Source organism: Macaca mulatta, chromosome 6 (genome assembly GCF_049350105.2).
Source record: "Macaca mulatta isolate MMU2019108-1 chromosome 6, T2T-MMU8v2.0, whole genome shotgun sequence".
In the NCBI taxonomy this organism is placed as follows: domain Eukaryota; kingdom Metazoa; phylum Chordata; class Mammalia; order Primates; family Cercopithecidae; genus Macaca; species Macaca mulatta.
Window position 1 is genome coordinate 144,615,238 of NC_133411.1, and position 128,556 is coordinate 144,743,793.

The 128,556-nt window shown below is 44.5% G+C and overlaps 1 long non-coding RNA gene across 1 annotated transcript; it reads left to right on the top strand.

Moving 5' to 3' along the window:
• Positions 1-19,831: 19,831 nt before the first annotated feature.
• LOC144341544 (uncharacterized) lies at positions 19,832-118,319 on the top strand. The gene is made up of 2 exons (XR_013418545.1): positions 19,832-20,057; positions 115,939-118,319. It is a non-coding gene; the product is annotated as an uncharacterized LOC144341544 (long non-coding RNA).
• Positions 118,320-128,556: the final 10,237 nt, after the last annotated feature.

Sequence of the window (128,556 nt, forward strand, 5' to 3'; positions counted from 1 at the left end):
ACACGTATGTTTATCGTGGCACTATTCACAATAGCGAAGACTTGGAATCAACCCAAATGTCCATCAGTGACAGACTGGATTAAGAAAATGTGGCACATATACACCATGGAATACTATGCAGCCATAAAAAAAGGATGAGTTCGTGTTCTTTGTAGGGACATGGATGCAGCTGGAAACCATCATTCTCAGCAACCTATTGCAAGAACAGAAAACCAAACATTGCATGTTCTCACTCATAGGTGGGAATTGAACAGTGAGATCACTTGGACACAGAAGGGGAGCATCCACACACTGGGTCCTATTGTGGGGAGAGGGTAGCGGGGAAGGATAGCATTAGGAGATATACCTAATGTAAATGACGAGTTAATGAGTGCAGCACATCAATATGGCACATGTATACATATGTAACAAACCTGCACGTTGTGCACATGTACCCTAGAACTTAAAGAAGAATAATAATAAAAAAGAAAGGATAGAAGGATATAAGTATGGAAGGATGGATGGATGGAAGGATGAATAGATGAACTGATGGATAGAGGTGTTTATGTTATCATCTGACATTCTGGGAAGAGCTTCATTTATTTCTGAAGGCTATGACTTGCTAACTTCAAAGAAAGGGAAAGCGTTTTTTTTGTTTTTTGTTTTCCCCACAGAGCAGCAGGATCCTGATATGAACAATGTAATGCCCTCTCAGCACAACCCAGATCATGATAATTTTTAAAACAATCCATTAAGTGGCTTATTGGCTTGACTCCTCCAGGATTTTCATGCCCAAAGAGCATGCAGTTGTGTGCTCTTCTGTGTCTTGATGTCTTCACTCTGAGTGGGAGCCAGGGAGACTGAAAGAATTCTGACATTAAGGAGTCTTATTTACTCTGATATTAAAGAATCTTATTTACTCTTCAAAAAGGTTACCTATAGATTGACTGAGAAGGTGAGCACTTTACCATCTATACATTTGGAAAATCATTAGGTAATTTTTGGAAAAGCCAGTCATAATGTATCAGAATCTTGATCCTGTAAGATTTTACAGTGGCACTTAGAATTGCAGTATTTATGCATGCAAAAATGCTCCATTTATCTGCCAAGTTTAGAAACATGGCATTCCAGACAAATGGTATTTCTGTGTAACTGAGATGTCTGTATAACTGAGGCTTGATACTTAAATATTCATTTTATTTTTCTAACACTATTGTTATGACTTGAAGCATTTTTGAAATCTTTTATAATTTCCTTTATGTCAATTCAGGTCAAGTCTTTTTTTAATGTTGCTGTTTTAATAAAGATATATTCCCTTTCCTCCTTAGTAAATAGCACCTTAGACACAAGTCAGAATTTCATAAAGACTTAGAGTTATCATTGTAAACAGACATTGTTTTCCTGGATTCTTGTATTTGGCAATGTTCTCAGGGCTCTTGCAGAGTGAAATGGCCTCTGACTGTTCTGGTTTTTACTAACAATTCTTCTCCTCTCCGTGTTTATTGCATGACTTTACTTTTGTCTGTCTTTGTCCTGAGTGTGGCTTATTGCATATGCAATTTCTGATAACTACTTACCTTTCTGGGGTCTTTTTTTCCCAATTATTTTTAAATTATGGTAAAATGCACATAATATAAAACCATAGTAACCATTTTAAGTGTACAGGTCAGTGGTATTAAATACCGAACACTCATTAATGTTGTGTAGCCATCTCCCCCATCCATCTTCAGAACTCATTCATCTTGTAAAACTGAAGCTCTGTACCCATTAAACAATAGCTCCCCATTCACCCCTCCCCCAGCCCCAGCAACCACCAAGTCTAGTTTCTGTCTGTGTGATTTTCACTACTCTAAGTACCTCATACAAGTGCAATCATACCATATTTGTCTTTCTGTGACTGGCTTATTTCAGTTAGTATTATGCCCACAAGATTCATCCAAGTCGTAGCCTGTGTCAGAAGTTCCTCCCTTTTTAAGGCTGAATAATATTCCATCATATGTCTATATCACATTTTGCTTATCCATTCATCTACCAGTGGATATTTGGATTGCTTCCATGTTTCTCTCAGGCTTTTTTTTTTTTTTTAACAGCCTCTGTGGACACAGTTGAATTGTTGACTTTATTGGTGTTCTAATCTCTAGATAATCCAGATATTCCTGTAAGAGATTTTGACTTAGGATCCAAAGTGCTCCTTGTGTTTCACTGCATGAATGTCTATGAAGAAGTTCAACAACACTGAAGAAGTCTGTCATGGAATGATCTTTTGCAGCTTAAACACACACACACACACACACACACACACACACGGAAAGAAATTGCAAAAGAACTGATTCCATGAGGGAACATTGCTATCCAGGGAATATTGATTTGATTTGAGCATTCACATTGCCTGTAAACATTCTGAAAAAACAAAGGCTAAAACGCCAACACTCTGTGAAAAGCCAACATTCATCCCATGCAATGGGATTCAGTGGAAGAGTAGTCCCTGAAGGCTGGGTTGTGCATAAGTTCATCGAGATGCAATTCTAGCTGCCACTGCTGCAGAGGCGAGTGGTAAATGGGACAGTGGAGAGATGCTTTCACCAGCAGCTGCCCCCACACCCACCTGGCTGAGCCCTCACTGGGAGTCAATGTCAGTGGGAGCCAATGGGACCATGGCCAACCATATAATCAAATAATAATAATAGCTATCATTCTTTGAATGCTTATTATGTTTCAACTCTTTACATATGTTTCTCATTGCATCCTCACAACAGTCTTATAAGACAATATTATTATTTCTGCCTTACAGATGAGGAAACTAAGACTTAGATAATTAATAAGATCAAGGCTACATAGCTAGTAAGTTTGCCCAGCTTCAGAGTCTGTGAGCCTAACCACCATGCTTTGCTGCTTCTGATCATTGGTTTGCATGAAATCAATGAGATGAGCCAAATACTCTCCTGATGGCCTTGGGCAGCAAGAAACTGGGTGCCTCAGACCCTCTTGTACCTATCATTCCCTTCTGTTTCTTAGCGAGGCCTCATCTAAGTCTTAAGAGGGAATCTACAGGCACTCTCTTAACTGTAATCTCTGGGAACTGGAGCACCTGTTGTGATTCTCCATACAATAGACCCTCCTTCTACTGCAAATGGTTGTGGGAAAAGAATCAGAGAATTGGTCAGTTGAGGTTTATGCTCAATATGGAACACTCCAAGTGAGGCAGCACCAGCACCTGGTGACAGCATACATACACTGTTGAATAAGTGTCTAAAGTAAAAGAAAGGGCCTTAGAGCTGAAGAGCTGGACATGCAAGCTCAAACGCTGTATCACAGAGTCCTACGGTAATAGAGGTGCCTTTTCAAAGATCTATTTTTTGCATTCATACATTTGGATCTACACAGATTGAGGATTGAAGGTGGTTCTTGCTTAGAAACCTGAAGGTCCTAAAACTCCGTTGTGCCGACTCATTTCCTTGTTGATAAAGAGGAGAGATGAGCTTGAAAGTGCCTGTCTCTGTAATGCTGAATTTTGCAAGACATTTCCTGAAAATAGCTTACAAGAGCAACGCAGCTATGCTATTAGAGGAAAAGTGATCTTCCCATCATGGAAATGAAGACAGGATTTTATTCAAATTGGCAAATATGAGCCCGCTCCCATTCTATTCCAGGTTATTTTATACAAAAATGCTTTAAGACATAGCTGCTGTCCTTGAGGAGTTTGTGTCTGCCTGGGGACTTGGGGATGAGGATCAGGTAAGGAGAGGAGCAAGGGGCGCTGAGGAAAGAGTACTTATTTGGGTCAGCTAGACGTGTGCATTTGAACTAGGGTGACCAACTGCCTCAGTTTGCTTGGGGCTGGGGGGTTTCCTAGGATGTGGGACGTTCAGTGCTAAAACCAGGATGGTTCCAGACAAACCAAGACGAGGTGGTCACCCCCCAAATTAGCAAACCTCCCTATGCCTCCATCTTCTTATCTGCAAAATGGAGATAACAACAAACTCTTCAAGTTCATGTACGGGAGACGTGAATGTGGGAAGACTCATAATGCATGTGGCATTGGGAGCATGGGTGTAGGAATCCTTTAATGTGTTATGGAGGGATGAGAATCACACAAACTGTGGAATATTCAGGAAAGGACAAAGCCAACATGAGCCAAAGAGAGTTGGGGAAGGCTGCATGAAGGGAAGAGTGCTCCAGAGGGGCCTTGAAGAACTAACAAGGCAGGGGCTGAGATCGTATGAGGAGATTTGATTATCTTGGAATAAAACATGAGTGATTCTAGAAATAACTTCTTCCCTGCTACAAGCCACTTGTGTTTTGCAGGGTTTAGCTACTGCTCTGCTATGATTTGCAACCCCCACCTGTCCCCGCTTTTCCTTGGGATTCTCTTATGCTGTGCCATCAGCGGAGCCCTCCCTTCCCAAAACACCTGCTCATTAACAGGCCACCCGCCCCCTCCCCATGAGAGGTGTCTGGTGAGCCAGGATTAGGGAAACTTAAGCTCAGAGAGGTTAAGTGACTTGCCAAGAATCACCCAGCAGATCAATTTTGGATCCAGAAACAGGAACCAGATGTCCACACCTTACTCCTTGCTGACTTTGGAAGGCGGAGTGTGGGGCCCAAGAGGTCCCAACAGAAAGGGTGAACTCCTCTGGGAGAGACCAAGAATTCCAAAGCTGTCCTCTAATTCATGGTCAGAATTTCTCCCAAAGTGTGTCTTCAGGGAAGGAATTTTTTTTTTTTTAAATGAAAATCAGCTTTGAGGATCCCCCACTGAGTTTGGAAGTTTTACATATGAATTTCTGACTTGTCGTTTAGGAAAAGATGCCACGAGTGAAATCAATGAATTAAGGATTTGGCACAAGCTGTATCAAGTATCAAGTAATGAGCTTTCCATTTCCCGTCACACATTCAGTGCTTCTCGATTCAGCCAAAATTGGCAAGAGTCAAGCTGGTTATTAAAGCAAAACCTGGAAAAGGCAATTAAGCACTCCCAGGGTTAAAAGGTTGGATCCAGTGGAAACATGGGTCATAAATTTTACTCACAGATAGACCTGCTATTCAGAGGCTGTGGCTCTCAAACCAGACACATATGAGGAGGAGGGCTCCTTGCTCAGGGCTGGGTGATAAAAGGCACGGGTTGTGTGGGAGTCCTTCCTGGGAACCCAGTCCCGTGCTCTGCGCTGCTTCAGCAGGAGGAGGGAAGGTGGGAAAGAGTCAGGGTCTCCAGGGCAGATTGGTGTTGCTCTCCATGCTTCCCTGAAGGAGCCAGGCACTGCATGGGGCATCTTGTGCGTGCCTCTTGGGCACTTAGAAATAGTCTGAAACACCATCCCCACTTGCCCAGGGTATCCTGGGATGCAAGGCTTTCTGTACTATAACTAGAAGAGTCCCGGGCAAACCAGGACAAGTTGGTTACTCTATAAATGACCCTGCTGTTTTTGTGAGATTCCTTATTACCTGCCCCCAAATCTTGCAAGATGTCTAAAACCAAAGATGCTGGATTCAGACTTCGTGCCCGCACCTCTAGAGCTGTAAAGTGGAAATCACATATTCCACCTGGGGTTGTGTAAGGCTTAAGTGAGATTAGGTAGATGAGTGTCGAGCACAGGGCACGGACTCTGACACAGTTGCTGAACAGCTGCAGAGTCCATGTATCATCTGGCCCTTGCTCAAGTGTGGTTGGTGTCAGGAGCCTTCCACTCAACCCTACAGCAGCCTAGAAACATGGCTCAGAGAAGTCCGGAGTCCTGCCCAAGAGCTACGTGAGTTATGTTCTTCAAGCTAACAAATCTTTAAAAAAGAGGTAGGCAGGCTGTGGCTCACGCCTGTAATCCTAGCACTTTGAGAGGCCGAGGCAGGCGAATCATGAGGTCAGGATATCAAGGCCATCCTGGCTAACATGGTGAAACCCCGTCTCTACTAAAAATACAAAAAGATTAGCCGGGTGTGGTGGCATGTGCCTATAGTCCTAGCTACTTGGGAGGCTGAGGCAGGAGAATTGCTTGAACCCAGGAGGCAGGGGGTTGCAGTGAGCCGAGATCGCACCGCTGCACTCCAGCCTGGGTGACAGAGCAAGACTCCATCTCAAAAAAAAAAAAAAAAAAAAAAAAGGTCGGCAGTAGCTCATGCTAGTTCTTTGTCTGGCAGCGGGATTCTTTTTGGAGGAGCCAACAAGGAGGGCCAGTGTTTCACAGAGAATCAAATGTGCTGCCCTGTGAATGGCTTGATTGGTTTTCTGATTAAACTTATTTTGAATAATCTGCATCATGCAGGTGGAAAAATAGACAATCCAGATGGGTTATAGATTTGTTAAGGAGGCTCTTTTAGTGTTCAAGAATGTGATCCCACTTTGTCCTCTCAGAGGGTTATTTGCTGTTAAAAAGTGCCCCAGACAGAGGAGAAGTCACAGGGAAGGTAGGAAATGCCATCTTTGAGAGCTTAGAAGAGCTGTGCTCTTGCATGTCTTAATCTCTTTGGAAAAAGTTGCATAGCAGAGTATCTCACTCCAAATTTACATGCAATGCAGTCATCCATGGTGATGCTGTTTCTGCTAATAATCTAGCAATTAAAATAGAATGTGGCTGCTAATTAAACCTGCCACTCAACTAAGAGATGAATATTTGTTTTCCAATGGAGCTGGATTTGATCCTGCCTGCCTTCCACTGAGCTGAAGACTGAAGATTTGGATTAGAATATAAGGTCCAATGAGTAAAGGTCCTCTAAGTGCTTTAAATTTTCCTCCTTTGAAGATGAAACCTTAATACCAGTTAAGATCAAATTAAACGCTCAAAACGAATTATCTTAAATTTCAAAAGTGTTTGTGTTTGGGATGCATTTTCATTGGTTCCCTCATTCAGTGTACTTTTTCCTTGTTTCATTCCATTTGTGAGTGGAATTTTAATACTTTAAGATGTTCATGGTTTTTTAAAAATTTAAACTGTCTTCATATTTGTATTTAATTAAAACATACATTTGGCTTGGTATATTAGCAGGGATCTAAAGGCTGCATAGTCTACTGTGGTAAATGTCAACAAGAGGACTGTGGGTTGGAAACCTGTTTCAGTTACTATATAGTTAGGGAATTTTGCATGAGGTCAAAGATAGGAATGGGTCAGGCCTGAGTAGGCTGAGCAGTTCTCCTTGGTAGGGGCTGTCCTGTGAGCCCCACACTGAGGGGAACTGATTGGAATATGAGGACTGCTTCTGCCTAGTGACTCAGTAGCCTCTGAGAGGCTCAGCTACAAAGGGGAGAAAGATGTGGTGGTATGCCAGGTCTCTCTAATGTGTCCAGACTTGCCAGCCTTGGGTAGGATTGACATGTGTACCTCCACAATCTTCTCCTGTGCTCAGGGCAGATATCACTAATCCATCACTTCACTCTTTCCTGTTGAGGCAAGACAGGCTCTGAAGCCCTGTCACCACCTGACACCACCAGTGTCAAGCAGCCACTACCAACTGAATGGAATTGGCCCCAAAGTGAAACGTAGCTGCCTTCCTAGCTTTGCAGCAACCTGCCTGGGCACCTGCCATGGGAGAAAGGAGGGGGTCTGAGGGAATAGAGGAGGAAGGGCTTTCGGGGAGCAACCTTCCACAACCTGAATGAGGCCTGCCGGGTCCCTGCCCCGCACAGTGTGAGGGCGTGTGGGGTGATGGGCCTCCCCAGCCTCCCAGACAAGCCATAAGCCTCTCAGACCCTTTGTCCTGCAGGTTTCTGGGGTCCGCAGAATGAAACATTCTGGAGAAAAAAAGCGTTTCTTTACCAAGTTTAGGAGATACACATGAAAGGCTGCGATGAGGGTGTGCCTGGTGAGCTCCAGGCGCCGAGCCCACCTTTTCCACCCTGTCAGGAGTGTCTTCCCAGACAGAGTGTCTCACAGGAAGCCAAACAGCCCCACGGTGGGCAGGAATGAATGGCTGGGCCTGCACAGAGACTGGGAGGGACTTTAAAGAAGACTCTTGGCTTCTAGATGAAACACCACGGGTCTCCTGGGCGGCCTGCTGTGCTGTATTAACTATTTTTATTGAACCGCTGAGTACACAGATGTGTCCCGCCCACACAGGCTTCCAGAGGCCCCATCCTAGCCACAGGCTCTGTGGAGGGAGGGCTGCGGAGGTTAAAGCCATTTGAACTGTTTTCACCTTGAGGTACACGAAGATGAAACCAGTTCCCCGTTAGAAATATCTAAGCATCCTTTATATATTTACATATTTAGGGATGTAAAATGGCTCCCCAGAAGTGACTGCAAGCAATAATATTAAATAAAATAAGAACTCTGTCAGCTCCCATTGCTCTACTTTGCCTTTTGCTCCCTGGAAATTCATTAGCCACAGGGCAACCAGATTGATGATTTTATTTATTTATTTACTTTTATTTTTATTTTTTTCTTGAGACAGAATCTTGCCCTGTCACCCAGGCTGGAGTGCAGTGGCATGATCTTGGCTCACTGCAACCTCCAGTTCCCTGGTTCAAGCAATTCTCCTTCTCAGCCTCCTGAGTAGCTGGGACTACAGGCACATGCCACCATGCCCGGCTAATTTTTGTATTTTTAGTAGAGACGAGGTTTCACCATACTGACCAGGCTGGTCTCAAACTCCTGACCTCAGGTGATCCACCCACCTTGCCCTCCCGAAGTGCTGAGATTACAGGTGTGAGCCACTGCGCCCGGCCCAGATGGATGATTTTATAATTTAATTCTTCAAAGGCTTCCCAAGCCACTGAGTGTGAAATCCCAGCTCCTCACTGAGAGGACATACAGGCTGGACATGAGCCAGGCGCTCGGGCCCATCACCCACCTCTCCTCCTGGCAGCCCTCGGTTTTTGCATTTGCATCTTCCTGCTCCTCAAAACACCAACCTTGTTCCGGCCTCGGGCAGCTGCGCTAGCTGGTCCCTCTGCCTGTACCACTCTTCCCTGGATACTTGCGGGGTGGCTGCTCCTTGTCATTCATGAGTCAACTCCAAGTCCCCTCTGCAGAGACCATCCCTGTCCATCCAATCTAAGGTAGTGGCCTTCCTGTCCTCCAAAGTCCTTCTGTGCTATTGCCCTGCTCTGTCTTCACAGCAATCTGAAATTCTTGTGCTTTTTATGTTTTTCTTGCTTATTGTCAATCTCCTCTACAAGAATGTAAGATCTATGAGAGCAAATCTGGTGCCTGGCACGGAGTCTGTTCTCAATAAAAATTTGACAACAAAAAGTTTTGCTGGGTGTCCTGGGATCAGATCATTGTTTTCTTTCCTTGTATTTTCCCAGCATGCTTTGCAGGTGGTGGGTTGCAGTGGGTACAGCCCCAGACCTCCTGCCCCGGGTATGCCAAAATGATTCATGCACGGGCCTCGGTGGCCCTTCTCCCTTCAGCCCCTGCTCGACACTGAGAATGCACTGCCTCCCACCCACAGGGGCCTCTCTCTGGCCAGCCCCCCACCTCGGGCAGCTGTGCTGGCACCTTCCTCCCATCTCCTGCGCTGGAGGCGGCTGTGTTTCTTCCTGGACCCCAGCCGGAGGACAGAGGCTCCTGGGAGTCTCTCCTCTGATGCTGGCCACATGTTTTTGCTCTTGCCCCAATCTTCTTTCCAGGATATGGGCTCTTGGGTTCAGAAGTAAACAAATTCCCAGCAGCTCTGGGATGGGAGGGAGATTGGCTCTTAATCTTAGTCACTTGGCAAGAGAGAGAATGCAAAAGTCTCTCCAAAAGCAGGATGTTTGCCACTTCACAGTCGAGACAGCCCATCCTAACCCAGGAGGACACAAGTCTGTAGTCTGTACCATCTGCCATGACATAGGGCAAATCCTGCTGTACATTGACCTCTCTGAGCCTCAGTGTCATCACCCACAAATGGGCATGGCAATAGCATTAAAACCCAAGGGCAACTGTGGAAAGTAAACAATGCAACACATGCACAGAAAGTGCCTGGCTCAAGCTCAGTGTCAAATATCTGGGAATGTCAGGAAGTGTCAGCAGAATGCATTGCAGCAAGACTACCAGGTGGGGACCAGTTGACTTGGTGCGCAGGGGATGAGCCAAAGAGGGGTGAGGCAGAGCCCTCCCTTCTGCTACCAGTTGAGGGCAAGCTGGGAACATGGGTCATCTAGGGACCACTTTAATGCAAAAGTTCATAGTACTGTCAGGATGTTAGGTGCTCTGAGTGAGAAGGATCACTTATCTTGGATCACCTGTGCCAAATTCTGTGCCAGACACACAGTAGGTATGAAGGAGGAGAGAGATAGTCCTGGCAATGAATTGCAGAAGGGCAGGGATGCTGAGTGAATGCTGGGTGAGTGAGTGAATGAATGAATGAATGAATGAATGAATGATTAAATCTAGAATCATGGTCTCCTTGGGTCCCTGTGTTCTCTCTGCTGGGCCCTTCCCTACCTGCCAATGCAAGTCCACAAAATGGAACTAGGATAGGTCCTGGATTGTCACTGGAGGCAGGTTCTAACCTTGGAGGAGACCCATCTGGGAAACTCTGCTACATTGTCCCAATTCCTATTGAGGCTTCATTCTCTCATTCCCTGTGCACCTGTGGGAGGCCTCCATGTATGCTCATGGCTTGCCTGGGTCTTCCATTCCGGGGAGCAGTTCCAGTCAAGCCTTTCCACCTCCTGCCAATCACTGTGCCCAGTGCAGCCACAGGGGAGCTGGGTATGAACTGAAGGAGCAGGGAGATGGGGCTGGGACAGGGCCCCTGGGGATGAGGCACTGGACAATTAAAATTTCATCTCCCAGTGTTTACCTCAAGGAGAAAAGAAAGGTAACAGAAGGATAATTGAATTTTTTGAGAAGAGAAAGAAGCAGAATGCCTAAGTGTTTAAAAAGCTCTATTTAAATTTCTTGTCTGTAGCATGTACTCTAACCTATAATTATGGTTTTGAAAAAAAGGATAATTATGAAAATTTCTGGGCTCATTAAAGACATACAATTGACATCCAAAATTATTTGAGTTAGAAATGATGCTGGAATGTGTCTCTTTTAAAGAGACTCAGAGGAAGGAACTTTGCTTTTTAAAACTCTAAGTTCCAGATTAACCCTGAGTGTCACAGGTCACCTCAGGTAATGGTTCCCTCCAAAGGAGAGAGGCGGCCCAGAGACTGCCCCTCCACAGTGCCAGCTCCGCTTGGCTCTGCTCAGCTCGGCTCTGCTCAGCTCGGCTCTGCTCAGCTCTGCAAGGGTCGTTGGGCTTGGTAGGTGGAGATTTTCTGGTGCTGCCCGCACAGGGTGGTCACCGCTGCTTGAGTCAAGGGCTGTCTGAGAGCCCTGCTGGCCGTGTGTTTTGCTGGTTCATGACCTTGGCACATCTTTTCCCTTTTTGAGGAGTTAGACCAGTGGGAGTGTCCCCAGCTGGAAAACCTCCTTTGCCAGAGGCTGGACCCTATCCTTCTGTGAGCCCCAGCTGCACCCTCTCATCTCCTGTGCCAGTGCCATGATAAGAGTACTAGGTCCTACATAATGGGAAGGTAGACAAGTTGTGTGTCAGATGTGTTAGCAGAGCCAGTGGCATTGAGGTTGCAGGCAAGTGCTTCCTGAAGACACAGGACGTGCCAGCAGCCTTCTTCCAGGGCCTGAAAGAGAGTTGTTCCCAGTGTTTATCTCCAGAGTGATAGGAATACATCAGCAGGCTCCTGTCTGCCAGGTGAGCTGCCAGGGTTAAACTCTCAAAAACTGGGCTGCAGGCATTTGTTCCCAAGATCACAACCTCCAAGGGCCTTTGTTCCTGGCCTCATGAGAAACCCTTCCCCTCATGGCTTTCCATTGCCTCTGACCCAGGCTCCCACCTCACCTTGCCCTGGACCTGCCACCCCAGCTGTCCAGATTGTCATTGGGCCATGCCGGGGACTCTGAAATTCACGGCAATCAGGCCTCGCCACCTTTAGATCTGCATCTGCCTATGAGGAGCTGCCTAAATCACATTATCTACCAAGTTGTCAGTGCAGGGAGGCCTCTAAGAACCAGCTGGGCTTCAAGGGGGCGAGGGTCACCTGACACCCTTAGTGCTGTTTCCTAATGGTCACCCTAAGGCCCTGGGCTGGGACCTGCTATGGTTTTCATGGTCACTGTAAGGTCACATTGTAGTGATCTGAGTTAGTAACAGGCAGCTTAGTGCCCATGGTTGCACACAGCGAAGTCAACTTAGCTTTTTCTTTGGCTGATGGTTCTTAAGCCAGCTCTCTGTGGCCTGTGGTCAGTCAGCAGAACTATGTGGATGGGTCAAAGCCATGACTCTAACAAAAGTCCTTTCTTAGAACTGATACTATCTTCAGCCTGAAGCTTAAGAAAAGTCTGATCCTATAAAGAACTTGAGTGTTTCCTTATGGCTCTAAGCAACCACTACAGTTTTTAAAAAATAATAATAATCATACACTTAAATGTAAAACCCGGAATCAAAAAGCTTCTTGAAAAAAAGATATTGGAAAGAATATCTTTATAATCTTGGGGTAGGCAAAGATTTCTTAGGTAGAATACAAAAGGCACTAGCTGTAAAAAGAGGAATAAATTGATCATTAACAGTAAAAGTTTCTGGTTTTCATACTCAAAAGATACCAATAAAGAAATGAATAAGTCATTTGAAATACATATATTTGAAATACATGCATCTGATAAAGGAATTATATCCAGAATATATATTTTAAAATTTCTATAGATCAGAAAAAAGGACAAACAAGTTAATTTACAAAATGAGAATGGAGATCTCACAAAGGAGGATATGTGAATGACCAATGTGCACATGAAAAGATGCTCCAGATCATTAGTTATCAGGTAAGTGCAAATCAAACCTCCATAAAATATTAATTCACACCCAATAGAATGATGAAAATAAAAAGGATGGATAACACCAAATGCTGGTGAGGATATGGAATGAATGGAACTCTCATACAATACTGGTAAGAACATAAACGATGAAACCACTTTGGAAAACAGTTTGGCGGTATATCTATAATATGATCCAGTGATTTGATTTCTAATTATTTACCAGAGAGAAGTAAAAACATATGTCCGTACAGAGACTTGTACAGGAATGTTTATAGTGAACTTATTTATAATAGCTGAAAGCTGGAAACAAACCAAGTGTTTATCAACAGGAGAATAGATTTTTAAATGTGATGTATACATTACAATGGGATATTATGCATCAAGGAGAAAGAACAAACTACTAACACCTGCAACAATATGGATGAATCCCCCAAAAACATCATGCTGGGGAAAAAAAAAGCCGGACGTGGAAGAACGAGGCCAAGAGATACATGACATGATTCCATTTAAATGAAGTTCTAGAATAAGCACAACTTATCTATGATGATGGAACTCAGAAAAGGTTACCTCTGGGAGCAAGGAGGCAGAGAGTGACTGAAAAAGGGCACAAGGGCACTTCCAGGGTGACTGGAGATCGGGTCTGTAAAATTGTCAGCACTTATCAGCTGGAATACTTGAGATCTGTGCATTTTATTTTATATAACATGTTCTATATTTCATGACTTGACTTTAAAAACAATGTCAATAGCCAGCCTGGACTGAAGACTCCCCCTGTGCAGCACAGTGATAGGCTGCCTAGTGAGGGTCTCAGCAGTGGTCACAGCCACCTGATGGGTAGGTGTTGACAGAGGAGCTTCTTAGTCATGCAGCATGCATTATTATCTGGTTCTTTAATATCCAGTCTCTTATTACACTTTCCAGTGCTCCCTGAAAGCTTGTATCAAAAGCTATCCTGACACCCTGTTTTTACTAATGAGGAAATGGAGTGTCTGAGGGGTTACAAAGCCACTGAATGGTGGAGACAGAATCTCAACTCCATGGCCTGAAGCCTTATTCCCTTTAATTCTGTCTGCCCCTCATTTTGTTATCTCTGAGTCCCCACCAGCATTTGACACATGGCCTTGAAGTCCTGCACTTAGAAAATGGTACTGGGCTGGGCACTGTGACTCATGCCTGTAATCCCAGCACTTTGGGAGGCCAACTCCTGAGGTCAGAAGTTTGAGACCAGCCTGGTCAACATAGCAAAACCCCGTCTCTACTACTAAAAATACAAAAATCAGCTGGGCCTGGGGGTGTGCGCCTGTAATGCCAGCTACTTGGGAGGCTGAGACAGGAGAATTGCTTGAACCCAGGAGGCGGAGGTTGCAGTGAGCTGAGATCATACCACTACACTCCAGCCTTGGGGACAGAGCAAGACTCTGTCTCAAAAAAAAAAAAAAGGAAAAAAAAAAAAAAAAAGAAAGAAAAGAAAAAAGAAAAAAATAAATGGTATTGGACTGAAAATGTGAATTTTAGTCAGTCAAATATTGAGTGAATGCCTGCTAAACATCAAATGCTATGCTGGGGCCAAGGACAGCAATGAAGGAGGGTGCCCAGCCTCTACAGCCCACCTCCGGGAGAGGCCTCTGTGGGCAGATGTCTGGTGGCCCCTGCATGTTTGCTGTTCCTTGTGCTCCTCCCTGGCTGTCTCCAGACCTAAGGCCCAGGCTTAGGTTTTATATTTTGTGGCCCAGGTTGTAAATACTGTTCTCAATGGTGCAGGCACACTCCTCTCTTCATAGGCGCCCTATCTGAGAGAGAGTTCTGCAGTTCCCTCAGGCTCTGGGTGCCTACCTGGGCCTCTGCATGGCTCCCCATGTCTGGAACTCTAGCAGGGGTGCACCTGCCAGTAACAACACAGTGGATGCCACCTTGCACGTGCTCTGAGGCCACCAGGCCTGCCTCTGCTCACAGCTTCTAAGGCAGATTTGGTGCAGGTTGAGGCATGACAGGGTCTCATAAATCACAGGGGGCCTGGGACCTGGGGGAGATCACTTTCCTGCCTTGGAATCAGGAGGCAGCTCTTCTGGGCTCTATCCTGCCTATAGATCTGGTAATGGGCCATCCTCCACTGTCATCTGCACAGAGTGAGCTGGGGACCCGCAGCTCTCCCCACTCCTAGAGTATTGTCAGTCACCAGTTCCAGTGGTAATGGACTGAGTAGCTCCCATCTTCCTCAGAGTGTGGGCCGTCAGGCCTCCAGTCAAGAACCCCCAGGGACTGATGCTCAGCCTGCCTGCCCTGGTCCACTTGGCCCAGGCTGTGTACCACGCTGCTCTCCCTTCATCAGCTCTGATTACTGGGAACCAAAGCTTCAGTGACATGGCTGGTGATGCCTCCATCTAGATGACATCCTGAGGTTCAACACCTTCACATTTTGGGAGTTTTTTTTTTTTTTTTTTTATACTTTAAGTTCTAGGGTACATGTGCATAACGGGCAGGTTTGTTACATATGTATACTTGTGCCATGTTGGTGTGCTGCACCCATCAACTCGTCAGCACCCATCAACTCGTCATTTACATCAGGTATAACTCCCAATGCAATCCCTCCCCCCTCCCCCCTCCCCATGATAGGTCCTGGTGTGTGATGTTCCCCTTCTCGAGTCCAAGTGATCTCATTGTTCAGTTCCCACCTATGAGTGAGAACATGCAGTGTTTGGTTTTCTGTTCTTGTGATAGTTTGCTAAGAATGATGGTTTCCAGCTGCATCCATGTCCCTACAAAGGACACAAACTCATCCTTCTTTATGGCTGCATAGTATTCCATGGTGTATATGTGCCACATTTTCTTTTTTTTTTTTTTTTTTTTTGAGACAGAGTCTCGCTCTGCCGCTTAGGCTGGAGTGCAGTGGCCGGATCTCAGCTCACTGCAAGCTCCGCCTCCCGGGTTCACGCCATTCTCCTGCCTCAGCCTCCCGAGTAGCTGGGATTACAGGCGCCCGCCACCTCGCCCGGCTAGTTTTTTTTTGTATTTTTTAGTAGAGACGGGGTTTCACCGTGTCAGCCAGGATGGTCTCGATCTCCTGACCTTGTGATCCGCCCGTCTCGGCCTCCCAAAGTGCTGGGATTACAGGCTTGAGCCACCGCGCCCGGCCTGTGCCACATTTTCTTAATCCAGTCTGTCACTGACGGACATTTGGGTTGATTCCAAGTCTTTGCTATTGTGAATAGTGCCGCAATAAACATACGTGTGCATGTGTCTTTATAGCAGCATGATTTATAATCCTTTGGGCATATACCCAGTAATGGGATGGCTGGGTCATATGGTGCATCTAGTTCTAGATCCTTGAGGAATCGCCATACTGTTTTCCATAGTGGTTGAACTAGTTTACAATCCCACCAACAGTGTAAAAGTGTTCCTATTTCTCCACATCCTCTCCAGCACCTGTTGTTTCCTGACTTTTTAATGATCGCCATTCTAACTGGTGTGAGATGGTATCTCATTGTGGTTTTGATTTGCATTTCTCTGATGGCCAGTGATGATGAGCATTTTTTCATGTGTCTGTTGGCTGTATGAATGTCTTCTTTTGAGAACTGTCTGTTCATATCCTTTGCCCACTTTTTGATGGGGTTGTTTGTTTTTTTCTTGTAAATTTTTTTGAGTTCTTTGTAGGTTCTGGATATTAGCCCTTTGTCAGATGAGTAGATTGCAAAAATTTTCTCCCATTCTGTAGGTTGCCTGTTCCCTCTGATGGTAGTTTCTTTTGCTGTGCAGAAGCTTTTTAGTTTAATGAGATCCCATTTGTCAATTTTGGCTTTTGCTGCCGTTGCTTTTGGTGTTTTAGACATGAAGTCTTTGCCCATGCCTATGTCCTGAATGGTACTACCTAGGTTTTCCTCTAGGGTTTTTATGGTATTAGGTCTAACATTTAAGTCTCTAATCCATCTTGAATTAATTTTCGTATAAGGAGTAAGGAAAGGATCCAGTTTCAGCTTTCTACTTATGGCTAGCCAATTTTCCCAGCACCATTTATTAAATAGGGAATCCTTTCCCCATTTCTTGTTTCTCTCAGGTTTGTCAAAGATCAGATGGCTGTAGATGTGTGGTATTATTTCTGAGGACTCTGTTGTGTTCCATTGGTCTATATCTCTGTTTTGGTACCAGTACCATGCTGTTTTGGTTACTGTAGCCTTGTAGTATAGTTTGAAGTCAGGTAGCGTGATGCCTCCAGCTTTGTTCTTTTGACCTAGGATTGTCTTGGAGATGCGGGCTCTTTTTTGGCTCCATATGAACTTTAAAGCAGTTTTTTTCCAATTCTGTGAAGAAACTCATTGGTAGCTTGATGGGGATGGCATTGAATCTATAAATAACCTTGGGCAGTATGGCCATTTTCACGATATTGATTCTTCCTATCCATGAGCATGGTATGTTCTTCCATTTGTTTGTGTCCTCTTTTATTTCACTCCTCAGCAAATGTAAAAGAACAGAAATTATAACAAACTGTCTTTCAGACCGCAGTGCAATCAAACTAGAACTTAGGACTAAGAAACTCAATCAAAACCCAACAACTACATGGAAACTGAACAACCTGCTCCTGAATGACTACTGGGTACATAACAAAATGAAGGCAGAAATAAAGATGTTCTTTGAAACCAATGAGAACAAAGATACAACATACCAGAATCTCTGGGACACATTTAAAGCAGTGTGTAGAGGGAAATTTATAGCACTAAATGCCCACAAGAGAAAGCAGGAAAGATCTAAAATTGACACTCTAACATCACAATTAAAAGAACTAGAGAAGCAAGAGCAAACACATTCAAAAGCTAGCAGAAGGCAAGAAATAACTAAGATCAGAGCAGAACTGAAGGAGATAGAGACACAAAAAACCCTCCAAAAAATCAATGAATCCAGGAGTTGGTTTTTAGAAAAGATCAACAAAATTGACAGACCGCTAGCAAGACTAATAAAGAAGAAAAGAGAGAAGAATCAAATAGACGCAATAAAAAATGATAAAGGGGATATCACCACTGACCCCACAGAAATACAAACTACCATCAGAGAATACTATAAACACCTCTGCGCAAATAAACTAGAAAATCTAGAAGAAATGGATAATTTCCTGGACACTTACACTCTTCCAAGACTAAACCAGGAAGAAGTTGAATCCCTGAATAGACCAATAGCAGGCTCTGAAATTGAGGCAATAATTAATAGCCTACCAATGAAAAAAAGTCCAGGACCAGATGGATTCACAGCTGAATTCTACCAGAGGTACAAGGAGGAGCTGGTACCATTCCTTCTGAAACTATTCCAATCAATAGAAAAAGAGGGAATCCTCCCTAACTCATTCTATGAGGCCAACATCATCCTGATACCAAAGCCTGGCAGAGACACAACAAAAAAAGAGAATTTTAGACCAATATCCCTGATGAACATTGATGCAAAAATCCTCAATAAAATACTGGCAAACCGGATTCAGCAGCACATCAAAAAGCTTATCCACCATGATCAAGTGGGCTTCATCCCTGGGATGCAAGGCTGGTTCAACATTCGCAAATCAATAAACATAATCCAGCATATAAACAGAACCGAAGACAAAAACCACATGATTATCTCAATAGATGCAGAAAAGGCTTTTGACAAAATTCAACAGCCCTTCATGCTAAAAACGCTCAATAAATTTGGTATTGATGGAACGTACCTCAAAATAATAAGAGCTATTTATGACAAACCCACAGCCAATATCATACTCAATGGGCAAACTCTGGAAGCATTCCCTTTGAAAACTGGCACAAGACAGGGATGCCCTCTCTCACCACTCCTATTCAACATAGTGTTGGAAGTTCTGGCTAGGGCAATCAGGCAAGAGAAAGAAATCAAGAGTATTCAGTTAGGAAAAGAAGAAGTCAAATTGTCCCTGTTTGCAGATGACATGATTGTATATTTAGAAAACCCCATCGTCTCAGCCCAAAATCTCCTTAAGCTGATAAGCAACTTCAGCAAAGTCTCAGGATACAAAATTAATGTGCAAAAATCACAAGCATTCTTATACACCAGTAACAGACAAACAGAGAGCCAAATCATGAATGAACTTCCATTCACAATTGCTTCAAAGAGAATAAAATACCTAGGAATCCAACTTACAAGGGATGTAAAGGACCTCTTGGGAGTTTTTTTCTGATGATCACCTCTACCCTATCCTCACCCTCCTTGTTACCAAAGTTATCCAGACTGCCTATGCCTAAGTGAGGGACCTAGTGACCTGCTTGGAGCAGTATTTTGAGGAACATAACCCCCCCACACACATATACACCCTGAACACTGAATTGCATATTGCAAAGCTTTTGCTGTGCATTTTTTCATTCATTCCCAATGTCATCCCGTAAGGTACACAATAAAGGACTGTCCCTCCCACTTTTAAAGAAGGAAACAGGCCTCAAAACTCTTGGTAGCATAGCCCATGGCCTTTGGTGGTATCTGAGCCAGCAGACTCATAGGCAGCCCATGCTCCATGTTCCCTTGGCAGATCCTCATGTGGTCCAGATCTGGGCATTCCTCATGTGTGGCCGGATGGGCTATATGGAGTGTATCCTTGGGTGAACTTGAGATGGAACCCAGCAAGATCAAAACAGAAGCAGTCTTGCCCCTGCCGATATGTCCTCCACATGGAAACAAGAGTGATTATTTGCTTCTGAAAAATTAATCTGACCATGTCACTCTTTTGCTTAACATCCTTATTGTGTGCCCAGGCACTGGGCTCCATGCTTTATATGTTTATCTCTTTAATCTTGCAGAAATTCCAAGAGGTAGATGTTATGATATTTACATACGGATGAGAAAGATGAGCCTGGAGATACTGCATTTACTAACTTGCTGGAAATCATAGCAATTGCAAGGGTGGGAATTTGACTACAAAGTCTGTACACTGAGCCACCTCATGTACTGCTTCCTGCTTTTTCATTTTTCTCTAGCTTATGTATAGTGGGTTCCATAATATCCTCCCAAAAGATATATCCACATCCTAATGCCTGGTACCTGTAAATGTGACCTTATTTGCAAAATGGGTCTTTGCAGGTGTAACCAAGTTAAGACGAGGTCATGCTGGGTTAGGGTAGGCCCTATATCCAATGACCATTGTCCTCATTAGCAGGCCGTGTGAAGACACAGAGACACGGGGAGGATGCCATGTGATGACAGAGGCAGGGATGGAAGTGATGCGTCTATAAGCCAAGGAAGGCTGAGGATTGCCAGCACCTGCCAGAAGGCGGGAAGAGGCAGGAGTGGATTCTTCCCTGGGACCTTCAGAGTGAACACGGCCCTGCCAATCCCTTGATTTTGGATTTCTGGCCTCCAAACTATGAGGTAACACATTTCTATTGTTTTAAGCCACAGGCAACGTTTGTGGTACTTTGTTATGACATCTGTAGAAAAGCAATGGACCATTTTATTCTTACAGTCAGGAGAGTCCGGACCATGCCTGGTGCTGTGTCCTCCTCCTAGAGATTTTCAACACCCAGCCACATAGGAAAGGCTCTGAGAAGCACCAAAGCCAGGAAGCCCGTACAATATTGTTAAATCATGCATTTCCCAAACAAATTTGACCTTGGGATCCCATTCTCACAAAACACATGTTAGCATGGCGTGAAACTGGAGCTCCAGGAGCACCCTTTGAGAAAGGCTATTCAACACCAAACCAGCCTCCGTGGCTCACACAGGGCCAGAATGGAGTCACGAACAGGACCCTCTTCAGGGAAACACATTCTTTTTGATTGAATGTACTTGAGCTTATTCATCATCTCTGACAGCCCCTTCGCACTCTTATCAGCGCTGGAAATAGAAGGCCTCAAGAAATTTAATAATTATAGAAGTGGCTATGAAAATGCCATTCACTGTGAGCAGTGAACAAGATGGTAATATGTAATACTGGACAGGGGCCCACAGGCAAATAGCAGCGGCAGATGCACAGGCTTGTGTTGTTTTGTCTAACGTGTGAAAGACAGAAGTCTGAAATGTGGAACTGCTCTGTGAGAACTCCACATTAGCTTCTGCAGAGGAATTGCCCCAAAGGCAAACCTGAAATGTTCAATCACTACTCAGAGATGCTTCAGCATGCCTCCATCTCTGAGCCAAGAATGCCTCAGAGACAACCCCACAAGGCAGCCTCGTGAGGCCTCCCTTTTGTTTGCAGACAGAGGGTGAGAAGCTGCCTTTTCTTACCCTCTGAGGTTGCAGATAACAAGGCCATATGCTTGCTTCGTTTGCAAGGAGCTGTGTCCGCGCCTGGCCCTGCTGTATTCTAACAGGGTGGGCATTTTAAAATAAGCTCAGGTAACATAACTGGCATCCTACCACCCACAGTTTTCCCCACAACCCGTCTCTGCCTGGTTAACCTCTCAGAAAAACATCACTTCCTCCAGGAAGCCTTTTTTTGACTCTCAAGTCTGCTCCGTTCTCCTGCTTTACTCTCTCCCCGGGCACCCTGTGAGTGTGTCCTGCTTTGAGACACTGACTGACACCACACAGTGACTGGCCTTGCCAGACCATGGGCTCTGTGAGGACTAGATGGTCATATTCACCACTGTGTGCCCAGCACTCAGCATGAATACACATCTGCCCTCTTCTCCAGGGCCCACTCAATCTCCTCTGCCTTGCCCATTAGCATCCTTTTTCTGCGTGCCATGCCCCGAAGATCTGGGGGGAAAGGACCGCGGAGTCATGAGCACCCTCTCGGTTCTCCTTGTACAATGCCACACTCAGTGTTTGGTGTTTACAGAAGCCTCACATTCTTGCAAAGATTTCCACCCTGAGGTGCAGCAAGTATCTGTGTCAATTTGGACCATTCAGTTAGTGTTCTGGCTGTCACATTCCAGTTTGGACCTGGCTTGAAGTTACGAAGAAGGCAAAGGTTTCAGTGATGGGTTCACACACTGTTCTGGGCTGAGGAGGCTCAGCGGGAGAGAGGAGCCTCTAGCCGGAGGATGTCGGGACCAGGAGGAAGTCTCTTTGCTATGGAGCAAATTACCTGAATGTGCATATTGGTGGCAAATCAGACTAAAAACAAGGCTGCTTTCTTCACTAGTTCGGCTTCTCGGCTGCTTTCTTCACTAGTTCGGCTTCTCAGTTATATCAGATGCCCCAGCCCCGGGCCTGTCTTTAACCCAGGCTTTGAGGCTTCAGATTTTTTGAAGATCTTTCTTATGCATCAGCAGCATAGATACTTTTGTTAAATATTGACTAGGGGTGGTGACAACATCTCCATCTTAAAGGAGAGAAAGCTGAGGCCCAGAGATGTATGGTCCTTTGGCTAAACTCAGACTTGAGATTTCTGACTTCCAGACCAGTGCTATTTGGCCAGTTACTTTATGGGACACATGTCAGGGTCAGATTGGATCAAAATTAACTAGCTTTATTATTTGTTTGTTTAACATTTACTGTGTTCCAGGAAGTATGTTAAGAACCACACATGTGTGATCTCATTTAATCTCTCTAGTAAGTCTTGGGTGTAGGTATTATTATTATTCCCATTTTATAGACAAGGAAACTGAGGGACAGAGAGGTTAAATAACTTGGCCAGCATAATACATTAATAAGTGACAGAGCCAGGATTCAAATCCTGTACTGGCTGATGGCCAGTGATAAAGCTGTGCTCTTAACTGACTTTTCTGGAAGCTTCTACAAATATCTGGGTAGCTTCCTGGCATTAGGCAGACTGCAGTGTGTGGTCTGGGTTGATGGTACAAAGCCAGCAGTGTCTCTGACTGCCATTCAGGTGTTCGGTTGAGAGGACTGCTGAGGACAGCCTCTGATACAGGTGGGCATGGTCAGGATGGCTAAATGGGGGTTCAGGGGTGCCAGGAGACCTCTTGGCGGAGCAAAGATGACCTGGGACAGGGAGGGATTGGTCACTGTCTCTTGGGCCCAACTCTTGCTTGCTAGGCTCCGAAATCCCCTGTCGACCTAACCCCTGTCCTCCCTGCAGGCCTGTGCTCAGAGCTCTCAGACCTGGACCCCTTGATTCAGAGCTCCATTCAGGCCTGCATTTTTGAGATTGCCTTACAGAGAGCAGCAGCCCTTGTGGCTTCTCTAGCTCAGTGCAGAGCAAGCAGCTGCCTTCATGGCAGTCCCAGTGCTGCTGTCACTGTTGATAAATGGGAAGGTTGGCTCTGCCACCTGGTCATGTGAGGCTTTGGGCATGTGCTGGAGCTTATCAGAGCTTTGATTTCTTCATCTATAAAGTGGGGATAGTAACATTTGTTTCATGAGTCATTGTGAGGTGGCAATGAAATAATATATGCAAGGTGATTAGCACACCGTAAATATTCCGTAAGTATTAAATGATGGCAGCAATGATGATGACAAAGCATAAGGTATGTTTCCAGCAAGTTTCAATTCATGCTAGACCATGCACTAACATTATTTAATGCCTACATAAGTGGTAACCTTGCTTGGAAGAACAGATGACAACATAAAACTACCTGTATATAGTTAGCTGGAGCCAACCTTATGGTTTGTTATATCTGGGCTCTGGCTCTTAAAAACTGTGCAAGTTTAAGCAAGTTACTCAGCCTCTCTGAGCCCATCCACTCAGAAGAAATTTCACCTGCAACATGACGACTGGGCCTTTGTTCCCTGGAGATGGAGCTAAGACTTCCCAGGGTATCCGGGATGCCCTGCTCCTGAGGGGTGGCTGGTCCCCATGGCAAAGTCTCCTCCCTGGCCACACTGGCAGGGTGCAGAGGCTGTTCTTGAGGGTGAGCTGGGCTGGCTGGAACACAGGCTGGTTTGTACAGCAGCTGTCCTACCTTTGTTCTCAAGAGTTTTTACCTGTGACTGCTTTCTTTGAACTGGGCTATCTCTTCCTGGCTGCACTTCTGGCTATCAGCCCAACCCTTTCTTTTCGAAGAAAGCCTCTTCTTTGTGAGAAGATGCCCAGCCTTTGAGGCCGCCCCACCCCACCCATTACACCTGGCACCTGGGTAAACATGGCCTTTCTGCTGGCCACTTCCCCAGGACAGGGCCTGACTCTGGGCTGGGCAGCCAGGAGGGAGATGTTTGTCATGAGCCTCCAGGACTCCTGGTGACTTGTGCCAGGCCCTGGGTTACAAAAGTGATTTACACCTTCTCTGCCCTTGAGTTGGGTGTGGGAGGTACCATACAGCAAGAACAGGATCTCAGTGCTCAGGCAAGTTTTGAATCAAATTCTGGCTCTGCCGGTCACTGCTGTTTGTTTTGGTAAGACACTTTTAGCTTCAGGTCCCCCATCTTTAAGCTGGTTAACAATATTACCCACCTCATCTTATCTCATGGGATAAGATGCACTTAGTGCGGGGCCTAGCACATAAGAAATACTCAATATTTATCAGCCATCATCAGTGTGTTGCCATTCTTTCTTGAGAAGCTCCCAGTTATTATGGAGGCACGAGACCAGTGCTCTAGGGTGGCAAGTACTGGATGTGGTGTGAGCATGGAGAAGGGGCACCTAGAGCTGCCTGGATGCCCAGAAGGTACCACCAGGATTAAATGTGAAGAGGGAGCCCCTTGGGAGGACCAGAGGGGTAATGGGCACAGTCCCTTCCCTCGAGCCACTGATGTGCAGACAGGTCTCATCTCCCCGCCTGGGTCTGCATGACAGGCAGGTCATGACACGTGTCACGAAAGAGTTGAGGAACAATGTCAGGCAGTGGTGGATGAGGGTAGCAGCCCCTCTTCGCTTCAGTGATTGGGAAAATCTTCATGGGACAACCAGAATTCATGATGGATTCTAAGAACAGCTACTTGTTGACCACATAGGCCAGGTAGAGGAAAGCACAAAGAAGACATGGAAAACGCAGGAGGTGAGGGCATGGGTGTGCAGTGAGTGTATGAGTGGGCTTCGAGAGGGGTCCCTTCCAGTGAGGCATGAGGAAGCCAGGGCTGGGCGTGTGGGCAGCAGGGTCCCCCATGTGCTGCAGGAGCAGTGGGGTGGGGTGGGAAGCTGTCCAGGGAGGCTCCCAGGGTCCTTTATTCACTTCTGTTGGGCATGGCCCTGTGTTTGGAGACTGAACTCATGGCCTGTGGACTACTGAAGGAGGGCATGTCCCTAGGGCCTGACCCCATCTGATGAACCAGCTCTGCAGCCCAAAAAGGAGGCCCTGTGCACTCTTGCTCCTGAATGTCTCCTCTCTTCACTGAAAACAAGAGTGTCTGTGGCATTTCTTCTGCTCCACTCAGAGTAAAATCCAAACTCCCACTGAGTCTGCAAGCGCCTTTGTGATCTGCCCTTCCCAGATCCCTCCCTGAGTTAGTTTCTACTCCTCCCTCCTGCTTAATGCACTTCAGCTGCTTTGGCCTCCTTGTTCTTTTCAGACTCCCACTGCCCCCGCCCCTGGGCCCCCGCTGCCCACCAAGCACACTGCTGCCCGAGAGCCTTTGTACCTGCTGTTCCCTCTGCCTGGAACACTTTCCCAGCTGCTTTGTCACTGACTCCCTTTGCTCAGGTCCTTGCTCCAACATCACTCTTCAGACAGGCCACCTGTGACCCCCTTAGCAGAAGCAGCCTCCCTCTCCCTCTCTTTCCTATCCTCCTGTTTATTCCCTTACGCCCCTTGTCAGTCTGAAATGACTTCAAGTATTTGTTCATATGTTCATTCATTCATATGTTGATTGTCTCTTTCCCTCAGCTTGTCTGCGAGGGCATGTAGCCAGGGAGCATGACTGTCTTGTGGCTTGCTGGACTCTGGTGCCTGGCATGGGGTAGGCTTTGAGGGAGGAGAACAGTAAATATGTATTTATGAGTTGAGGGATGGATGGATGGATGGAGGGATGGAGGGATGGATGGATGGATGGATGGATGGATGGATGGATGGATGGATTGGCTAATTGAGGCCTCAGTGTCTGGAGCTGAGTGTGACAGAAGATGAAGTGGCCTGGGCAGCTGGGGCCCTGGGGCTGGGACATCCTTTCCCTGTTGGCTCTATGCCACTGTGACATGCACCCTCCAGCCTTCCAGGCAGCAGGGGCCTGGGATAGGGATATAGATTCTATCCATGAGCCCCTTTTTGTTTCCTAACTTTTTATTATAGAAACTTTTAAACACCTGCAAAAATAGAATAGCATAAACCATACCCATGTACCTGTCACTCAGCTTCGACAATGAGCAGCTCCGGGAAAATCTTGTTCATCTATTCTACACCCCACTTCACCTTGCAAGAGTTATTCCCAAGCAAGTCTATGGGCCCCTCTTTCATGTAGAGAGCTCAGAAATACTTCCTGGCAAGTGTTTTCTGCAGGCTCCCAGCATCTCTCTCTTCCCCATGTATCCTAAGTCCTCAGGTGTTCTGTCTTCTCCCTGAGTTAAACTGGCTCTCAATAAGAGCTCTGCTAAATATATTCCCATTAAGGTATACATGTCTGAGATTTGCATGGTCACTGTGATGGTGCATTCATCCAAATTCTCTATGTTAATGGTGGAGTGTCAAGCCCCACCCCGGTCAGGCAGAGATGTCCCAGTCATCCCAGGGCAACCCTGGACCACAGGTGGGTTCGAGTCTATAATGTTGCTGCTGTGGTGCCCTGCAGAGACTGGGGTAAGCGCAATGGAAGAAATGGTTGCTGTGAGCCAGTCAAGACCTGAGCTGGGCCTGGTTTGGGGAGAGCCTAGGTGTCTTCAGAATCATTCTTCATGACTTCTGAAGTCATGGTGGAAGAACGCATTTGAGAGAGAGCAAGTGAGCGAGTACCATGAATCCTAGCGGGGCAGGGCAGGCAGGCACTGCTTTTGAGAAGCGGGCTGGCTCTCATCACAGTCATGGCTAGATGGGCTCCCTTTCCTTGTAGAATATGACATTTGCTTTGCTTAAAGTTAGTAAAATGCCATTTTATTGGTAGTGTTTTTATTTAGGTTGCTTGACTGTCCTGCCAAGGTGATTTTATTATTCCAAAATGTGGAAAACTCCATTCAAAGAAGAAAATAATACAAAACAGATTTTGGTTCGCATACTAAAATTCACTGAAAAATTGAGATCTCAACCCACAACTCTTCGTGACAGTAAAACAAAGACCCCCAACAGCTCCCAGGGTATCCAGCCCCTGAGCCCAGACCAGCTCCCTGTGCTGCATTGTCCTGCTGCCCACTGAGTGGCAGAACCTGACAACTGGCCTGCCTCTGGGAAGGAGCTGGCATTGGCCTGGACTCCCTAGCCTTGGGCTCTCGGGCCAACTCCTCCAACCCCACCCAAGTCCTAGACTGACTCTCTGGCCAGATTCCCCCTGAATTTTATGGGAAGCTGTGGGAAGAGCCCTGTTGGAGGCCAGTTCTTAACCCACAGGTCCTGGCTTGCAACCATTAGGGAGCAGAATCAGCCAGAGAGCCTGATACAAATCTAAACTCTTACACCCCACCCCAAAGGTTCGGACTCAGTACAGAAAGGGCAAGGCCCTGGAATCTGCATTTTAGTAAGCTAACCCTGGTGCTTTTGAAGCAGGGCGCCATGGACCGCATCCCAGAAGCACTGCTATGCCAAGAAGCACAGCGTGATGTTTAAAGGGCAGAGTTATTGGAGTTTGAAATCCTGTGTTTGAATCTTGGCTTGCTGACTATGTTACTCAACCTTTCTGAACTCTAGTTTTCTCCTTTTAAATGTAGATAATAATAGTATCTACATCATATGATTCCTATGGTTTGTATAAGATAATGTCTTATGAATTCAGCACAGTGCCAGGAACATTGTAAGTACTTGATTCATGTTGACTGCTTTATTATTATTATTTTCTGTCATTCCTCAACTGCACATCTGTCCCCTACCCCCACCTTTCTCAAGAATATTATCACCTAGGTCGTTGGGTTTTTAAAAAGGCTCAGATAGACAACATTTACCAATTCCTGTGGGGTAAATTCTCCCACTATGGTCATTTTAAAGCTCACAACGTGATGACATTTAACACCAAGTTGGGAAGAGATGTGCACAGTTGGCCCGTATAAGCTGGTAAAAGCTGGCTCTGGCGCACCACCAGGAAGTCCCCTTTCACTGTGAGGCCCCAAGTGTGTTACTGCTGCCTTGGTTGGAGCTGGTAAATGCAGAGAAGGCTGTGAGCAGAGAGTCTGATGTAACTCTACCTCTTGCTGCAAAGGGCAGCTGGTTTTCGCACAGCTTTGCAGTCTGTATGTACTCATAGTTGATGCAGGAAATGGGAATTATAGCCTCAATTACTGTCATTGGGAACCTAGAGCAGAAGTTATTATCAAAGGAGTGAGATGGCTCCAGATCACTAATATTTACCATTTGCCATGGATTGCAGGAAAGGGTATGATGCCTCTGAAGCCACTGCCATCTCTTTTGCTGGTTCTGGTTTTGTTCTGTCTTGTTTTGATCACTGACAAGGCAGGCTTATGTCATGAAACGAGTGTGGGTCTTGGAGCCAGACTGTCTGGGATCAAATCCCAGCACTGCTACATAACAAGATCTTTGTGACTTTGAGCAAGTTGCCTTACCTCTCTGGAGCAGTTTGCTCCTCTGTGCAAATGGGCATATTAATGAATGCATTGCAGTATTTTGAAATTAGACATAACATAGGTTATGTGCATAGGAAAGGACTTGGAAGAGAAAAGATGCTCAGTGAATGGAACCTCAGCCTGTGACTTCCTGGGAAGAAGGCACTGGCCAAATGGCTTTTCTGAAGCCTTTTATCCAGGTGTTTAGATGCTCACTGATAACCTAGCCTCATTTGTACAGGAGAGAAGAGTGGACAGTTTCATAACACCAAGTTTCAAAAGTTTTATTTCCTCCTTGAAGTACTTTTTTTCTGCATAAAGAAATACTAAGTTCTTTCCTAAAAATCCATCATGTGGATTTTTTAAACCAAATTTGGAGGATATATTTGGGAAGTTTTGATTTGAAATATAAGTTGGATGGTTACATGGCACTTAGAAGCCTGGCCATAAAATAGGAAAAGATCCAAGATGGCAGAGCCACAAAAATGGCCCAAGTTCCCATTTGAGGGAAATGCCCAAGTTCCCATTTGAGGAGAGCAGTGCAAGAGTAGCTTGACCAGAAATATTCACTGTGGACTTTCTGTGAGTAAGAAATAAACCTCTTCTGCATGAAGCCATTGAGATTTGAGATATTTCTGTTGCATGAGCTAACATTAGGCAACCTTGATTAATACATCACACAAGCAACATGCACTTTGGAAAGCTTTGGAACCATTCAAAGAGATAGTCAGTCATATTCCAGAGCAGCTCAGCCAAGGCTCAAGAGATGTCCCTAAGTTACTGCACTTGCCTTAGGCATACCAGCAGCAGCGAGAGGCAGGGGAAACCTTTCGTAGCTTCAAATATGAACCCCAGCCTGTGGGAAAAGAATTGCAATCCTCTCCAGGGGCTGCTTCACAAGTTGCTTTTGGCCTCATGGGTATGCTGGTGGGTTCTCTGGAGTGCCATGTGATCTGCTAGATTCATGTTATTTGGAGGCAAGGAAAGCTTCAGTGCTAAGACCACTAGACAGTACACTTTTCATTCACTTCATCTTTCTCCCAGGAACATATAGGACTTGCTTGTGCATAAAAAATGGAAGACTACTTTCAAGTTGCTACTGACCCCAAAGTCTTTCCAGCACATTAAAATCTGTCCATCCTTTTGTGCCCTCTCCTCAGTGCCTGGACTGTATTTTTCAGTTACTGGGGTTGGCACCCCATGATTGCTGATGTCTCCTGCACCCTCATCCTCCTCTGTTTATTGATTACCCAGCCCTGTTGGCTCTTCCTATGCAGGTTTTCACCTGGATCCCTCTTCCTAAGGGCCACAGCTGCCACTTCCATAGACCTCAGAACTTCTTCACCTGGACTTCTGTAGCCACCCCTTCACTGGCCTCCCTGCCTCTAGCATCCCTCTCCCACCCAGGGATCCTGCAGGCTGCATTCTTCAGTCCCTGCGAAGCACAGTTCTCCCAACTTCTCAAAAGTCTGCTTGAAAACTTCCCACGTCTTTGTTGGCCTTGACCCTGAATTGTCGATGATTTTCTAATGGAATCAGAGCATCTTTTGTTCCAAAGTTTTCTCATTGTTTTCTTTCAGTGGGATTGTATCTCCCGCCAGGCACACCCTACTGTTTTTGTGAAAATTATAGGCTGCAAATAACTGCTTAAGTCAACTGCCAGACGAGGTACTCTCTTCACAGGGAAAATTCCAGCTGTTGAACAAGTTTATGGGCTTTATTTTTGGAGCAAAAAATTCATCAAGTGAAGAACAGAATCTTCCAGGTGCTCAAACTCTACTCCTATCATAAAGCGGGAGTATGTCTCTGAGTGGTCTGTGTCTTTCAAGGTCAGATTTATGATCCTAACACTTATTAACTCTCTCTTTCTGGTGACTTCCTTGGTCCCTCTCTGCAGCCTTCCAGTAGACACTTTGGAGAATACACAAAGAGAAACAATACAAGAGACAAGAGAGAGGGCCTGAGGAAGAGATCAGTCTCCAGTCGGCTTCCCCTGAGGCCTGACTGTGTTCCCTGCCTCAGGCTCCATGAGTTGATACCTCATCATGAGGATACTTCTGGCTTATGCCTGGTAATTTCCTCAACCCCAACAGTTTCAATTGAGACTCACCAAAAGATCACCTTCCTCCCCTTGAATGCTTGTGGGGAGAAGAGGGTACTCCAAAAGAAGTACCCAAGGTTTGTGTTCAGACCATATCTGCCTCTTACACTTGGGGCAAACCTGCCTTTCCACAACGCATTCTAGACATGACTGAGGAGCACATGAAGTGGTTCACCTGTTCCCTTCTTCGAACTCCATTTCCCTCCAATGTCCCTGTGTCTCACTCTGCAAAGCAACTATGCATGCATAGGCCATCCTCTGTAGCCACTATTCAGGGAGGCCCTGTATGCCAGAACCTGCCCAGTCTCGGGCACCCCGCCCCATCAAAAATTACCCATTCTATGTTCCCCTTCTGCCAAATTCTGCAATCAGCTGACCTGATAAGCCAACTTGTATTTTGGGTTTAATGAGCAGTGATGGTTCAGCATTAACCTAAGAACTTGCTATGCAATATATGTTCCCCAGTCCGGCCAGTAGCAATGCCATCACCTGACAGCTTGCCGAAAATGCAGAATCTCAGGTCAAGCCCAGACCTTCTGAATTGCAACCTGCATTTTAACAAGATCTCCAGGAGATTCAAATGCACATTAAATTCTGAGAAGCACTCACCTAATATATATTTTGCTCTTTTCAGCAGTATAATGGCTTTCAATGCTAAGCATTTCATGTTAATGATGCTAGTAGTTTGGTACTACTTTTACAAAACCTTTTCACAACTATGAACTTGTATGGTTATCAGAGCAGCTAGACTGAGTTCCCAGAGGCACGAGGGGGCCCTTCTGAGGCCTCCCAGCAGCCCTGGTGAGGCTTGGCATTGGAAAATTGTTTAATTCATAGCTGAACAAATGAATAAACGTAGAACCTCCAAAAGAGACAGGACAGGGGACATTATATATTTTGCACGTGAAGAAACTAAGGCTCAAATAGGGCAAGACTGGCTCTGTATAGCTTATAAGTAGCAGTACTGATGCTCCAACCCCAGGCTTCCAACTTTGCATCTCCAAGTGACTGAAGTTAGTTCTTAGAGTGAGGAGGCGTTTTGAAGCTCTGTAGCGACAGATTTGAGCGTTCCTCCCTCCCCCATCATATTTCAAATTCTAAAGCGAGGCTCGAATTTGTGTGGAATGACCCTCTTGCTCTGGCGAGGCAGAGAATCCCATGCACTTTGCACAGCCTCACCGGGAGCCTCCCTCCTGCACTGGCTGCAAGCCCTCTGTCCACAGGACGTCTTCCCCTCGAGGAGCCTCCATTGGGTTGGTCGTGGTGGCAAACCATGCAGGGAGCGGTTCCAGGAGTTGGGAACACCTGCTTCTCATCCCCTGCGAGCGAAAGGAAGCAGCCCCAAAGGCTGGAGCAGGAGTACAGGCGAGATGCAAGGCAGGGCTTATTGATAATGGTTTCCCGGTGGTGAGGCTGATGAAGTTAGAACCATCTATGCCTGCCTGCCCCACCCCTGCCTGCCTGTCCCACCCCTGCCATTCCCTGGGGGCGCTAGGCTCCAGCTATCCACCTGGAGCTGGAGAGGTGTGGCCAGAGTGCAGAGAGGCGCATCGGCTGAGGGGTTGGCACACCCCTGCAGGGAGGCCAATGGATGGGCGGTGTAAAGGAAGGGCAGGGAGGTCTGAGCCAGGAAACCCCGGACCACAGGAATGCACCTAGCCTCCCTGGGGACCAGACAGAAGCAGATGAGGGCTTTGTGGTCCACAGATTCCTCCAGCCCCAGCCCTCGACTTGGAAAAGATGTGCTCCAGATGTCTCTCCCCATGCAGCGCCCTATCTGCCCTGTTCCACAGTCCTGGCCCATTCTCCAGAGATGTCCTGCAATCCATTCAGTGTGGTGCCCACCAGAAGCTCCACCCACTGTATCGGGCTTGCAGTGGAAGCCAAGAGTGGTGAGGCCGCTCAGGGCATGTGCAGTTTGGTGGGGATGGGGTCCAATGTGTATCACCTTCCCTTGAACCTTCACCCACACTTTGACTTAGGTGCCTCGGCTGCGAAAAGCAGGTGGACAAAGTTCATAATTGTTAGTGCTACTTAACACTGAGCATTTCCTGTTCCAGGCACTCTTCTAAACACTCTACAGGCCTTACCTCATTTGACCTCCAGCCAGACCCTGGGAGATAGGAAGGCCATTATTATCCCATTCTATAGATGGAGCAGAGGAAGCACAAAATGGCCAAGTACTTGCCCAAAGTCACTGGTGAGTGGAAGAGCCCTATGGCCCTGTGCAGAGCAGTAAGAAGACCTGTGCAAAGATGACACACAGACCATTCTGTTCAGTGCTCTGGGCTTGGGCCTGGGGTCTGTGGGTGATGACATGGAGAAAGGATGCTGAAGGCAGACTGGTGAGTCCGAGCTTCACCCTGTAACAAAGGGGAGTTGCTGGAGGGGAGGAAAGAATCTGCCCCATGGTTCAGGTAAGCATTTCTGGGGCCGCATTGGAAAGGCAGGAGACAGGAGGCCGGGAGGCCCCAAGGAGGCTATTGCAGCAGGGCGAATATGAGGAGGTGAGGGCTGAACTGGGGCAGAGATACTGAGGCTGATGAGCCACTTCGAAAAAAACAGCAGAGGTGCAACGGATAGAATGTGGCTGCTGATTTGATGTTTACAATGGGTTCCTTGTCTAGGCTGGGGTTTCTGGTGCAGAAGGGGCACATTTCCGTCTCTTTCTTGCATGAGCTGTGAGTCATTATAGCAGGGGATAAAGTGAGTGGGGACTTGTTCAGGTTTCTGGGGTTTGACCCAGTGGCCCCAGTCCTAGTCAGGGTGGTAACAGCTCTCCCCAGCAAGCCTGATGACGTAGTGGGTGTGACTTGTGCCTTAGGATGGCTCCTATTGACTTTTGTGGCCTTTCCCACCCCACCCCTCTCCCAGCATTGTCCCTTTGTCGGCTGTTACAGACACTTGTAGCTGCTGGGTGGACTGCTGCCCAGGAGGGTGTTGGGAGGCTGTGACTGGCCAGAGGTGACTTCACCTAGCAGGATTCTCTCCAAAGCCCCGGGAAATGAATGGGGTGTTTGGGCACTAGCGTGTTGGAATGCCAAAGGGCATTTGTAGGAGAAAACAAATTTCTTAAATTACTAATCCGTCAGCTCTATGCTAATGCCTCCTGAAAGAAAACCTTCAACTTGGATCCAACACTGCCTTTTCTCTCTTGGAACCACTTGTGCCTATAATTAGGCAGCAGTGCCTCATTAAAGCCATTTCCTGTATTTAAAAACTGAAGACCTGGCTTGACCAAGGTGTGGCTTTCTGAGGCTAAAATCAGCTTGACATGCCTGTGCTGTGATGTAATCCTGTTTCTCTGGGCTGTGGGGCTCCACTTTGTATTTCCTGGTTTTTACTTGGAATAAGAGGGTTCCTGTGAGATTTGATTCTTTTATTCCTAGCACTAATAACTGCCAGTTATCCAGAAGTGCAGTTTCCAAGGGTTTCAAGGCCTTGTGGTGCCTGTAGCTTGGACCCCTTGTCACCTGGTGGTGTGTTCCTACATTGTGAAAAATTCTCACTGTTGACAAAGCATTTTGGCTGAACTATCCTCCTTTCCTCAAGATGGAGGCTGCTTCCTACAGGAAAAAGTGAACCTCATGCTTACCTGGTGTGGGACAGCCAGCAGGACCCCATCAGGGGAGAGAAGCAAAACTTAGCACAATTACTGAGAAAACTGGGAGAGAACTGCTCCACTCCACCACCCGCTCCACTGTGCATGTGGCTGCTGCATTGGCTTAGACAGTTGGGATTTTTTATCAACACATTTATATGGGCCAGCAGGTGCATGGTAATCTGGGTTTCAAGAAGAGAGTGAGCCTATTGCTGACTTAAGCTCTCTGAGAATCTCTTGAGCTTCTCACTGGGGATCATTTCCTGCACCTTAGTGTGAATGAGTTTGCCTCTTCTCCACCTCCCTTAGTAGATGCCTGACCTTGTTTCCTCTTCAAGAGGTTTCAGGCATCTGTCAGCCAGTATCAGGTAAAGAAAGGACTCTTGTCCAACAAGGAGTCTTCCGAATAAAAAGGCAGTCCCTGATTCTATCTATGTAAAAGGTCAATTAGGGCAAGACATTGGGTCTGAAGCCTTAAATTACAAACATAGGATTTGGGTTGTGGAAAGCTCTGGACTAAGAAGGATGGCCTTTGAGACTATTTATCCCCAACTCCGGCCAGCATAGCCTTCCCTCCATAGCAGCATCTCTCAGCCTTTTTTCCTTATTGCTCCTGAAGGAGCCTATTTAGAAATGTTTCCCCTAATCACTCCTTCCCATAAAATTTTAATACTACAAACACATTGTATACCTGTTTATGTACTATGGGCCTTTGGAGGGCATAACCATTATAATAGCTAAGATTTTTTGCAACCCCCAAGCATGACGTTTTGTCCTGTTGGGGCTAATCTCACCCTCCTTGAGAAAGTGTGCCTGCTGGCATATCCCTGATCAGTAGCTGTCGACCTTCGGGCAGATGTCACTAGCATCAGGGAGCTCACTACCTGCTCTTCCTCAGGGCAGCCAGGTCCATTCACAGGTGGCCGGCTCTGGCAGGAAACTGGTCTCCTGCAGGTCCTGCCCACTGGTCCTCTTCACAGAGAGCACATTGCCTACTCCCTCTGCCCTGTCAACCTGTGAGCAGATTGTGAGAAATCGCCACAGGCCACATCTGTGCCCTGCTTGAAGGTGTCATTCCAGGCTGCCTTGTATCAGGGCCAGTCCAGCCCAGAGCAGATGCTGAGATCTTTGTGGGCAATGTGGTGGGCTGAATTTGCCCCCAAAAGATATGAAATCCTAACCCCAGTACCTGTGAATGGAACTTTGAAAATAAGATCTTTGCAGATGTAATAAGTTAAAGTTGGTCATATTGGATCAGGGTGGACTCTAAATCCAATAACTGGTGTCCTTTTATTAGAGAAAGGAGAGGGAGACTCAAACATGGCTACACAATGCACAGGGAAAAGCATCGTATGATGAGGGACGCACAGGTTGATGTAGATACAAGCCAAGAACTCCAAGGCTGCTGGGAGCCATCAGAAGTGGGATGAGGAAAGGGAGGGCTCTTCCCAAGACCCTGAGAGAGAGCACAGCCCTGCTGATACCACGATTCGATTTCAGGCTTCTTGCCTTCAGAACTGAGAGAATCCAGTTCTGTTCTTTGAATATTCTCAGTTCTGGTCCTTTGCTGCAACAGATCTAAGAAACGAGCATGAACAGGTAAAAGGAACATCAGGTAAAGAGCCTCTCTCCTCTCTGGCTGTCTCTCAGCATATGGCCACATAAGTCAAATTTAAAAAGTCAATTTTCTGGAAATGAATTGTGGGCTTGAGACTCTTTTGTTGTTGTTGTTGTTGTTGTTGTTGAGATGGAGTCTTGCTCTGTCGCCCAGGCTGGAGTGCAGTGGCACGATCTCGGCTCACTGCAACCTCCGCCTCCCGGGTTCAAGCCTGCCTCAACCTCCTGGGTAACTGGGACTACAGGCATGTGCCACCAGGCCTGGCTAATTACAAGAAGTGACCTCAGGTTTTGGTGAGGGGTGAGCAAGATGAGTCCCCTTGGCTCCCCAGCAGGCTTTACTTCATGGAACCCTGTGGAGACTTTGCTGCCTCTATCCTTGATGAAAAGTAATAGCCAGGCGCTAGGCTCACATGACAAAGCCTTTTCCTCGCATCAAGCCTGTGCGTCACTGGTGAGGACTGTGGCAAAGATGTGACATAGCTCATCCCAAACCACGTAGGTTGCAACAGTCTGGGAAGAATCTCTCTCTTTGAGGATCACCTTGTTCATCTCTTTGCACCCCATCTGTTTCTTCTGTAAAATGGGAATAACAGTAATATGCATCTCTATGCTGAAATGAGAATTACAGAAGAGTTTAGCACCATGACTGGCACATAGCAATAATGAATATAAAAGTGTTATTATTGTGATGATTCTAATTGTAAAAAGAGAAATCCCTTTATTAAAAAGAACAGCCTTGGAATAGTACCCAGCAGTTAAAGGAACAAACTATTCATACATCCAACAACTTGAAAGAACCTCCAGAGAATTATGCAGCTTGAAGAAAAACCAATCTGCAAAGGTTACTTACTGTATGATTCCATTTATGAAATGTTTCTGAAGTGATGAAATCTTAGAGCACAGATGAGTAGTTGCCAGAGGTGAGGGGTGGGAGGGAAGTGGATGTGGTTAGCAAAGGGCAAGGGGGACCCTGTGGCTTCGGAGCTGCCCTGTGTCTTGACTGTTGTTGCGAGTACACAAACCTACATGTGTGATAAAACTATTGAACAGACACATAAATGAGTACAACTGGGGAGGTTTGAAGATCGGTGGATTGATTGCATGGGCGAGGTTATCCTGGTTGTGATTTTATACCATAGTTTTACAAGATGTTATCACTGAGGAAAACTGGGTAAAGGGTACACAGGATCTCTCTGTGTTGTTATTCCTTACAAGTGCATGTGAATCTGCAATTATCTCAAAATCAAACATTTAATTTAAAAGAAGGGATAACTCTAAAAATAGAAATGTAAACACAGTAAGTTGAAGAGCCTGTGTTTACATTTTACAAATTCGGAATGTATTCTTCCCTTTGAGATTTTCCTAGGACCCACTCTCCCATTGCATTCAGTCAAAGTGACTCGAAAGTTGTGTGTTTGGGCCCACTTGTGTGTCGGAGGCAGTAGGTGTGTATGGGTATGTGCCAGTGTCTGAGGAGTGGCTGGGGATGCTGAGCAGGCATGCCGGAGAAGCAGAAGTTGGGGAGAAGCACAAAGAGTGGAATCCTGGCTTCCACCCCTCCCCATGGAGCCCAAGAGGTAGTGGGGGGACACCAGGAAAGGATGCTCCGTACACCAGGGAGGGAAGGCACCCTCATGCTGCTACATGAAGAGAGAGCCTGAAGAACCTTCACCCAGGGGACCTGAGCCCAGCCCTGCTCAGGAATGTGTCCTGGAGTGCGGGACAGGTAGGGGAGGACTGGGAGAAAGGAGGAGAGCACAGTGCTATTTATGGCTGGTCGTGGTTGTGAGCTGAGGCTATGGCCTCTCTCCCTGAGGTGGGCTGAGAAGGGTCTCGGGTCAGCGTCCCTGTGGATTGCACCTGCATTGACCCAGTGCCCTCCTGTAGCCCAACCCTGGAGATGGCACCAACCACTTGCCCCTCGCTGCCATCTCCTACATCAGAGATGACACCACCTTCTACACTGGCTTGGTGGGAGGTCAGGGTGCAGAGGCACTGTCTAGCTGCAGGCAGGGCATGGCTGTAGTTCACCCAGCGAGGCTTTCTTTGAAGCAGGTTCTGAAGGGGCTTGTAGATGAGCTGGATCAGTAGTCTCCCCAAAACCATTCATTTTGTAAGCCAAGTATAAGCCTTTCAGTATTTCATTGTTCATTTAGTCAGCTGAAGTTTGAAAAATGCAGTAGCTCAGTCACTCCACCTCCTGCTTGTTGTAGCAGTGGAGCTCCTGACTATGGGGTGGGATTTCCCCCCAAGGGTTCTCTTCCATCCTGAGTGATTCAGTTGACTCAGACCCATTTCTTGGGTCCAGGGCAGCTGAGATAAGACAGCTGCTGGGACTCACAGGAGGGGTCTGTGTTGCCAGGGCCCAGAAGGGTGCTTTTGAAGCAAGTATGGAAGCCCCAGTTGGCACAGAAGTACTGTCTGGGCCCAGGCCTTTTGTGAAAGGAGGATGTGGAGTTGGTGGTGGGCACCAGGCCATGTGACACATGCAGCTGCCTCTACTTAGGTGTCCTTCCACTTAAACTGTGCCAACCCTTTGGTGACACGGCTAGCCTGTGTGACTCAGGACACATTTAGGAGTCAGGAGTAAAGTGACTTTTCACAAGAATCAATGACCCTGTGAATCCAATGTTCACTGTGACTGATACTAAAGAACCATGGGTTCCCCAGAATGGGTTGATGCTGCAGCTACCGAGATCTATCTGCCCCATACGTAGCCCAGCCCTGGCAAAATCATGGTGGATCCTGGTCACATGATCATCTCCCCCAATCCACTGCGCAGATACCAGGGTGGAACAAGAAGGGAAGAGAGGAACATAATCCAGGCCTGGAAATCGCTGAACAAAAATGGGGAGTGGAGTAAGGTGGTGTAGGGAAGGGAGAAGCATGTACTTTGGAGTTCTCCTGGTGGTAGAGCAGGGTGGATGTGGTGGAAGTCTCTGGCTGGACCTGGTAACACTGGGTTCTGGCCCTCCCTCTGACGCTGGCCTGTGAAATCCTAGCATTCTTGAGTATATCAGGAGCACAAATGATGCTTAAAGGATAGGGTGCTCTTAGGGTAGGTAGCGGAGGGAGACCTGGCCAGAGGGCTCTGAGCTCCCATTCCCTTTTTTATTTTTATTTTTATTTTTTGAGGCGGAGTCTCTCTCTGTCACCCAAGCTGGAGTGTAGTGGCCCAATTTCAGCTCACTGCAACCTCTGCCTCCTGGGTTCAAGCAATTCTCCTGCCTCAGCCTCCAGAGTAGCCGGGACACCATGCCTGGCTTTTTTTTTTTTTTTTGACAGTCTTGCTGTGTTGCCCAGGCTGGAGTACAATGGCATAATCTTGGCTCACTGCAACCTCCACCTCCTGAGTTCAAGCAATTCTGCCTCAGCCTCCCAAGTAGCTGAGATTACAGGGACCCGCCACCATGTCTGGCTAATTTTTTATATTTTTAGTACAGATGGGGTTTCCCCATGTTGGCCAGGCTGGTCTCGAACTCCTGACCTCAAATGATCTGCCCGCCTAGGCCTCCCAAAGTGCTGGGATTACAGGTGTGAACTACCGCACCCGGCCTCCCACTCACATTTTAACTGGAGTTGTTCCACTTGTGTCTGATTATACTTTGGGACCGATATAAGATTGATTTCCAAAGGATTCCAGCTGAAGCTGTGTAAAAGCTATCAGCTGGATGGTCTGAGCACTGCATAATTGAAACAGATCCCTGCTCTCCAGAAGCAAGTGTAAGAGCTGGGAGGGCTAGAGGGGGACAGTTCCTGCAGAAGGAGACTTCTCAAGGGGGTGCAGGTGAAGGGGAGGGAGAGGGCAGCAAAGAAGAACTGTGTGTCCACAGCAGGCTGCTGACAGTCCTGCTCACTGACTGGGAGGGTGCCAGAGCTCTGGGAAGATGAACCTGGCCACAGCCCAAGGAGGATGGGGTTGTGATGCCCTGGAATTCTTCCTTATTATAAGATGTGCTCTGGTGACAAACATGTTGCTGAAAACCAGAAATGACCCTCAGAGAGGGCACTGAGCCCAGGTATGTGGGGCCTGGGGGCCCCTCTCTGCTTCCCCAAGGCTGCTCCAAAGCAATCCTCAGAGTTTAGTCTGAACAGCTCTCTGGACTCCATGTTGTTGTGAAATTGTATACTGTGGTTTTGCCATTGTTGTCAACAATTTCAGAAGGCCCAGAACAGAAATAATTTAAAATGAAGTATCTTCTGAATCTATGTAGAAACATGCTAACTGAGCAGCCATGGGTCGGGAATCTGTTCTTCTCTTTCTTCGAAATCTCTAACGTTTACTTGTGCTTGCTCTATCTGAAAGCAGCACTTTGTCAGGCTGTTTGGGTGTTTGTCTCTCTGATGATTCAACCATCTGAGGTTCCATACTACCTGCCCCAAGCTTCTTATCCTGTTAGCAGCACTTTGGGCAGACTTCTAGGCAGTTTGATTGTGTAACCTGACTGGCTGAGGGACCTACGAATTTGTGTGTTTGTAGCAAAAGGTATTTGCCTGCGATTTGTATTTTCTTTGTCTTTCCAGACACCTTGCCACGCGTTTACATTTTTTATTATGGTGAACAGGCAGGAACATGGTGTGGAATTGAATCTTATTCTGTCATCTACAAGGATGTGCGGCCTTGGATCTTAGGCAAGTTACTAGTCTCTTCGGAGACTGTTTCCTCACTGGTGAAGGGGAATTACTAATGGTGCTTTCTTTACGGTATTATGAGGGTTGAATTGAGTAACGCATGTAAAGCTTTCAGAACAGTGTCAGGCCTGTAGTGAGGTCTCATGCTTGAAACAACAGCAGCAATGACCCCATCATAGTCCAGACAGCCAAGGGATCTTAGAGGGTGCTCTGGAATGCCAGCCTTGTCCTCCCTGTCCCTGGTGTCCGGTCAGGTTGACCTCAGCTCAGCTGCGATGGGCTCAGGCTTTTCACCTCATTTAGCTTTTCCCAGGCGGAGTCCATAGGCCATTTAGAGGGAATGAAGCTCTGGCTGCCCATGAGGGGGTCACCCCCAGATAGGGCCAGACCACATGTCCTGATGTTCCTGCATGAACGCTTTGCTCACTACAGAGCCCCTGCTCCTCTTTGGAGAGGCCCACGTGGCTAGGTATCTTCTTGCTGAGGAAGGAGCCAGCCCCTGTGGGCCCCTACCTGAGGGCTCGAGGCTTCCTGACACATGAGGCTTCTAGGCAGCTCAGTTCCATAGTCTGGCACCTCAATTCCATTGTCTGGCGCCTCAGACTCTCTATTTGCTCTTAAGTCTCTTTAACTCCTCAGTGCACTGATAAGCTTGACGACAAAGCCCAACAATGGGTTTTCATTGGCTAATCAATTTCCTGTTCTTACAGCTACTAGAAATTTGCAAAAATCCCCATTCAGTGGGAGCTGAAACCATTCGGAATGGTATCAAGTGGGAGGGAGTCTCTCTCTCTCTCTCTCTCTCTCTCACACACACACACACACAATGGGGAGGGGGACAGCTGTAGGGATTTCTGAGGTACATGCATTTCTCTGCAATCCCTTTTCTCTTTTTTAATTAAAAAAAGGCACAAACCGTAGTGTGACAATTGCAGTCCTCTTTTTTTCCCACCAAAAAAAAAAAAAAAAAAAAGACAAAAACCACACTGTAAAACCATAACAGAAATGTTGTTTTAATCACTCCTAATCCCATCACTGAAGCAAATCAACTGTTTTTAATCTTCCCTTCCAGAGCCTGCCTGAAAGAAGACATGTTTCTAAACAACTGTAATCATAACACAGTTTTGCATTCTGTTTCTCCCTTATATCTTAACCCTTGCCCTGCGGTCTTCATAGGCATCATTTTTAATGGTTCACCCAATTCCATCAACTGGGGCTTCTGGAATTTACTTATCAGCTCCCTAGATGACTATTACATCATTTCCTGAAAGAGCCCAAATTAGCTGGGAAACAAACATCTAGGTGATTTCTATAATTTCTCAATGTTATTGAGCTCTAGAAATACCTGGCCTTAAAAAGTTTCCTTGGGAAAGATGAATTATTGACCCAAGACTGGAGCTCTTCAGTACTTATTTAAATCAATGTCTTTGTTTTCTAAGGAGGCTCAAGCCCAGCTCCCTTGCACACATGGTTTTGTCTTTTTCAGCAGCACAACCAGAGATCGTTCCTTTCAATGGCTTTTTTCCATGGAATTCAGTTTGTGCTCCATTATTGTCACCACCATCATCATGATCATTTTTCTAAAAGCTGCCATTTATTGAGCATTTTCCGTGTGCCACGCACTCTAAATATTATTTTTGCATCATTATTTTGTTTAATTTCATTAGTTACTACTGTTGCTGTCCTCAGTTACAAATGAGGAAATTGAGGCTCAAGATGTTGAAGTGGTTTGTCCAAAGTCTAATGGCTCTTAAATGTCAGACGCTGCCTGTCTCATCCCATCCCACACCCCTTTGGAGCCCCCTCAGGTATGCGTGAGCCCCTGCATCACCCATCTCCTTGAGCGAGGGCCTTTCCTGCAGGGTGGAGTTTGGTCTAAAGCTCCCAAGATGGGCTGCTGAGTCCAAGGTGCCTTCCCCACAGTGCATCTGTCTTTGGGTAGGAAAGCCAGCCTTCCTCCACCCCACAGGAGCCCTGGACAGGGCAGTGTGTGCCTGGCTGACAGGGGGACTTAGAGGCTTGTCTCTGGCAGAAGTTGGGGCCCAGAGACAGGAAAAGCCTTGCTTAAGGTCACAGGGTGAGTCATTGGCCCTGACAGGCTATAACCTTAGTCTCTTGACCTATGACCAGGGTTCTGTCCTCCTCATTGGGAAATGATTTCAACAGATTGCATCTGAAATTGAAGGAGAGGCTTTAGAGTTGGCCAACAGCTCTGCCCTTGGAACAGGCTGGTGCCATCATGTAACCAGACAGCCCAGGGCAGAAACTGGAAAGAAGGCAGTGACTGGTGCCCAGTGTGGTGAACAGAGGTGGAGAAACAGCATAGACTCGGGTGTGTGAGGAACACAGAACAGGGTCCAGCCCAACCTTGGCTACTGGCCTGCCTGGTTAGGCTTATCACAAGAGCTCCTGCCAAAGGGATTTCCTGAAAGGAAAAGGCTTTTTGCTCTTTTGAGTCTTCCATAAGTAGTGAAATTCCTGAGAGGGACCTTCATGGTGACCATACCTTTCCTGGGCAGGAGCGGAGACTGCTACAGGAACAGAGACAGCTTTTGCTACTGATTCTTTCCACAGGTATTTATTGAAGCTTTCTATATCAGACAATGCGGTTAACTGAGGGAGTAAGACAGACAAGCTATCTCTACGAAACGTCTATCTTAGCAGGGATAATAAACTAGTCAACAAGCAAGATACTTCCTGAGGACAAGTGATGTGAAGGAGACAATCTGGGAGGTGTGGCAGAGACTGCGACTGGAGTGGGGGCTGGTGGAGTGGTCAGGGATGGCCCTTCTGAGGAAGTGCAGATCTGGGGCAGAGCACTCAGGCAGGGGGAAACAGCATGTGCAAAGGCCCTGAGGTGAGAAAGAGCTCGGCAAGTTTCAGGAACAGAAAGGAAGCTGAAGGGACTGATTTTATTCTAGGTTCAGCATTAGTGCCACTTAGAGTAAGAGGATTCCTAACCTGCATCACTCAAATAGCCTCCCTCTCCTTCCTCAAGTTACCTGTTTGGGCTGTGTTCCTCCTTTGCCTCTATAGTCATTACTGTTTCCCCCTCGTGGGCTCCTGTGTTGGCATACAGCAGTGAGAGGTGTTAGCTGTAGCTCTAGGGCAAGCAGTAGCTGTTCTAAATGTCATGCTGCCTCCAAACTTTCAGACCTCTCCATCTGATGGCATGTTTACATCTCAGATAGCTATGTCCTCATCAGAGGCAGTTAACGATCAAAATAGCATTTCTTGGACCTTGCAAAGTGACAAATCATGTTATGTTTACCTTTTGGTTACTAGGAGGAACGCTAGGGTTTGAAAAAAAATCCCTGTGGTTATTTAATTGGAGAAAGCTACTCTTGTTAATGGCTCTTAGCTAAACACACCATTAGGGCCAGGGGAGACAGCCCTGACAAGCTGCGCCTACTCATTGGCTGGTTGCTGATAGACACTGACCGACTCAAAGATCTCCCTGTGAAGAGACAGTGTAACTGCTGCGGGGTTGATCCAGGTATGCATCACACTTAAGACTATAGCCGGAGTCTGGCCCTGCCAGGCCAGCAGTGCCTGACTGCACACTGGAGGCCTCTGATGAATCTCCCACAGTGTGGCAGCAGGGCCATGTCTGCCAGTTTTCTGGGGACAGTCTCATGCTGTGTTCTTTTTATTTTAGTTAAGCTTTTAATTTTGAGATCATTGTAGGTTCACATGCAGTTGTAAGAAGTAATACAGAATCTGCGTACCCTTTACCCAGTTTCTTCCAACGGTAACATCTTGCAAAAGTATAGTACAATATCACAATCAGAATATTGACCTCCATACAGTCAAATAGAGACATTTCCATTTCCATCATCACAAAGATCCCTCATGTTGCCCTTATTGGCCTCACCCACCTCCCTCTTGCCTCCATCCCTTCTTAACCATTTGCAGCCATGAAATTGTTCTCCGTGTCTGTAATTTCGTCATTTCACAAATGTTGCATAAATGGAATCCTATGGCATGTAACTCTTTGGATTGGCTTTTCTCACTCAGCATAATGCTCTGGAGTTCCATCCACGTTGTTGCACATGTCAATAGTGCGTTCCTTTTTATTGCTGAGTAGTACTCCATGGTATGTGTGTACCACAGTCTGTTTAACCATTCACCCACTGAAGGACGTCTGGGTTATGTCCAGTTTTTGGCTACTATGAATAAAGTTGCTATGAATATTCATGTACAGATTTTGGTGTGAACATCTTCATTTCTCTAGAATAAATGCCTAGAAGTGCAATTGCTGGGTTCTCTGGTAGTTGCATGTTTGGTTTTTTGAGAAACTGTTTTCCAGAGCGGTTGTCCTATTTTATATTTTCACCAGCGATGTATGAGTGATCCAATTTCTATAGATCCTCGCCAGCATTTGGTGTCACTATTTTAGCCTTTCTGACAGGTGTGTAGTGATATCTCTTTGTGATTTTAATTTGCATTTCCTCAATGGCTAAAAGATGTTGAATATCTTTTCATGTGTGTATTGGTCATCTGTATATTCTCTTTGGACAAATGGGTCTTCTTGTTTTTTGTCCATTTTTTAATTGGATTTTTTTTTTTTACTATTTTTTACATATATAGCCACAGGCTATATATATGTGTGTGTATAGTAAAAATAATATAGATACATATATATGTATGTGTGATAGTAAAAACAACTCTAAAATACATATGTGTGTATACACACACACATGCACACACACACATACAGAGAGAGAGAGAGAGAGTCTAAATTATAGTCTTTTGTCAGATATGTGGTTTGCAAATATTTTCTCCTGCTCTATAGCTTGCTTTTTAATCCTCCTAGCAGGGTCTTTTTCAGAGCAAAAGTTTTTAATTTTGATGAAGTCCAATTTATCAGTTTTTCCTTTTATGGATCATGTTTTTGATGTCAAGTTGAAGAACTCCGCCTAACCATAGTTCCTGAAGATTTTCTCCTATTTTTTTCTAAAAGTTTTTTAGTGTTTCATTTTGCATTTAGGTTTATGAGTCATTTTTAGTTAGTTTACATATGAAGAGTGAGATTTGGGTCAAGGGATTTTTTGGCTCATATATTGTCAATTGTTCCAATATCATTTATTGAAAAAACTATCTTCTCTCTATTGATCTGTGTTTGCACTTTTGCCAACAGTCAGTTGGACATATTTGTGTGAGTCCCATTTTGAGATTCCATTTTCTATTTCATTGTGTGTCTCTCTGCCAATACCACAGTCTTGATTGCTGTAGCTATAAAAGTAAGTCTTGAAATCAGGGAAAGTGATTCTTCCCATTTTATTTTAGCAATTCCAGTTTCTTGTTTCTTTGCCTTTCCAAATTTTAGAGTAAACTTGCCTATATCTACAAAATAATTTGCTGGGATTTTGATAGAAATTTTGTGTTCTGTCTTTTAAGGAAATGTGGCTGGCTGCATGCAGTGGCTCATGCCTGTAACCCCAGCACTTTGGGAGGCCGAGGCAGGTGGATCACGTGAGGTCAGGAGTTTGAGACCAGCCTGGCCAACCTGGTGAAACCCTGTCTCTACTAAAATACAACAATTAGATGGGTATCGTGGCAGACACCTGTAATCCTAGCTATTCAGGAGGCTGAGGCATGAGAGTAACTTGAACCCAGGAGGCGCAGGTTGCAGCGGGCTGAGATCATACCACTGCACTCCAGCCTGGGCGACAGAGCGAGACTCTGTCTCAAAAAAAAAAAAAAAAAGAATGTGGCTTTCTATAGCTAGCATGCATTTTGTATTTTTAATAGGTTGAACATTTAAAAATAGCAAAAAAGAACTAAAAACATCTGTAAATCTATCACAATGTATACAACCTATATAGACTGTTTTATAATCATCTTTTACCTAACAATATAAGTGAATATGATCACCCTTTTTCCGTGGGGATAGTTGTAATTTTAAATCATTTCACACTATTCTTTTGTGTGGATACAGCATCATTTTATATGACTAATCCCTCATTGTTGCAAACTTAAGGGTATTTCTTTTTTAAATTTCTTGTTTGTGTATGTATTTTTTCCTGTCATGACAAACTGTGATAAATATCCTAAAACGGTGTCTCTGAAAACATACTCAGTTATTTCCTTAGGAAAAACTTCTTTGAGTGAAATTGCTGGTGGCTTCTTGATTCTTCTGTTTTTCTGATGTCAGATGAAGATCCAGTTCTTTGAACTAAAACTAGCATTTGGTTATCATCTCAGGCCACTTTCTACCTCTGACTTGCCTTTCACCTCAGTTTCATCCTCTTGGAATTTCCCCTGAAAACACACACACACACACACACCCCCCAAGGCTTGGATAGAGGAATTACAATAGATGAGAGCTCCACATTCTCCACAACTCTCTGTTCTTAACATCTTCTCTGAGGCTCTTCCTGTAGTTCAGAGCTCTGTGTCCTACTGCTAACCCCAGATGCAAAACAGATGCAAAATGGGTCCTGTGCTTTACTCTTTTTAGATTTCCCCACACCCTTTCCATGTGCCTAGTAATTCTCTGGGGGCCTCTCTTCCTTTCTGAAAGGAGGTACATGGGGACTTATGGGGCCCTACTGCAAAGCTTCAACTCCCATTATCACTTAGGCCCTCTCCCCACCCAAGTAGCATGTGACTATTTTAAGAAAATTCTTTAAGGCCTTCAAAGAGTAATAGGATAGTTTTCTGGGATGCTTGTTTAAATTCTTGAATATGTTTAGGGGATTTACATTTTCAAAGAGAGAATGTTTTGTTTGATGTTGAGGAAAGAATTTTTTTTTTTTTTTGTCCCTGGGAATTTAAATAATTTGCTTAACTTTCTAGTGGAATGACCGCAGTGTTCTTACATTCTGAATGTGGCATTTGTTAGAATCCTCCATGACTGATTGCAGGGAAAATGTGTGTAAATGATTTTGCAATACATTTTTAAACCAAGGGTCATCTGTAAGTTGTCAGCCTAAAAAAGTGGCATCTTGCTTGCATAGGGAAATTTTATATCTTGGAAGGAAACAGTTGCTTAAAGTGAGAAATCAGTTTTAAATGATCATTAATGATGACTCCATGGATACCTTCCAGAAGAGATGGAATCAGTCTACCCCCTTGTGGATAGCTCGGAAAGTACCTGATTTTCCTCACTAAAAGTTACAAGTGAGAGTTCTGAGGGAACCACAGGCTATGTGAGTTTTCCTTCTCATCTAAAAGTAATAGGAAGTACATTTTATATAAAATTTGTGTTAAAGTAACTAGACACATCTTTGTAATAGCTAATTGGCCTTATGACTGGTATTTTAAAATAACACAATAAAAATAGATAAAAGGGGTGATATTATACATTCATTATACGTAATATGTATTATTTAGTGTTTCCTGTCTCATGTGCTCAGAGCAATGGGCAACTTCATCAGGTAAATCACTCTTCATGTCCCTGCCCAGAGCTCATAAACTGACAGGTCTAAGGTTTATAAGGAGGTTGCAGGCAAGAAGATTTGGGGCTCAGACAGAAGAGGTGATAAATAAAAATCACCATAATTTTGGGGGAGATTACTAGAGTCCAAGTGCTATTCTTATTCTTTACGACTATTCTCTAAATTAATTCCCATAACAAACCTATGCTGTTACTGTTCCCATTTGATATGGTTTGGCTGTGTCTCCACCCAAATCTCATCTTGGATTCCCACATGTTATGGAGGGAACTTGATGGAAGGTAATTGAATCATGGGGGCCAAGTCTTTCCCATGCTGTTCTCATAATAGTGAATAAGTCTCAAGATCTGATGGTTTTAGAAAGAGGCATTCGCCTGCACAAGCTCTCTCATTTTTTGCCTGCCGCCATCCACTTAAGATGTGACTTGCTCCTCCTTGCCTTCTGCCATGATTGTGAGGCTTCCCTAGTCACACAGAACTGTAAGTCCAATTAAACCTCTTTCTTTTGTAAATTGCTCAGTCTTGGGTATGTCTTAATCAGCACCATGAAAACAAACTAATACAGATTTTGGTGCTAGTACTGTGGAGTGCTGCTGAAAAGATATCTGAAAATGTGGAAGCAACTTTGGAACTGGGTAACAGACAGAGGTTGGAATAGTGTGGAGAGCTCAAAAGAAGACAGGAAATGTGGGAAAGTTTGAAACTTCCTACAAACTTGTTAAATGGCCTTAACCAAAATATTGATAATGATATGGACAATGAAACCCAGGCTGAGGTGGTCATAGATGGAGATGAGGAACTTGTTGGGTACTGGAACAAAGGAGACATGTGCCTAGAAGGTGAGTATCATTATCTCTGGTTTACAGAGGAGGAAACTGAGGTTCGGGGGGACCAGTTCAATAAGTGGGGAACAGAGTGGAGAAATAAACTGAGATCTTCTGGCCCCAACCAGGACTATTTCCAGTACGCCACAGGGCCTACTGTGGAGTTTCACTCACGTCATGTGAAGAGACTACAAAACAGGCTTTGTGTGAGCAACAAGGCTGTTTACTTCACCTGGGTGCAAGTGGGCTGAGTCCGAAAAGAGAGTCAGTGAAGGGAGATGGGGTGGGACCATTTTATAGGATTTGGGTAGGTAATGGAAAATTACAGTCAAAGGGGGTTGCTGTCTGGCTGGCAGGGGTAGGGGTCACAACGTGCTCAGTGGGGGAGCTTTTGAGCTAGGAGAAAGACTTTCACAAGGTAATGTCATCAGTTAAGGCAGGAACAGGCCATTTTAACTTCTTTTGTGATTCTTCAGTTACTTCAGGTCATCTGGATATATACGTGCAGGTCACATGGTATATGATGGCTTAGCTTGGGCTCAGAGGCCTGACATTCCTGTCTTCTTATATTAATAAGAAAAATAAAACAAAATAGTGGTAAAGTGTTGGGGTGGTGAAAATTTTTGGGGGTGGTATGGAGAGATAATGGGCGATATTTCTCAGGGCTGCTTCAAGCGGGATTAGGGGTGGCGTGGGAACCTAGAGTGGGAGAGATTAAGCTGAAGGAAGATTTTGTGGTAAGGGGTGATATTGTGGGGTTGTTAAAAGGAACATTTGTCATATAGAATGATTGGTGATGGCCTGGATGCAGTTTTGTATGAATTGAGAGACTAAACAGAAGACACAAGGTCTGAATAAGAGAAGGAGAAAAACAGGTATTAAAGGACTAAGAATTGGGAGGGCCCGGGCCATCCAATTAGAGAGTGCCCAAGGAGGTTCAACATAGCCCTGCCACCAAGGATTATTTATTTACTTTAAGAGGGAGTTAAAAATGATGGTTTGGGGATAGCACCAGGAGATATCAGCTGTGATGGCTTGGAGAAACAGTGTAAACTGGCAGTGTAAACAAGAGTAGGTCATTTATGAGTAGTTGAGTACAGTGAATAGGAGTATGACTAGACAGAAGATAGTAGGGATGACAAGTTTTGGGGCACAGTCCAAGTTGGGCTGGTGTCTGGAATGAGACTGGGGCCTAATAAAAAGGAGCGTCTATACAGGAGCTCAAATGGGCTGTACCCTGTAGCATTCCGAGGACAGGCCCAAATTCTGAGAAGGGCAAGTGGTAAAAGTATTGTCCAGTCCTTTTTAAGTTGGTGGCTGAGCTTGGTGAGGTGTGTTTTTAAAAGACCATTAGTCCGTTCTACCTTTCCTGAAGATTGAGGATGGTAAGGGGTATGAAGGTTCCACTGAATACCAAGAGCCTGAGAAACTGCTTGGGTGATTTGACTAATAAAGGCCAGTCTGTTATGGGACTGTATAGAGGTGGGAAGGCCAAACCAAGGAATTATGTCTGACAGAAGGGAAGAAATGACCGCAGTGGCCTTCTCAGACCCTGTGGGAAAGGCCTCTACCTATCCAGTGAAAGTGTCTACCCAGACCAAGAGGTATTTTAGTTTCCTGACTCAAGGCATGTGAGTAAAGTCAATTTGCCAGTACTGGGCGGGGGCAAATCCCCAAGCTTGATGTGTAGGGAAGGAGGGGGGTGGCCTGAAAAATCCCCGAGGAGTAGTAGAATAGCAGATGGAACACTGAGATGTGATTTCCTTAAGGATAGATTTCCACGATGGAAAGGAAATGAGAGGTTCTAAGAGGCAGGCTAGCGGCTTGTAACCTAGATGGAAGAGGTTATGAAATGATGACAGAATAGAATGGGCCTGTGAGCCTGGAAGGAGATATTTTCCTTGGTCCAAGAACCATTTGCCTTGTGTGGGAAGAGATAGATAGGTGGAAGTTTCAGCGGGGGAGTAGGTAGGAGTGGCCAGATGAGAAGGAGAAAAACTGCCGTGAAGAATAGAAGTTGGAACACTAGCTGCTTTTTTAGCTACCTTATCAGCATAAGCATTGTCCGAGCGATGGGATCTGATAACTTTTGATGGCCCTTGCAGTGAATGATTCCAGCTTCCTTTGGAAGTGGCTTTGAGATAGTTTTTATTAAAGAGGCATTAATAATGGAGGACCTTTGGATAGTGAGGAAATTTCTTTCTGCCCATATAACAGCATGGTGGTGCAGGATATGGAAGGCATATTTAGAGTCAGTATAAATATTGACACGTAGTCCTTTTGCAAGAGCGAGGGCTCAAGTTAAGCCAATGAGTTTGGCTTGTTGAGCGGTAGTGGAGTGGGGCAGAGCAGTAGCCTCAATGATAGGTGTGGAAGATACTATAGCATAGCCTGTCTTTGCTGGTGAGTGGTGATTAGGCCTGGTGGAGCTGCCATCAATAAACCAAATGTGATCAGGGTGAGAAACAGGAAAGAAGGAAATATGGGGAAATGGGGTGAATGTCAGGTGAATCAGAGAGATACAATCATGGGGGTCAGGTGTGGTATCCAGAATAATGTGGGAGGCCAGATTGAAGTCCAGGCCAGGAACAATGGTAATTGTGGGACACTCAACAAAGAGTGAGTATAGCTGAAGGAGCTGGGGAGCAGAAAGTATATGCATCAGGTGGGAGGAAGAAAATAGATTTTGGAAATTATGAGAACTGTAGAGAGTGAGTTGAGCATAGTTTGTGATTTTCAGGGCCTCTAAAAGTGTTAAGTCAGTGGCAGCCACCACACGCAGACATGAGGGCTAGGCTAAAACAGTAAGGTCAAGTTGTTTGGATAAAAAGGCTAGTGGGCGCAGTCCCAGCTCTTGTGTAAGAACTCCGACTGCACAGCCCTGCACTTCGGCTGTATGTAATGAAAAGGTTGGGATGAGTTAGGGAGAGCTAGTGTGGAAGCAGCTTTTAGGGCTGTTTTTTAAGGAATGGAAAGGGGAGTGGGGAAAGGATTTAGGATTTATGGGGTCAGCTAGGTTTATCTAGGACAGAATGGGTTGTGGAGGGAGGTACTGAGGATAGGAGAGCATATGGGTTTGGCACCATGGGGTGGATAGGCAAGACAATTTGGTTGATAAGATGCAGATCCTGAACTAACCTGTAAGGCTTGTCTGGTTTTAAGACAGGTAAAATGGGGGAATTTTAAGGATAGTTTTTAGGGTTTAAAAGGCCATGCTGTAACAGGCAAATGATAACAAACTTCAATCCCTTTAAAGCCTGTTGTGGGATGGGATACTGGCATTGAGCGGGGTAAGGGTGATTAGGTTTTAATGGGATAGTAATGGGCATGTGATCGATCGGTTGCCAGAGAGGGAGTGGAGGTGTCCCATACTTGTGGGTTAAGGTGGGGGGATACGAGAGGAAGATGCAAAGGAGGCTTTGGGTTGGGAAGAAGGGTGGCAATGAGGTGTGGCTATAGCCTAGGAATAGTCAGGGAAGCAGATAATTTAGTTAAAATGTCTCGGCCTAATAAGGGAACTGGGCAGGTGGGGATAACTAAAAAAGAGTGCATAAAAGAATGTTGTCCAAGTTGGCACCAGATTTGGGGAGTTTTAAGGGGTATTGAAGCTTGGCCATCAATACTCACAACAGTTATGGAGGCAAAGGAAATAGGCCTTTGAAAAGAAGGTAATGTGGAGTTGGTAGCCTCTGTATTGATTAAGAAGGGGACAGACTTAACCCTCCACTGTAAGAGTTACCCAAAGTGTCTGTGATGGTCCAGGAGGCTTCTGAGGGGATTGGGCAGCGTCAGTCTTCAGCCGCTAAGCCGATAAGATCTGGGAAGGAGTCAGTCAGAGAGCCTTGGGCCAGAGTTCCAGGGGCTCTGGGAGTGGCTGCCGGGTGAGTTGGGCAGTCTGCTTTCCAGTGGGGTCCTGCACAGATGGGACACGGCTTAGGAGGAATCCTGGGCTGTGGGCATTCCTTGGCCCAGTGGCCAGATTTCCAGTACTTGAAGCAAGTTCCTTGGGGAGGCGGTCCTGGAGGAATGCCTGGCTGCTGCAGTTTAGGCATTTGGAAGTTCTTGTGTGCTGGAGATGTGGCTGGGGTTTTGTCTCACAGTGGAAGCAAGTAATTGTAACTTTTCTCTATAATTGTACACCTTGAAGGCGAGGTTGATTAATTCCTGTTGTGAAGTTTGAGAGCTGGATTCTAATTTTTGAAGTTTTTTTCTAATGTCAGGAGCTGACTGGGTGATAAAATGCTTGTTTAGAATGAGACGGCCTTCTGACCCTTCAGGGTCTAGGGCTGTAAAGCGTCTCAGGGTTGCTCTCAAATGAGCCATGAACTGGGCTGTGTTTTCGTCTTTACCTTGGGTAGTTTCTTTAAGCTTGTCATAACAGCTTTGTAAGCTGCCTTTTTAAGTCCTTCAACTAGGCAGGAAACCATGTAATCTCGCCTAGCTCTACCTGGGGAATCTGCCTGATAGTTCCATTGGGCATCCTCTCATGGAACTGCTCTAATGCCTTCCTGGAGGTCTGGCTTATGAAGCCGGCAGTTGTCAGCATGAGATTGGGCTAGAGAAAAAACTCTTTTCTGTTCATCTGGGGAGAGGGTAGAAGTCAGGATGACATTTAAGTCACTCCAGGTTAAATTGTAAGACAGAGTTAGATGTTGGAATTCCTGTATGTATTTAGTGGGGTCTGAGGAGAAAGAGCCTAAACGCTAACTGATCTGAGAGAGATCTGATAGGGAAAAAGGCACATGTACCCTGACTATGCCTTCAGTTCCAGCCACCTCTCTAAGAGGAAATTGTTGGGCAGGTGGAGGAGAGCTAGTCACGGAACCAAACTGTAAGCCGGACCGGGTGTGAGGAGGGGAGGTGATAGAAGGATTATAGCGTGGAGGAGTGGAGGCTGAGGAAGAATTGGGACCTGGCTCGGCCTGGCGATGAGAAGGTCAGATGGGTCTGTAGAAAAGGAAGATTGAAAAGACTCAGCGACACTTGGGGTTGGGACTGAGAGGACAGGCAGGAGGGAATGAAAGAGGATTTGGAAGGAATTACATTGGGAACAGAGACTATGGAGGGAACGAAGTATGAAAAATGCCTGGATGTAAGGCACCTCAGACCATTTGCCCATTTCTCGACAAAAATTAGGTCTCGTAGGATGGAGAAATCGAAAGTGCCATTTTCTGGCCATTTAGAGCCATTGTCAAGTTTGTATTGGGGTCAAGCCATGTTGCAGAAGAAAATAAGGCATTTAGGCTTTAGGTCAGGTGTGAGTTGAAGAGGTATTAAGTTTTTGAGAGCACAGGCTAAGGGAGAAGAGGGAGGAATGGAGGGTGGAAGGTTGCCCATAGTGAAGGAGGCAAGCCCAGAGAAAAGAGAGTAGAGACATGGAGAGAAGAGGTGGGGAGTGCTTGCCGCTAAGGGTGAAGGACCAAGGCAGGCATTACCGGCGTGATCAGATACCTCTGAAACGTGGGTGAATAATTAAGCAGGCGTCCCCGCATGATTAAACACCAAGGGAAGACTGTCTTCCCAAGTCCGTGAGCGGCGCCAGAGTTTTGGGTTCACGGATAAAACGCCTCTCCTCTGTCTCCACCAGAAAAGGGAAGGAACTGAAATTAAGAGAAGGAAGAGATGGAAAGATGGCGCCAAGATTGAAAGGAGAAAGAGGTTGAGGGATAGTGAGAGAGTTTGGAGAAGAGAGTAAAAAGAGGCCGCTTACCCAGTTTAAAACTGATGAGATGTTCCTTGGGCTCGTTGGTCTGAGGACCCGAGGTCTTAGGTGGATCTTTCTCACGGAGTAAAGGGCAGGAGGACAGGGGATTGATCTCCCAAGGGAGGTCCCCCGATCTGAGTCACAGCACCAAATTTCACTCGTGTCCCTGTGAAGAGACCACCAAACAGGCTTTGTGTGAGCGACAAGGCTCTTTATTTCACCTGGGTGCAGGCGGGCTGAGTCTGAAAAGAGAGTCAGTGAAGGGAGATAGGGGTGGGGCCGTTTTATAGGATTTGGGTGGGTAGTGGAAAATTACATCAAAGGGGGTTGTTCTCTGGCTGGCAGGGGCGGGGGTCACAAGGTGCTCAGTGGGGGAGCCTTTGAGCCAGGATGAGCCAGGAGAAGGAATTTCACGAGGCAATGTCATCAGTTAAGGCAGAAACAGGCCATTTTCACTTCTTTTGTGATTCTGCAGTTACTTCAGGCCTTCTGGATGTATACGTGCAAGTCACAGGGGATATGATGGCTTAGCTTGGGCTCAGAGGCCTGACATGGAGGACAAGAGTGGAACCTTTAGCTGAACCCTGACCAAGCCTTGTTTTCCTTTGATCCTGAAGGTGAATGATGGTTTAGGCTAAACTTTCAAAACAGAAACTTGAAGTAAGATGGAAACCTGGAAAAGCTCTTTGTGACTCAGGTGCAGCTTCAGGTGACCCCTTTCACCCCAAGCCTTCCCCTCTGGTACAGGAGGTTTGAGACAGCCATCGGGAACCTTTTGAGAACAGGGCTAGTATTCATCTTGAAAGCTGCAATGACTCGGATCCAAAGTGCAGACCTCCGGGTCACTTTTTAACTTGCCCCGAATTAGTTTCTTGCCTTCCTCTTCAATCCTCTCAACAAACCCAGCCTCCTACTTCCTCAGTACCCAGCGGTGTCTCAAACCTGTGCATGGGAAAATGCCATCCACAGACCAGTGCTGGCCTCAGGCACCCTCTACGGGGCCATCCAAGGAGCACAGCAGAGCGACATCATCGGAAAACTTGACTTGTTCTCTCAGGACCTTGATACTTGGGATTGATGTGTCAAAGATCCATGGGGAAATGACACCATCACTATGACTCTGATAGAGACTTTCTGCGATACTGTCAGGTTTCTAGCTACTCTATCTCCATGCCCTTCCTTCAGGGAACAATTTAATCAGTTCCCTTTAGAGGAATTTCACTCCCTTGGGGAGTGAATCTTGAGCAAAATGATGTAAGGATGCAAAAAGCAGATCAAGCACACTCATCCCCGTGGCAGGCCTGAGAGGCTGGTGACGTGCTCCTGCTACCTAGATGGCTAGGGTGGCCCTGTGTCCTGTCTGTTCAGACTTCCTGTTGATCCTATTACTACCCCAAAATCTATCCAATTAATTCTGCTTAGGTTAGGCCAGAGAAGCAAAGCTGAGAGGAATGGCCTGCATTCCTCCACACCAGGACCCCTGGGCCCGTGTTTGCAGCTGATGGGAAGAGGTGACATTTGCTGCAAAAGGTGGAGGGATGGGGGTGCTGCAGGGCTGTCAGAACCCAAAGCGTCTCCTTTACTCATTTTACTCCCAAACTGCAGCATGAGAAGGATAAACTCCTGATGAGGAGGGTAGGTGAAAAGGGGTTTAATCCCAACTTTTAGTCCTTGCAAAAGTTGCTTCTGCTCTCTAAGCCTCAGCTGTCTGGACTTCTGATCTGTAAGATGAGTGCTCCGGGGTCATCAAAGCCCCTTCCAGCTCTGCAGTCCCAATCCCCACAGGAGGGCCTTGCACACTCAGTCCTGAAACACCCAGTGCTGACCTTGTAAGGATAGTTTGCCTTTCAGATCACAAATCATAAATGTTTAATTTATGGTGGCTGGGCGCAGTGGCTCATGTTTGTAATTCCAGCACTTTGGGAGGCTGAGGTGGGCAGATCATCTGAGGTCAGGAGTTCGACACCAGCCTGGCCAACATGGCAAAACCTACTAAAATACAAAATACAAAATTTAGCCAGGCTTCGTGGCACGCGCCTGTGATCCCAGCTACTTGGGAGGTTGAGGAAGGAGAGGTTCCTTAAACCCTGGAGGCAGAGGTTGCAGTGAGCTGAGATCACACCAGTGTACTCCAGCCTGGGCAACAGAGTGACACTCCATCCCAGAAAACAAACAAACAAACAAACAAAAAAACAAGTTTAATTTATGGACTTGTTATTCATTGCTTTTGAGGTAGGGTCTCACTGTGTTGCCCAGGCTGGAGTGCAGTGACATGATCATGGCTCACTGCAGCCTTGACTTCCCAGGCTCAAGTGATCCTTCCTACCTCAGTCTCCTGTGTAGCTGGGACTACAAGTGCTCACCACCACACCTAGCTAACTTTTTTATTTTTTTGTAGAGACAGGGGTCTCACTTTGTACCCCAGGCTGGGAGTCGGTGACTTTTGCAGTGGAAGATGGCGTGTGACTCTTTGCTGTCTCATGGCTCAGGCTTATGCTACAGAGGCTCCTCCTGCCTTCACCACAACTTACACACTCCCTGGCCAGCCTGTGATTTGTCAGGGGTGTTTTCTAATTCTGCTCTCTCTTGATCCAAGGCCCTTTGGCTATGAGATGACAGACACCTGCCTGCCTCAAGCGCTAACATGGAATGGCCTTGCATAGAGTTAGAGCCAAGCTTTCACCAGATGGCAGGCAGAAAAGGGTCAGGGTGTGTCCTATCATCCTGCTGGATTTAGGGCAGGAGAAATCTGTGCTGCTTGACTTTAATCAAGACATATTCAGCATTTTCCATGTGTTGACACTTTGCAGATAGTGATGTCACTGTCATGAGTAGTTCTGCCTGGGGAAAACACACATTCCTAAATGCTGACTTCTTTTTTTTTTTTTTTAAACTACCACCACATAAAGAAAAACAGCTGATCTAGCCATATTTCCACCTTGAATGGTGTGCTTTCCTTCTGTATATTGCAAAGTCTAGACAGGCATGCAGCAAAGACTTCAGAACATAATTACATGAAAGTGAATGATGTAAACAGTTGTCTACTCACAAGTGGTTACTTGCAAGTGGCGAGATGAAAGCCCATCTCCAGTGAGCTGTTTAAGAATATTCCTGACAGCTTCAAAAAGCAAAGATTAAACAATATAGACAATCTGAGAAAGCAGATTTCTTAGTGAGCCCACTAGGTCAATATAAATTTGACCCTCAAATGGAAAGAGATTGCTAACAGAATAATGAATGAACAAGTACATATGTGTGAGAGTGTGTGTGTGTGTGTGTGTGTGTGTGTGCTTTCTTTTTAGATGGTGTCTCAGTCTGTCACCCAGGCTGGAGTGCAGTGGGGTGATTTCGGCTCACTGCAACCTCCACCTCCTGGGTTCAAGTGATTCTTGTGCCTCAGCCTCCCAAGTAGCTAAGACTACAGGTGCATACCACCAGGCCCAGTTAATTTTTGTATTTTTTAGTGGAGACAGGGTTTCACCATGTTGGCCAGGCTGGTCTTGAACTCCTAACCTCAAGTGATCCACCTGCCTTGGGCAGGGGATGCGTGGCAACATATTCGAGCTTATGTACAAGGCATTTGAGGTCAGGGCATGGAAAAATACTGAGGCACTGTGTGTATGTTATTTGTGCATGAGAATGAAACTCCTTGACCCTGAAAACGGGACAGGGAGTGGAGTGTGTGGTATGATAAGGAACACTGAAAACAGCCTCTTCTGATATTAATAAAATATCCTTCTGATATAATATCTGTTACCCTCTTGCCTCCAGCCTCTGTGCTTACACATGCACTTTACCACCAGTCATTCTCTAGCCTCTTACTGCCACTTGTAGTCTTCCTTCCTTTCTTTCAGCAGTAAGGGCAGCAGCAAGTGGCAGGCCATTAAAAAGAGAAGCTGCCTATGAGCCCAGAACGAACAAAAAGAAACTGACCACAGCCCTACTTTCCCAAGCTCACTTCTAAGACATTCCAGCTAAAGGCTGATGCAGGAAAATGGCCAACACCAAAGGACATTTAAAAAAGGTTTTTTTTTTTTTTTTTTTTTTTTTTCTCACACTTAAGCTAACTCAATACAGGTTTATTATCCTGGCAACTTGCAGTCACATTCTAATGACTTTCAAGGGTGAAAATACAGTAAAAAATCACTTAAAATATCCATCCTTTCCATGCCTCAGTTTAACAGGTAGGCTTTATCTTTTGCCATCTCTGTATTTTATATATTATGTATCTGTCTCATAATCCCTGTAAACATATACAAAAGACTACAGATTTAATAGCTTCTCTTCTCATAAAGGGATGGCAACGTTGTGTCCAGCTGTCAGAATATAACCCTGCTACTCTTTTCCTACCTTTAAGCAAGAAACAATTTCATACTCTCCTAGCTTGTGATCTTGATTGGTAAGTAGCAATGGCTGACTTTATTGGTAATATCAGCTTCCATTTACCAGTCTCCAAGCTCCTGAACTTTTTACAAACGGTGCCTGTTAAATTTGTATCTACTGTTGTCTCTGAGCCTTTACTTCGTGCCAACACTGTCTTTACAGATAGTTCAGGAAAAACTGGGAGAGCAGCTATAGTATGGCAAGATGCCATGCAGAAATGGCAGCACAAAATCCAGGAGCATTTTAAAACTACACAACAGGCGGAGTTGGGTGCCCTGATATTGGCCTTACAAATTTTTCCTCACCAAGACATACATATAGTTAGTGATTCCACTATGCAATGTGTAGTATTACTCATTTAGATCTTGTACATGTGAAAGGCATTACTAATGAACCCCTATTAGCTTTGCTTCTTGCAGTGTAAGAGCTCCTCAGTTCCTGTCGTCACCCTCTTTACATCACGCATATTCGCTCTCATTCTGTGCTACCCAGTACCTTATCAGAAGGGAATGCTCAAGCTAATGCTCTGGTACAGCCACACATGTGGTTTGCAGATTCTCCTGCTTTGTTGCAAGCTCAAGCTGATCGTGCTTTTTTTTTTCATCAAATGCCCGAAGTCTTAAACAACAGTTTCATTTAACACTTGTGGAGGCTCACATGATTATTAAAATGTGTCCTGATTGCCAACAGCACTTTCTTTCCCCTTTTTCCTTAGGGCTTAGTGCCAACTTACAAGGTGTGGTGCCTAATGCTATCTAGCAAACTAATATTACTCAGTATCCACCCTTTGGGCATTTTAAATTTCTCTGCCTTACGGTGGACACTTATACAGGCCCGATACATGCTACCCCCCAGACCAGAGAAAAAACTGAAGATGCAATTGCTGATTTGTTTAAATCTATTATAACTCTAAGCCTTCCACACACTATAAAAACTGACAATGAACCTTGCTATCTTAGTGCTCAATTTACAAATGCATTGCAACTTTGGCACATATGTAACACAAAACTGGTATTCCTTGTAACTCAACCAGTTAGACCATTGTTAAACAAGTTCATCAAACTCTTAAAATATATCTTAATAAACAAAAAAGGGGGAATATGGGGCTGTGTTCTAGAGAACAGGGCCTGTTGTTGGAGAATCGACCAACAATAATGGTGATAACTCAGAAGGCACCTAACATTACCTGGAGACAGCTAAAGAGATTGGATCAACAGGCATCTATCCATGGAAGCCCCTGCAACTGCAGAGAATCCATTTCTTGTGTGTCTGGCAGTAACTGGGGAGACTTCTGAGAAAGTAAGACAGACATGGATGTTGTGATGGCTGGTAATTCTTGTCCTTTGCCAAGTAGGATCAGCTGAAGAACATGTTTATTGGAGTCATGTTCTATATTCCCCTGTTTTTAGTGTTATTACATGGTGGGATGCTGACCCGCCTTTGTCTTCTAATGATACTTCTTGGACAGGAGTTCGATGGATGCCCCTGTCTTACCCCTTAACTGAAAATTTGGGATGGATTAAACTTAATTACTCCTTGAGTTTGTTGTCTAGTAACGCACCCCCCCTTTATTTTTCCACAATAGCACATGGTAAGTGTGTTACTTTCCTTCTTCAGGAGTATCTTTACTATCAACCCAAAAGGGATCCTAAGCTTGCAAACTTGACCTTTATTTCTGGTGTTACCACTAATCTTACTGGGGTCTCTAGTGAAGCTACACAAGTGCCTGATCTTCCTATATGCCGTCCGAGTAGGGACTGGCAATCTAAGCTTGAGGCTATCCAGTGGTCTCTGTGCAGATAGCCTGTGCCACATCAAGGGCCTCTGTTTGATAATGGTAACTTACTTGATTGGGGTCCCCATCGTAATCTTATGTCTGCAAATCAGACTATTGGATTTGGGAGTCCCTCTGATAGTTCTATTACCTGGCCAGAGTACGGGCTTTCAGGACCAATATTACAACTAAAAGGGAAACAAGCCTTAAGCCCTGCTCATAATGAAATCTGGAGAGTAGGACTTCCTTTTTTTGAATGGGTCCTTTTCACATGGTGGGTATATTACTAGCAGTGGCAACTATACCCTCTCTTTGCATAATAATGTTACTGACACAGTCCTGATTTGTACTACACACCCCTATATACTTTTGTTTGGACAAGGTTTGCCTAATACAGAGCAGAATCAATCCTTTTATAGTATTAAAGTCTCTTCTAGTAGTTGGTATGCTAAATGCTTGTCTCATCAAAATGTTACACAGTTAAATATAACCTATGTCATGATCTTAAAATGGCATGCAGAATTATGGCTGGCTATAAATTTAACCCAAAACTGGGAAGGGGATTCCACCCTGTAGCTATTTAGAAAGTCACTGTCACTCGGGAAAAAAAAAAGATTTTGGGCCACGTTAACTGTCTTTTTAGTCTTAGCTATTATTAGCAACCACTGCTACTGCCCTGTTTCTCTGACAGAATCTATTCACACAGCCTCAGTGGTGAACTACATGGTATATGATGTAACCCATGAATTTCAAGAACAGGTATTGATAAAATTCTTCTGTCTCGCCTGGAGGCTCTTGAAGCCCCTGTTAAATAGCTGGGGAATCAGCAACAGGCATTCACTACCCGTCAAAATTTACATTGTGATTGGCAATGTAGTTCTATCTGTGTCACACCTCTGCTATATAATAGCTCCCAATATGCTTGGGAGAGAGTGAAAGCACACCTGGAAAGGGCTTATCACGACCACCTATCTTCTCAAACTTCTACTCTTGAGTGTGAGTTAAAGAAACAATTTGAAGAATGGTCGAAGCAATTACAAACAAATACCCTTCAGCAATTACAAGAAGGTTTTCAATGGTTAAACCCAAACACTTGGTTGTCTGGGTTAAACATACGCATTTGGGTGATGGCCGCTGTACTCATTCTTTTTTGTATCTGTTTGCTGGGCATTTGCAGATGGCTCTGTGCTGCCACCTGGTACATCTATGACCAGGGAAGAGCAATAGAATCTTACCTCGCATTGGACGACCAGTATGCTCTAAGAATTAAAGAAGGAGGAGATGTGGGGGGTGCATGGCAACATATTCAAGCTTATGTACAAGGCATTTGAGGTCGGGGCATGGAAAAATACCGAGGCACTGTGTGTATGTCATTTGTGCATGAGAATGAAACCCCTTGACCCTGAAAATGGGACAGGGAGTGGAGTGTATGGTGTGATAAAGAACACTGAAAACAGCCTCCGGAGAATGCAGTTTGACTGCTTTTACAAGGTCACAGGTGTCTCACGACCCAACCTCAAAAAAGCCATCCAGTGGATGTTTGTGGTTTAACAAGCCCTTTCAATAAATACTTGGTGGACGGATGCTGGCTGCCCCCGAGAAGAGCTGCCCCCCGGCCCTGCTTAGCTGGAATTGTCTGAGAACTCATTCTTGGCATTCACTGCAAGCTATAAACTCTGCAGGCCTTGCCTCCCAAAGTGCTGGGATTATAGGCGTGAGCCACCGCACCCAGCCCAACAAGTATATTTTGAATCTGCTCAATACTGTACGTTGGGTGGGCTACAAACTCATCTCTAAGGCAGATATAATCATCATCCCTTCATATCCAGTTAGTGAAATAAAGTAATAAAAATGGCCATCACAGATATTTACTGAACATTTACTATTTGTCACGTCCCATGCTAAGTGCTTTACAGGCGTCATCTCACTCAGTCCTCAGAGTCCCATTTTATAGATGAGAAAACAGAGGCAGAGTAAGCCTAGTAACTTGCCCAAGGTCACAGCAGTGGTGTGGATGGAGCTGGGACCCGAGTTGGGGTGTCTGACTCCAGAGTGTGTGTTCTTAGCTACCCACAACCCCTTTTATTAAAGTTGAGAACCTGAGGGCAGCACGGGGTAATTTGAATTTTCATGCTCATCTGTATACTGGGGTGGAAATGAATAAACTCGTGTAAGGCCCAGCAAACATTTTCCGCAAGGGCCAATAGAAAATATATTGTTAGGCTATGTGGGCAAAATCAAGGATCATATGTTGGTACTTAGGTACTAATTTAAAAATTACAATTTTAGGCCAGGCGCAGTGGCTCACGCCTGTAATCTCAGCACTTTGGGAGGCCAAGGCAGGGGGATGCTTTGAGTTCAGAAGTTCAAGACTGGCCTGGGCAATATGGCAAAACCCCATCTCTACAAAAAACACAAAAATTAGCCGGGCATGGTGGCAAGCACCTGTAGTCCCAGCTACTTGGGAGGCTGAGGTAGGAGGACAGCTTGATGAGCTGGGGAGATAGAGGTTGCAGTGAGTCCTGATCATAGCACTGTACTTCAGCCTGGGTGACAGAGTGAGATCGTCTCTCAAACAAAAAACATATCAAAAATGTGAATGCCATTCTTCGTTCACAGGCCATAAAGTCAGGAGATGGCCCACTGGCTATAGTTTGCAGGTCCCTGGCTTAGAGAAAAGCAAAAAGGGGTTAATAAGAAGGAAAAAGAAGCGTGAAGGTAATGTAATAAACTATCCACATGCAAGGAGAGATGTACATCTGCTAGCCATTTCCTTGGCTAGAGAATCCAATAAAATGCTTCATTTGACTACTGGGCATCTCTTTGTTCTCTGCAGGGACTGAGATGCCAAAGAGGCCAATTCAACTTAGTCTAAGGAATCAGTTATTTTTTTTTATTTTTTATTTGAGAGTCTCATTCTGTCATCCAGGCTGGAGTACAGTGGCACAATTTTGACTCACTGTAACTTCTGCCTCCCAGGCTCAAGTGATTCTCATGGCTCATCCTCCTGAATAGCTGGGATTATGGGCCTGCACTACCACACCCAGGTAATATTTTGTATTTTTAGTAGAGACAGGGTTTTGCCCTGTTGGCCAGGCTGATCTCAAACTCCTGGCCTCAAGGGATCTGCCCACCTTGGCCTCCCAAAGTGCTGATCCCAGTGCGTGAACCACCACACCTGGCCTAGGAATCAGTTATTTAATAGCCATCATGACTCTCAGATAGAATGAGCATCTCCCAGTGGTTCCTGAGGTCTCACCTGTGTGTTTTCATCCTCTGCTAGGCCATGGGCAAGGTGGGCACTGAATGTGCTTTTCCCAACACTGCCTTTCCCAGACAATACTAAGATTTTGTGTTTTATGGTCTTCATTTTCTCTTTGATTTCCTCTATAGCTGCAAGGAAAGCCAAAGTTCAGGGGATGAGGTCCCTGACCGAACCTCAAATGTCACTCTTCCAGTAAACTAGGAAGAGCTAAGTCCTGGTCCTAGTCCTGGGGCTGTTTAAAAGTATCCTCTGAAATACCTCTTAGTCAATGGTAGAAGTAAGTGCTAGGAAGAAAATAAGGCTATTATCATACTTGAAAGTGTCTCATTTATTGGTCTACACATTTGTCTCCCTCAACTAGAACATACTCTCCAAAAGGGTAGGGACTGTCTGAAGCTTTCAGTGATGTATTCCCAGCTCCAGAAGAGAACTTTGCACACAGTAATGGCCCCCAATTTGGGGACAAAATCCCCCAGGGACATTTAGTAATGTCTGGAAATACTTTCCCTCCCTTCCTTCCTTCCTCTTTTTTTTTTTTTTTTTTTTTTTTTTTTTTCACAGAGTCTCGCTCTGTCATCCAGGCCAGAGTGCAGTGGCACGATCTCAGCTCACTGCAACCTGCCTCCCGGGTTCAAGTGATTCTCCTGTCTTAGCCTCCCGAGTAGCTGGGATTACAGGTGGCTGCCATTACACCTGGCTAATTTTTGTATTTTCAGTAGAGATGGTGTTTCTTTTCGTTGGCCAGGCTAGTCTGGAACTCCTGACGTCAAGTGATCCACCCACCTTGGCCTCCCAAAGTGTTGGAATTAAAGGCGTGAGCCACCATGCCCAGCCGGGAGACACTTTTCATTGTGACAGGAGGTACTGCTGGCATCTGATGGGTAGAGGCCAGGGATTGTGCTAAATGTCCTATAATGCACAGGACAGCCCCCCACAACAAAGAGTAATCCTGCCCCAAATGTCAACATTGTGGAGGTTGAGAACCCCTGATAGATAGCAGGCACATACTAAGTATCTGTCAATGAAACTGTCTTATTTCAAATCCTTAACACAAGAGGTATAAAGGAAAATAAAATGTCTCATGACTGCTTAAATTCAAGTGAAAGTTAAGCCTGGAAACCTCCCAACACTGCTGTCCTCCTCCCCATCAACAGACAGCTGTTTCTTCCCAACCTTGGATCAAAGCATTCTACATTAACTAGACCCCTGCAAAAGGCCAAAGGCCTCATGCATCTCCATCGTGGGATGACTGCCCTCACAAATTGCTCCTAAGGAGCTTCTGTGCTGGCCCCTAAACCTTTGAAGATGAATATCCTCCCATAAACAAGGACATGTCAACTGTAACTTTAGGACTGTAACTTCAGTCTAACTCCTTGTCTATTACTGATCTCTGTTAAATGTCACACTGACCATGTCCATCCATTACAAGCTTATCTTTCCATGTGCCAAAGAAAGACAGGGTAAGATCAATACTTCCTCTCCTACCCTGAGACATCTAATTCTTCCTTTACTCCCTCTTTTGAATGTTTACTTTATCTTCTGTATAGCATAGATATACTGGGCACTAATTAAAACCTCACAGGAATTTAACTAACTGCCTCAAAGCCTATCATACTTTTTCCTGCATGCTTTTTCCCCTTTTAAAGAAATATATAAACACAAGCCTCCTGGAACCTCTCCAGGGAGCACAGGCCACAGACATTTCTGTGTTTTCCAGGGCACACCCTCAAGCTCTGGCTCAGTAAACCTCCACTGGTAGAGACTTGGTTCAGTCTCTCCATTGGATTGACAAAGGTAACTATTTTTCTCTTCTTTTTTTTTTTTTTTTTCCTTTGAGACAGGGTCTCACTGTCACTCAGGTTGGAGGGCAGTGGCATGATCTCAGCTCACTGCAACCTCCACCTGCCAGGTTCAAGTGATCCTCCCATCTCAGCCTCGAGAGTAGGCATGCACCACCACACCAGCTAATTTTTGTATTTTTAGTAGAGACAGGTTTCACCATGTTGGCCAGGCTGGACTCAAACTCCTGACCTCAAGTGATCCACCTGCCTCAGCCTCCCAAAGTGCTGGGATTACAGGCGTAAGCCACCGCACTCGGCCTGTCTCCATTTTTGATGAGGAACCAGAAGCTCAGAGAGGTTATGACTATTGCTGACAGTCACACTGCACGAACCCAAGAATCAAACCCAAGTCTCTCTTTGAACTCCTTCAAGATCCTCCCCCTTGGCTAGGTGTGGTGGCTCACACCTGTAATCCCAGCACTTTGGGAGGCCGAGGCAGGTGGATCACTTGAGGTCAGGAGTTCAAGACCAGCCTGGCCAGCATAATGAAACACTGTCTCTACTAAAAATACAAAAATTAGCCAGGCGTGGTGGCAGGCACCTGTAGTCCCTGCTACTGGGGAGGCTGAGGCATGAGAATCGCTTGAACCTGGGAGGCGGAGGTTGCAGTGAGCTGAGATCACACCACTGCACTCCAGCCTGGGCTACATAGTGCCGAGACCAGCTTGGTCATGGAGACCCTAACCCAGCAGTGCTAGAGGAATTAAGACAAAGACACAGAAATAGAGTGCAGGTGGGAATCAGGGGGCTGACAGTCTTCAGAGCTGAGAGCCCCAAACAGAGTTTGACCCACATATTTATTGACAGCAAGCCAGTGATAAGTATTGTTTCTATAGATTAGCTGAAAGCATTCCTTACGGGAAACAAAGGGACAGGCTCTGGCTTGTTATCTGCAGCAGGAACATGTCCTTAAGGCACAGATTGCTCATGCTATTGTTTGTGGTTTAGGAATGACTTGAGCAACTGGTTTTCCACCCTGAGTGGGCCAGGTGTTCCTTGCCCTCATTCTGGTAAACCAGCAACCTCCAGCGTGGGCCTCATAACCATCACAAACATGTCACAGTGCTGCAGAGATTTTGTTTATGGCCAGTTTCTCATGGCCTGTTTATGGCCAGATTTGGGGGACCTGTTCCCAGCAACACAGCAAGACTCCCTCTGAAAAAAGGAGGGGGGAAGAAAAAAGAGATTCTCCCCCTGCCTCCTGCTTTTTAAGGTCCTTCTGAGCAAGTTCCTCGGGTCCTCCCATCCTCGAATCTGTGCTTCACAGCACTTAAAGCTGTGGTGGTTTTGTTGCTAGCTCACGTGTTTATGTTTCCTCTGCTAGGCTAAACTCCACTAGGGCAGTGACCATGCCTGATCCCCAGCTGTGTCCCCAGCGCAGAACAGTACCTATGAGGTCATCAACACATTTCTGTTGAATGAATGGGAGAATCACTCCTCAAAAGGAAGAAATGTCAAGAAAGTAGCTGGCAGAGCCAGGATTTAAGTCCGAGGACACCCTGACTTCAAAGCTTATCCCATTTTCTCCATGGTCAGTTATTGTCACTCAAACTTCTGTCCTGGATCCTCTTAATTAATGTCCCTTCCGACTCTGCGCCAGTCAGTCTTGGCCTCCATCCAGGCCACGTCCTTCCCTCTCGCCTTCTACCGGCCTCGTCCCTGTCACTCATTTCAAGCTCTGCCCTCAACCTGCTTACTTTTCATGCCCAGTGCCCTCTGGGCCCCACTCCTCTCTGTATACAATACCTTCTAGCCCATCCCTGTCACTCATTCTGCAGATCCCGCTCCCTCCCTCCCATGTGCCATCTTTTCCGGGTCTGCCCCTCTCACTTCCTGTTGAGGCCTTGCCTTTGTCTCACCCGGGTCGGGGTGGCCCCCGCTCCAGAAGTGCACAGCCACTGGTTGGGGCATCCCTGACATGAAGCACCTCACCTCGGCCAGCCTGGGTGCCATCAGCCCCTGGACAGTCTGCGCAGAGACAAGACCACAGTTAGAGCAGCTCCCGACACTTCCGCCCCACCACCCACGTCTCCTCCGCGAATTCACGTGAGGCACCTTCTCCATTCTGTCGCCTTTGCCACCTTTGTGGTCACTGGAACCCGCTGTCATGCATTTCCGCCTTGCAGGTACAATCAGATTCTCCAGTGCGAAATAAGTCTCCGAAAGAGAGGGCTGTGCGCACACATGAACCTTGGGCCGAGAGACTGGGACTCACTTCTGTTCCTTTTCAGGGATTTCCTATCATAAATACTTCGTCAGTGCATCTCCTAAGAACAAAGGCATTCTTCATGGCCTCAGTGCCATTTTTACACCCAAGAGATTTAATGTGGATGCAGTAGTACTAGCCAATAGGCAGGTGTTTTTTTTTCATTTTTTTAAAATTATACTTTAAGTTCTAGGGTACATGTGGATAATGTGCAGGTTTGTTACATATGTATACTTGTGCCATATTGGCGTGCTGCACCCATCAATTCGTCAGCACCCATCAACTCGTCATTTACATCAGGTATAACTCCCAATGCAATCCCTCCCCCCTCCCCCCTCCCCATGATAGGCCCCGGTGTATGATGTTCCCCTCCCCGAGTCCAAGTGATCTCATTGTTCAGTTCCCACCTATGACTGAGAACATGCGGTGTTTGGTTTTCTGTTCTTGTGATAGTTTGCTGAGAATGATGGTTTCCAGCTGCATCCATGTCCCTACAAAGGACACAAACTCATCCTTTTTTATGGCTGCATAGTATTCGATGGTGTATATGTGCCACATTTTCTTAATCCAGTCTGTCACTGATGGACATTTGGGTTGATTCCAAGTCTTTGCTATTGTGAATAGTGCCACAATAAACATATGTGTGCATGTGTCTTTATAGCAGCATGATTTATAATCCTTTGGGCATATACCCAGTAATGGGATGGCTGGGTCATATGGTACTTCTAGTTCTAGATCCTTGAGGAATCGCCATACTGTTTTCCATAATGGTTGAACTAGTTTACAATCCCACCAACAGTGTAAAAGTGTTCCTATTTCTCCACATCCTCTCTAGCACCTGTTGTTTCCTGACTTTTTAATGATCGCCATTCTAACTAATGTGAGATGGTATCTCATTGTGGTTTTGATTTGCATTTCTCTGATGGCCAGTGATGATGAGCATTTTTTCATGTGTCTGTTGGCTATATGAATGTCTTCTTTTGAGAATTGTCTGTTCATATCCTTTGCTAACTTTTTGATGGGGTTGTTTGTTTTTTTCTTGTAAATGTGTTTGAGTTCTTTGTAGGTTCTGGATATTAGCCCTTTGTCGGATGAGTAGATTGCAAAAATTTTCTCCCATTCTGTAGGTTGCCTGTTCCCTCTGATGGTAGTTTCTTTTGCTGTGCAGAAGCTCTTTAGTTTAATGAGATCCCATTTGTCAATTTTGGCTTTTGTTGCCGTTGCTTTTGGTGTTTTAGACATGAAGTCCTTGCCCATGCCTATGTCCTGAATGGTATTGCCTAGGTTTTCTTCTAGGGTTTTTATGGTATTAGGTCTAACATTTAAGTCTCTAATCCATCTTGAATTAATTTTCATATAAGGAGTAAGGAAAGGATCCAGTTTCAGCTTTCTACTTATGGCTAGCCAATTTTCCCAGCACCATTTATTAAATAGGGAATCCTTTCCCCATTTCTTGTTTTTCTGAGGTTTGTCAAAGATCAGATGGCTGTAGATGTGTGGTATTATTTCTGAGGACTCTGTTGTGTTCCATTGGTCTATATCTCTGTTTTGGTACCAGTACCATGCTGTTTTGGTTACTGTAGCCTTGTAGTATAGTTTGAAGTCAGGTAGCGTGATGCCTCCAGCTTTGTTCTTTTGACTTAGGATTGTCTTGGCAATGCAGGCTCTTTTTTGGTTCCATATGAACTTTAAAGCAGTTTTTTCCAATTCTGTGAAGAAACTCATTGGTAGCTTGATGGGGATGGCATTGAATCTATAAATTACCTTGGGCAGTATGGCCATTTTCACAATATTGATTCTTCCTATCCATGAGCATGGTATGTTCTTCCATTTGTTTGTGTCCTCTTTTATTTCACTGAGCAGTGGTTTGTAGTTCTCCTTGAAGACGTCCTTTACATCCCTAGTAAGTTGGATTCCTAGGTATTTCATTCTCTTTGAAGCAATTGTGAATGGAAGTTCGTTCATGATTTGGCTGTTTGTCTGTTACTGGTGTGTAAGAATGCTTGTGATTTTTGCACATTAATTTTGTATCCTGAGACTTTGCTGAAATTTCTTATCAGCTTAAGGAGATTTTGGGCTGAGACAGTGGGGTTTTCTAAATATACAATCATGTCATCTGCAAACAGGGACAATTTGACTTCTTCTTTTCCTGACTGAATACCCTTTATTTCTTTCTCTTGCCTGATTGCCCTAGCCAGAACTTCCAACACTAGGTTGAATAGGAGTGGTGAGAGAGGGCATCCCTGTCTTGTGCCAGTTTTCAAAGGGAATTTTTCCAGTTTTTGCCCATTCAGTTTGATATTGGCTGTGGGTTTGTCATAAATAGCTCTTATTATTTTGAGATACGTTCCATCAATACCAAATTTATTGAGAGTTTTTAGCATGAAGGGCTGTTGAATTTTGTCAAAAGCCTTTTCTGCATCTATTGAGATAATCATGTGGTTTTTGTCTTTGGTTCTGTTTATATGCTGGATTACGTTTATTGATTTGTGTATGTTGAACCAGCCTTGCATCCCAGGGATGAAGCCCACTTGATCATGGTGGATAAGCTTTTTGACGTGCTGCTGGATCCGGTTTGCCAGTATTTTATTGAGGATTTTCGCATCGATGTTCATCAGAGATATTGGTCTAAAATTCTCTTTTTTTGTTGTGTCTCTGCCAGGCTTTGGTATCAGGATGATGTTGGCCTCATAGAATGAGTTAGGGAGGATTCCCTCTTTTTCTATTGATTGGAATAGTTTCAGAAGGAATGGTACCAGCTCCTCCTTGTACCTCTGGTAGAATTCAGCTGTGAATCCATGTGGTCCTGGACTTTTTTTCGTTGGTAGGCTATTAATTATTGCCTCAATTTCAGAGCCTGCTATTGGTCTATTCAGGAATTCAGCTTCTTCCTGGTTTAGTCTTGGGAGAGTGTAAGTATCCAGGAAATTATCCATTTCTTCTAGATTTTCTAGTTTATTTGCATAGAGGTGTTTGTAGTATTCTCTGATGGTAGTTTGTATTTCTGTGGGGTCGGTGGTGATATCCCCTTTATCATTTTTTATTGCGTCTATTTGATTCTTCTCTCTTTTCTTCTTTATTAGTCTTGCTAGCAGTCTATCAATTTTGTTGATCTTTTCAAAAAACCAACTCCTGGATTCATTGATTTTTTTGGAGGGTTTTTTGTGTCTCTATCTCCTTCAGTTCTGCTCTGATCTTAGTTATTTCTTGCCTTCTGCTAGCTTTTGAATGTGTTTGCTCTTGCTTCTCTAGTTCTTTTAATTGTGATGTTAGAGTGTCAATTTTAGATCTTTTCTGCTTTCTCTTGTGGGCACTTAGTGCTATAAATTTCTCTCTACACACTGCTTTAAATGTGTCCCAGAGATTCTGGTATGTTGTATCTTTGTTCTCATTGGTTTCAAAGAACATCTTTATTTCTGCCTTCATTTCGTTACGTACCCAGTAGTCATTCAGGAGCAGGTTATTCAGTTTCCATGTAGTTGAGCGGTTTTGATTGAGTTTCTTAGTCCTGAGTTCTAGTTTGATTGCACTGTGGTCTGAGAGACAGTTTGTTATAATTTCTGTTCTTGTACATTTGCTGAGGAGTGCTTACTTCCAACTATGTGGTCAATTTTGGAATAAATGTGATGTGGTGCTGAGTAGAATGTATATTCTGTTGCTTTGGGGTGGAGAGTTCTGTAGATGTCTATTAGGTCTGCTTGCTGCAGAGATGAGTTCAATTCCTGGATATCCTTGTTAACTCCAATAGGCAGTTTGTATTCCAATTTCAATAGTTCCAAATAAGACCTCCTTCCACCCTAGATTCACTCATTGCCTGGAGTTATGTCTCTTTGGTCTCCTTTAATTCAGATCAGTCCTTCCTTTTTTTAGGGGAGTCTTATCACATTGATAATTTTGACAGCTCCAGACCAGTTGTCTTATAGAATATCCCATAATCTTGATTTGTCTAATCCTCTCCTCACTCTTGCCCCGTCATTAGATTCAGGTTAAGTGTTTTTTTTTTTTTTTTTTTTTTTTTTCCCTGCAGAACACACTTGGATAATGTCAATTTGCCCCATTTTTGGTAATGTGAAGCTTGATGGCTTGGTAAAGGTGGTGTCTGCCCCATTTTTCCAGTGAATGGTACCCTCTTCCGTTTGTAATTAACAAGTGTTCTCTGGGGCGATGCACTGAAAGACCACGTGACCATCTTCTTCCCTATCAGCCTTTCACTGAGTGATTTTAGCACCATTGATGTAATATATATAACTACAGATATAGTTTTATATATGATATCTGTATATATATCTATATATCAGTTATATACCCTCTCTTTTTTTTCTTTTTCTTTTTTTGGAGTCTCAGTATGGATTCCAATAAATATTATTAAAAATAAAAAGAAGAATAACTGCAATATTTCATTAATACACAGTGCATTGACACTAGATGTGAGATAAATGTCATAGCGATATTTCATTCATACCATAGTGAATTGACACTACATATGACCACATATATTTATCACAGTGATATTTCGTTAATAGTGCGTTGACACTAGATATGATATAGGAAATACCACAGCAATATTTAATACTATAGTTCGTTGTCACTAGATACGATAAATATCACAGAGGTATTTCATTAATACCATAGTGCGTTGATGCTACATATGGTAAATATCACAGTGATATTTCATTAATACCATAGTGTGTTGACAGTAGATATGATAAATACTACAGCGATATTTCATTAATACCATAGTGCATCAACACTAGATATGATAAATATCACAGCAATATTTACTTAATACCACAGTGCGTTGACACTAGATATGATAAATATCACAGTAATATTTCATTAATACCATACTGCTTTGACATTAGATATGATGAATACCACAGTGATATTTCATTAATACCATAGTACATTGACACTCAATATGCTAACCATTACAGTGATATTTCGTTAATATCATAATGTGTAAACACTGTGTGTAAACACTGGCTACTATAAATATCAGAGCGATATTTCATTAATATCACAGTGTGTAAACAGTAATATCATAAATATCACTGCAGTATTTCATTAGTATCACAGTGTGTAAGCACTGTGTGTAAACACTGGATATTAAAAATATCACTGCAATATTTCATTATTTTCACAGTGTATAAACACTGTGTAAACACTGGATATTATCAATATCAGAGTAATATTTTGTTAATATCACAGTGATTAAACACTGAATATTACAAATAGAAGAGGAATATTTCATTAATATCTTGGTATATAAGCACTGGATATTATAAATGTCAGACCAATATTTCAATATTATCACAGTGTATAAACACTGGATATTATAAATGTCAGAGCAATATTTTATTAATATCACAGTGTGTAAACACTGGATATTATAAATGCCAGAGCGATATTTTATTAATATCACAGTGTATAAACACTCAATATTATAAATGCCAGAGTGACATTTCATTAATATCACAGTGTGTAAACAATGAATATTATAAATATCAGAGCAATGTTTCATTAATATCACAGTGTATAAACACTGGATATTATAAATATCAGAGTGATATTTCATTAAAGTCACAGTGTGTAAACACTGGATATTATAAATGTCAAAGTGATGTTTCATTAATATCACAGTGTGTAAACACTTGATGTTATAAATGTCAGACCAATATTTCAATTTTATCACAGTGTGTAAACACTGGATATGATAAATGTCAGAGCGATATTTTATTAATATCACACTATGTGAACACTGGATATTATAAATGCCAGAGTGATATTTCACTAATATCACAGTGTATAAACACTCACTATTATAAATGCCAGAGTGATATTTCATTAATATCACAGTGTATAAACAACGAATATTATAAATATCAGAGCAATATTTCATTAATATCACGGTGTATAAACACTGGATATTATAAATATCAGAGTGGTATTTCATTAAAATCACAGTGTGTAAACTGGATTATTTATAATTATAAATATTATAAATATTATAAATATCAAAGTGATATTTCATTAATATCAGTGTATAATCATTGGATATTATATCAGAACAATATTTTGTTAATATCAGAGTGATATTTTATTAATATCAGCGTGTAAGCATTGTGATATAATAAACATCAGAGCAATATTTCATTACTATCACAGCGTAAACACTCCGTGTCAACACTGTAATGCGATAAATATTGGAGTGATATTTCAGTAATATCACAGTAATTTTACACAGTAATATCACAATAATAACTCTGTGTGTAGACAGCAAATGGCATTTATCATATCATATGTAGTGTCAATGCACTATGATATCCTGCATAACAATATCCTCGAGAAATGACTGCTGCTGTACACTGTGTGTACACCTTGTGATATCCTGCATAATATAATTGAGATATGACTGCTACTATCAGAGTAAGTGTACACCCTGTGTGTACACCCTGTGATATTCTGCATAATATCCTCAAGATATGACTGCCACTGTCACAGTGGGTGTACACCCTGTGATATCCTGATTAATAATATCCTCAAAATATGGCTGCTGGTGTAACAGTGGGTGTACAGCCTGTGTGTACACTCTGTGATATCATGCATAAAAATATCCTCGAAATATGACTGCTAAAGTCACATTGGGTGTACAGCCAGCATGTACACCCTGAGATATCATGCATAATAATATCATTGACATAAGACTGCTAATGTCACAGTGTGTGTACAGCTGGTGTGTACAACCAGTGATGTCATGCATAATAATGTCCTCGAGATATGACTGCTAATATCACAGTGGTTGTACACCCTGTGTGTACACCTGTAATGTTAGGCATAATATCCTCGAGATATGACTGCAAATATCACCGTGGGTGTACACCCTGTGTGTACACCCTGTGATATCAGGCATAATATTCTCAAGATATTACTGCTCATGTCTCCAAGGGTGCACACCTTGTCAGTACACCCCATGATATTAGGCTTAATGTCCTCTAGATATTACTGCTAATATCACCCTAAATGTGCAACCTGTGTGTATACACCATGATATTAGGAATAATGTCCTTGAGATATTACTGTTAATATCATAGTGCAGGTAACTCTGTTATTATGCATAATTTTTCAAGATATTACTGTTAGAATCACTGTGGGTGTACACCCTGTGATTTTATGCATAATATATCCTCAAGACATTACTGGTAATATCACAGTGGGTGTACACGTATTATGCATAAAATATCCTCAAGATCTTACTGCTAATATCACAGAAGGAGTATACCTGTTTGTGTACACCCCCTGTGATATTATGCATAATATATCCTTGAGAAATTATTGCTAAAATCATAGGGGATGTACACCCTGTGTATGTACACCCCCAGTGATATGCATAATATATCCTCAAGACATTACTGGTAATATCATCGGGGTGTGTACACTGTGTGTGTAAACCCCTGTGATATTATGCATAATATATCCTTGAGAAATTACTCCTAATATCACAGGGGGTGTATACCATGTAATATTATCCATAATATAGAAAGATTACTCGTAATATCACAGAGGGTGTACACCATGTGTTTACACCCAGTGACATTATTCATAATATCAGATATATGACTCCTAACATCACAGTGGGTGTACACCAGTGTGTACACCCTGTGATATTAATCATAATATTGTAGGGAGATATTACTCCTGAAATCACTTTGGGTGTACACCCTGTGTTATTCATAATATCATAGAGATATTACTCCTAATATCACACTGCGTGTCCACAATGTGTGTATACCTTGTGACATTATTGGTAATACTGTAGGGAGATATTACTCCTAATATAATAGTGGGAAACCACCCTGTGATATTACTTGTAATATCATAGGAAGATATTACTCCAGATATCAGAGTGGGTGTACACCATGTGTGGACACTCTATGATACTATTCGTAATATCGTAGAAAGATATTACTCCTAATTTTTGTATTTTTAGTAGAGATGGGGGTTTCACTATGTTGACCAGACTGGTCTCGAACTCCTAACCTCAGGTGATCTGCCTGCCTCGGCCTCCCAAAGTGCTGGGATTACAGGGGTGAGCCACTGCACCCGGTTGGAAGTCTTTTATCAATTATGTGTTTGGCAAATGTTTTTTCCTAGACAGTAGCTTGTCCTTTTATTCTCTTAAAAGTGTCTTTTGAAGAGCCATTGTTAATTTTGATGAGGTTTTATTCATTTTTTTATGTTTTGTGTTTCTGATATTATATCTAAGAAAGATTTACTGAATGCAACATCACAAAGATTTTCTGTTTTTCCTTCTGGACATGTTATAGTTTTAGACTTGACATTTAGGTCTCTGATCCATTTGGAGTAAATTTTTGTAGGTAAATTTTGTATGTGGTGTAAAATATAGTTGAAGTTCATTTTTTTCTGTTTGGATATCCAATTGTTCCAAAACCGTTGGTTGAAAAAACTAGCCTTTCTCCAAAAATTAACCTTGAACCTTCATTGAAAATCAGTGAACCATTTCTGGACTCTATTTTTAAATATATATAATTTTTTTATGAGACAAGGTCTCACTATGTTGCCCATGCTGGAGTGCAGTAGTGTGATAATAGCTCATTGCTCATTGCACCCTCCAACTCCAGCAATCCTCCTGCCTTAGCCTCCCACGTAGCTGGGACTACAGGCACGCACCACCATGCCCAGTTAATTTTTAAATTTTTTGTAGAGACAGGTTCTCACTGTGTTGCCCAGGCTGTTCCAACTCCTGACCTCAAGCAATCCTCCTGCCTTGGTGTCCTAAAGTGCTGGGATTACAGGTGTGAGCCACTGCACCTGACCTGTGTGACTAATTGTAGCCAATGAAAAGTGGGCAGATAGGTGTCATATCTAGTGGAAACATTTCAAAACCAGTGTAAAACCCCTGGCTTGTGTCCTCTGTTCAAAAGGGACCACAGGAGACAGTAGAGCTTCAGTCTGTGTTCCTGAGGAACCACAGGGAGCAGGGGCCTCTGTCCATGAAGTTACATATGTGTCCGGAGCTGCACGCCCCGGCCATAGCGAATAATAATTGAGGATTAAACGCCTGAGCTATATTCATTTCCACCCCACACCTTCTCCCTATCTTTGCCTTTTTTCCCCTGTACTAATACCTCATTAAAGATGGCGCTCTTCCTGCTTCTTCTTCACTCACTTTTCCCGCGCCCGGGAAAATTGTTACTTAATAGCGCAAGCGCAACCTGACGTCCGACCGGAGAAACCGAAACTAACCTGGCCACGCCCTCGGCAATGAGATCATTTCCGCCTTAGCCCAACCCCTTCCCTTCCAAGTGTATATAAGGCAGTGCATTACTGCCATTAAACGAGACTTGATCAGAGCACTGTCTTGTCTCCATTTCTCGTGTCTCTTGTTCCCCAAATTCCCACCCCCTCCTCCAGGGCCTGCTCTGACTATCCCCCGGGCCGGGATACATATGGAGCAAGTGTCAAAATAAACTTGGTTGCCTTGAGCCACTTCAGTTTGGAAATGTCTGTTTTAGCAGCATAGACTAGCCTATCCCGGCTGAAACAAACACTATTGCAGGCCCAAGAGAAGCAGGAGGGCCTGAGCTGAGGCAGGAGGGATGCTGGAAGGCACAGAGTGTCAGTTGTCTATAGCCACCCCAAACTCAGCAGTGTCAAATAATCAGGATTTAGCTAGTTCACCAGCGTGTGCATGGGCTGGATGGTTCTCCTGGACTCATGCATCTATGGCCAGCTGTGGATCTGGATGGGTGGATCTGCAGCTATTGGCTGGACTCTTCTCATGTGTCTAGGGGCTGCTGGTTTAAGACGGCCTTGGCTGAGAGCACTGGGGTGGCTCAGCTCAGTTCCATGTGTTTCACCTCCCATGGATCAGCCCAGACCTTCTCCTAGTGATTGCAGGAGAGCCAGAGAGAGAGTGAAACAGGCAAAAGCCCCCTTTTAAGCTTTTGCTTGTGTCACATTTGCTAAAATAAGTCACACGCCTGAGCCCAGAGTCAAGGGGTAGAATAGAACCCCATCGCTACATGTGGGAGGGCAAAGTTAGACAGCCAAGGGCACAGATTCAGATGGGGGAAAGAACTGGGGTCATGTGTGCTACCAGTCTACCACCTGGGGGTGCAGCTGCTGGCCTGATATCTGATTGGATGCAGGGGGTGCTGTGGGCATCTCTGTGGACAACATTGACCCCCATTCCTGTATAGACATGCCACCCCACTCATCAAGAGGTGGAGTCTGTGTCTGCAGTCCTTGAACCTGGGCTGCCTCTGTGATGCTTTGAAGGAGAGAACATGGTGAAAGTGACTGCCTCTTCCCAGCTGCCATTTAAAGGTACTCAGGCCAGACCACTGAATACTGAGAGAGGGAGGCAACCAGGAGGGAATCAAGGCCAGTGTGAGAGTGAGGCCATTTGGGACCTTCCAGCCACTCCCAGCTGAATGAAGCCACATGAAGGGAGCCCAGGTGAAACCAGAAGAGTCACAGGAAGCAATAAACCATGGTGGGTTTAAACCACTACATATTAGGGTGACTTGTTACACAGCACTTGATAACTAATGGAGATGGAGAAAACTAAGCAAGGCTGATGCTCAGATTTATGGCTTGAGTTCTTAGCCCAGGGGTCATGCCCTTTCCAGGGATAAGAAACCCAGAGGCAGGAACTGGCTTGAGAAAAAGTTGCAGACATTTTTTTGTTTTGCTTGTGGGACATCCATGCAATAAAATCCAATAGGCACGAGATAGGATACACAGATCTGAACTTACAGAGAAAGAGGTACTGGAGCTGGAGACAGATGATGGATGGTGTCAGGGCTGTAAGTTGCTTGCCCAGGAGGAAGTGGAAAGTTGGACTGGAAGTGGCCCAAGAACAGAGTCTTGGGGAGCACTCACCTTAAGAAGCGGTCCTGGCTGGCGAGGTGGCTTATGCCTGTAATCCCAGCACTTTGGGATTCTGAAGCAGGCGGATCACCCGAGGTCAGGAGTTTGAGACCAAACTGGCCAACATGGTGAAATCCCATCTCTACTAAAAATACAAAAATTAGCCCAGCGTGGTGGCGGGCACCTGTAATCCCAGCTACTCAGGAGGTTGAGGCAGGAGAATCACTTGAACCCGCAAGGTGGAGGTTGCAGTGAGCTAAGATCACGCCATTGCACTCCAACCTGGCAACAAGAGTGAAACTCCATCTCACCCCCACCCCCACCAAAATAAAAATAAAAATAAAAAAAGAAGTGGTTCTCAGGTGTTAGTGGATGTGATCACCACCCACTGAGACCATCAAGAGGCAGATCAGATTCCCACCCAGCTCTTGAAGTTCTGATTCAGGAGGCCAGGGATGGGGCCTGGGAATCTGCTTTGCAATCTAGTCTCTGTCCTTCTGCTCCCACTACTAAGGACGGAAAATTCCATCCCAGGTGAGATGAGGGTTTGGCTGGGGCAGGGACAGTAGGACAAACCTGGTGCAAGGTTGAGAGAAGGTTCATTTCATTTTCTTGTGTGTGTGTGTGAGAGAGTGTGTGTGTGTGTGTGTAACACTTGATCATTTTTATAGTCTTGTTGTGGGGAGGGGTGAGAAGCAAGAGAAAGGTCAAAACAAAACAAAACAAAAAACACAGTGCAAAGACTCACTGAGCAAAGACTCACTGAGTGCAGAGTGGGAGAACCCTGTGTGATTAGAGACAAAAGAGAGATCTAAAGTGATGTCACTGCTGGAAACAGCTAGGAGAAGCCCGCCAGGAACTGTATTAAGGGACATTAGGAAGGAAGAACAAAATGGACCTGTCTCAGCCGGGTGCTGTGGCTCACATCTGTAATCCCAGCACTCTGGGAGGCCCAGGTGGGTGGGTCACCTGAGGTCAGGAGTTCAAAACCAGCCTAACCAACATGGCAAAACCCTGACTCTACTAAAAATACAAAAATTAGCCAAGCATGATCGTGTGTGCCTGTAATCCCAACTATTCAGGAAGCTGAGGCAGGGGAATCGCTTGAACCTGGGAGGTGGAGGTTGCAGTGAACCAATATTGTGCCATTGCACTCTAGCCTGGGCAACAGAGTGAGACTCCATCTCAAAAAAAAAAAAAAAAAAAAAAAATGGACCTGTCTCAAGCCTCTGAAGTGTGGCAGAGGAAAAAGATCCTGTGGTCAGAAGAGTTCCAGTGGAGCCTGCTGGCTGTGAGAACTTGAGCAAGTCACTCCAGCTCTCTGACCCTCAGTTTCCTCAGTAAAAGGAGAATAACTTGCAGCAGGGCGCAGTGGCTCATGCCTATAATCCAAGCACTTTGGGAGGCCGAGGCAGGCAGATCACCTGAGGTCAGGAGTTCACAACCAGCCTATCCAACATAGTGAAACCCTGTCTCTACCAAAAATACAAAAAATTAGCTAGGCGTGGTGGCAGGCACCTGTAGTCCCAGCTACTTGGAAGGCCGAGGCAGGAGAATCGCTTGAACCCAGGAGGTGGAGGTTGCAGTGAGCAACTGCGACAGAGTGAGATTCCGTCTCAAAAAAGAAAAAAAGAAAAAGAAAAAATATCACTGTGATATTTATCATATCATATTTAGTGTCAACGCAGTTATATCGCTTTCTTTTCCTCAAGATATTAGGAGAAATACTGAAGCCAGGAGTGTACACTCCCTGATATATTGGGAGTAATATCATCTTCTGTTCCCCGGGATATTAGGAACAATATCACGGGGGGGGGTGTCTACCCAGTGCAATATTGGGGTAATATTATCTTCTCTGAACCTGGATATTAGGAACAATATTACAGGAGGGGTGTACATCCCCTGTGATATTTTGAGTAATATAATTCTCTCCCCACCTAAATATTAGAAATAATATTACAGTGGTTGTATACCCCCTGTAATGTTGGAACTAATATCCTCTCCACCCCTTAATATTAGAAAAATATCACAGAGGGTTGCACACCCCCTGCAGTATTGGGAGTAATATCATCATCTCCACCTTTGAATATTAAGAAAAATATTACAGAAGGTTGCACAGCCCCTTTGATACTGGGAGTAATGTCACCCTCTCCCACACTGGAAATTAAGAACAATATCTCGGAAGGGGTGTACACCACCTGAAATATTGGGAGTCATATTATCCTCTCTCCTTCTAAATATTAAAAACAATATTACAGGGTGGTGTACACCCTCTGTGACATTGGGAGTAATGTCATCCTCTTCCTCCCTGGACATTAGGAACCACATCACAGGTTGCAGGAGGGGGAGGGGAAGTGTACATCATCTGCTGTATAATGAGTAATATCTTTTCATTTTGGAATAGTAGGAACGATATCACATTGGGGGTGTACATCTTCTGCGATATTGGGCGTAATATCATCCTCTCCCTTCCTGGATATTAGGAACAATATCATGGAGGGGTGTACACGTCCTGCAACATTGAGAGTAATATCATCCTTTTTCTCCCTGAATATTAGGAAAAACATCACACGGGGGGTGTACACACCCTGCAATATTGGAAGTAATATCCTCCCCCCTTAATATTAGAAACAATACCACAGGGTGCATGTACACCCCCTGCTATATTGGGAGTAATATTATCCTCTTTTTTCCTAAATATTAGGAACAGTATCACAGGGGAGGTGTACACCTCCTGCAATTTTAAGAGTTATATCAGCCTCTCCCCATTTGGATATTAGAAACAAGATCACAGGGGGCTATGTACACCATCTGTGATATTGGCAGTAATATCATCCTGTCCCTCCACCCTGGATACTAGGAACAATATCACAGGTGGGATGTACACCACTTGTGATATTTGGAGTAATATTATTTTTCTTCCTTAAGTATTAGGAACAATATCACAATGTGGGTGTATAGCCCCTGCAATGTTTGGAGTAATATTAATATTCCCCCTCCCCGGATATTAGGAACAATATCACAGGGGGTTGTACACATCATTCAATATTGGGAGTAATATAATTCTACTTTACCTGGATATTAGGAACAATATCACAGAGGTGGTGTACGCCTGTGAGATATTGGGAGTAATAATATCCTCTCTCCTCCTTGATATTAGGAACAATATCACAAGGGGGCGGTTACACACCCTGCAATATTGGGAGTAATATTATCCTCCTTTTTTCTAAATATTAAAAAAAGCACAGGGAGTGTGCACACCTTCTGTGATATTGGAGTAATATTATCTTCTCCCCCGCTGGATATTAGAAACAATATCACAGGGGGGATGCACACTTACTGCGATATTGGGAGTAATATTATTCTCTCTTCCTCTGGCTATAATAAAAAAATCACAGTGGGGCTGTACTCCCCCTACGATATTGGGAGTAATATCCTCTCTTTTCTGGATATTGGGAACAATATCGGGGGGTGGGGCTGTAAACTCTTTACGATATTGGAAGTTAATATCATCTATTACCCCTCTGGGTATTAGAAATAATATGATAGGAGGAGTGTACACTCCCTGCGATATTGGAAGTAATTTCATTTTCTCCCCGCCTGGATATTATAAACGATATAATGGGGGGGGGTTGTACAGTCCCATAATATCTTCCTCTCCCCTCCTGGATATTAAAAACAATATCACAGGGAGAATGTACAACCCCTGCCATATTGGGAGTAATATAATCCTCTCTTCCCCTGGATATTAGGAACAACATCATAGAAGGGGTGTTCTCTCCCTGCCATATTGGGAGTAATATCATGCTCTTCCTCCTGAATATTAGGAACAATATCACAGGGGGCTTGTCCAGCCCCTACAATATTTGCAGTAACATCATATCTTTATGTGGATATTAGAAACAATATCACAGGGGTTTGTATACACCCTTCGATATTGGAGTAATATGATTCTCTTTCCCCTGGACATTAGGATCATTATTACCAGAAATGTGTACACCCCCTGCAATATTGGGAGTAATATCATTTTCTTTCCCCACCCCCTGGGTTTTAGAAACAATATCACAGGGGGTGTGCCCACCATCTGTGATATTGGGAGAAATATCACTCTCCCTTCCCCGGATGTAAAAAACAATATCATAGGGGTAGTGTAGAACCCCTGCGATATTGGGAGTAATATCATCCTCTCCCCCCTTGAATATTAAGAACAATATCAAAGAAGGGGTGTACACACCTTGCAATGTTGAAAGTAATGTCATCCACTCCTCCACTGGATATTAGGAAAAATATCACAAAGGCTGTACACCTCCTGCGGTATTAGAAGTAATGTCATCCTCTCCCGCCTTGTATATTTGGAACAATATCACAGAAGGCGTGTACATTCCGCGTGATATTGGGAGTAATATCATCCTCTCACCTTCTTATATGAGGAACAATATCACAGTGGAGGTGTACACTTTTTGGGATATTGATCGTAATACCATCATCTCCCCCCCAGTTAATAGAAACAATATCACAAAAGGGGTGTACAACTCCCCGCTATATTGGGAGTAATAGCATCTTCTCCCTTCCTAAATTCTAGAAAACATATCGCAGGAGGGGTGTACATGCCCTGTGATACTGGGAGAAATACTATCCCTTCCCCCCGGATATTAAGAACAATATCACAAGGGGTTGTACACCCTCTGCGATGTTAGGAGTAATAGCATCCTCTCCCCTTCTGGATATAAGAAACAATATCACAGGTGTGGTGTACACCTCCTGCGTTATTAAGATTACTATTATTTTCCCCCACCAGATATTAGGAATAATATCACAAGAGGGGTGTACAGCGCCTGCGATATTTGAAGTAAGTTCATCATCTTCCTCTCTGGATATAAAAAACAATATCACAGGGGGGTTGTATACCCTCTTCAATATAGAGAGTAATATTATTCTCTTTTCCCTGAACATTAGAAACAATATAGGAAGTAATATCATCATCTCCCCCAGTTGATATTAGAAACAATATCACAGAAGGGGTGTACATATTCTACCATATTGGGAGTAATGTCATCTTCTTCCCCCTGTATATTAGAAAGAAGATCACAAGGGGCTGTACAGCCCCTGCAATATTGGGAGTAATATTCTCTCTCACCCTATATACTAGAAACAATATCACAGGAGGATTGTACATTACTTGTGATATTGGGAGTAATATCATCCTCTTTTCCACTGGATATTAAAAACAATATCAAAAGTGGGGTGTACACCCCATGCGATTTTGGAAGTAACATCATCTTCTCTTTCACTATATATTGGGGACAATATTATAGGGCGCATGTACATCCTTTGGGATACAGACAGTAATATCATTGTCACCCCCTGGATATTAGAAACAATATCACAAGCAGGGTGTACAACCGCTATAATATTGGGAGTAGTATCATCCTCTCCCCATCTGGAATTAGAAACAGTATTATGGGGGTTGATACACATTCTGCGATATTGGGAGTAATAACCTCCTCTCCCTACCTCAGTATTAGGGACAATATCACAGAAGGGTGTATACCCCTTTCCATATTGACAGTAATATCATCTTCTTCTCCTCTGGATATTATGATCAATATCACAGGGTCATGTACACCCCTTGCAGTATTGGGAGTAATATTATCCTCTTACCCCCTTATACTGGGAGCAATAGCACAGGATCAATATCCCAAAATACACTTTTTGGGCTATTGATCATAATGCCATCGTCCTTCCTCTGGATAATAGGAACAATATCAGAAGAGAGGTGTATAACCCCTGTGATATTCGGAGTAATATCATTCTTTCCCTCCCTGGATATTAGAAAATATATGACAGGGGGCGTGTGCATGCCCTGCAATATGGGGAGTAATATTATCCTCTCCCCTTCTGGATATTAAGAACAATATCACAAGGGAGTTGTACACCCTCTGCGATATTGGGAGCAATAGCATCCTCTCCCACCCTGGATATTAGGAACAATATCACTGAAGGAGTGTACACCATCTGAGATACTGGGAGTAATATCATCCTCTTTCACCCTGAATATTAGGAACAATATCACAGGGGTGGTGTACACCTCTGGCGTTATTAGGAGTAATGTTATTTTCTCCCTCCCTGGATATTAGAAACAATATCACAGGAGGGGTGTACAGCCCCTGTGATATTTGGAGTAATTTTATTATCTCCTTCCTGATATTAGGAACAGTATTATGGGGAGGTGTACATCCCCTTTGACATAGGGAGTAATATCATTCTCATTCCCCTGGATATTTGGAAAAATAACACAGGAGAGTGTACACCCCCTGCTATTTTGGGAGTAATATTGTCCTCTCCCCCTCCCCTTGGGTATTTGGAAAAAATATCACAGTGGGGGTGTACATCCTCTGTGATGTTTGGTGTAATACCATCCTCTCTTCCCCTGAATATTAAGAACAATATTACAGGGGTGATGTACACATCCTGCGATATTGGGAGTAATATCATCCTCTCTTCCCCTGAATATTAGGAAAAATATCACAGGGAGGGTGTACACCCTTTGAGATATTGGGAGTAATAGTCTCTTCCACCCTGGATATTAGAAACAATATGACAGAAGGGGTGTACACCCCCTGCGATATTATGAGTAATGTATTCTTTTCCCCACTGGATATTAAAAACAATATCACAGAAAGGGTGTACACCCCTCACATTAAGAGTAATATCATTCTCTCTCTTCCTAAATATTAGGAGCAATATTACAAGGGAAATGTACACTCCCTGCGATATTGGGAGTAATGTCATCCTTTTTTCTGTTGGATATTAGAAACAATATCACAGAGGGGGTATACACTTCCTGTGATATTGAAAGTAATATCAACTTCTCTTTTCCTGGATATTAGAAACAATATCACAAGGGGGGGTGTACACCCACGGGGATATATAAAGTAATATCATTCTCTCCTTCCCTGGATATTAGAAACAATATTACAAAGGAGTTGTACACCCCATTTGATACTGGGAGTAATATCAGCCTCTCCCCTTTGGATATTTGAAACAATATCACACATGGGGTGTACACCCCCTGCGATATTGGTAGTAATATCATCCTCTCCCCCTGGATATTAGAAACAATATCACCCCTTCTGTGATATTGGGAGTAATATTATCATCTCCCCGCCTGGATATTAGAAACAATATCGCAGGGGGTGGGAGTGTACACCTTCTGCGATATTGAGAGTAATATCATCCTCTCCTCCCCTGGATATTAGGAACAATATCACAAGGGGGATGTACAACAACTGTGATATTCGGAGTAATATACTCTCACAGCCCTAGATATTAGGAACAATATCACGGAGAGGGGGTATGTACAACTCCTGTGATATTGGGTGTAATGTTATCTTTTTCTTCCCTTCATATTAGGAACAATATCACAGAAGGGGTGTACACTCCCTGCAACATTGGGAGTAATATCACACTCTTCCCCGTGAATATTGGGAACAATATCACAGGGGAAGGGTGTACACCTTTTGCGATATTGGGAGTAATATCATTTTCTCCCATTCTGGATGTTAGGAAAAATATCACAGGGAGGTGTATAGCCCCTGCTTTAATGGGAGTTATATCAACCTCTTCCTCCTTGATATTACGAACAGTATCACAAGGGGGGTGTACATCTCGTGTGATATTGGAAGTAATATCATCCTCTCTTCTCCTAGATATTACAAATAATATCACCGGAGAGGTGTACACTCCAGCAATATTGAGAGTAATTTCATCCTGGATATTACGAAAAATATAACGAGGGACTGTACACACGTTGCGATATTGAGAGTGATATCATCCTCTCTCCACCCCGCAGATATTACGAACAATATTGCAGGGGGCTCTACACATCCTGCGAGTAATATTGGGAGTAATATTATCATTTTCCCCCTGAATATTAGGAACAATATCACACAGGGGGTGTACACCTTCTGCAATATTTGGAGTAATACCACTGTCTCCCCTCACCTTGAATATTACAAATAATATCACGGGGTGGTGTACACCTTTTGCAATATTGGGAGTAATATCATCTTCTTCCCCCTTAGAAACAATATCACAGGAAGGGTATACAGCCACTGTGATATTGGAAGTAATATTATCCTCTCCCCCACTAAATATTAGAAACAATATCACAAGGGGAATGGACACCTCCTGCGATATTGACAGTATAATCCTCCTCCCTGCTGGATATTAGAAACAATATCACAGGAAGGATGCACACCTTCTGCGACATTGGAAGTAATATCATCCTCTCCTTCTAATATCCCCCTGGATATTAGAAACAATATCACACGGGGGATGTACACCTTCTGCAATATTATTGGGAGTAATATGATCTGCTTTCCCCCTAGATATAAGAACAATCTCACAGAGAGGGGTACACTTCCAGGGGTACTGGGAGTAATATTATCCTCTCCTCCCCCGGATATTAGGAATAATATCACAGATGAGGTGTACACCCCCTGCAATATTGGGAGTAATATCATTTTCTCCCCACCTGGATATTAGAAACAATATCACACCATGGGCGTGCACCCCCTACATTATTAACAGTAATATCCTCTTTTCACATGGATATTAGAAACAATATCTCAGGGTGTACACCCTTTACGATAATGACACTAGTATCATCCTCTCCCCAAGTGAATATCAGAAACAATATCACAGCAGGGGTGTAGACCCCCTACGTTATTGGGAGTAATATCATCCTCTCCCCTCATAAATATTAGCAACAATATCACATAGGGGGTGTATACTCCCTGCGATATTGGGAGTAATATCATCTTTTCCCTCCCTGGATTTTAGGAATCATATCACAGGGGATATCTACACCCCTTGAGATATTAGGAGTAATATTAACCTCTTCTTCTTTGGATATTAACAATATTACAGGGGGTGTGTACGTCCTCTGTGCTATTGGGAGTAATATCAGTCTCTCACCTTTGGATATGAGGAACAATATCACAGTGGGGTGTACAGCCCCTGCGATACTGGTACTAATATCATCTCTTCCCGCCCCCTGGATTTTAGAAACAATATCACAGAAGGGGTGTACACAACCTGTGATATTAAGAGTAATATCATCCTCTCTTCCCCTAGATATAAGGAACAACATCACAAAAGGGTTGTATACCCCCTGTGATATTGACAGTAATATCATGCTCTCTCTCCTGGATATTAGTAATAATATCACAGTGGGAGTGTACACACCCTGAAATATTGGGAGTAATATCTTCCTCTTGCCCCTGGATATTAGAAACAATATCACAGGGGGGTACTCACCACCTGTGATATTGGGACTAATATCATTTTCTCCCCCTCTGGATATTAGGAACAATGTCATGGGGGTGTGTACACTTTCTGTGATATTGAGAGTAATATCCTCTTCCACTCTGGATATTAAGAATAATATCACAGGGGAAGTGTACACCCTCTGCGATATTGAAAACAATATCATCCTCTTCCCCTCTGGGTATTAGGAACATTATCACAAGGGGGGTGTACACATCTGCAACATTGTTAGTAATATCATTCTCACTCCCCCTGGTTTTTAGGAACAATATAACAGAAAGGGTGTACATGCCCTGCTATATTGGAAGTAATATCGTCCTCTCTTCTCCTGTACATTAAGAACAATATCACAGGGTGGTGAACAGCCCCTGCAATATTGAGAGTAATATCATCCTCTTCCCCCTTGATATTAGGAACAATATCACAGGGTGTGTGTACACCGCCTGTGATATTGAAAGTAATATCATTTTCTACACTCCTGGATATAAGGAATAATATCACAGAAGGTATGTACATCATCTGTGATATTGGGAGTAATATCTTTTTCCCTCTGGATATTAGAAACAATATCACATAAGGGGTGTACACCCCCTGCAGTATCGGGAGTAATATATTCCTCTCCCCCTTTGGATATTAGAAACAATGTCACAGGGTGTATACCTTCTGTGATATTAAGAGTACTCTCACCTTCTCCCCCCCAAGATATTAGGAACAATGTCATAAGGAAGGTGCACACTTCCTGCTATATTGGGAGTAATATCATTTCCCCTGCTGATTATTAGGAACACAATCACAGATGAGGTCTACACCTTCTGCAATATTGAAATTAATATCATCCTTTCTCTTCCTGGATATTAGGAACCATATCACGGGGGGAGGGGGGTATACACTTCTTGCAATATTGGCAGTAAATCATCTTCTATTCCCCTGGATATTGGAATCAATATCACAGGGGGGTGTACACCCCCTGCGATATTAGGAGTAATATCGGCCTCTCCCCTTTGGATATTAGAAACCATATCACGGGGGGGGGGGGGTGTGTACATCCCATGCAATATTGGTAGTAATATCATCCTCTTTCCCCATTAATATTTGGAACAATATCACAGAAGGTGTGTACATGTCCTGCAATATTGGGAGTAGTATTATTCTCTTTCCCCCTGGATATTAGGAACAATATCACACCCCCTGTGATATTGGAAGTAATATTATCCTCTACCAGCCTGGATATTAGAAACAATTTCACAGGGGTGGTGTACAACTCTTACGATATTGGGAATAATATCATTCTCTCCTCCGCTGGATATTAGGAACAGTATCATAAAGGAGGTGTACACCACCTGCGATATTGGGAATAATATCCTCTCATTCCCTGGATATTAGGAACAATATCACAAAAGGGAATATAAACCTCCTGTGATATTGGAAGTAATATTATCCTTTCCCCCGATGGATATTAGAAACAATGTCACAGGGAGATGTAGAACTTCTGAAATATGTGGAGTAATATCATCCTCTTTTCCTCTGCATATTAGAAACAAAATAACAAGGTGGATGTACACCCCCTGCAATATTGGGAGTAATATCATTCTCTTTCCCCATGGATATTAAAACAATATCACATGGCGGGTGTACACTTCCTGGGATATTGAAAGCAATATTATCCTCTTTTCTTCTGGATATTAGGAATAATATTACAAGGGAGGATGTACACCCCCTGCGATATTGGGTGTAACATCATCTTCTCCTGCACCAGATATTAGAAAGAGTATCACAGGAGGGGTGTACGCTCCCTGCAATATTGGAAGTAATATCATCCTCTACTCACATGGATATTAGAAACAATATCATAGAAAGGACGTACACCTCCTGGGATATTTATGGTAGTATCTTCCTCTCCCCCCTGGATATTTGGAGCAATTTCACAAAAAAGGGTGTACACTCTTGGCGATATTAGAAGTAATATGATTCTCGCCAGGATGCTTGTAATATCCAGGGGGAAAGAAGATGATATTACTCCCAATATCTCAGAAGGTGTACACCTCCTGTGATATTGAAAGTCATATTATCCTCTCACCCCTTGGATATTATGGACAATATTACAGGGAGGTGTATACCCCCTGCAATAGTTAAAGTAATGTCATCCACTTTCTTCCTGGATATTACAAACAATATCACAGTGAGGTGTACACTTCCTGTGGTAGTGGGAGTAATATCACCCTCTTCTTCCCTGGATATTACGAACAATATCACAGGATGGTATACACAATTTGCAATATTGGGAGTAATATCATCCTTTCTTCTCTGGACATTACAAACAATATCACAGGGGGGTTTGCACCCCCTTCGACATTGGGAGTAAAATCATCCTCCTGCCCCGTGGATATTACAAATAACATCACATGGGGTGTACACCCCCTGCAATATTGGGAGTAATATCATCCTCTTTCCCTTTTAATATTATGAACAATATCACACGAGGGTGTACATGCTCTGCAATATTGAGAGTAGTATCATCCTGTCCCTAGTAGATATTAAGAACAATATCACAAGGGGCTTTAAATTCCCTGCATTATTTGGAGTAATATAATCTTTTCCCACCCTGAATATTAAGAGCAATATCACAGGGGAGTGTACATCCCCTGCAATATTGGGAGTAATATCATCCTCTCCCCTCGTAAATGTTACAAAAATATCACAGTTGGGTGTACGCCCTTTGCGACATTGGGAGTAATATCATCCTTTTCCTTTCCTTGATATTAAAAACATTTATCACAGGAGAGTGTACAGTCCCTGTGATATTGGTAGTAATATCATCTTCTTTTTCCTTGGATATTATGAACGATATCACAAGCGAATGTACAACACCTGCAATATTGGGAGTAATATCATTCTCTTCTCCATTGAATGTTACATAAAATATCACAGGGGAATGTACACCTTCTGCAATATTGAAATTCAACAAGAAGAGCTAACTATCATAAATATGCATACACCAATACAAGAGCACCCAGATTCATAAAGTAAGCCCTTAGAGACCTACAAAGAGACTTAGACTCCCACACAATAATAAGGGGAGACTTTAACACCTCATTGTCGACATTAGATCACGAACGATATTACAAAGGGGGGGTATGCCTCCTGTGATATGGGGAGTAATATAACCCTCTCCCCAAATGGATATTATGAACCAGAGCACAGGGGTGCACACCCGTCGCGATATAGAAAGTAATATTACCCACTCCCCACTTGGATATTATAAACCGTATCACAGGACGGTGTACACCCCTGTGATATGGGGAGTAATATCACCCTGATTCCCCCTAAATATCATCAAGCATACAACAAGGGGATGTACACAGCCCGCGAAATGGAGAATAATATCACCATTCCTCCCCTGGATATTCCTAAACATATAAAATCCCTTGCGATATGGGAAAACACGTTCAAGATACTATCCAAAAGAACTTCCCCAACCTAGCAAGGCAGGCCAACATTCAAATTCAGGAACTACAGAGAACACCACAAAGATAATCCTCAAGAAGAGCAACCGCCAAGACACAAAATTGTCACATTCACCCTTTCCCCACTAGACATTATGAATCATAGCACAGAGTGGTGTACACTCCCCGCAATATGGGGAGTAATATCACCCTCTCCCCTCCTGGATATTACGAACCATATTATGGGGGAAGGGGAGGTGTTCACGACCCTGTGATATGGGGAGTAATGTCACCATCTCTCCCCAGGATATTAAGAACCATATTACAGAAGGGTGTACACCCCCCGCAATATGGGGAGTAATGTCATGCTCTCCCCCATCCCCCACAGATATTAGGAACCATATCACAGGGAGGTATAAACCCTCCGTGATATAAAGAGTAATATCACCTTACTGCCCTTTGGATATTATGAACCATATAACGTGGAAGGCGGTGTACACATCACTCGATATGGGGAGTAATATCACCTACTCCCCCCAATGGATTTTATGAACCATATCACAGAAGGATGTAAAACCTTCGCGATATAGAGAGTAATATCACCCTCTCCCCCCCCCCACCGGATACTATGAACCATATCACACCACTTGCCATATGGTGAGTAATATCACCTTTTCCCCTTCTAGATATTACAAACCATATCACAGAGAGATGTACACCCCCCGAGATATGGGTAGTAATATCACACTCACCCCACCCTTGATATTACTAACCATATAATGGGTGGGTACACCACCTGCAATATACACCACCTGGATATTATGAATTATGCTACACCCCTTGCAATATGAGGAGTAATATCACCCTCTCTTCCCACGGATATTGTGATACATATAACAGGGGTGTGTACATCACCTGCAGTGTGTTGAGTAATATCACCCTCTGCACCACCTGGATATTACGAATTATGTTACATCCTTTGCAATATGAGGAGTAATACCACCCTCTCCACCCACGGATATTATGAACCATATCACAAGGGGGTGGACACCCCCCATGATGTGGGGAGTAATATCACCCTCTCCCACCCCAGATATTATGAACCACATCACAGGGGGATGCGTACCCCCGCGATATGGGCAGTAATATCACCCTCTCCCCTCTCCCTGGATATTATAGATCATATCATAGCGGGGTGGACATCCCCTGCGATGTGGGGAGTATTATCACCCTCTCCCAATCCCGGATATTACAAACCATATCACAGGGGGATGGACACCTCCCACAGTGGGGAGTAATATCACTCTCTCCAACCCCGGATATAATGGACCATAGCACAGGGGGTTTGACACGCCCCCCGCGATGTGGGGAGTAATATCACCCTCTCCCACCCCCTGGATATTACGAACCACATCACAAAGGTGCGGACAACCCCCACGACGTAGGGAGTAATATCACCCTCTTTCCCCCTGGATATTATGAACCATATCATAATGGGGTGTACACCCCCTGCGACGTGGGGATTGTTATCACCCTCTCCCCCCACCCCCGGATATTACGAACCATATCACGGGGGTGTGTCCACCCCTCGCGATATGGGGTGTAATATTCCCCTCTCTTCCCACCCGGATGTTACAAGCCATATCATAGGGGGGTGGACACCCCCGTGATGTGGAGAGTAATATCAGCGTCTCCTCTCGTTTATGTTACGAACAATGTCACAGAAGGCTGTACACACCCCGGGATACGGGGAGTGAGATCACCCTCTCCCCCTAGGATGTTACAAACCACATCACAGGGGGTTGTACAACCCCAGTGATATGGGGAGTGTTATAACCCTCTCCTCCCCTGAGTGTTATGAACCATATCACACGGGGGTGTACACACACCCCCGATATGGAGAGTGATATCACCTTCTCCCCCTCTGGATGTTACGAACCATATCACAGGGGAGTGTACACTCCCCAGCGATATGGGGAGTATTGTCATCCTCTCCCCCACTGGATGTTACAAACCATTTCACAGCGGGGTGTACACACCCTGTGATATCAGGAGTAGTATCACCCTCTCCCCTTCTAAATATTACAAACCCTATCACAGGGGGGATGTACACTCAAGGTGTTTACGATATTGGAAAAAATTAATATATTCTCCCCTCTGGATATTAGAAACAACATCACCTGGGGGAGTGGGTGTGCAGCCACTGCGATATTGGGCATAATTTCATCCTCCCTCTTCCCTTGGATATAGAAATTGTATTACAGGCGGGCGTACACCCCCTGCGATATTGAGACTCATGTCATCCTCTCTTCCCCTGCATATTAGGAAAAATATCACAAGGGGGTGTGGACATTTTCAGTGCTATTGAAAGTAATATCATCCGCTTTTCTTCTGGATATAAAGAACAATATTACAGAAGTGGTGAACACCGCCTTTGATATTGGGAGTAATATTATCTTCTGCTCCCTAAATATTAAGAACAATACCACAAGCGGGCTGTACACCCTTTGCTATATTTGGACTAATATCAAACTCTCCTTTTCTGGATATTAGGAAGAATACCACGGGCGGGGTGTACACTCCTAGAGATATTGATAGTAATAGAATCCTCTCGCCTCTGGACATTAAAAGCAATATCACATGCGGGTTTACAGCCCCTGCGATATTGCGAGTAATATAATCCGCCTTCCACCTGGTTATTAGAAACAATATCACCGGGGGAGGGTGTACAGCTCCTGTAATAATGGGAGTAATATCATCCTGTCCCCCCTGGATATTAGGAACCATATTACACTTGGGATGTACACCTTCTGCGATTTTGGGAGTAATATTCTCTTCTTACCTAGATGTTAGGAACAATATCACAGAGGCTGTGTAAACTCCCTGCGATATTGGGAGTAATATCATCCTCTCCTCCTCTGGATATTAGGAAATATATCACCGGGGAATGTACACATCCACAATATTAGGAGTAACATCATCCTCTTTTCCCCTGGATATTAGGAACAAAGTCACAAGAGGGTTGTACACCCTTTGTGATATTGTGAGTAATACCATCCTCTCCACTACTGAATATTAGGAACAATGTTAAAGTGGGGATGTACACTTCCTACAATATTGGGAGTAATATCATCCTGTCTCTGCAGCGGATGTTAGGAACAAATTTACAGGAAAGATGTACACCCTTTGCGATATTGGGAGTAATAGTATTCCCCCCCACCAGGTATTAGGAACAATATTACACAGTGGGTGACCAGCCCCGGCAATATTTGGAGTCATATTAACTTATCCCCACATGGATATTAGGAATAATATAACAGGGGAATGTACACATCCTTCAATATTGGGAATAACATGATTTTCTTTCCCCTGGATATTGGGAACAATATCACCGGGAATGTGTACACTTCCTGCAATATCGGGAGTAACATTATCTTCTCTCCACCCCCGGGTAGAAACAATATCACCGGGGGGGCGTGGGGGAGAGATGGGCGTTGTGTACACTTTCTGTGATATTGGCAGTAATATCATCTTCTTTCCCCTGGATATACAGAACAATATCACAGGGAGGGAATACATCTGCCCTTCAATATTGGTAGTAATATTATCCTCTCCCTCCCTGGATAATGGAAACAATATCATAGAAGGAGTTTACACACCCTGCGATATTGGGAGTAACGTCATTCTTTTTCCTTCTGGATATTAGGAAGAATATCACAGGGTGCTGTACATCCCCTGCGATATGGGGAGTAAAATCATTCTCTCTCACCCTGTACATTATGAAAAATATCACCAGAGTGGTGTACATTCTTTGAGATATTGGGAGTGATATCATCCTCTCTTCCCCTGGATACTAAAAACAATATCACAGGCGATGTACACCCCCTGCGATATTGGAAGTTGTATCTTCCTCTCCCCCTGGATATTAGGAACAGTACCATATTGTGGGTGTACACTCTTTAGGATATTGACAGTAATATCATCGTCACCCCCATGGATATTAGAAACAATATCACAAGTGAAGTGTACAACTCCTATGATATCGGGAGTTACATCATCCTCTCTCCCACAGGAATTAGAAACAATAACATGGGGGAGAGATGTACACCTTCTGCGATATTGGGAGTAATAACATCCTCTTTCCCCATCGATATAAGGGACCATATCACAGGGAGAGTGTACACCCCCTGCAATTTAGGGAGTAATATTATCCTCTCACGTTCTGATATTAGGAAATATATCACAGCAGAGGGTGCAAAATTTGGGGGATATTGATCATAATGCCTTCATCTGTCCCCCTGGATAATAGGAACAATATCACAAGGGGGGTGTACAACCTCCACGATATTGAGAGTAATAGCATCCTCTCCCCCCCCATCCCCTCGTTATTAGTAAATATATCATGGGGCAATGTACACAACCTGCGATATTGGGAGTAATATCATTTTCTCCCTTTCTGGATATTAAGAACACTATCACGAGGGGGTTGTCCACTCTCTGCGATATTGGGAGTAATAGCATTCTCTCCCTCCCTGGATATTAAGAACAATATCACAGGGGTGCTGTACACCACTTGTGATATTGGGAGTAATATCATCCTCTTTCCCCCTGGATATTAGAAACAATATCACGGGGTGGTGTACACCACCTGAGTAATTAGGAGTAATGTTATCTTCTTCCCACCCTAGATATTAGGAACAATATGACAGGAGAGGTGTACAACCCCTGTGATATTTTTAATAATTTTATTATCTCCTCCCTGGATATTAGGAAAAATATCAGAGTGGTGGTACACACACTCTTTGATACAAGGAGTAATATCATCCTCTTTTCCCTTGATATTAAAAACAATATCACAGGGGGGTGTACACCCTCTGTAATATTCGGAGTAATATCATCCTCTCTTCCTCTGGATATTAAGAACAATATCATAGAGGGGTTGTACACCCCATGCGGTATTGGGAGTAATATCATCCTGTTTCCCATGGATATTAGGAACCGTATCACAGAAGGGATGTATACCTTTTGTGATATTGGGAGTAATGTCACCCTCCCCCCCCTCTTGATTTTAGAAACAATATCACAGGGCTGGTGTACATCCCCTGCAATATTGAGAGTTATATCCTCCTCTCTTCCCCTGGATATTATGAAAAAATCACAGACGGGGTTTACACTTTCTGCAATATTTGAAGTAATGTCATCTTCTGCCTGCCCTGGATATTAGGAACAATATTACAAGGGAGGTGTACACTCCCTGCGATATTGAAAGTCATATCACCCTATCTCCCCCTGGATATTGAGAACAATATCACAGAAAGTGTGTACACCATCTGCAATATTGAAAGTAATATTATTCTTTTCTTTTCTAAACTTTTGGAAATATATCAAAGAGTGAATGTATACTTCCTGTGATATTGAAATAATAACAGCCTCTAACCCTTTATATATTAGAAGCAATTTCACAGCAATGGTGTACACCCCCTGAAATAGTGGAAGTACTATCATCCTCTCCCCCTCAGGATATTAGAAACAATATCACAGTGGGTGTGTGCACTCCCTGCAATATTGGGAATAATATTATCCTCTCTTTCTGTGGATATTAGAAACAATATAACAAAAGGGATGCACAGCCCCTGCGATGTTGGGAGTAATACCATGCTCTCCATTTCTGGATATTAGAAACAATATCACGTGGGGGTGTACACCCACTGCGATATTGGGAGTATTATCTTCTTCATCCCTGGATATTAGGAACAATATCACAGAAATGGTATACATCCTCTGTGATTTTGGATGTAATATCCTCCCCACTTCGGATATTAGGAACAATATTACAGAATGGATGTAGACCCCTCTTGATAATGGGAGTAATATTAGTCCTTTTCTCCCCTGGATATTAGAAACAATATCACGTGGGGGTGCACACCACCCTCGATATTGGGAGAAATATCATTCTTTTCCTCCTCTGGATATTAAAAACAATATCGCAGGAGGGGTGTACGTTCCTTGAACTATAGGAAGTCATATTATCCTCTCCTTTCCTAGATATTAGGAACAATATCACAGCGGTGGTGCACACCCGTGCGATATTAGGAGTAAAATCGTCCTTCCCCCCCCCACCCCCGGATATTAGGAACATTATCACAAGTGGGTGGTTACACGCCCCACGATACTAAGAGTAATATCACCATCTCCACAACTGGATATTACAAACCATATCACAGAAAAGTGTACATCCCCCTGGGATATGGGGAGGAGTATCACCCTACCCCCCTCTGGATATTACGAACCATAACACACTTCCTGCAATATGGGGAGTAACATTACCCTCTCCCCCCGTGGATACTATGAACCATATCAAACCCCCAATGATATGGGGAGTAATATCATCCTCTCACCCCCAGGATATTGCAAATGATATCACACAGGTGTGTACACTCCCCGTGATATGGAGAGTGATATCACTCTCTCCACCCCTGGATATTGGGAACCATATCACAGGGGGCTGTACACCTCCCGCCATATAAGGCGTGATATCACACTCTCCCCCTCCCCGGATATTACAAACCATATCACATGGGGGTGTACACACCCCGTGATATGGGGAGTGATATCACCATCTCCCCCACTGAATATTGCGAACCACATCACCGGGGCGGTGGGGGTGGGGGGGGCGGGTGTGTACACTCCCTGCGATATGGAGAGTAATGTTACCTTCTCTTCCATGGATATTGCGAACCATGCCACAGGGGGCTGAACACACCCCACGATACAAAAAGTAATATCACCCTCTCCCACCATAGATATTGCAAAACATATCATGGGGGACTGTACACCCCCCATGAAAGGTGGTGTAATATCATCCTCTCCAACACTGGATATTAGGAACAATATCACAAGTGGGCAGTTACACCCTCCCGCGATATTGGGAGTAATAGCACCCTCTCCACCCCTGAATATTATGAACCATATCACAGTGGGTGTACATCCTCCGCGATATGGGGAGTAATATCACTCACTCCCCCCTGGATATTATGAACCATATCATCAGGGATGTACAACCCCAGCGACATGGGGAGTAATATCACCCTCTCCCCCCTGGATATTATGAACCATATAACAGGGGAGTGTACACCACCCGCGATATGGAGAGTTAATAACACCCTCTCCCCACTCTGGATGTTACGAACCATATCACATGAAAGTGTAAACCTCTCTCGTTATGGGGAGTAATATCACCCTCTACCCCCCTGAATATTACGAACCATATCACAGGGAAGTGTACAACTCCTGCGATGTTGGCAGTAGTATCATTCTCTTTTTGCCTGGATGTTAGGAACAGTATCACAGCGGGGAAGGCACGGGGTGTACATGCACGGCAATATTGGGGGTAATGTCAATCTCTTTTCCTCTAAATATTAGGAAAAAATATGACAGGAGGGGTGCACACCCCATGAGACATTGGGAGTAATACCATCCCCTCTCTCCCTGGATATTAGGCACAGTATCACAGGAAGAGTGTACACCCCCTGCGTTATTGGGATTAATATTATTTTCTCCCCCAATAAATATTAGGAATAATATCATGGGGGTAGGGAGTTGTCAACCCTCTGCGATATTGGGAGTAATATCATCCTCTCCCCACTGGATATTAAGAACAATATCATAAGGGGGGGTGTACACCTTCTGTGATATTGGGAGTAATGATATCCTCTCCCACCCAGGGTGTTAGGAACAATATCACAGGAGTGATGTACAGTCCCTGTGATGCTAAGAGTAACATCCTCTCCTCTCCTGGAGATTACGAACAATATCAGTGTGGGGTTGGGTGTACAATCCCTGGGAAATTGAGTGTAATAGCATCCTCTCCCCACCTGGATATTAGGAACCATATCACAGTATGGTGTATGCCCCATGTGAATTTGGTAGTAATACCACTTTCTTTTTCACAGGATATGAGAAACAATATCAAAAGGGTTGTGTACACCCCTTGATATATTGGGAGTGATACTATATTTCTCCCCCAAATATTAGGAACACTATTACGTGGGGAGTGTCTATCCAGTGCAATATTGGGAGTATTTTTATCTCTTCACCTGGATATTCGGAACAATATCACAGGAGGAGTATATATGCTTTGTGATATTTTGAGTAATGTCATCCTCTTCCCCCCAGCTATTAGATACAATATCACAGGGGTTGTACACCCCCTGAGATCTTGGGAGTAATCTTATTCTCTCTCCGCCTATTATAGGGAACAATATCACATGGGGAGTGTATGCCTTCTGCAATATTGACAGTAATATCATCTTCTTTTCCCCTGGATATTAGAAACAATATCACAAGGAAGGTGTACACCCACTGTGATACTGAAAGTAGTATTATTCTCCTCCCTCAAAGATATTAGGAACAGTATCACAGAAGAGGTGTACACCAACTGCAATATTGGGAGTGATGTCATCCTCTCCTCTCTTGGATATTAGGAACAATATCATAAAGGGGTGTACAATCCCTGCAATATTGGGAGTAATATTATCCTCTCACCCCATGGATATTTGGAACAATGTCACAAGGGGGGTGTATATCCCCTGCGATATAGGGAGTAACATCATCCACTCCCCTCCTAAATATTAGAAACAGTATCACAGAAGGGGTGAACACCACCTGCGATAATGACAGTCATGTCATCCTCTCCTTCATGGATATTAGGAACAATCTCACTGGGGAATGTGCATCCCCTGGGATATCTTGAGCAATATCATTCTCTCTCTCCCTAGATATTTGGAACAATATTACAAGGGAGGTGTACAAATCTTGTGATATTAGGAGTAATATCATTTTCCCCTGAATATTAGGAAAAATATCAAAGTAATAGTATACACCCTCTGTGATACTGGGTGTAATATCACACACTGTATTACCTCTCCAGAATATTACGAATAATATCCCAGGTTGTACACACATGGTGTGCACTCACTGTGATATTAGGAGAGTAATATCTCCACATAATATTACGAATAATATGCCAGAGTGTACACACATGGTGTAAACCCACTGTGATATTAGGAGACGAATACCTCCCAAGGATATTCTGAATAATATTCTAGGGTGTACAAACATGGTGAACACCTATTGTGATATTAAGAGAGTAATAGCTCCCCAGGATATTACAAATAATAATCCCAGGATGTACAAACAAGATGAAAATGCACTGTGACATTAGGAGAGTAATATCTCCCCAAAATGTTACGAATAATATCCAAAAGTATACACACATGGTGTAAACCCAATGTGATATTAGGAGAGAAATGTCTCCCAAAGATATCACAAATAATATGCCAGGGTGTACAAACTTGGTGAACACTTACTGTGATATTAGGAGAGTAATATATCCCAGGATGCTACAAATAATATCCCAGAATGTACAAATAAGGGGTAAACAAACTGTAACATTAGGAGAGTAATATCTCCCCAAAATACTGTGAATAATATCCCAGGGTGTACACACATGGCATACACCCTCTGTGACATTAGGAGGGTATCATCTCTCAAAGGTATTAAGAATAATATCCCAGGTTGCACACAAATATTGTACATCTACTGTGGTATTAGGAAAGTAATGTCTCCGAAGGATGTTACAAATAATATCCAGGGTGTACACTCAATGTAACATTAGGAGAATAATATCTCCCCTGGATATTACGAGCGATATCCCAGAGTGTACACACAAGGTGTACATTTACTGTGATATTAGAAGACTAATATCTTCCATGGGTAATACGAATAATATCCCAGGGTGTACCCACCTGGTGTACACCCACTGTGATATTAGGAGTAATATCTTCCCAAGATATTATGCATAATATCCCAGGGTGTAAATACATGGTATATATCCACTGTGACATAATGAATAATATCTTTCCAGGATGTTATGAACAATATCCCAGGGTGTGCACCCACTGTGATATTAGAAGTAGTATCTCCCCTGGATATTGTGAATAATATATTCGGGTGTACACCGACTGTAATATTAGGAATAATATCTTCCCAGTATACTATGAATAATATCCCAGAGTGTACACACAGTGGGTATAAACCCACTGTGATATTAGGAGGTAATATCTCACAAGGATATTATGAATAGTATTCCAGGGAGTACAAATATAGTGAATACTTACTGTGATATTAGCAGAGGAATACCTCTTGGGGATATTATGAATAATATCCAAATATGTACAAACAAGGTGTAAATGCACAGTGACATTAGGAGAGTAATATCTCCAAAAATATTACAAATAATAACCCAGAGAGTGTATACAGATAATGGTTACATTACATGTAACCAGAGGGTTACATTAAGATTAACAACCCCCTAGGATATTACAAATATAACCGGGGTTGTACCCACATGGTGTACAAGCACTGTGACATTAGGAGCAGCATCCCCTTAGGATGATAGAAATGATATCACCCTCTGTGGTGTACACACATGGTGTACAACCACTGTTTTATAGGAGTAACATCCACCAAAATAATAGAGATAATATCCCCCTAGCATTTTATGAATAATATCACAGGGGTTGTACACACATGCTATACAATCCGTGTGATATTAAAGTTAAAGTCACTAAAGTTTATTACAAATAACATAGCACAGCGGTGTACACAGATAGTGTACAACCCAAGTTACATTAGGAGTAACATCCTCCTAGGATGTTATGAATAATATTACAGGGTGTGTACACACTTGGTGTACACCCACTGTAACATTAGGAGTAATATCCCCTTAGGATATTACGAATATTAAAAAAGGAGGTGTACACCCACTGTGATATTGGGAGTTATATCTTCCTAAAATAATTCAAATAATATCGCAGGGTGAACACCATGTGTACATGCATTGTGATACTTGCAGTAATATTTTCTTAGGACATTATATATAATATCACAGAATGTGTATACCCTGTGACATTAAAAGTAACAAACTTCTAGAAAATTGTGAATAATATCACATGGTGTATACCCCCTGTGACATGATAAGTAGTATCACCCTAGGATATTACAAATAATATCACAGGAAAGACAACCCCTGTGACATTAGAAGTAACATCACCCTAGGATATTACCAATAATATCACAGTGTGTACCCCCATTGTGAATTTAGTAGTAACAACCCCCTACAATATTACCAGTAATATCACAGGGTGTACATCCTCTGCAACATTAGGAGTAACAACCACCTAGGATATTAAGAATAATATCACAGTATGTACACCAGCTGTGACATTAGGAGTAACATACCCCTAGGATATTACGAATAATATCACAAGGTGTACAACTCCTGTGACATTAGGAGTGACATACCTCTAGGATATTATGAATAATATCACAGGATGTACACTCCCTGTAACATTAGGACTAACATCTCCCTACGATATAATGCACAGTATCACAGGGTGTACGCTCCCTGTGAAATTAAAAGTAACATCCCCCAAAGAAATTACTATAAATATCACAGGATGTACACCCGCTGTGGCATTCTGAGTAACATCACCCTAGAATATAACAAATAATATCACAGGTTAAACATCACTTGTGACATTAGAAGTAATATTCGCCTAAGATGTTATGAATAATATCACAGAGTGTACAAAAACTGTGACATAAGACATTGTATCACCTAGGATATTGCTAATATCACAGGTTGTACACCCACTGTGATACAGGGTGTACCCTCAGTGTGACATTAGAAGTCGAGTGCCCATAGGATATTATGAGTAATATCACAGGTTGTACACACAGGCTGTACAAGCACTGTGATATTAGAAGTAAAATCCCCCTAAAAATATTACAAAGAATATCACAGGGTGAACACATATGTTGTACACACACTGTGACATTAGAAGTAACACCTCACCCTGTAATTATACAAATAATATCAAAGGGTATCCACACATAATGTACCCTTACTGTGAAATTAGGAGTAACATCCCCCAAACACCAACTGTGACGTTAGGAGTAACATCCCCCTAGGATATTATGAATAATATCACACAGTGTATACACATAGTCTACACCCACTGTGACATTAAGAGTAACATCACCAAGAATTTTACAAATAATATCACAGGGTGTACATACATGGTGTACACCCACTGTGAAATTAGAGTAGCATTTTCCTAGAATATTACGAATAATATCACAGGGTGTACACACATGGTGTACACCACTGTGACATTAAGAGTAGCATTTTCCTAGAATATTACAAATAATATCACACAGTGTATACACATGGTGTACACTTACTGTGACATTAGGAGTAGCACCACTAGAGGATATTACAAATAATAACACATGATGTACACCCACTGTGACATTAAATGTAACATCTCACCAGGATATTACAAATAACATCACAGGGGGTATGCACACATGGTGTACACCCACTGTGACATTAGGAGAAATAGTCCCCTAGGAAATTACAATTAGTATCACTGGGAGTACCCACACATTGTGTGCACTCACTGTGACATTAGAAGTAACATCCCCCTATAGTATTATAAATAATAAAACAGGATGTACACAAATCATGTACACCCACTGTGACATTAAAAGTAACAACTTCTAGGATATTACAGGTAATTTCACAGAGTGTACACCCACATAATATTTCCCTGGGACATTATGAATAATATAACAGAGTATACACACATAGTATAACCCACTGTGACATTAGAAGTATTATTTTTCTATGGTAGTACATAAAACCCCACAGGGTGTACACACATGGTGTAAACACACTGTGAAATTAGGAAAAACATCCCCCTAGATAATTACAAATAATATCATATTGAGAATTAAAATAACTATTAGGAAAAATAATAAATAATTATAATAATTAATAGATATCATTCATCATATCCAAGAAAGATATTACTCCTAATATCACACGTGGTGTACTCCCAGTTATATTATTACTAATATCCTACCGAGATGTTACACTTGATTTCACAGATAGTGTACATCCAGTGATATTGTTCATAATATTATACTGAAATATTACTCCTAATGTCACAGTGAGAAGATAATTACTAGATATAGTAATTATCATGTATATTTTCTTAATATCATAGCATGTTATCACTAGATATTATAAATATCATCATATCTTATTAATATCTTAGTGTGTTAACACTGGATATTTAAAATATTATGGACATTTCATTAATATCCTAGTGTGTTAACACTAGATATTATAAATATCATAGATACCTTATTAATGTCATAGTGTGTTAACACTCTGTGATACATTACGTATGATTATTATGGATTTATTATTAGTATCACATATGTTAACACAAGATATTATTAATATAATGGATATTTTATTAATAGTATAGTGTGTTAACACTGAATATTTTATTAATATCATAGTGTGTTAACACTAGATATTATAAATATGGAAATTTTATTAATATCATAGTGTGTTAACACTAGATATTATAAATATGGAAATTTTATTAATACCATAGTATGTTAACACTGTGTGTAAACACTAGATATTATAAATATCATAGATATTTTATCAATATCATTGCGTGTTTATAATACTTATAAATATCATAGGCATTTTATGAATATCATAGTGTGTTAACACTATGTGTTAACTTTAGATATAAATATCATAGATATTTTATTAGTATCATAATGTGTTAACCCCGCGTGTTAACACCATATATTATAAATATCTCAGTTATTTTGTTAATATTGTAATGTGTTTACACTGTATGTTAACACAAGGTGATGTATCATACATATTTTCTTAATATCATAGTATGTTATCACTACATATGATAAATATAAACATATTTTCTTAATATCATAGTGTGTTAACACTAGATATTATAAATATCATAGATATTTTATTACTATCACAGGGTGTTAAAACTAGATATTTTAAATGTCTTAGATATTTTATTAATACCACATTGTGTTAACACTAGATATTATAAATATCATATATATTTTATTAACATCATAGTGTGGTAACACTGTGTGTTAATACTTGATATTATAAATATTTTAGATATTTTATTAACAGTGTATTATATATGATATTATCTATATATATGCTATATATCTGTGAATTATCTCTGGAAAAATCTGGTAATATTAATTATATCTGTGGAGCCTAAAAGAAGCCGAGGATGATAAGAAACCCTAAATTTCACTTTACGCTTGTTGATATTACACAAAAAACTTTTTTTCCCTCACCTCCCCCCTCACTTCCCTCCAAAAAATACTTTACCATAACCATTTAGTGCTTAAAAACATACCCAATCTTTTTCGTCCATCTCTTGGCTGCCTTCCGTGTGTAGGCCGTCCTGTACATGACATCCCAGCTTAGAACATCCTGAGAGGTGAGTGTTGTGGACATCGAGAGGACCAGAGCCCGCTTGCTTTTCTGATCCCACCCTATAAGATGTCGGTGTCAAGTCTTCCTTAAGGGTTTGCTGTGGGAATGAAATAAATTAGTATATGTAAAGCACAAGAACATGGAAGGTGCTTACTAAATATTATTTATCTTTACTTTCGCTGCCTTGGTCCTCTCATACCCACTCCTGATTTTAGGTGATTGGGTGGAAAGGGCCATTGAACATCACACTCTACTAACAAAGACCATTGGAGAGTTAGATTCATCTCTTTCCCATTTCAGCAACAGGAAGAATCCCCACAAATCAGGCATTCACCTTGTTCTATACCTTGGCATTTTGTTGCTACTCCCCTCAGCCAAAGAGGGAGGAAAGTTTCTTGGTGGAATTAAAACGTTACAGGCTGGGTCGGGGGGGCTCATGCCTATCATCCTAGCACTTTGGGAGGCTAAGACAGGAAGCTTGCTTGAGGCTAGGAGTTCAAGACCAGGCTGGGCAACATAGCGAGACCCATCTCTACAGAAAAAAAAAAAATAGCCAGGCATGATGACATCCATCTGTAGTCCCAGCTACTTGGGAGGCTGAGGCAGGAGGATCACTTGAGCTCCAGGGTTTCAGGCTGCAGTAAGCTATGATCACGCCACTACACTCCAGCCTCGGCAACAGAGCAAGACTGTCTCTTTGAAAACCAAAAATTATTATAGAATATGGAGTTGAATAACTTTTCTGGAACGAGAAAACTCTCATTTTAGATATCTATTCATTCACTCATTCAATAGTGTGCTGGATACCAGGAATTTAATGCTGAGCAAAATAGACATGATCTCTACCTTCTGAGGCTCAAGATCCCTCCCTCTATTTTTAAAAATCAGTTTTATTTAAGTATAATTGATGTACAGTAAAATTTATTCTTTTTAATGGAAACTTCTATGGGTTTTGGCAAATGTGTAACCAACACAATTAAGATCTAGAACATACTGTCTCACCCCTCCCAATTTCCTTGTGCTCCTTTGAAGTCAACAACTCTCCCCCAACCTCTGGCCCCTGGCAACCACTGATCTGTCCTCTGTCCATGTGGATTTGTCTTTTCCAGAATGTCATATAAATGGACTAATACACAATATCATCTTTTGAGCCTAGCTGCTTCCACATAGTTTAACATTTGAGATTCATTTGTGCTGTTTTGAGTAGTACTGCTGAATGGTATTCTGTAGTACCAATGGACCTTTTTTCTTGGAGAAAGAGTCTTTTTCTGTTGCCCAGGGTGGAGTTGCAGTGGTGCGATCACAGCTCACTGTAGCCTCCACCTCCTGGACTCAAGCGATCCTCCTGCCTCAGCCTCCTATGTACCTGGGACCACAGGCTCAAGCCACTGTGCCCAGCTCGTTTTAAAATTTTTTGTAGAGATGCAGGCTCAATACATTGCCCAGGCTAGTCTCAAACTCCTATACTCGAGTGATCCTCTAGTTGCAGCCTCCCAAAGTGCTGAGATTACAGGCATGAGCCACCATGCTTTGCCTCAGATGGACCATTTTAATGCTATGTTGGGGACAAAGAAAAAAAGAAAACAACTCACTTTGACCAAATTGGCCCCGAGCTGATTGAATTCACTGGCTCAATTACATTAATTTTCCTCCCATGGGGCCCAGTTAGGTCTGGGAACATAATTTAGTTGTATTGGAAGATAAAAATATCACGTCTTGCAACCTAATCTGTGGATTGTGAAACTCACATTCACTTGCCAATTACTGTTTTTGTCTTTTTGTTTTGGACAATATGGCCCTAGCTGGCCTGTAAGTGAGCAAAGGCCCCACTAAAAGCCCCTCTCCCCAGGCTTTATGCCACCAGTTGAGGCTGCAGCTGCCTGATATCTCCCTCTGGAATTTTCCTCATGTCAGAAAAATAAATTCCTGTTTGGCTAAGCCACTGTTGTCGAGTATGTGCTACATGCAGCCAAAAGCAATCCTAACTGAGCAGGGAGGTGACTGGCTCCTCTCTTTCTGCTCTGCCACCCACAGCATGTGGTTTTTGTCCTACTCTTCCCAAGGGGGTTTCGTATTTTATATTGCAAGTCCCCGTGTACCAGGGGCCTCTTGATATTCTCATTCGAGGCAGGAAGGCAAGGGTAGAACAAAGAGCAGACACATCAATGAACGCCTTCACTTTTTATTAGGGAACGTCTTTTCCAGAAGGCCTGTCGTGTGTTTCCATTTTTAGCCCATTTGCCTGCACTCGCATGGGCTCTCTGGCTGCAAGGGGGTCTAGATAAGCGAATGTTTCTCACTGCATCCAGGAGAAAATCATGGGAGGGGTTGAGTGGACACTGGGTAAGGAACCAGCAGCACCTACGGGAACTGACCTTGGCCACACAGGACGATGATCAGCTGCTCCCTGGAGTGTGTGGGGGAACTCGGGACTTTTTGCCTGAAGCCTCCTGCAGCTACAGGGGCTTCTGTAGGAGGGATCCTGCCTCTAGATCCCCCTGGGAGACGTGGCATAGGTTTCTGCCACTCTGGGATTTCCAAACCCATGAATTGCAAGGAGCGGAAGGAAGGGTCCTCTGTTTCCCTATCCCCACCCCTAGATTCTCCCTGGGAAGGAGGATGGGCAGGGCTGCTTCTCAGAGCAGGAAATCCTGTCATTTGTGACAGGGATGAGCCTACAAGACATTTCATAAAGTAAAATAAATCAGGCCCAGAAAGACAAATATCTCTTGATCTCACAAATATGTGGAATCTAAAACAATCAAATTCATAAAAGCACAGAGTAGGATGGTGGTTACCAGAGGCTGGGGGTGGGGGATTGGGGAGATGTTGGTCGAAGGGCACAAAATTTCAGTTCGTCAGGAGGAATAAGTTCCAGAGATCTGTTGTACAATATGGTGACCATAGTTAATAACAACGTATTGTGTTCTTGAAAATCACTGAGATTTTAAGTGTTCTTACCACAAAAAATAAGTGAGGTAACACATATGTTAATTAGTTTAATGTTTTAAAATATACACGTAACTTCAAAAGATCATGTTTTACGTAATACAGCATATACCATTCTTGTCAATTAAAAATGAATAAGTAATTAAAAAAATAAGTGCAAGAAAAATGCAATAAAAGAAAGACACCGTCCTGTCCCAATTCTTCCTTTGTTAAATTTTGCCTGCTTAAATATGAGTATTTAGGCTAGGTGCAGTGGCTCATGCCTATAAACTCAGCACTTTGGGAGGCCGAGGTGGGCAGATCACCCGAGGTCTGGAGTTTGAGACCAGCCTGGCCAACATGGTGAAACTTTGTCTCTACTGAAAATACAAAAACTGGCTGGGTGTGGTGGCATGGGCCTGTAATCCCAGCTACTCAGGAAGCTGAGGCAGGAGAATCGCATGAATCTGGGAGGTGGAGGTTGCAGTGAGCCAAGCCCGCACCACTGCCCTCCAGCCTGGGCAGCAGAGTGAGACTCTGTCTCAAAAAAGTAAACAGATAAATATGAATATTTAAGGGATGTTATTTACTGAATTGATTTTTATTTATTTTATTTTATTTTTTAAGCTTTTGTGGGTACATAGTAGGTGTATATATTTATGGGGTACATGAGATATTTTGATGCAGGCAGGCGATTTGTAACAATCACATCAGGGTAACTGGGGTATCCATCCCCTCCAGCATTTATCATTTCTTTGTGTTACAAACATTCCCATTTATACTCTTTTAGTTATTTTTAAATGTGCAATGAATTATTGTTGGCTGTAGTCACCCTGCTGTGCTTAAGGATTTTTTAAGCGAATTAATTTATAGACAAACTGTCGATAACGATAGTACCAGTCATAGGTGGGACTGTGAGAAATTAGGACGGGGCACACAAATTATTGAACTTCAACTCTGTTTTTGTCCTTTCAGCTATCATCCCTCCTGTTATATTTGCATCTTCTCTGCACACCTTCACCCCAATGTCTTCCTAGGACTCTCCAATGTGTCTGGCCCTGACCAGGTGGTCTTAAACCCCGGCCCTGGTGTGGCGAGAGGTACATGTAAGGGTATGCTTAAAGTATTTCCTCGGCACAGTTCCTGGTGCAGATTCCCAGCTCCATCATTCTACAGCCCTGGACAAGTCATCGTTTGTCTCAGCTGGATCATCCAGGCTGGTCCCTGGGCATGAAGGCCTAGTGAGGATTCAGTAAGGCCATGGGAGGCCACTGCCTTGTGAACTGGCAGGGCCTCCCTGTGATGGGCCCACAGAGTATGGTGGGTTCTGCTAGACCAGACGCTGGAGCTGTGGGCCTTTTGTTACCTCCCAGTTTGATTAAGTTCATCTGACACAGTGAACTATGTGCATTTCCTCCTGGGCCCTGTGCTGGCTGGGATAACTGAGGGCCTGCTATGGAAATCCTGGAACCCTGATTTTCGCAGCAGCTGTGAGGTGGATGTACTCTAAAGTAGCGGTCCCCAACCTTTTTGGTACCAGGAACCAGTTTGGTAGAAGACAAGTTTTCCACAGAGAGGGGGAAGGCATGGTTATGGGATGAAACAGTTCCACTTCAGATCATCAGGCATTAGTTAGAGTCTCATAAGGAGCATGAAAACCTAGATTGCACGCACAGTTCACAACAGGGGTTGCACTCCTATGAGAATCTAATGCCCCCACCGACCTGACGAGGGGTGGAGCTCAGGTGGTAATGTTCTCTCGCTGGCTGCTCACCTCTTGCTGTGTGGCCTGGTTCCTAACAGGCCATGAACCAGTACCAGTCCATGGCCTGGGGGTTGGGGACCCCTGCTATAAAGGCACCAAAAGCTGCTTGCAGGTAAGGAAGAGCATCAACCCCACAGAAAGGCCTGAGGGGCTGCCTTTGAACTTTCTCTGTGTGTGGGAAAGGACAAAGACTAGCATATATTGTGGAATGAAAAAAGCAAGTTGCAGTGCAAGTTTCCCTTAAGTAAAATGAGTTCTATTCATCCATGTCTACAGATGTACGTGGACACAGGGGCAGGCCTGGAGCCACATTCACCAAACCAGAAAGGATACACATAATCAGTGCACCTTCCCAGAGTGCAGATATCCTCTGTCACCTGCATGTTCTCGCCATATCTGATTATGACCTGTAATACAGATATTTAAACAGACTGATCTTTTTATTTAAAAAAAATCTACTCACTCTTGTCCCAAACAAAAGCATCTGAAAAATCATGGCTTAGATGTTGTATTAGTCCATTTTCACACGCTGTAAAGATACTACCTGAGACTGGGCAATTTATAAACAAGAGGTTTAATTGACTCACAGTTCCACATGGCTGGGGAGGCCTCAGGAAACTTACAATCATGGAGGAAGGTGAAGGGAAGTAGGCACCTTCTTCACGTGGTGGCAGGAGAGAGAGAGAGCGTGCAGGGAAAGCTGCTATTTTTAAAACCATCAGATCTCGTCAGAACTTCCTCACTATCACAAGAAAAGAATGGGGGAAACCACCCCCATCATCCAATTACCTCCCACCAGGTTCCTCCCTCAACATGTGGGGATTACAATTCGAGATTATATTTGGGTGGGGACACAAAACCAAACCATATCAGATGTAGTAACTGTATTTTTTCTAACACATATTACATTAATTTTCTACTAAAATAAAAACAGTTTGCCTGTGTGTCATCTAAAATCATTTTTCATATAGTGCTTTTGGACAACTGGCGAAGTGATTAAACACTTCACTTCGGAGTCTGACTACCAAAATTTGAATTCCAGCCCTTCCATTTGCTACTGTCTATTACTCAATAAATTCGTACCCTCTTTAAGCCTCATTTTCTTATCTTTACATAGGGATGATCATTGGTACCTATCTGATAAGATTATTAATAAGAAATAAAATAATCAATGAAGAATGACTAGTGTAGTTTCTGGCACAGAGGAACCACTCCAATAAATAAGACAGTTAAACGCTGGTTATTAGGGACTTCTGCCTGTAGTCACGGTGAGGTAACTGGTACTAGACTTGCCCTCCCACTATAAGCTACAAGAAAACTGAATAAAATAAGAAACCACTATTTAAAGATGATGGAAAACAGAAAACACAGGACAATGATCCAAGGAGAAAGAGAGCCAATGAGGGAAGCCCTAAAATTACCTCAGCTTTCAACCTGAAGACATTCTTTAGAATGTAACAGTGTATTTGTCAATTTCACTGTACACAATTGATCTCAATAAAACCGACTAAAAAAGAGAGACATAAAAATCCCAAAATATTTAGAGATAAATTTAACGTAAATTTATATGAACGTGCAAAAGACCTAGAATGTATTTTTGTTTATATTGTAAAAATATAAAAATGTATTTTAGAAAGAGCAAAGTTGGCAGACTATCCTAGCTATCAAGGAATGTAGTAAATTTATAGCAGTAGTGCTCAACAGGGCCAATCTCCCTCCCCTCAGGGAACATTTGGCAAAGTTGGGAGACATTCTTTATTGTCACTACTCTGGAGGGAGGAGAGCAGTATGATATTGGTATCTAGTGGGCAGAGGCCAGAGATGCTGCTAAACAACCAACAGTGCACGGGACAATGCCCTGAAACAAAAAATTATCTGGCTCAAAGTATCAATAGTGCCAAGGCTGAGAAACTGTGATCTACAATAAGGCAGTGAGTAGAGATCAATGGAACAGAACAGATAATCCAGGTATGAATCCACATATATATACTGATTTTTGACAAATATGCCAATGTGTATCAATGAGAGAAAGAAAAGTCTTTTCAGCCAGTGATGCACAATAGCTATCCAAATGGAAAATATAGATAACTCTTGCTCCCCAACTCAAATAGCATCAATGAACTCAAATGGAATTACAGGCCTAAATATAAAAGCTGAGGCTATAGAACTTGAAAAATAAGGTGAGAAGAAATGTTCACAATCTTATGGTAGGCAAAGATTTCTTAGGATACAAAAAGCACAAATGAAAAAATTAATAAACAGATTCCATCACAATTTAAAATTTCTGTTTCCTAGAAAGACCGTGTTAATAAAATAAAAAGTCAAGGCACAACCTGGGAGAAAACATTCACAATACCTATTTCTGACAAAGAACTTGTATCCAGCATACACAAAAAGCTCTTACAATTCAACAGTAAGACAAACAATCTTATAAGAAGTGGGCAAAATGAAGATCATAGCGTGATAGGATAAGTTCACTATAGCCCATTCTTCCCACTTACTATACCAAAAAGTCTACACAAAATGCAAAACTAGCTACCCGAGAACTCTAAAAAGTAAACAAGAACATTGTGGAGGAGAGGCAAAATTACTTGTACTTGAGACAGTGATTCATGCAGGGGAGAGTTTCCCAGGTTTGTTCTCTCTTTCTCTTTTTCTCTCTCTCTCTCTCTGTCTCTCTCTCTCTTTCTCTGTTTCTGTTTCTCTCTCTCTCTGTTTCTATTTCTTTCTCTCTCAGCTTTGCCCAGAAAGCACACTCTAATTACACTACAGCAATGCAGTGGTGGCAAAAGGATGGCTACTCTAGAAGAAATGCAGTATTTCTGGTCAAATGAACCAGGATAGAGACCACAGAAGGAAACAAAGCATGAGGACATCCAGGAAGGAAGGTAGCCAGAAAAGCAGTCCTCTAATTCTGTGAATAAATGCCTACAAGTCTCAGCCTAACTCCTGAATTATGCATGAGTGGGATAGACCTAAACCAGAATAGAAAAGCTTTCAGAAAGAACCAAACTAAGATTTAAACCATGCGCACACATCTTTTTATCCTAATTGCTAAATAATGCATGCAAAAAACAGACCCAAATGAATACGGCAAAGGCTTAGAGAACTGAGATTTGCACCACTGTATACTAAAGGCAAGACAGAACTTGCAGCTCAAACCTAACTAAATTGATTTCCGGATAAAGCTAAAACATCAGCTCTCTAAGGAGGATTATGTACCTGACCCAAAGTCTACATAAAATGATATTCAAAATGTCTAGGACAATCTAAAATTACCCAACATACAAATAACCAGAAAAATGTGAACAATTCTCAAGGAAAAGAAATTAATGTCAATCCCAAGGTGGGCCATGTGTTGGAATTATCATCAAAGACTTCAAAATGCTATTATGAGTATGTTCTGTGAGGTTAAGAGAAACACATTTGGCACAAATAAAAAGAAGTTCTCAATAGAGAAATAGCAACTGTAAAAAAATAACCAGATGAAAATGTTAGAACTGAAAAATACAAAATCTGAAAAAAAAATTTCACTGGATGATTTCAATAGCAGAATGGTGATGTCAATTGGAAAGAGTCTGTGAGCTTAAAGATAGATACATGTGATTTACACAAATCTGAAGAACACAGAGAAAAGGTTAAGACATAAATGAGCAGAGTCTCAGGGATCCATGGAAAAACGTAAAAAAATTTAACATACATGACATTAGAGTCCCAGAAGGGGAGGAGAAATAGGCTGGAAAAAACATACTTGACAAAATAAAGACCTAAATCTTCCTAAATGTGGTGAAAAATGTAAATCAATGTACTTAAGAGGCTCTGTAAACCCCAGAAAGGATAAGGTCAATGAAAACCATGCCTAGACACATTATAAAGGGCTAAAAACCTTATCTATTACCACTTACGAAGGATAAACAAAAACATCTTCAAAACAGCTAGAGAAGAATGGCACACTACATACAGTAGAATAACAACAGGGATATATCCATGCAGTGGAATAGTGCTCAACAAAACAGGAACAAACTATTGATTCATGCAACAGCATAGATTAATCTCAATAGCATTATGCTAAGAGAAATCATACAAAAGCTACACTTTAGATTCCATTTGTATAAAATTCTAGAAAATGTAAAATAAGAGAGCAGATCAATGGTTGTCTGTGGATGGGAATGGAGGGAAGATGGATTATAAAAGCAAATGAGAAAAATTTGGGGGTTGATATAAATATTTGTTATCCTGACCATGGTGATAGTTTCTGAGGTGTGTACATATGTAAAAATTGATCAAATTGTACACTTTAAATCTATGTAGCTTATTGTACTTTAATTATAACAATAAAGTTATTAAAATGAGAAAAGATGTAAACCCTTAAAAGAAAATATACAAATGGCAGTATGCACATAAAAGAAATGCTCAACATCATTAGTCATCAAGAAAATGCAAATTAAAACCAGAATGGTATCTATACACCCACGAGAATGGCAAAAGTTAAAAAGAATGTGAAGAAACTGGGACATTTCCCAACATTACTGTTGGGAATGTAAAATGAATGTATCATTTGATATTCCATAAAATGGAAACAGTTTGGCAGTTTCTTACTTAGTTAAACATACACTTAAGATGTGATCGAACTACTCAAATCCTAGCTATTTACCTAAGAAGAATGAAAACTATACCCACTCAAAGACTTGTATGTAACTATTTCTAGCAGCACTATTCACAATGGAAACAACTAGACTGTATGCACAGAAGGCTAGATAAGCAAATTGTGTTACACCACGTAACAGTATTACTACTACTCCTCAATAAAAGGGAGCAAACTATACCACAAAAAAGATGAATCTTAAAAACATAGTGCTGAATGTTAGAAGCTCACTAGGCACAAAAGAACATGTACTGTGTGATTCCATATATTCTAGAATAGGGAAAATAAATCTATAGTATCAAAAAGCACATCAGTGGTTGCTTGGAGTTGGGAAGCAAGAGAGCGGATTACCTGAAAAGAGGCATTTCTATATATTAATTCCAAGGTTGTTATTTGATGTATAAATTCATGAACAGTATACTTTGTGGTGTATGTAAATTAGACCTCAATGAAGTTGAGTTTTTAAAAGGTGATAACATAACATGAATTAAATTTATATAAAACTAAAGAGATCAAAATAATATGATGTTGGTACAAAGAGAGACAAAGCGATGGATACAAAAATAAATTATAAAAGTGAACTTAAGTTTGCAATAGTTAAGAATTTAGAATGTGTCTATTTTGGTATTTCAAATCAGGTTAGGGAAAAATAATTTATTCTTAAATGATGTTGAGTCAAGTGACTCAACAAAATAAAACAAAATTAGAGGCTTATCTATTACCACTTACAAAAACTAAATTTGATATGGATTAAAGAGTTAAGTCTATACAAAAGAAAATGACCCAGCAGCAGATGGGCACCAGGGTCTGAGGGCACAGAGTAGAGAGATGCAGGAGCTTTGCCTGAGCCTGGAGAACCTGGCTGGGTCACTCCTGGCTTGGACTCCAGCCCTGGGGAAGTGTGAAGTCCTGGAGATGTCTCAGCCTTGTGACCATCAGTGGCATTCCAAGGCTCTCTTGCTTCAAGCCCTAAGGCTAGAAACTAATGGAGCCCCTTTTTCAGGCTGGTTCACCTTCCTGTCCCGGCACTGAGGCTCAACTCTCCAGTCTGCAAAATGGCATGACAGTGGCGAACTTCCTGACTTGAAGATTTGTGGAGAGGACCACATGACACACCACATGAGAACTGCCCTGGGCAGTAGTTGATACTTAGGAGCACCAGGCCTGGGAGAGGAGCTGGGGACATTGGCTCTGTGGGAAAAAGCAGATGTCCTACATCATCAGTCCTCCCATGACTGCTCCACTTGTCTTGTGTCCTGCCAGCAAGTGACTGGGGAAGAGCCACAGAGGAGAGGCAGCTGAAAGTGAGTGACAAGGGCAGAGACTGGTGTCTTGGCCCCACCCTGAGTGAACTGAGGCACCCCAGAGAGGAGCATGCAGCTCACTCCAGTTCCCTGGACTTGGTGGAACAGATCCTTGGGGCCCTTCCTGACCATCTACTGGAGGTGCTGAGTCACTCTCACAGTCTCTGGGCAGAAGTCCCAGGTGAGCTCACTGGCCCCCAGTGATGAAGAACTGATCAGAGTCCAGAAGATGTTTGCATTCTCTTTGTTTCCCCTGAGTCTCCTGGGAAGATGTGGATTAAGCTGAATTAAGAGACAGGTGATGATCACAGGTGTTGGGTGCTTGGGTAGAGTCTCCATGGTAACAGAGCCATCTGGTTTTCTTGCCTGGCACCAGGCCTTATGACTTCATGATGGAATCTTTTCTCAGCAGGCAGAGGGGGATTTGCCAGGGTAAAGAGGAGGCTGGGAGGGAGAGGCCTGCCGAGGGAGGCTTTGTCTTTTCAGCCAGAGTTTTACGATTAGGCTTCATCGTGTCACGATGCGGTGCTACTGCTGACCCCAAAACAGGACGCCGGAAGTGGTGCTCACTGGAGACTGTGAGTGGCATTGTACACCTGCCATCTTGCTGAGGCCTCCCAGGGGAGCTCAGAGGACACCTGGCCTCCTTCAATCCAGGACTCACTGTTGAAGCAGAGCTGGGGCCCTGGCAGGAAAGAATGAGCTGTGGGAGGGCCGCTGGCCCACCACAGGGAGAGTGTGTGCTGTCCAGCGCCCACTGGATGACAGGAAGTGTAGGGCCTTAGGTGAGCCCCCAACAGAATGAATCTTGGTCATGGCAATGGGCCTTCTCCCCAAGCTGCTCACAGGGTGGTGCTGGGAGAGCCCTCAAGTCTGTGTCATATCCCTTTATCCCCACAAATGAGCCATCCAGCAAACCTACATGTGTTAGTGTCCTAGGGCTGCCAGAAGAAATTAACACAAACTTCGTAGCTTAAAACAACACACATTTATTCTCTCACAGTTCTGAAGGCCAAAATTTCAAAATCAAGGTGTTGGCAGGGTTGTTTTCTTCTTGGGGTCTCAGCAGGGAATCTGTTCCTTCATGCCTCCCTCCTAGCTTCCTGTGATGATGCAATTCTTGATGTGCCTTGGTTTGTGGCAGCATCATTCCAATCGCTTCCTCCATCATCATATGACACTCCCCCTGTGTGTCTGTGTCCAAATTTCCCTCATCTTATAGGGACAAGTCATTGGATTCAGGGCCCACCCTGACCCAGTGTGACCTCATATTAACTTGATTGCATCTGCCAAGATCCCATTTCCAAATAAGGTCACATCCACAAGTGCCAGGGCTTAAGACTTGAACATGTCTTATGGGGGCACACAACAACATATAATTCACAGTGAACTGAGCACAGGCTTCAGAGTGGGTCAAACCTGGGTGCTGCCATTTAGCCTGTCCCATCTCCTTGGCACAGTGAAGTTGGAAAGGCAAGTCTATCCCGGTGGGCTTCCTAAGGATTACCTGAGAGAGAGGACCACAGAGCTCTACGGAGTGTTTGGGAGTTGTAGAAACTCAGCAAAGATGGCCCTGAGCTGGGTCTCTGGGACTTGGAGGAGGGGGCCTGGTTCCTGCTCACCAGAATCTGGCAGTCTGTGGGCCAGTAGGCACTTACCAAGGGGTCTGGCTTAGGACAGGGACCTCAGTGGTCAGGCTGCCTGCAGGGAGTTGGGGGAGAGCATGGACCACAGGAGCATGTGTCAGGGGCAGGGACTCAAGGCCTAAGGGCTAGGGTGGGAGTCAGGAAGGCTGGGGGCTAAGCGACCTAGGTTCTTCCATGGGACTGGAGTCCACAAGTGGAACAGCCTGGGGGCTTTCTTAGGATCAAAGGGGCCCCCTGCCATGTTCCTGATGGGCTCTGGGTCTAGCAGAGTCAACGTGGGAATGAGCTGGCTTTTCACTACCCGGTACTCCGGGCCACGTGTCCCCTCTGGGCCTGGGAATTAATTCCTCATTCTGCTTCTCCACCCTCTCCCCAAGACGTGACTTCTCCCTCCTATCACCATGGAGTCTGATAAAGACTTCGTTCCTGGCCAAGGTGTTCTCTTTTTGTCTACCTCTTTCCTTCCCTCCCACCCTTCTTTCCTTTCTTCCAATACTTGGTGTCTACCATATGCCAGGGTTTTTCTAGACCTTTGAGACACAGAAATGATCTAGACAGATGGGCCTTGCCTCAGTGGAATTTGTAACTAACAGGATGAGAGACATTAATCAAGAAACCACACAGTCAAATATTTCACAGCAGAGGAACGGGTGCTCTGAATGAGGGGTATGAGGGTGGCGGCAGTCATGAAGAAGGTGATGCCACTAAGCCAGGGACATAAGGGAAGTGACCTTAGTCAAGTGCTGAGGAAGTCACCACCTAGGAGAAAGGAGAGGGAAGAGACTCTGGGCAGGAACATTAGCCCATGCAGAGCCCCTGTGGCGGGAGGATGCTTGGCAAGTGAGATGGACCAAGAGAAGGCCTGTGGAGCTGGAGTGGACAGAGTGAAGGGAATATGAGTTGGACTGAGAGCCAGCAGACTAATTGAAAAAGTGTCAATTGAATGCCTATTATGAACGAGAGGCACCAGACAGATAAGACAGATAAGACCACCCCACACATGAAGCAGGTGGACCACACACCCCAACAAGAGCATTCCAGTGATGAAATGATCTGGAGTCACCCTGCAGGGAGGTTGGGACTGGGAAGGCTCTTCTGAGCTGAGAGTCCAGGAGCAGATCTTGGCACAGATTCTAAGGGAAGGCCAAGTTTGGTGTGACTTAGGAATGGCAAGAAGGCCTGTGTGCTTGAACAATCTAACCATGGTTGAGGCCCATTGCTGGTTTTTCACAGAGGACAGCCACGGTCAGGTTTGGGCTTTGTAAGACCCGTCTAGCCTCCAATGTAGGCAGGGACTGGGGACAGAGCTGGTGTGGTTAGGAATTCAGGGTGCAGTAACAGATGGAATGTCCTTCTCTTCTCAGATGTCTCAGAAGAACTGTGAGGATGAATCTGGGGCCCCAACCTCTCCTAGCCTCCTGGAGGAGGATGACCCAGGGCCCCTGTCCTCCCAACAGCAGGCCACCAGTTCAAGGGACAAGAAGCCCCTAAGCTCCCTCCACGTTTCACATAGGGCCCAGGTGGCCTTGGAGTACCTGCCTTTCTTCTGCACCTATGGGTACCTCCTGGCAGAGGAGGGGTTGGACCTGCAGCCCGAGACACTGCTCCAGGAGGACTCAGAACTGCTCAGTGGGTTCTTCCCTTACTACCGCTCTGAGGAGGAGAGTTTGCCCAGCATAGCCCTTCCTGGCTGGTCACACAGGGGCTCCCAAGATGCGCCCACTGAGAGGGAGGCACAGGCTGGCTGCTTCTGCAGGACAACAGTCAGGGACGAATGCTCTGTGAGTTGAGGAGGCCATAGAGGGTGGGGGGAGCAGCACTAGGCCCCCACATCCTTCAAACCTGGGGCCCAGACTCTAACATGCCCATGGACAGGCCCCTCTCAGGGCTGCTGGGGCTCTTGGAGAAAGGTGTCACTGGTTGGGAGTACAGAGACTGCAGAAAGACTGTCCTGTTCAAGCCCAGCTTGACCACCTGCTAGGAGAGCGGCCTTATAAGAGAGTGGTTTCCTTATAAAAGAGAGAACAACTGGCCGGGCGCGGTGACTCACGCCTGTAATCCTAGCACTTTGGGAGGCCGAGGCGGGTGGATTACGAGGTCAGGAGATCGAGACCATCCTGGCTAATGCAGTGAAACCCCGTCTCTACTAAAGAATACAAAAAATTAGCTGAGCGTAGCAGCGAGCACCTATAGTCCCAGCTACTTGGGAGGCTAAGGCAGGAGAATGGCATGAACCCAGGAGGCTGAGGTTGCAGTGAGCCGAGATTGCGCCACTGCACTCCAGCCTGGGTGACAGAGTGAGACTCCATCTCAAAAAAAAAAACAAAAACAAAAACAAAAAAAAAACAGCAGCAACAATAGAGCCATTGTGAGAATTATATACAACCACGTACCTAAAGTGCTAAGCATGATGGTGAGCTCACAGAAATATTAATTTGGTCCTTAGGACTTGCTAGGCTCTCAGACAAATGTTTCACTAGCATCATCTCATTTAATCCCAATAGTAATCCTATAAGATAAGCGGTACTATTATTCCCATTTTATGAATGAGAAAACAAGTCTCAGAGAAGTTAAGTAACTTGACCAAGGGCACACAGCTAGCAAGTAGCAAACCTGGGATTTGACCCGAAGCCTGTGATCTATAACATTCCTAATCACCACCATGCAGCTGGGCACTGTGGCCCGTGACTGCAAAGACAGAGGAGGCAAAGCGGGTGGGTTTTAATCCCAGACACACCCTTCCCAGCAGGGTGCCCTTGGATGGGTGAGTGATATCGCTGAGTGCTTCCTGGGTTGCAGAGCAGACATGGACTTGCCCTCTTCTAGGACTGCCACTGCTGTGTTGCAGGCACAGGCTGGTCCTGGGTATCTGGGCCTGAACCTGGGAGGTGGGCTTGCATCAGGCTGACCCTCTTATTCCTTCATACCCAGGCTGCCTCGGCACACTCAGACCTCATCTCTGGGTCCTCACACCCACTGGCCCGCTGCCCCATCCTGCAGGTCTCGGCAGCGTTCGCCCATGACAGTGATCAGGATGCTCCTCTCTCCAGGAACCATGGTCTTTATGCCTCAGGATTCGTGCATTACTACAGAACCCCTGAAGAGGGGCTGCACACTAGCCCAGGGCCTCCTGCCTCTCCATCTGGGAGCTAGGGACCCTCAGGGGCTGCCCAGGGCTGGTGCGGTCATACCGCGGGGATGCCGGAGCTGGCTGCAGCGGAAGCCACTGGAGAGCAGGCCCCCAGCACCCACTGAACATCAAGGGACGAAGGTGATTGGGGGTAGGCTCCCAGAAGTCAGTTTACCCTGGGACCAGAGCTGGCCTGGGACCTTGGCCCTCAGGCCTGTATTCTCTCTGTCTCAGTGCCCATGACCGTGGATGAGGGGCATCCTACCCCCTTGCCCAGCAGAGCCAGCAGGAAGAACCCAACCCTCGGCAGATTCTCCCAGCCCCTCTCAGCCCACCAGGCTGCTCCCTGCCAGCATGAGCTGTCCCATTCTACAGGCCTGGGGTTTGCCTTTCTCCTCAAGGGGCAGAGGGGAGAAACTCAGCCTGTGCCCCACGTTCAGCCACTCCACCCCCAGGGAGAGACCCATCCCGCCCCAGGCTGCCACCTTCCTGTTCTCCTAGCTGGAAAAACTGCCGTGTGAGAATTGAACAGCCACACCAAAAGTGGCTTTGCAGAGAAGTGGCCATCTGGTCTGGGACTCTGACCTCAGACCATTCCTTTTGTAGCCCGTCCCAAGCTCAGACAGAGGGAGCAGGAGCCATCTGAACAACTGAAGGGTGCAGACAGCCAGAAGCTGGTTTTGTAAATAAATCGTGCACCTTGAAGCTGGTGAATTAATTGGATGCTTTGGAGTAATACTTTCAGCTTCAATTTATTAAGCATTTACTTTGTAGTAGGCACTTTACAGAGATCATCTTCATAATCGTTGGGTGTAGACACTGGTGTCATCTCCATTCTACAACTGTGCCCGAGCTCACACAGCTAGCAGACAGCCAGGAAGAGTGGAGCTGGGATTTACACCAGCTCCGTCTGACCTCGGGTCAAGTACTTAAGCACCTCCTCGCTACATTCTTCCTCAGTGGGTCTATGCGTAGCAAGAAATGAGCCAGGTGCTCCCCTACACCCAGGCCTCTGCTAGACCCATGTTGCTGTCTCTTTTTCCTCATTGCCTCTGTACCTTTCCTTTCCCTGCCCCTGCCCTTGGGTAGAGCAGGTGAGGAAGGTGACTCTGCATGTGTCTGCCAGGCCCTACCTCCTTGGACTGTGTGGACCTGTTTTCTGGTGCTCCAGCCCAACCTCCAACCCCAGGCTCACCTGGCACATGGCTGAAGCACACTGGGATTTTGAGAGTATGTGCTCATCCCACCTACTCCGGGGCCAGACACTTAGATGCTGGTTCCTGCTTGAAACTCCTTTAGCACCAGCCACACTGGTGTGACCCATGTTCACAGCCTCTCTGTCCCGTGGCGCTGGTTTTGTGTCTCCTCCCTGGGTGTGGGTTCTTTGTTTGCTTTGACGCTCACACACCTCTGACCACTGGATCCCCACTCCTCCATCCAATGGCTGCTTGTCTGGAATGCCCTTACCTGCTCACCGTGCTTCCTGAGGATGAGGACCTTGAGAAGGAGAGAGAAATCAATTGGTCACACTAGAGTTACATCAAAGAAATTCTTTTTAGAAAATCTGTTTTTTTACTATTTCCAAGGCACTCCTATGACTTCCTGTTGGGTTTAGGGATTTGGGGTTTGGAGTATGATGGGAGTATGAAGAAATAAAGTTGCCCTTGCCAGGAAGACTTGTTGGCTTTATTCTTGGGGTGAGGCAATTGGACTGTTCCCTTTATTTTCCAAGGGCTGGAAAACTTTTCCCGACTCCCCTTGCATTCTCCCACCTGGTGCTGCTCAGGAGGTTCCCTCTGCCTCTGCGCCCTTCTCCGCTGCTCACAACTTAGCTTGTCTTTTTAGTTTAGGGCCTCATCGAGGAGTTGGCATCTGGGGGCCCTCACTGCCCCCAAAGGAACAGACAGGTTGGGAGGTATCTATGTGTATGGTACAAACTGGGGCCACTCTCTCCTTGTGCAGCCCAAGCGGGGTCTGAGCCATGTTCCCTCCTCCCTTCCCGTGTGGCGTGCCATCCAGACCCAAGTAGGGCTGAGAGCCCTGCAACAGCCTGTCAGCAACCCCTTGGTGAGCTGGAGGTACCTTCCCTGCACATCGGGCTTAAGAGACCCTCCAGAGGTTTTCCATGCTGCAGAGCTCTCTTAAGGGAGTAGTTTGCAGGAAAGATTTGGTGCAAAAGAGATCCCAGATAAGGGGCTGGCTCAGCTGGAAGGGCAGTTTGCTTCTGGCCCACCTGCTGGCCTTGGCTTGGAGCTGTCCATGTGCTAACACAGATGTGAACACTCAGGACACACAGGCCATAACGATGGTGAGGTTTGACTTGCTGAGTGTGTCACCGCGTGCCAGTCATGGTGCTGAGCACTTGACATGCATTGACTCACTGAGTGTGAGTTAAGTGCAGCCTGAGTCAGGTACAGTTATCACTCCCATCTTACAGAGGAGGATGTCTGGGCACAGTGGATTAAATGGCCCAGTGAGCTCCTGCTGGGGGAGGCTGAACTGCCTGCTCTCAAGTGCTGAGGGGGATCACAGCCCTTCTGAGGAGCTGGACAGGCACAGGCTTCAACTTCCCAAGGGCAAGCCCACCAGGTCCCTGCAGAGAAAAATGCTGGTTGCAAGGAGCCTGAGCCAGCCTCAGCATGCGCTATGGAGGTTTGTCCAGGTGAGATACAGCTGGCCCCAGAGATGGGCCTTTCATCCACTCGCCGAGTAGCAGCAGGACTAAGGACTGCCTCTAGCCTGTAGATGCCACTGCCCACAGAATCATGCATGGCCCAGCCCCTTTCCTTGACATTCAGGGTCCTCAGGAGCCAGACTCCAAGCCTTCCAACTGCCCCTCCCACAGCCATGGGGGCTTTGGGTGAGCAAAACTCTTCCTGACTCCCCTTGCATTCTCTCACCTAGCGCTGCTCAGGCAGTTCCCTCTGCCTCTGCGCCCTTCTCCACTGCTCACAACTTAGCTTTTCTTTTTAGTTCCAGCTCAAATGCTGCTCCTTCCCAAGACTTCTGGGTCTGCCCTCCACATTTCCTGTGGTCCTGCCTGGCCTGTATTTGAGGTCAGACCTGATGTGAGGTTTGTGGGTCTCCCCCAGCCCAGCAGCTGATGTCTGATGAGTGCATGACAGAGGAGACCACCATGTGGCAGAAGATGGAGTAGGCTGTCTGCAAACACTGACTCTTCTGTCACCGTCAGCAGCCAAACTCCTCCGAGTTCCAGGAAGTTTAGCACATAGCAGGTGCTTAGCCAGGCTTTCAGATGGGACCTTGAGAGCAGCAGGCAGCAGTGGCTCCTCCTACATTCCCACAGAAACCCCTTGATTCCAAACCTCTCCAACCTGGGCTATCTGGTCCCCTGACCTGCCTAGCCTTCAGTCAGGCAGACAGCAGCATTTCCTATTCTCAGACGTCCACAGAGCCAGCTTCAACCCGCAGGTTGACTCTGATGGAAAGGAGCACATATGATTTTCAAGCTGGTATCAGATATCACCATGGCCCAGAATTTCAGACTTCTGTGGACCCACAGGACCCTGTCAGGGAAGAAAGGATGGAGGGCAGCCCAGGGCACTGGGATGGTATTGGGGGAAGGGATGTTTTCCCCCTGATTCAACTGTTGCAGGAGTCCTATGAATACGACACAGTTGGACAGTGTTAGTACTATCACACGGATAGTGGAGAACCTGAGGCAGAGAAGTTAGGGCATTTATGCAGAGGGGTGGGGGTGGGGGCAAGGGTCCTTGGGAAAGTCACTTCTACTTCCCGAGTCTTGGCCAGGAGGCAGCACTTTTTTTTAATAGCATGGACCCTGGAGTCAAACAGCAGGTGTGACTTCATCGGCCTCCACTGACTGCTGTGTGGCTTTAAAGAAACTGCTTGACCTCCCTGGGCCTCATTCTTCTCACCTACCCAAGGAGGACTTGCCTCAGATAATCTAATAAGATGGTGTAAACAGAGCATGCAGCACTGGGCCAGCTCGGAGCCCCAAAGTGGAAGAAAGCCTGGGACATTCAAGGCTTTGATAGATCTACACAGATAAAGAGACTGGGGTGTCGCCTCCCATCCAAGCACACAGCACCCAAACACCTCAGATGGGTTCTCATCAAGCCTCTCAGAGGTTTGCTCTGGCACCTCAGACTCCCCTCTGAGCCTCCTGGGACAGCATCTCCTCCATGGCCCACACAAATACTGAGTGTGGCTCTCTGCCAGCCAGTGCCAGGGAAACCGGGCCAGGAAGCTATCCAGAATGGGCAGCCACGCTTGTCTTCTCTGCCCGAGAGCCTCAAGTGCTGTGCATCAGCGCCCCCTCCTGGCGCACCTTGATGAGACCTCCGCAGCTGATATCCCTGTGGCCAAGAATTTCAGACTTCTGCGGACACCACCTAGGAGGGGATCGTCCTTACCTTCCAAAAAATAGAGGAAGAATTTCCCAAGATGCCCAGAGAGGCAGCAGCAGCACTGGGACCAGAGCCCAGGCAGCCCAGCCTTCCCGCCTGCTGCTTCACCCCCTCACTTCACAGCCACTGGCCTCTGTTGCTTGACTGCCAGCCTCAAGTTGAATAGGTGATGGGCCATATTTAGTCTGCACATGCTCTGCACATACCTTCTCAAAGTGCCATCAACAAAGGAAGAAATCCTGCTTCCAATGAGAAGCTCGAAAATCGTGTGCTCCTTTTCCTTCCCATCAGAGTCAGGGAGGGGGCTCAGAGCTCCCGTTGTCTGAGGCCAGTGCAGGAATGATGCAGCGGGGGCAAACGCTCAAAGAAGAAAGACAGCACAAACCTGCGTTCCCGTTTCATTAATCCTTTGAACTCAGTCCTGAGTAATTGTTGTCTGCCTGCTCTGTGGCAGAGCCCGAGAATGTCATGGTGGCAGATAGGTCAGACAGGTCTTATCTATCTTCCTGCAGCAACCAAGCATCGCACAAGGACTGAGCAGCATGGTGAGAGTTGGAAAAAGAAGCAGAGGTGCCTTGAGAGAGGGCAACGAGGTCTTGACCTCCCGTGAGGGGACTGGGGAGGCCTCCTCATGCAGAAGACGCTTCGGCATAGATCTGAAGGAGGTAGGAGTTGGCTATGAGAAGGGCAGGGAGAGGGAGCTGCAGGCAGAGAGAGTGGTCAGTGCAAAAGCTCTGTGGGGAAATGTGGCTGGTACCTTTGAGGGCCTGAAAGAAGCCGGGCTTCTGTGATGCTCCAGGAAAGGCCAGGGGGAATCCTCATAGCCGGGAGTGATGTGGCCATCTCTTCAGCTCTGTCTTGTACCCAGACACCCTCCTTGTCTGCCAGCCACCGGCAGGACCTTCAGACTTTTCCCCATATCTCCCCATTTAAGGCCCAGCTGACTCAGCAGTGACTACCCACCAGGACTGTGCCAGGCTCTGCAGGTCCAGTGCAGAATGAGGCAGTACCCTCTTCTCAGTGGACTCACAGTCTGGATGGGAAGACAGATTATCAACCGTTGAGTCTGACAGCAGTGATACAGATATGATCAGAATATTCAGAAACACAGATGAGAGCTAGCAGATCCCATGTGGCATAGGGTGATGAGGAAGGCCTTCAAGCAAGGCCTGTCAGGAGAAGGCGACAGCTGAGCTGAGTCTTAAGAAGCGGGCAGGGGTCAGCCAGGGGAGAAGGAGGGAGAAAGTGTTCCCCGCAAGGGAATAGCACATGCACAGTCATACACATGCACAGAATGTGAGACATTGAGGTGAGAACTGGAAAGGTAGCCAGACCCAGTCTCACAGAGCTACACACAACACACTGGGAAACTGGAATTTATGCTCAAGATCACAGAAAGTCATCAAAGGTCACTAAACTGAGCAGATTCAAGATTTCAGAAGCTCACTGGGACAGCAGCTGGAGGGTGGATATAGGACTGGGGCAGAGGAACCCAGGAACCCGTGTCCACTGTGATCCAGGCAGGGCAGTGGCACAGGCCTGGGCTGAGCCACATTCGGAGACACCAGTGAGGTCTGGGTGTCATTGAGGGGATAGACACTCAGGACTTTGTGGCTGGTGGGATAAGACCTTGGGAGAGAGGAATGGAGGATGGCATCCAAGGTTCTGTTTTGGGTGGCCACTGGGTGGAGGTGTGTTTCTCTAAGTTGAAGAGGCACTGGAGGAGGAAGAGAGAGTTCATCGAGGGATGCGCTAAGGTGACCTGAGCCACCCAGGTGGAGGTGTTGAGTGGAGGGACGTCTGGAGTCGGAAGCGAGGTGTGGGGGTTATACGCTAAGAGATGGGAGGTGCGGGTAGGTGAGGGTCCAGATGGGGCCCTGAGGAATCCACACCTAAGCATAAGAAGGGGCCAAGGCAGCAGGGAAGAAGATGAGAACAGCTGGAGAAGTGGGAGGAAAGCTGGGTGAGGGCAGGAATCCGGAAGCAGAGGGGAGCAGGCGGCATGGGCAGGGCCTTCACTGCAGCAGGTCAGGCATGCACAGCTGGCCCAGGCCTTTGCTGCCCAAGTGTGGCAGGTGGACACGGGGAGGGGATTGTTGGCTTGCCTGAGAGAGTGGCTGGGGAGGTGGGAGCTGTGGAGCTCTGTAGACCAAAGGTGCAGCCAGGAGACTCCAGGTTTGGAGAGCCTCGCCTGATTGCTTCCTGGAGAACAATGGACTCTCTCTCCAGTGCTCTTACAGCCACCTCTGTGTAGCATCTCAGACGGACTGTCTCCTCTCAAACAGAGACTTTCCCAAAAGCAAGGCACCAGCACAGACTGGTGCTCAGGAAATTTCTGTGGCCTGAAAGGGTCAATAAGAAATGATGAGTGGGCCACTGGTTAACAAATGCTATCAGCATAGCCCATTTGCATGTCCCACTACAGAGGAAAGTGCTCTGAGAGGTCATCATTGGGGAAGGAACTGAGGGAGAGAGGAAATGGGGTTGCTTTCTGGCCCTAGTCACACAGGGAGTGGATTTCTCTGTGAAGTTTCTTTCTCTGTGTAATGGCCAGTAGCTGCCCTGCCCTCTCCCGAGTGTAGAATGCAAATGTGAACGGCAGCACACTGCAAGTGGTGCTCTGAAGTGCAAAGGCCAGGAAGAAGGGAGGGCCTAGATCCCGGCCACAGAGCCAGCATTCGGCCTGGGCTCATAGCCCTGTAGTCTGGGATTCTTCAGGCCTGGCCACAGTTGCTGGTAAACCTAGGGTCCTCCCTGCACTTCCCTGGGTGATGCGCCCCATGGGCAGGTTTGTGGCACGTATTTGGGAATGGAGTGCAGTAATTCATTTTGGAAAGTGACCCACTCCTTCTGCTCTGCTCCAACTCATTAGCAGTTCAAGCAGCAGCTTTCTGGGCCTGGGAGGCCATCCTGGGGCTGCCAGGGACACTGCCTGACAACTTAAGACCTCCTCAATTGGTGCTGACACAGGACTGAGGGGACAATCTGCCTGGCACCCCTTAGGTGGTCTTCCAAAGGAGTAGGTTTTGAGAATTGGCAGGCTTTCCACTTGTGGATGCATTCCAATGGTGAGCTCACTAAAGGGCCACTCTTCAGAGACCTGCATTTCTCATAGCGGCCCTAGGCATATATCCCGGGCATGGCAGGGCA